The following is a 144,179-nucleotide window of genomic DNA, read 5'->3' as shown; positions in this document are numbered from 1 at the left end:
GTTACCGGTAAATCGGTTAATTTAGTACAAAAAATGTACTCCAAGAAGTGAAGATGTCGGAGGTTTTTTCTTTTTCTTTTGTTGTGATGAGTTTGTGATGGGTGCTCGTCATTTCCCCTGGGTGCTTTAACCCCCGAGGCACCCGCAGTATCGGCACCCTTGGTGACGTGCATCGTTTTGCAATCACATTGCGGCTCGACTTGCAAGACAACCTAGAGGTGTACGTAGTAGATCACCTTTCATTTCATTTCAGGACAGTGTCTCAAGCCCAAGTTCATGTACTGTATGTGCATGTACGTACATACATACACACACACACACGCACGCACGCACGCACACACGCACACACACACACGCAGAGATAGTTCTCTCACTTGTTGAGAGGAGAATGGTCATACTTGGTTGACTTTGAAAGGATACTTCAGACTAGAGAAAGACCACGCACGCATGCACAGTCTCTCTCTCACACACACACACACACACACACACGCACACACACACGCACACGCACACGCAGACACACACAGAGACACAGAGACACAGAGTACACAGGCCCAGACAGCCTCATTACAAAAGTTTCACTCTCTCCCACCAATTCAACTAAAAATAGACATATTGTACAGTAGAGCAACCGAAACTTTCCCTCCACTTTGTCCAACACTATTATATTCTCGTTGGTTAGTTTGTTTTAGCGATACGCTGACATTTTAACATGCCTGGCTCAGGGAGATTGGAAATGTTTAGAAGCGTCGTGTTTGACTGCCCCCCCCCCCCCCCCCCCCCCCCCAAAAAAAAAATGACTGCATATTTATAGACCACGTGAATGGAAGCGTCTCCCATCCTCTTGCAATTATCTCACCGCCGCGATGCTATTGTAAAAAAGGCTAAATGATTTCTACATTGTACTGTCGTAGACAGGGAGCATTCATCAAACTAAAAAAGATTTCACCCCTCTGTGCTCTCTGCTTATAATGAATATTCTGAGCAGGGCCGGTCTTTTTTTTTTTTTTACAGTGACGTCTCCTTCGCTTTCTATCTGCTTTGCACAAAATTTACGATTCGCCTTTGAATGGGCTACTAGATTGCTCGAGAATGAACCCGATTTAATGAATCCCCCCCCCTCTCCCCCCACACACACACACACACACACACACACACACTCCTGCCTACGGTTTTGTGAGACTATCGGGCATATTGGACAGATGTCCTGCTGAATTTTCCATTAATCCTTTAAGACCGGGAACGCATCTCTGTCATTGTAAGATATCTTTGGGCTATTCAAACATAGCAGATCTACAAGCTCATAAGCGCAGCACAGAGTGCCGCGCTATGAGCTTGTAGATCTGCTATTTTTGAAAAATCGTGAAAATGTGTGCACATCTTTGAATATATATATATTTTAAAGTGATTTTTTTTTACTCTCTTGCAACTTCTGGGGGTCCCTGGAACAAAATATTTTGAGATGGAGGTCCGCGGCCATAACATTTTTGAGAACCACTGATAGAATAGCAAATATGTTTTTCTCAAAAAACTGTTAGGATTTACAAGACATTTGTAGAATCCTCAGAAGCAAAGATTTGAGTTAGAAATGTTCGCTTTAAAAAATATATCCAAAGATTTGCACAAATTTTTCAAGATTTTTCAGAAATAGCAGATCTACAAGCTCGTAGCGCGGCACTCGGTGCCGCGCTATGAGCTTGTAGATCTGCTATTTTTGAATAGCCCAAATAAATCTTAAAATGACACAGATGCGTTCCCGGTCTTTAATGGGTTAAGGATCTCAGTATGTCTCTGACACTTTCTTTGTCATCGTCTTTTCCCTCCCTGACCCTGGAGTTTATAAAGGACAGACAGACCCCGCAGATTATTCTTTTTTTCTTTATTGAGGCAGTTACTCACAGAGACTCTGTGATTCAGCAGAAATTCTCGAAAGAAAGGTTCAGTAACTTACAACGCCCTGTACCCCTGGATGCAACACCGCCATAATACTAACCCATTTAGACCGGGAACGCATCTGTGTGTCATTTTCAGATTGCTTTGGCTATTCAAAAATAGCAGATATACAAGCTCATAGCGCGGCACCGAGCTCATAGATCTGCCGTTTTGAAAAAATCTTGAAAATTGTGTGCAAATCTTTGAATATTTATATATTTTTTAAGCAAACGTCTTTAACTAAAATCTGTGCTTCTGGGGGTCCCTGGAATAAAATATTTTGAGATGGGGGGGGTTCACGTCCAAATACATGTAATTTTGGGTGTCCATTGACATGAAAAAGGTTTTAAGCACCACTGATATTATAGCAACATAGTTTTTTTCAAAAAAAACTGCTAGGATTTAGAAAACATTTGTAGAATCCCCCACTTTAAAAAAATATATTATATTCAAAGATTTGCACACATTTTCACTTATCTTTGTCTTCAAAAATAGCAGATCTACAAGCTCATGGCGCGGCACTCGGTGCCGCGCCATGAGCTTGTATATCTGCTATTTTTGAATAGCCAAAGACATCTAAAAAATGACACCCAGATGCCTTCCCGGTCTTAATGGGTTAAAGGTTAACTTTAATCGTGCCTATCGCCCCGTACACCTCCCTGCTTTTATGAAGATGTCAACAGTCATCCACCTAGCCATTCGCTACGGAGCGTCTGCTCATCTCCCCCGTTTGAAGACGGGGGCGGGGGGCGGGGGGGATTCAGGAATGGAGTCATTCGAAAGACAAAGAACTTATCTTTCCAAGGACGACAGCATAGCCTTTTCGTGGGGGGGACACTCTCATCTGTCATTGTTTCACATCCAAAACGCTGTAACCTCAAACAGCTGTCACAAAGTGACACATTGTTTTCCCCCTGCATGCGTCTTCAGAGGGTAAGCTCCAAAGGTTGCATTCGTGAGTTTCGGAGAATCTTGTGTGTGTGTGTGTGTGTGTGTGTGTGTGTGTGTGTGTGTGTGTGTGTGTGTTTGAAATGCTTTGGCTGTGAGTGTTCTGTCTCAAGTAGCTTGCACAGTTTTGCATGACTTTTTTGATCAAAAATAATTCTAACACCCTAACCTTAACCTTACACCCTAACCTGGAAAACAAAAAAAACGATAGGTCTCAATGTAGCTTTTAACCCATGCAGTCCGGGGACGCATCTGTGTAATTTTAAGATGTCTTTGGCGATTCAAAAATAGCAGATATACAAGCTCATAGCGCGTAGATCTGCATTTTTTGAAAAATCTTGAACATTTTTGAAAATCTTTAAATATATATTTTTTAAAGCGAACATTTGTAACTCAAATCTTTGCTTCTGGGGGTCCCTGGAACAAAATATTTTACAAATGTATGCTTAATTTTTTTTTTTTTTACGATTTTTCAAAAAATCCGCTATTTTTGAATAGCCAAATACATCTAAAATGACACAAGATGCGTTCACCGTATTGAACAGGTTAAGATGATGAATCATTTAAATGATTTCTGATTGCAATATCAGCCTTACAGGCGACTATAGGAGGATCATTTTGTGCCCACACCCAACTCAGGATCTTTGCAGTGTGCTGTGTTTTACAGCCGCTCAGGTATAGCTTTCACTTTCAGCTTGCTTGACTTGATATACACAGACATTATCTGCAACGTGAGGTCGTAGGCCATAAAAAGATGAGCCGTTAAAAAGTTAACTACGACAGAAATATGAAGTACCTCTGGATCATAATGCATTTATTGTACCTAAAGAATAAAAAAACGTTGCAACAGCTGCTGCAACGTGTCAGATACTTTATGAATACTGATGTCCATTTTTTTTTATCAAGTATTTATAATGCTTCTCTCACTTGTGAGAATAGGCTCTATGCACAGCAGCCATATTATCACTTCCTTCACAGGTGTTACCAATGATACTAATGAAGGCTCTGTTCCATTTAGTGTAGGACAGTGGTTTCCACGACCCCCATAACTCTGAGAGTGTACAAATAAGGGTCCATTTGGTTCCATTTGTACAATCTCAGAGTTACACACCTGTAAGGGGCCATTTGGAAGCTCATGAGGGTCCCTGGACCCCAACTGTAGACCCACTGGTGTAGCAGAGTGTCTCCAGTGAGCCAACATGCACAATATCAGCACCCTGACTCAGTTTGACCAGAATGGAACAGAGCCTTCATTAGTATCATTGGTAACACCTGTGAATGTCTTCATAATATGGCTGCTGTGAATAGAGCCTATAACGAGAGAAAGTCAAATTGTGCATCTTAGCTCTAGGCCTCTTTAAGACATCTCACCTCTGAGGATAGATACACTGTGTTGTTATTTTCTCCTCTGTTTTGTTTGACTCGCCTTTCTTTTTCTGAATTGAGCCAGTTAACCCTTCACCAGCCATTATAAAGTGATATACTGTAGGTGTTATACGGTTTTGGTTCAGATGTTACGCATGGTTATTACACGGCTTGGTTGAATGCTTGATTCTGATTGGGCAACAATCATCGGTCATTATTTCTGGATAATGACCGATGAGCTCTATAACGGACCGCTGTCTAATCAGAGACTCAGAACACCTGCTCATCACGTCAACCCGCGCTGCTTGGTTTTATGCTGTATCCAACATGGCAGCCATGCAAACAAACAAACAATGTTGTCTACAACTAAACGTTGCTCTCAAGAATGTTTTTGAAAACATTTGAAGTGAGAAATAGACGTTTCGATTTGATCCACTACACTTCCTTGTTTATCGTGGCGCAACAACGGGGGAATACCAAAACGCTCGCCCCCAAAACACAGTCGCCCCGGGGCAAATCTGGCGCCGGTATTACAGGCAAGTCAGCGGTATATAGAATGGGGGCGAGTGTGTTTTGGGGCGAGTCATCCCGTTACCTTATGGACTTACTGTCATTTGTTTTCCGAGGCAAACGTGTCCGCCCAGCCCAATACGTATGGAATACTTTCATTGCCGTAAGCAAGGAAATACTTTGTTTTGTTGTTACTTTTGGGTCAATTTATTTATTTATTAAGTAGCTGTGTAATAAGCGGGATAATGTATGAGGAGGTGGTCATTATTGAAATGTAAAGCCCGACAGGGTGATTATAATCACCCTACATTATCCCTTGCTTAATGTAGTAGTGACCATCAATTCTCTGAATTAGTATGGCACGTTAAAACCACATTGATTGGCTCGTTCTCTACCTTCACGTTTGTTTTATTCTTGCTTAATAGTTGACATAGTTTACACTGATAATGTAAGAATTTCTGCAGTACGCAGTGGAGCTTCAGGCTAATACTATTTTATTTATTTATTTATTCATGTATTTTACAGTTTGCTAGCTCTAATGCAGCAATTAGGAAATCGATGTATTTCTCACGTGAAATACAAAGGGCAAAAAACCTTGGTTAACTTTACTGAATGGAAAAGTGCTCCAGTGTAACGGTTAACATTCTGTCTGACAGCCCCCATCCGCTCCTCCCTTTTAACGTGGGGAAGCTAGTATTTTCACCCTAAAGTGATGCTTGCAAAGATGCAAACAGCATGAATGCTGACTTGTACAGTATGTGTCAGGGGAACGAGAAACCTTTTGCACTTAACCCATTAAGACCGGTAACGAATCGGTGTCTTTTTTAGATTTCTTTGGCTATTCAAAAAATAGCAGATATACAAGCTCGTAGCGCGGCACTGAGTGCAGCGCTATGAGCTTGTAGATATGCTATTTTTGAATAGCCAAATACATAACAAATTACACAGATGCTTTCCCGGTCTCAATGGATTAAGCAAGTTGGAGGTTCAGCGTCGACGAGCCGTGGCTGCTTGTCATTTTCAAAACCTTTCAGATTTTCTTTTTTGCAGAACAAACTTAATCATCTTAGGTTGAAAGTTACTTGATGTCAAGGTTACGGTATGACTGAAGCTTCGCCGCTATTCGGCACAGAGCTATTATGGGCCACGTCGTCAGGGCCGCTTCTCCCTACACGAACACTACGCAGGTTGCGTGGGGCCCCGCCTACCCGCCGATCAAAGGAGCCCCCTCTCCGCCCCCTCTCCGCCCCCTCCCTTCAGCAGAAAATAACGTGCATTACTGCGTTCACATCAGCGCAGGCTGTGCAGCGCTGCTTGTCACCCTAAAACCAAAATAAAGAAACTTTATCCGCGGGAAACCCGAAAAAAAAAGAAATCAGTAGAGTTGTCCGATATTGGCTTTTTTACCGATAACCGATATACCGATATTGTCCAACTCTTAATTACCGATACCGATATCAACCGATACCGATATATGCGGGGATTATTGTGATTAGGGTAAGCTCAAATTTCATATCACACACACCATATACAGTAAGAACTCCTGTAACTTATTTATAAAGCAAAACAAAAAAAAAAAACATTTTTTTTTTTCAAAAACCGATACCGATATTTTCCCGATATCAATTTTTATGCTAATATCGGCCGATAATATCGGGAGGCCGATAATATCGGACATCCCTAGAAATCAGCACTGATATTATTCAGTGCTGAACATTAACCCATTCAATCTAGGAAAGCATCTGTGTCACTTTAGATCTTAGCTATATTTGTCTGTCTGTCTGTCTGGTTGTCCGTCTGTGTGTGTGGAGCAACATACGTTTTTCCGAAAACTGTTTTAGAAGGCATTTTTAGAATCGGCTACAGGTCTAAATAACTATACTGAGCATAAATGGCCTGCCGGCCTGGATGCACAGTTCAAACCAGTTACTACTTGGGTCAGTGAAAATAAAGCCTCGAAAATAGAATATGATTTCACATATTTTGTCCTGTGATACTGGTTGTTTTGTCAATAACCTTTTTTTGTGAAATGGGTATACGGCTATGACTCCAACGTCTCACAGGCCCCTGTGTCTCATTTGAAAGGCAGATGCAGCAGACGGAGCTTCGTTCGGCCTGCAGTTCACTGCTGTCCCTCCCGCGAGCGCGCTCACCACAGTCTGCGGCGGCATCAAACATAGAGGCTAACAATATTTCATTTTTAAACAACCACAGGTTCCTGAACAAACGCTGAGCAACATCAAAGTGAAAAGAAAACCCAGACATCAAAGTGAAAAGAAAAGGGAAACGGTGTGCATTGAAGGCAAGGTCAAGTTTGTGTTGTTTGGGACCTTGGTCAGTTGCAATCAAAACTCCACCACAGCACGGTTGACAGTGATCCATAACATTTCATAACCACTTAAACCCTGTATACAGTACTTTGTTCATCGGGGTCAATGAATTACTTGGTCCGCTCCTTTTTCCCCTCTACACCAAATCTCTTCGCTCAAAATTTACATCAAGATTTGATTTGGCCAATCCTGCTTCTTGACAACTTGGTGCACTTTTAGCCCATTAAAGAACCACTGATCTAGAGTTACTTACTTACTCCTCTTCGTCCCCTATGGGACATAAGGCTTCAGTGGTCGCTCTTCGTTGCGTTCGGTCCATGATTTAGAGTACAGAGTAGCGTAGTATATGATTGTTTTCCTGTTTAAAATACATGCTTCAAAATTGCTTCTGCATCAGATCAGTTCATTTTCTGCGTTACGAGGGGTATTCTTGACTGTTGTTTTCTGAATCAAAAGTAATGTGATTACAATGGTGGGGCTAGTGACTTTAGGCAGATTTACCTTAATACTGTATCTGTATTGATTCTTCCTAAATACATTAAGGATCTACAGGCATCGTGCATAAGTGTTGGCCTTTGCCTCAGCCTAGATTAAAACATCTCTGACTTTTATGTAAGTCTGCACCTGGAATGACTTCTCTTTTGTGTCAGCCAGGGGAAGACACTCACCAATAAAAATAGGGTTTAATCATTTCTAGAGAAGTTACCAAAAATGCATTTGCTGTATGTGTGAAATGGTTATTGTGAAAAATGTACAAGTGAAAAAAATACTTTTGTTTAATTGAAAAGGTTACACAGTAGGTGCACTCAGTGGTGTAAAGTAATTAAGTACATTTACTTAAGTACTGTACTTAAGTACATTTTTAAGGTGTTTTTACTTTACTGGAGTATTAACAATTTTCAATACTTTTACTTCTACTCCACTACATCTCAGAGGCAAACATTGTACTTTTACTCCACTACAATTATTTGAAAACTTTAGTCACTAGTGTGGTATTTGTTGATTACCATCCTGCCGTCTGCGCCATTTATGGTATCCTGCCGTCCACGCCGTACGTGGTATCTTAAAACCACAGACAGGTTTTAATGCACTATACTAATTGCCAACAACGCCATATTGTAAAGTTAGTTTGATGTTCCAGAGATGTGAATGAATGGTGAAGAATGGATGAGACATCACTCCAATAGTGAGGTTCGTTGCTTCGGATTTATTTCATGGAACAGACAGAGTACAAACAGCTTTCCTGGGGAGCCTCAGCTCCCCGCGGCCCTCCGGCCTCTGACACACTAAGTTAGTTACATTTCAGTCCATCTTTTATAGTAGTGGTCACCTTTGAGATCTAAGAGTAGGTACGTGTTGGGTGTGTCAGCCCTGTATGGTGAACCCCCACCTCCCCTGGCTCTTCCACATTTGCAACTGTAAAGAGCCAGGAAAGGGAGAGGTGTCAGCCTTGATGACAAATGCCTAGACGCACTGTCTCCATGCTAAGTGTACCCCACACCCAGGCTGGAGCCAACAAATGGTAATACACTCCTCTGTCTCTACTGGCCAAAGTGACTTGTAAAGTTAAGTAATATTAACAAATGACTTAAAATGTGTACATTAAGTTAGTAAATATACAGCACTAGTTACTTTGCAGATATAAATTATTATATTATAAAACACACATTAACCACTTTAGCCCTATTTTATACATAGGCTATTTGAAAATAGCCGATCTACAAGCTCACAACGCGTCGCATCGCGACGCGTTGTGAGCTTGTACATTACATTACATTACATTACATTACATTACATTACAGTCATTTAGCAGACGCTTTTATCCAAAGCGACTTACAATAAGTGCATTAAACATACAGTAGGTAGGGAACGAAACTACTAATCACAAGTATTATATCCTAATACAAGAAAATATATACTCAGACTATAGGTGAGTAAGGCAGTTACAGAGTTCCTCCAGGAGATTGAATAACACACTGAAGAGACTTTGGCTGAACAGACTCTAAATACACCTTGAGAATCTGGAGGCCCCTCCCCTACTATCAAGAAGGCTATTGGGCTGGTTCAGGTGAACTCCCTCTGATAGGGCAATCAGGGGACACCTCACACTTGACTTTACTTTTTACTTTTAAGCACAATAACTATATGCAGCACTGATACTTTGAAGCAAGCAAAGTACAGCTACTTAGAGCAACCTGGTAATACAAGAAAATATATACTCAGACTATAGGTGAGTCTGGCAGTTACAGAGTTCCTCCAGGAGATTGACTAACACACTCTGTTACAGAGCTTTTAGATCTGCTATTTTCAAACATTTTAGTACTTTTGCTTTAGGGACTGTAAGTACATTTTGATACCAATACTTTTGTAATTTTACTCAAGTACATTTTGAATTCCAGACTTTTACCTGTAACAGAGTACTTCTACATTGCAGTATTGATACTTTTACTTAAAGTAAAACCTTTGAGTACTTTTTCCAGTGTGTAACTTTGGGAAGGCAGTGCCACACAGAGAAGCGAGGGGGAGAATTTCACACTTGACAAAAGGCTGTGGCTCTAAATGTGAGATGTAAAATTTCACAGTTGATTCAATTCCATAAAATGTGTGACCTTGCAATTCCGCTCAATATCCTAGCACCACCACTATAAAAACAAACGTCGGGCTTGGTTAATGAGTCACTCTGCTAAAGAGAAAGAAATTAAAATGCTCCCCGGAGTGGCCATCACTGTTTAACTTAACATCTCAATCGACACATTTTAATAAGGCATCCCATTTGCTTCTAAAGTAAGTAACTGCTAACCCAAATTCCGTCCTGAAGTTTAATTTACATTTATGTATTAGAATCCGCCTGACAGGCTTTCAAATGTATTCCAGCTTCTATGTTGTGCTCTACATATCTGTGTCTTACAGTAGTAGCCTAATACATTATGTTTAGTTTTTTTTTTTGCATTTACTTAACCCATTGAGACCTGAAGCCGATTCTACATGTCTCCTAAATCTCAACAGTATTCTGAAAAACATATGTTTCTATATCAGTGGTGCTCAATCTTTTTCATATGAAGGACCCCCAAAATTATATGTATTTGGCCGCGGACCCCCATCAAAATATTTTGTTCCAGGGACCCCCCAGAAGCAAAGATTTGAGTTAAAAATGTTCGCTTTAAAGATATATTATGTTCAAAGATTTGCACACATTTTCACGATTTTTCAAAAATAGCAGATCTACAAGCTCGTAGCGCGGCACTCGGTGCCGCGCTACGAGCTTGTATATCTGCTATTTTTGAATAGCCCAAAGTGTAAAATAATGCTTTTTAGCTCAAATCTAAAAATGACACAGTTCCAGGTCTTGATGGGTTAATAACAGCTCCCTTTTCCCTTCTGTTCTATTTTCAGCCTCTGATTTTGACTTGTTTTCAGCACTTTTGTTAATATACTGTACGTCTTATTTGGAACATTGACTGTACTGGGCAATTCATGTTGGACCCACAATAGTCCAGGGGCCAGGCCATATTTTGGTACCACCTAAGGTGACCGTAAAGTTTTTGTATTTTTGTCTTCCTACATGTCTCTAGTTTATATTTTGGTATGATAACCCTTCCAATCTTGTAGCTTAATGGCAGTTATCACTACCTACCGGCTAATGTATCCGGTAGGAGACACAAAGTAGAATCTTTGTGTCTCCTACCCCGGGCATCAAATTATTGCGACAAAAAACAAAATATATCCATGTATTCAAGGCTTCATGGGGTGTGCAATTGATAACTTCTCAGATTTTTGGTGTTTGCCAAAAGACTGCTTTCCATAAGCTTGTAAAAGTTGACCCTCCTTCGGTCTAGTGCGGTCATAGCTGAATGGGTAGAGAGTCCCCCTGGGAAACTTAAAGGAGGTGTTCACCCAAAAAAATATTTATTTTCTATCAATTGCACACCCCATGAAGCCTTGAATACATGGATATATTTGTTTTTTGTCGCAATAATTTGATGCCCGGGGTAGGAGACACAAAGATTCTACTTTGTGTCTCCTACCGGATACATTAGCCGGTAGGTAGTGATAACTGCCATTAAGCTACAAGCTTGGAAGGGTTATCATACCAAAATATAAACTAGAGACATGTAGGAAGACAAAAATACAAAAACTTTACGGTCACCTTAGGTGGTACCAATTTGTGTTGAATATCAGTGTTGGCCCCTGGACTACAATACCAAACAACACACAACACATTGTATAATCTGTATTCACATTGGAGTCTGACCCATATATCAGTACGGTATCAGCCATTGTTTTTTTATGACAGCCGATGTGATGTGTCTTTCAACCAGTGGTGAAAGTAACTAAGTACATTTACTTAAGTACTGTACTTAAGTACAAATTTGAGGTATTTCCAATTTCCAATACTTTTACTTCTACTCCACTACATCTCAGAGGCAAATATTGTACTTCACTACAATTATTTGAAAACTTTAGTTACTTTTCAGATGTAAATTATGATATTATGAAACATACATTAACCACTTTAGCCGTATTTTATACCGAGGCTATTTGAAAATAGCAGATAGCAGATGCTCACACCGCGTTGCGCTGCGATGCGTTGTGAGCTTGTAGATCTGCTATTTTCAAATATTTTAGTACTTTTACTTTTGGTGCTTTAAGTACATTTTGATACCAATAGTTTTGTACTTTTACTCAAGTACATTTTTAACTACAGACTTTTACTTGTAACAGAGTACTTCTAAATTGCAGTATTGATACTTTTACTTATAAGTAAAACATTTGAGTACTTTTTCCACCACTGCTTTCAACCTGCTGTTCCTATTTTGGTCATGTCATTGTAGAGACACGTTGTGAGCTTATCGATCTGCTATTTTCTGCAAAAGTCTTCGCCACATTAACGATGCTGGGGTTTAAGCGGTTAATTCATATAGGTATCTCTAAACTGCAAGCAGGTTGCTTCTTTGTAGCATTTTACTGAAAGAGACTATTATTAGGCTCTCCATTGGCTACAGCTGTGGGGTCAATACATTATTTGCAAACAAAGATGCAGTATAGGCGTGCATGTGATTGAAGCATGTGAGGCCACACAGCACAGCAGTCATGGAGTTGGCCTTGAAGAGGAAGAGCTTTAATTCCTTAACCCAATTAAGACCGGGAACGCATAACCGTGTGTCATTTTTAGATTTCTTTGGCTATTCAAAAATAGCAGATCTACAAGCTCATAGCGCGGCACCGAGTGCCGCGCTATGAGCTTGTAGATCTGCTATTTTTGAAAAATCGTGAAAATTCGTGGCAAAATCTTGGATTATGTATTTTTTAAAGCGAACATTTGTCAAATATTTAGTTCCAGGAACACCCAGAACCAAAGATTTGAGTTACAAATGTCAGCAAAAAAAGAAATAAATAAATATTTGCGCAACTTTTCATGATTTTTCAAAAATAGCAGATCTACAAGCTCATATAAAATATTCGCGCAACTTTTCTAAACTAGCCCAACGAAATCTAAAAAAATGACACACAGATGCGTTCCCCGGTCTTAAAGAGTTAAGAAGATTATTCTTTGGTGTAGCACATCCAGGAGGCTCGTTCAGCCCCAAGCGTCATGTGATGCTAGTGATGATAAAAGAGTTGCACTGTTAACAGACTCCCTCAAGCATTTCACTGCAAGTGCAAGCCAATTAGCGTATACAACAAAAAAAGATTTCATCACCAGCCATGTTGGATACATACAGTATAAAGTGTATAGAAGGCATTACATTTGTTCAGTTTATTTGCACATATTACAAGTGCAAATAAGATAGTACATATTACTTCATGTGCAATGGTAGGTAAAAAGCCTTAGGAAGAACGTATCAAAACCTCACCAAGGTTATGCACTATATGTTACAAATATTAAAGGCTCTACACCATGAATTAAAAAAAAAATATATATATATTTAATATCATATTGTTTATGTCTCTCAAACGTTTTTCAAAAGGTTTGAGCCTAAATCAAGCCTCAGATATACTCATTCCAACTAACTTCTCTGTGGCTTATAAAGCACTTTCACCTGAAATACCACATTGTCCTGATTTGGCACGTGGCGCTATTAATAATAATAATAATAAACTTTATTTGTATAGCACCTTTCATGACATGAAATGCAGTGCAAAGTGCTTTACAGAGCAAGAATACAAATACAGTTACAACCAATTTAACAATAAAGCAAACAAAAATAAAAATAAAAAATAAGATAAAGGCAAAAGCATAAAACAACATTAAAATAGGCAATACTGTGAGGACTTAAAAATCAGCCAATGAATCAGCTAAAAGCAAGAGTGAAGAAATAGGTCTTGAGCTGTGCTTTAAAGCTATCGACAGAGGCTGCCTGTCTTAGGTGTAATGGGAGTTTATTCCACACTGTCGGTCCGTAAAAGCAGAATGCTGCTTCACCGTAAAAGCAGAATGCTGCTATTGAGAAGAAAAGAGAAACTTTTTTTTTTTTTTTTAATGTTGGAACTGAAAAACGGGAGGGATTGTATCGCTTGTGACGTCACGTGCGGGGGCAAATCAGTTTGGCCTGTTTTGAGACCAATTTACATTACAACCCCAGATATGCTGTGAAAGCCTGGGTGCTCAAACTGGGGTATTTTTTGGGATAGAAGAGAGGTAGGGGAGACCAAAAACACACAAAAAGAAGGAAAAGTAAAAATTCATGGTGTAGTCAATTTAAGATTATAGTTATAGCTCAGAAAATAGTCAGTGATGCTACCCATGTTTTACATGGACAGTTTGTAATGCTGCCCTCTGGGAGAAGGTATAGCGAACCTAGATGGAATTATGTACGATTAAAAAAATCGTTTGTTCCTGTGGCAACTAAAATGCTAAATGAGGCCCTGCAGTGACCATTAAGAGTAGACCGATCACTATCTGTGCACTTGTGTAATGTTGTCCCCCTCCCCCCCCCTGTTATGTATTTTGTATTTTGTATTGTCATTGTTTTACGTGTGGCTGCAGCTGGGGTTAAAGCCCAAAACAAATTTCCTTCGGGACAATAAAAGTTTACCTTACCTTACCTTACCTTATAGTAATGAAAATAGAGTTAATGAAAAGAAGCTAAAAATAATGCTTAGTGTAATCATATAAATCTTCAGATTTGCCATCAAAGTTCTTGTATAAGTACAGTGATTCCTGATAGAGGAATTAAAGCCAGTTTTGTATTTAAATTTTAAACACATTCCATGAAGGAGCTGAATGTCTTGTGCTGTAAGGCTGACATTGGGAGTTGCTGCAGAACTGCAATTGTAATACTCTGGCAAGTGGCTGGTCCTTTGTTGAATCTTGAACACGTTTGCGAGATGAAGACAGGAAAAATGGTCTCAAACAAATGTGCTGATTGTTCAGCCCATTTTTAAGAAGGTAGCTGTTTTTGTTTTTTTTGAATGAGCAATGATTTAAGAAGGTATGTGGAATAAGTCCTTGCTCACACAACATGGCAATAGGCTCCATTCACAGTTAGTAGTAGTGAGTGATCGTGACATATCCATAACTCACCAATAGGCTCTATTCACAGCAGCCATATTATGAAGACATTCACAGGTGTTACCAATGATACTAATGAAGGCTCTGTTCCATTCTGGTCAGGGTGCTGATATCGTGCATGTTGGCTCACTAGAAACACTCCATTTTGTTTCCCAAATGCCCCCTTATGGTGGGTGTGTAACTCTCAGAGTTATGGGGGTCGTGGAAACCACTGTGCTACACTAAATGGAACAGAGCCTTCATTAGTATCATTGGTAACACCTGTGAATGTCTTCATAATATGGCTGCTGTGAATAGAGCCTATTGGTGAGTTATGGATATGTCACGATCACTCACTACTACTAACACTAGAATGTCTCGGAGGACTTCGTGAAGGCTTGCATAATTCCGAAATTTCAATGAATATTGACGTCACTGGAGATGACGATGCAGTGGAGATCTTTGTTAGCAGTTTACTAATCCATCAAGGAAATTATGTTTTAATCTTGGAGGATGATACACTGCGAGGAGAAATGTAGGAGATGCATATTTAACAACCTCTGTTAAGTATCTTTTGGTATTGTGAAATACAAATAAGAAAAGAGAATAAAGTATTTTAAATAATCAGCATACAGGGTGGCGATGGCCCCCACCTCACCCTTCCTGTTATCCCTAGTGCATTGTACCAAATTAAAATAATCAGGTTATGCTGCAATACGTTTCTTTGTTGCCAATTTGATCCAGCCAAGTATCCGTTTACAGAATGCAGTCTAGTTTCATGTAAAGCACATTGAATTGCCCAGCTGTTGCCACATTTTCTCGATTTTTCAAAAATAGCAGATCTAGAAGCTCATGGCGCGGCACTCGGTGCCGCGCCATGAGCTTGTAGATCTGCTATTTTTGAATAGCCAAAGTGAAAAATAATGCTTTCTAGCTGCAGTCTATTGTTATTATCGTTCTAGGAGCCTTTAGCTGTGGTGATGTGTGCATACAGTAGGAATATCAACACGATTTCTACAATCGTTGTCTCTAATTTTCAGTTGTCGCTGAATGGGTGGAAATCATGGTAGGAATAGAAAAACATGGTAGGAGAGGGAGATGGTCGTTAACGGACTAGGATTAGGACAGTGGACATTAAGTCCCCCTATTCCTGCCCTGCATTGACGATTTTAAAATCAAATCGGGACGAGGCCATGCATAAAGGCACGTTAATCTTAATTTTTTTTTATGAGAGAATAAATAAATAAACAGTTGAATGGTAGAACGTAAGGATTTTTATTGAATTATTGATAAGTTAACCAATTAACTAATCGTTAAATGAATCGACTAATTGGAAAAAAATATACATATTATTGCAAATTCTATTTAACTTCTCAATTGAGCGCCATGAGGAGTATCGGCGGACAATCTGTCGGTCAAATTCACTGACACACCAGTGTGTCCGCACTGACTGGAGAAAAGCCTGACGTAGCGACGTAGCATAGGTCAGTGGTTCTCAAACGTTTTCATGTCAAGGACCCCCAAAATGATGATGTATTTGGCCGCGGACCCCCACCTCAAAATATGTTGTTTCAGGAACCCCCAAAAGTTAAAATTCGAGTTACAAATGTTAACAAATATATATATATATTCAAAGTTTTCACGATTTTTCAAAAATAGCAGATCTACAAGGTCATAGCGCGGCACTCGGTGCCGCGCTATGACCATGTCTTACCTACAATAACTTCAGCATAACCATCCAGCGGATGATCTCCTGGTAAAGAATCAATAATCAAGAGTGGTTTATTTGTCACTCTCTCAAACAGATACAGTACAAGCAGCAATAAATGTTGGCGTGAAATGGTCCGCAAGACTGTGCAATATCATCATTCAATACAATAATATACACATGGTATTCTTAAGGATGATAAGAATAGTACAGTACTGTATAAAATACAATAACAAATCAAGATTACAGCAACTGGGAATGTGCAATAGGGAGTGTGAGGAACTGGGGGCGGGGTGCACAGCCAAGTAATTATATGCATATTGTGCCGTATCGGGTACAGTATACTTACTGTGTCTATGCAGTACGACAAAACTGCTTTAGATTCTCCCTAACTGGGCACTAACTGGATTTCATCCTCTTTTCCTTTTCCTTTTTGTTTTTTTACGAGATGAATATTCAAGCAATACCCCTTCATCCTCTTTCACCCATCCATGACTGTCCCCAACCCACTTCTCCCACGATGTTACCCTCTGTCACGACCAGAGAGAGGTGCCAGTGCCTTCTATGTTTAGAGGTTGACAAGTGAGGTCCAGGTCATTCACGCTCCCCCCATCTCATATAGATACTGAAAGGAAGGAAAGACAGTGACACTGTCTCACGTCCAAGTGTAAATCATGCTTCAAGAGGTGCGCATGGGAAACAGACAGTGCCATGGTACTGTACTACTACTACCGTATGCAGTGGTGGAAAGTAACTAAGTACATTTACTTAAGTACAATTTTGAGGTATTTGTGCTTTACTTGACTATTTCCAATTTCCAATACTTCTACTCCACTACATCTCAGAGATAAATATTGTAATTGTTAAATATTGCTCCACTACAATTATTTGAAAACTGTTGTTAATAGTTACTTTTCAGAGTATAAATTATGAAACATACATTAACCACTTTAGCCCTATTTTATACCTAGGCTATTTTCAAACATTCTAGTACTTTTACTGTTGGTACTTTAAGTACATTTTGATGCAAATTCTTTTGTACTTCTACTCAAGTCCATTTTTAATTCTGGACTTTCACTTGCAACAGAGTATTTCTATATTGCAGTATTGATACTTTTACTGAAGTAAAGAATTTTTCCACCACTGACCGTATGTGGTAATTTGACAAATCTTTACATTTCTAAATCTCGTCATGACGCTCCAGTACCTAATACATCGTAAAAGTTCATTACTTCAACGCCATCGCAACATGCTGACCTACGACGTCAAAATCCATTCCATAGCAAGTGCCACATCACTTCTCGCGTCTCTTGCATGTTTGACATGGCTAAATTACGCACCTTTGGACACAAAACAATGTTTGAATGCCTGCAAGCTTTGTCAGGCCTGGAGAAACACACAAAGCTAAATGCTTTCCCATCTGAATGCACGTTGTAGTTTTTGACACCTCTGTTGTCATAATGAATTGACTCTATTGTGATGGAGAGGAAAAGATCACTGTCTGGTGTGGGAAGTACGTTGGGAACGGTTTGGCCCTCAAGTTATAAATACTGCCTCAAGTGACCCTTCAAAAATTACATTGTAGACCGATGACCTTCTTCTTATACTGCCAAATCACGACGCGGTCTGTCGTTAAATGCAAATGGCGTTGCGCACAATTTCTTTGTCATTCTGTTGGCAATGTCTCATCGGCAGCAGACCCCCATGAGAGTTGCGTATTCAAGGGCGTAGGTTTGATTTTGACATTGGTACAGTAGGCATACAACCGAGGGAGGTCCGGAGGGGATGTAATCCCTCAACTGGGAGCTGAGGTGTTTTGCATTTATGGTCGACTTCCGACCACCATTTAACCTAGATCTACAAGCTCGTAGCGCGGCACCGAGTGCCGCACTACGAGCTTGTAGATCTGCAATTTTTTGAAAAAATCGTGAAAATGTGTGCATATCTTTGAATATATAGTTTTCAAAGCAAACATTTGTAACTCAAATCTTTGTTTCTGGGGGATTCTACAAAATGTATTCTAAATCCCAACAGTATTTTGAAAAAAAAAATGATGTCGCTATAATCAGTGGTTGTAATAGAGTTAAAAATGTTCGCTATGGAAAAATAGATATTTAAAGATTTGCACACATTTTCACGATTAAAAAAAAAATAGCCAAAGAAATCTTAAAATGACACGGATGCGTTCTCGGTCTGAAAGGGTTAATGTAGTCTAGGGCCTTCATTTATAGATAGTTACTGTGTGGTAGCCAACACCCTCGTTAACACACACACATCAATGTTGTCAGTGTGTCCTGATGGACATTGTTGATGAGTGATGTTTTCATTTGACGTTTTCAGTCTCCTCAATGCTCCACAACTTCGTTCAGACCCGGCTGGGACGACTAAAAGCAACCTTACACGGTTTTCAACTTAATCTTTGGCTCTTTGTGCCCAGCCCACAGCCTTTCATACGTCAGTAAGAAATGTCAAAGTATTTTCTTTCTTCGTTTCTTGTAGGCTCGTAGTAGAGAACGAAATCTGTTCACATTTGCTAGACACTGATGGACAAAACAACATGTGTTGTCAATCAAAATAATAGAGATATTTCACCAGACTTGCTGTCTCTCCCCTAGTTCTACACCCTTGTGCATATTGGTGTCAATAGCAATGTCCCATATGGGTATTGCTATGTTGTGCGTTATTCACTTCGATGCGGTTGTTTTATCGTAATCCCCAAGGGCAAATGTTTTGCAGCCAAACGGTGTGCATGCATAGAGCAGCAAGATGGTAACAATGTGCAGAACGGCTATAGCTGAAACGCGAAACTAACTGGTTGAAATGATACTGAAGCCTCATTCAGTCACGCATTTTCAACACACAGTAAAGTAACATGTCAAATCTAACGCCCTGCTGCCCGTCAAATCTAGCTAACAGAAAAAGGTTTCCTTAACCCATTGATACCTGGAACGCATCTGTGTCACTTTAGATGTCTTTGGCTATGAAAAATCGTGAAAATTTTTTTTTAAATATTTTTTTTCACATTTTTTTTTAGGATTTTGAAAATATTTAGAAGCGGCCTCAGGTCTTAATGGGTTAAAGTAGTACTTCCTGATTTCTAAATAGCTTAAAATGTTCTGAATGCTATTATGGATGCAGTTTGAGGCACACACACACACACACACACACACACACACAAAAAATCTATAGCCGGATTCTTCCGCACAACCTGAAACCATTTATCCTCAAAATAAGAAACATTGATTACAGATACACTCTTGCATTCCTATTGCAGTGTTTGCATTTTGCGCCATAGTGCATAGTTACATCAAGGTGAGGGGCTTCAAAGAGAGATTATGAAACTGTATCTTTCTCTCCTGCCATTTCAGAAACGTTACAGTCATTTCTACGCACAAAGTCTTCTGTTCTGGGGTTGTTTGGGTTAAGTTAACCTATTAAGACCTGGAACGCAATCTTCATCACACTTCATCATTTTTTTATTTGAGCTAAAAAGCATATACAATTGGGAATAAGGCGCTAATAACAAAAAGGAATCTCACGCTGTTTTTAAGACATTATAGGATTTGAAGATGGAAAAACAACAGCAAAAGAAAACACAGCTCACGGTAACTAAAGCTCCACTGGCTAAGAGAAACGATCCGCAGATAGTATAAAACAATTAAAAGAACGCTTTTTGAAACGCTTCCGTCTTCCGGTGAAAACAAATGGAATTCTGGGTAATGCAGGACAACGCTATATCATGCAGTGACGGTAGTGACGACGAGCAGAGGCTGCTAAAAATCGTTATTTGTGGACCTGCATTGTATTACTTTAAATAGTCACTTCACTGACTTCTGGGGACCCCCCAAACAATTTTAAAAAAATCATTTGGGGACCCCCTGGGGGAAGCCGACCCACAGGTTGAGAACCACTGTATAGAGCTCTGCATCCACTGTAGGAACTGGTGGTCATTTGTCACAGTCTGGGCTGTGACAAACCTATATATCGCACGCATGCAGAGCTAAAGCATAAAGCCATGCGTCACCTGACCACTGACATTTCCCTTGTGCACCTGCATGAAAAAAAGGCGTAAACGTGCACCAGAAGGAGGGTTCAATGGGCCCCAATGAGCGTCTCTGTCCCTCTCACTTTTTAACCCATGAAGACCGGGGACGCATCCGTGTCATTTTAAGATTTCTTTGGCTATTAGAAAATAGCAGATATACAAGCTCATAGCGCGGCACCGAGTGCCGCGCTATGAGCTTGTAGATCTGCTATTTTTTTTTGCAAATCTTATTATTTTTTTTGCAAATCTTTGAATATACTGTATGTATAGTTTTAAAGCGAATATTTGTAACTCGAATCTTCTCTACGAATGTCTTCTAAATCTCGAACAGTTTCTTGAAAAAAACCTATGTTGCTACATCAGTGGTTCTCAAAATGTTTCATGTCAAGGACCCCCAAAATTGTATTTGGCCGCGGACCCCCATCTCAAAATATGTAGTTTCAGGGACCCCCCAGAAGCAAAGATTTGAGTTCAAAATATTAGCTTTAAATATATATATTCAAAGATTTGCATACATTTTCACGATTTTTCAAAAATAGCACATCTACAAGCTCGGTGCCGTGCTATGAACTTGTATATCGGCTATTTTTGAATAGCCCAAAGAAATCCCCAAAAAATGACACAGATGCGTTCCCGGTCTTAATAGGTTAAAAGGTTGATTCTTGAGGTTGATTGAGGTCCCCAAACGCCTCTTTTTTTTCCCCTTCTGTGTGAGTTGAAAATAACAAGATATCAGCAGGTCTGATCTTTCCTAGCGTTTCTTTCTCCCTTATCAGCACGCCTCCATTGTTCTGAAGGGGGCCTGGTCGCACGGATAAAGTCTTTTCAGCCTCTGTGTTGGACTATGTAATAACGAGGTAAATTCAGTGGCAACCAAATAGCTGGCCGGATGCATTTGCTCTCTCGGTTATTATAGCCCGAAGTGAAAGTGCACGGCGAGGTACTGCACGCCCCTACACCTACACAATAATACATCTCTAAATTAGGCAAATCCAATTTCATTCAGCCAAACGTGAACTTCTTGCAAATCTTCATTCCATGTTTTACCTATTAAGCCCTATTCGCATGGGACTAGTATTACCTGGGGACCTCGTGTAAATTTAGAAATTACCTTCCTATATCAATGTTTGTGGGCAGTGTTGCCAGATTTTGTGAGAGAAACAAGCAACCAGGTCCAGGAAAACCAGCCCAAAAGAAGCGACTATGGGCCCACATGAGCACCTTAACATATACATCAGCTATTTGAAAATAGCAGATCTACAAGCTCACAACGCGTCGCGATGCGACGCGTTGTGAGCTTGTAGATCGGCTATTTTCATATAAAACCACACAACAACATAAGCAAACGGCTGCTAAGAAGAAAAGCAGGAATTGGATGTGCCGAGAGACACTCAATTTAATTGCTGTGCGGGGTTGAACTACGTTACCAAAAAGCAATTTGACGAAATGGTGCATAACCACAGCGTTGGGGAAAATATTCACTCGAATATGGCTCTCCATGCGGTGGTAATGAGATGAGCCTCCTGAATTTGGACCCAAAATGCTGTCAAAATCTTTCATTTATAATTCTTGACTGGAGAAAAAATAAGAAAACCTAACTCAGAGGTTGATTTGCATGGCATTGGATTGTGTTATCAGATGACCTCCATGTTTGACCTCCATGTTTGCCAAAAAGCAGGTAATTTGCCCAGATCTTTTTTTTTCACAAATTCCGACATATCTAATTAAGATAATAAATGATTACAAACTGCCAGGTCCCCAGGTAATACTAGTCCTGTGCGAATAGGCCTGAATAAGTGATATGATGAGTCAGACTTTGCATTCTATTATGAGGCCACTGTATGAAAATTATATTAATGGGCTTTTCAAGCCAATAAATGCATGATTATACAACCAAGATTATGGCAGAGGAGTTGAGATACACTCATTTTAGACTCCATTAAATATTCCCTGAAGATATTCTTTGGTATTTTATATTCTCTCACTGAATTGATAACAGAGGTAGGTTTTTTTTTTTACACACATACTGTATGACTCAATGTATGCCTATGTAATGCCCGGGGTTCGAATCTACCGCTTGGAAAAACAACATCTTATCCACTAGCCTAAAGGGGGCCTAAATGTGTGTTTTGCCAAATCTACAAGCTCACAACGCGTCGTATATGGCTGAAGTGGTTAATGTCTGTTTTATATATTATAATAATAAAAAATAAAACAAAAATAATAATAATAATAATAATAATAATAATAATAATAATAATAATAATAATAATAATAATAATAATAATAATTTATATCTGCAAAGTAACTAGTTACTAAAGTTTTCAAATAATTGTAGTGGAGTAAAAGTACAATATTTGCCTCTGAGATGTACGTAGTGGAGTAGAAGTAAAGTACTGAAAATGTAAAATACTCCAGTAAAGTAAAAAATCACACCCTGTGTGAAGGTAGTGGCGCCTTTGATACATTTTGTCATCGATATGTGTTTATAATGTGTTTATAACCATGTGTCACGTGAAGCTTGACCAATCACTTTGTTGACGGGTCTGACCAATCAGAACGTTGACGGGTCTGACCAATCAGAGCGTTGACGGGTCTGACCAATCAGAACGTTGACGGGTCTGACCAATCAGAACGTTGACGGGTCTGACCAATCAGAACGTTGACGGTGAACACGGACAAAGTCAGGTATAGAGCGGCTAGCGCCGCTAAAAATACCTCAAAAATTGACTTAAGTACAGTACTTGAGTAAATGTACTTAGTTACTTTACACCACTGCTTTCTACAGTGTCTTTCACCAGTGCTCTGATCCTCCTCCTCAGCTTGAAATGTATGCAGGATCATTCATGAGCAAATGCCATCATTCCCCAGACTCCTGGGGCATGGAAACACAGTTTTGCATCAGCTAGTAGTGAAAGATGGCCCCTCAGTTTCAATTTCACTTTCAAAGGTGATGCCCAGCCGCTGATTCCTTTGACCAGTCCCTCTCCAAAACACACATTTTGCTTGGGAAAAGCAGCCAGAAATGTCTCTATTTGATATATTAAACCAGTACAGATGTCCCTTCTCGCGACGAGTGGGGGCCAGTGGTGTAAAAAGTACTCAAATGTTTTACTTAAGTAAAAGTATCAATACTGCAAAGTAGAAGTACTCTGTTACAAGTAAAAGTCCGGAATAAAATTGAGTAAAAGTACAAAAGTATCGGTATCAGAATGTACTTAAAGTACCAAAAGTAAAAGTACTATAATGTTTGAAAATAGCAGATCTACAAGCTCGCGACGCGTTGTGAGCTTGTAGATTGGCTATTTTCAAATAGCCTAGGTATAAAATAGGGCCAAAGTGGTTAATGTATGTTTTATAATGTGATGAATTATATCTGTAAAGTAACTAGTAACTAAAGTTTTCAAATAATTGGAGTGGAGTAAAAGTACAATATTTGCCTCTGAGATGTAGTGGAGTAAAAGTAAAAGCATAGACAATTGGAAATACTCCAGTAAAGTAAAAGTACCTCAAAATTGTACCTAAGTACAGTACTTGAGTAAATGTACTTAGTTACTTCACACCACTGGTGGGGGCCTATATATACTGTAGTAAAAGTTACAGCTGAGAGGAGGTTGTTGCTAAGTAGTGAACATTATATTGCATTTAGTCACGCTCAGGATTTTACATATACAGAACCCTTGAGAAATGTCTCTCCTCCATGAGATGCGTTGCGAGTGTGGCAACAGACACAAGCACTGCAGAGATTACATGTATAATGGGAACAAATCAAGCCTGCCATATTTCCCCCTCAGCTGTGACAACACTATACAGGATAGTAGCGGACACAAATCCTTTTCTCTGCCACGGGCAAGGCATTTGTAATTTGACTGACAATTGGACCATAGACCACTTGAGCGTTGTTTAACCCATTGAGACCTGGAACGCATCTGTGTCATTTTTAGATATGAGCTAAAAAGCATTATTTTACACTTTGGCTATTAAAAAAATAGCAGATCTGCTATTTTTTCTGCTTTTTTTTTTTTTTTTTAATCGTGAAAATTTGAGAAAATCTTTGAATATATATATTTTTTTCTTTCAAAGCAAACATTTGTAACTCAGTGGTTCTCAAACTTTTTCATGTCAAGGACCCCCAAAATTATATGAATTTTTGGCCGCGGACCCCCATCTCAAAACATTTTGTTCCAGGGACCCCCCCCCCCCAGAAGTTGTAATAGAGTTAAAAATGTTTGCTATGGAAAAATATATATTCAAAGATTTGCACACATTTTCACGATAAAAAAAAAAAAAGCAGATCTACAAGCTCGTAGGGCGGCATTCGGTGCCGCGCTATGAGCTTGTAGATCTGCTATTTTTGAATAGCCCAAAGAAATCTTAAAATGACACACAGATGCGTTCCCGGTCTTAATGGGTTAATAGTTTTAGGAAGTGTGCTTGGACAAAAAGATATGCTCTTGCATTTTTGTATTTTTCGAAACAGCGATGTGATGGAGAGCTTACGCAACCCCTCTTTCTCTTTCAGAGAGAGAGAGAGAGAAATTTGTTGCGGCTAGGCTAGGCGACAAAAAATCACTTGGATCACACATTCTCACTGCTTCACTTCACTTAATGAAATTATCTCTTATAGGTTTACCCCTCTCCTGCCTTGAATTATACTCCCATATTAAATTCAAATATCTGTTTGGGCATGTAATGAAATAAAGTTATTACGGCTATCAAGTAAGCTCGGCAATGAGCTGAGAATACAAATGATCTCAACGTGTCTTGCGATTTGCCAAATTGAATGAATGATTTTGACAGGAACGAAAGCTGCCTCGCTCTGCGGTATTTACATACAATAATAGCAACATTGTGCTATTTGCTGTGATAGAGGGGTGCACGGGTGAAATGGGTTTCGTTGTAGGGTTCATTAGAGGTTGCTCACACATTGCACACAATGTATGTGATCTTCAAAATGAAAGCCAAACGTAGTACAAATTCAAGTGTATTTTTAGAGGAAATAGAGATTTTTTTGGTCTGGCCCTTTATTGCACAGATAACGTAAGGGGCTGAAATGTGCGTTTTGTAGTCACTATATTTAGAGTCTCGCCTTCTCACCTTTACAATACGGTACAAAAAAACAACTCAAATACAGTCAAAACAGAAAGTACTGCTATACAGAGTACAGTACAGAGATGATTCTTTTTGCTATAGCTAACTATACATTCCAGAGATCTCTCTGACTGTGTGTGTGTGTGTGTGCATAGCCTGTCCTTCGTATATATTCAGAACCGTCCAACAAATCACCTTTACATTTGCCGTGAGTGCAACGCGTCGCATTGCGACGCGTTGCACTTAAGGAAATATATCATATACTTAAGGAAATATATCATATACTTAAGGAAATATATCATATACTTAAGGAAATATATCATATACTTAAGGAAATATATCATATAACAGCTAACACTGTTTTTTTTTAAATATGAAAATACAATTCCTCAAATTCCAGTTTAGCATTAGGCCAATATTGAAACAGATAAGCCTTAAAAATTATATTGGTTCTCAAATCGCTCACATAACAAGAAATTAATGAGTGCATTTTGTGGCCTGTCAGCATTATCAGCCTCCCAAGGTCGACAATACAGCCTCCTGCATCTCAGAGGGATTTCACTTATAAATGGAATCCACACCATGCCTTGGTGCCGTATTAAATACTGTACATTAATGCTGGGTGGTAAGACCGAATTGGAGTAAGCTAGAAAACTGGTCACAACCTCCATTTCCCTCCACCACCCGCTACTTAAGCTTGCAGAGAAGGACCTCCATTTGGTCCATTTGGTTACACACTCTCATTACAAATGAATAAATTACATTCATTTCACTGTGTAGGAGGATTGGCCAAATCGCCTTAAAAGAGGATTGTTCAAAGAAAGCTATCCTATAATAATAATAATAATAATGGTGCAAGAACCACAACTGAATATATTTAACAAAACTAGGTTGTGCAATCCATGGACTCAACAAATAAGTCTGGTTCAGTTAATGGCGTCACAAAACAAACCGGCAAAAATTGGTTGTAAATCTACAATTTTCGCAGAATATCCGCCTATTATGACATGCCCAGAGTAGGGACAGAATAGGGGTTCATCATGTGGTTAACCCGTTGAAGCCGACCTGAAGCCGATTTCTACAAAATGTCTTCCAAATAAATGGTAAATCCCGACAGTTTTCTGAAAAACCTATGTTTCTATATCAGTGGTGCTCAAACTTTTTCATGTCGAGCACCCCCAAAATGATATTTATTTGACCACGGACCCCCATCTCAAAATATGTTGTTCCAGGGACCCCCCAGACGCAAAGATTTGAGTTATAAATGTTCTCTTTAAAAGAATATAAATATAATAATTTGCACACATTTTCTCGATTCTTTCAAAAATAGCAGATCTACATGCTCATAGCGCGGCACTCGGTGCCGCGCTATGAGCTTGTATATCTGCTATTTTTGAATAGCCAAAGTGTAAAATACTGCTTTTTAGCTCAAATGAAAAAGTGACACAGATGCTTCTTCTGGTCTCAATGGGTTAAAGGCTACAGTATACACACTAGTGAGACGCATTAACACGGAGGCACCGTGGATTTTTCCAATTACTCACTGGCGTGTTTGGGGGCCGGGGTGCAGCGCTCACATTCAATCAGCCTTTTTAATATGGTAACAAACTGGTGAATGGAAGCTAATGAAATGGAATCACAAAAAGGTATAGCGAGTTTGGTGCTCAGCGAACCCCCTGATTCGGCCTGGAGTACGTAAGCGAGTGTGTATAGTCGAGTGTGGGCGTATGCATGTGTGTGAGTGTGCGTCTGTGGGTGTGTGTGTGTGTGTGTGTGTGTGTGTGAATATATTGCACTTGCGTGCTTTTGTGTACATGCGTGACTTTGTGCGTATGTGTCGGAAACATGCGTGGGTTGCCTACCTGCGTGTGTGTGTGTGTGTGTGTGTGTGTGTGTGTGTGTTGGTTTGTGGGCAGCCAGTGGGTACACAATTTGATAGACATGTGAATCCACACACCAGACTTGTTCAAAAAGACCAGTGTGTTTATCTGCTGTTGTTATCCAGGGTTATTTGATTTGCACACCCACTCTAACTGAATCAACCTCTGATGACACGACGCGAAATGTCTATGGTGTTATTGTGTTCTTCCCACTTCCTGATGACAATACAGACGTCTCATTGTAGCCATAGCGAGTCCTGTGTGTGTGTGTGTGTGTGTGTGTGTGTGTGTGTGTGTGTGTGTGTGTGTGTGTGTGTGTGTGTGTGTGTGTGTGGAAAAAATACTCAAATGTAAAAGTATCAATACTGCAATGTAGAAGTACCCTGTTACAAGCAAAAGTCCGGAATTAAACATTTACACACAAACATGTACACAAGTATTGGTATCAAAATGTACTTAAAGTGCCAAAAGTAAAAGTACTAAAATGTTTGAAAATAGCAGATCTACAAGCTCACAACGCGTCGCGGTGCGACGCGTTGTGAGCTTGTAGATCGGCTATTTTCAAATAGCCTAAGTATAAAATAGAGCTAAAGTGGTTAATGTATGTTTTATAATGTAAGAATTTATATCTGCAAAGTAACTAAAGTTGTCAAATAATTGTAGTGGAGTAAAAGTATAATATTTGCCTCTGAGATGTAGTCGAGCAGAAGTAAAAGTAAAGAAAATTGGAAATACTCCCGGTAAAGTAAAAGTACCTCAAAATTGTACTTAAGTACAGTACTGAGTTACTTTACACCACTGCTATATTCAACCCTGCCATCTTGCCTCTATCTCTCACTCCACCTATTCAAAGTCTTGTCTGATTCTCTCACTCGGAGCCGTTATTTTTTCTGTCCGGAACCACAGGGCCGCGGGCCACCCGCCATCCTGCTCCCTGACACCGGGGTTGCCAGATCTGCTTATTATAATTTCCCCGCAAGATTTTATTTGAAAATAGCCGATGTATATGTTTAAAGTGCTCGTGTGGCCCATAGTCGCTTCTTTTGGGCTGGTTTTCCTAGACCTGGTTGCTTGTTTCTCTCTCAGAATCTGGCGACACTGCCTGACACCGGGGGCCCGGCCTAGACCCCGAGCCATCTGGAAAGGGTTTCAGGTGGCCTCCCTGTCACCGGGAATATCAACGGCGCGGCGTGTAGAGCGATAGCAGAACCGACCCCCCCCCCACCCCCCCCCTTTGTTGAACGGTTCAAAACAAGCTATATGAAAGGCCTGGCCGGTATACGCGTGCAAATCAAAAACTAGATGTGAGCAGGAGCCCCTGGCAAGGCTTTTTATTCCATCCATTCATCATCTTTTGTACTGACGCGTGGTGCAGCCAAAGGAGAGGTATACGAGACGTGACTGGGGGAAAAAAACAGGCCCCGGTGTGTTATATTCTCGGTGCGATTTTTGTCTTTATTATTCCACTCTCCTTTTTTTCTTTTTGCATTCTCTATTCAGCAGCGCAACACCCTTTATCTGATGGTTAGTGGTGATTTTCAGACCTCCTTGTGGGGAGGTGCGCGTTTTGTCGAGGTGTGGATGAGGTAGAACGGGTTAACCCATTAAGGCCCCGGGAAGGAAACGCGTCCGTGTGATTTTAAGGTCTTTGGATGTTTTTTTTTGAAAAATCGTGAAAATGTGTGCAAATCAATAATGGCCCAAGTGATTTTTGAGGAAAATGATATTTTTGCCTAAGTCAGCTGCTCATGACACTGGCCACCTCTGGTAAAAATCGCATATCTCCTAATTGAAAAGGATCATGCTGTTCCTTCCCCTTTTACTATAATGGCCTATCTCCATAGTGTGACTTAGGCCAAAATAGGCAATTATTTTGGCCTCAGTCACATGTTTTTTGTGACATAGGCCAAAAGAAATTGCCTAAGTCTGGAGTACATCAGTAAAACATTTGGCCTATAAGTCTGCAGGTTTAATCATATTTAAACCTATTGAAATCTCTTATGTTACATAACTGACAGACAGTTATTTTATGTTAATGCCATTAGTTTAGGAAGGTGACAATATTTTGTTCCAGGGACCCCCAGACGCAAAAAAATTGAGTTTCAAATGTTCACTTAAAAAAAAAAGATTATTCAAAGATTTGCACAAAATTGTTCACGATTTTTCAAAAATAGCAGATCTGCAAGCTCATAGCGCGGCACTCGGTGCCGCGCTATGAGCTTGTAGATCTGCTATTTATCCCACACAGATGCGGTCCCGGTCGTACAGGGTCAAAGCCTTTTAATGGTGGAGTTGAGTGAAAATAATAGCCAACGTGCTTTAAGAGATTACTGTGGCCCAAGGTGGACCACTGTCAATCTCTAAACTGACCTCGTAGCCAAGTGTTAATCATGTCCTGACCTTTGCTTCCAAAGGGAATAATACACGGGCCGGACCTAAATCGAAAGGATTCTTCCACACAAACTTCAGCCGAATGTTATTTCCCACACCTTGGAAGGTACCGGAGATTCTTTGAGACATATGGGTATAAGGAGTCTTTGAGGTGCAAACGAGTTTGGGAGACGAATTGTATGCAAGTAAGTCAGTGATATTTGTACCAGGTGCTCGAAGAGCGCCGGGTCTACAGACAAGCTGGGACATACAGTAGTCCGACACCTAAGTGACACCTAAGTGTCATTGGCTGTCCTGGCTGTCCTTCACTCCTTTAAGCCAATGGCGACACGAATTGGGAGATGGCCCGCCCCCCGCAGTAACCCGCTCCCCTCATTCGCAGACAGTGCAAGTTCTACTGCAGCCTCAGGCAGGAGGGTTGCCTTAATGCTGGGTTGTTGCCAGGTTTGGCGAGAGAAACAAGCAATCCGAAAAACAAGTAATCAGGTCTATGAAAACACACACACACACACACACACACACACACACACACACACACACACACACACACACACACACACACACACACACACACATTTTAACCATTTTCGCGATGCGTTGTGATCTATTTTCGGATGCTATAGGGTCCAAGTGGTTGTGCTTTAAGTAAAGCGCAACCGTTTTTTGTTTTTTTTACAGAACCGAACCTCTGCACTTGGAGCCCATGTGCTCAGCTATGACTCACAGCATGCCCAGAAATGATCCATCTACTGTATAAGCACATACAGAGAGAACCACTCTAAAACCTTATGTCATGTCTTCCATTGTTGCGAGTTGTGCAGTTCTGTGATGTAACGAAGTCACCCGCTATTTGAGCAACATGAGGCCAGAATGTGTCTCTGGTAGCCCGAGTTATCTTAAAAAGGAGCTCATTTTGTTAATCATTGGCATAAAATTATCGTCTTAATCAAGTTTCCTTTGGTATATGTTTTTTTTTTACAAGTGGATGAAGAGGATCCTTGATGAATAGATTCACATTCAGAATCAGAATGCCCTAAGAAAAACTGTTCCAACGTCCAAAATATTTTGGAAAATAGCATAATGGTTTCTTCTGATAGAATTTAGTAAACAAACTGATGCCGAGGCATATAGGCTACATGATGCAAGATGTTAAATACCGTAGCTGTGCTAACTGAACTAAGCAAAAGGCTGGATCGTGAAACAAGATAAAACAAAGGTCTTAAGCAGGAAACCACATAAGCACTGATCCTTTCAGAAAGGACAAACTAATTAGCTTTAAAGGTCTTTGGACTTTGATGCATTCCGACTGTGTTTTGTGCTTTCCCTTCCATGCTGATGGATCAAATTGATGCGGCATCATTTGAATGTCATCGCTTTATGTCATCACTTTCAGATCTCTGTGTGAGCTCATTGATAGCAGTGTGTTTGCTTTGATGCTATTTGACTTTTTTTTTTGCATCCAACCCTCATTAATTCATTGGGATGTTATCTGCAGAGGGCACAGCCTGGCAAAAAAAAACATAAGAGGAAACAAGAATACCGAAAGCCCTTCTAATTGAAATTTGGAACGGAGCGCAGAAAAGCCTGAAGCCCTTATAGGGCACAATGCACGTTTCACATGAAGTTTGGGTTGAAAGCGCGCTGATTTGGACATGTGCACAAATACTCTGCAGTTGACAGAGCTGGGAACTCGCAGATGAGCTGCAGTGTGTGCAATGCTAAATGTGAGTGTTTGCCTATATTTAAGAATACAAATGGCCAGGTCAATTAGTACGTCCTCTTTGCACTGTATTGGTTGTGTATCGGTTGAGGTTGATTGGTTTTGTTCAGACGTATGCACTGAGAATGTTCGGCTGACACTAATGAAATATAGATGTACCCCTTAAGACAGCCTTTTACATTAAATCCTTTCCTCACTTTAATTATTTTATGGTTTATCCAGTTTTAAATGGTATCTTGAAATTATTTGCCATATTAAATACGCACGCACGCACGCACGCACGCACGCACGCACGCACGCACGCACGCACGCACGCACGCACACACACACACACACACACACACACACACACACACACACACACACACACACGTGTCTGACATCTCATGCCCATAATATGCCCATATATTAAATGGAGATTTGTGATGTCAGCGCAAATAGTTTTTTACTAGAAAAAGTGCTTCTCTGAGCCAGGTAGGTTATTGTGGGTCAGCAATGTTCGAAATGTTTGAATCGGACAGACCCGTCTTGATCACATGCCTATATGGAGATAATGTGTATTGATTTGCATGATGTTTGGACAAAATCTGTAGGAGTAATCGGCCTCCTGGTGGGTGAAAAGGGCACGTCGTCCTCTGCCTAGTGTGAATGTGCATGCAAAGTTTCGCGGCAATCGGACTGCGTTTAAGATTTTGTTCAAAACAAGCCAATCCTGCAAACTTTACATGCCAATCTCTTAGCCAATCAGGATGGATTATGAAAAATTGGACAGATCCGTGTTGATCACATGACTATAGAGATAATGTGTGTGTGCACAGTTTCACGTTGATTGGGCAACGGTGCCGGAGATTAGCTGCTCACAGACAGACGGACAGACACACACACACGGACGGACGAACGGACAGGGTGCCAAACATAGTCTCTGCAAAGACAATGAGAAAGAGAGAGAGAGAGAGAGAGGGAGGGAGAGAGAGAGGGAGAGAGAGGGTGTACAGGGAGTTGGGAGAGTGGGAAAGAGAGGGATAGAGAGATCAGCCTATTTCACCCACACAATAACCTGGCCAGAGGTACTGAAACCTGAACACGCTGATCAGCGGAATAACACCAATGCTGGGCAAGCTGATAATATGTTGCGTGCGTGTGTGCGTGCGCGTGTTCCTGCGCGTCCTTGTGTTAGTTGTAGTCTCATGGGAGGAGGTAAAAAATCTTCACCTATTCCATAACCTTGCTTCTGGTGGAGTTCTCAGCTCATTCATGAGTGGGCTTGGCTTGCACCGAGTGCTATCACTAGCAGGACCTTACAGCTGGCCTGAGATCATTAATTCTTTTTCAAGATGCTTTATGAATTTGTTCCCAGAGCTGTTTAACAAAGAAAAAATTAGCCTTTCCATTGACCCGAAATGTGCTCTCCCATTAGTCAGCCTAAAGTCAGCACATTCTTCATTCCACACCGAAGTTAAAAGGGATTCATAAAACTAGACTTTATTAATGGGCCCATTTGCATTAATTATTGATGTGTTTCTGTCTGTTTACCATATATGTCTTGGACTGCTTCTTATATGCACAGAAAACAAGGTAACTGGCCTTATTTTCTGCTTTGGGGATTTGAAATGTGACTGCGCATAGATTTCCACCCACAGTCACACACCGCATCTCCTCTATTTATAATCATCCCTCCAAGTCTGCTAATATAAATCCCGTCCCTATATGGCAGTGGTTTTCAACCTTTTTCATGCCAAGGACCCCTAAATTAATATACATTTGGCCCCAGCAGACCCCCATCTGAAAATGTTTTGTGCCAAGGACCCCCAGAAGCAAAGATTTGAGTTCAAAATGTTCGCTTTTAAAAAATACATATATTCAAAGATTTTCGAAAATAGCAGACCTACAAGCTCATAGCGCGGCACTCGGTGCCGCGCTATGAGCTTGTAGATCTGCTATTTTTGAATAGCCAAAGCTATGAGTGGTTAAAACGATTGTGACGCTATGTTAACTCATTTCACTGGGGACCCCCTGATACAGCCCCTCAAGGACCACTGGTGGTCCCCCCAGACCACTGGTTGTAGAACCACTAGCTATACTGGGACCATCAACTAGGGAGTATAAAGAGCAGACGCTGTCCCAAAAAGCCTGAATCCCCCCCCCCCCTTTCTCGGGCCCAGCTCTATAGCATTAACACCATGATATTTATGTGGGGCCCCTTGCTATACCAGCGACAAAAAGGCATCGTAGAGAGCCAGTCACCCGGATCAAATGACTCAAATCTCCCGAGTGCCGTGCACCTGTCAGGATGAGAGATGTTGGCCTGATTTGCTTTGATTAGGGTGTGTGTTGTACTACATCTTCCAGAAACAAAAAAAGGCACGGGACAGGAATCATGGAGGAGACACCTTGCTGTATACGGATACGCCTGAAGTGTGACATCATGGCTAAACCACCACGATTGTGAACACAACAACCGTGTTTAATATTGTGTATTGAACGGATTGATTGAACCTCTATTGTGCCCCACCACGACACTCACTGCTTCCTAGAGTTTAAGCCATTAAGGCCTGAGGTTCTGATTCTACAACATGTCTTCTGAATCCAGTTTTCTGAAAAAACGTATGTTACTACAGATGTGCCACTTCAAAACTTCACACGTTACTGTTCTTTCCCTGAAAGTGCCCTGAAAATGCATTTTTTCCTCCCTGTTCTGCCATTAAAAATGCACTGTTTTGCCCCTGAAAAGAAGTTGTCACTACACACCCCCATTTTTTCCCTTCAACAGACATCCATATACATGAGAACAAAAGAATGTGTGTTGAAGAAGGTGTCAGACTCATTACAGGACATTTGAAGTTTTGAAATGGCTCCCAAAATTATTATGTAGTTGGCCGTGGACCCCCATCTCAAAATATTTTGTTCCGGGGACCCCCCCACAGAAGCAAAGAGTTGAGTTAAAAATGTTCGCTTTAAAAAAAAAATATTTATATATTCAAAAAGATTCAAAAATAGCAGATCTACACGCTCATAGACGCACTATGAGCTTGTAGATCTGCTATTTTTCAATAGCCAAAGTATAAAATAATGGTTGAAGTGGTTACACTAGATGCGCTCCCGGTCTGAGCGGGTTAAGATCGGTCATAAACCTTGTCCTGTTCTCTTGGGGGGGGGGGGGGGGGGGAGCCCTTAACTATCCTTGAAGCACTCCTCACTTCTATGCATCACAAACCTCCTCGCCCGCCCGCCCTCCCTCCCTCCGATCACGAGGTATATATAAAAGTCACTTTCAGCTCTCGCACCAAAAAAAAACCCATTACCGGACAAATCATGTATGGAAATGAGACGTCGCATGACAATGAGATTCCCTTCTTCAATGTCTTGCCCCCCCCCACACCCCCTACACCCCCACACCCCCCCCCCCCCCAGTTCGAGAGCTTCGCTTCCCAGCAGACCAACCGTTTCTCCTTGAGCGGGTTCTGCCAAGGACTTTAACCCTTTCAACCCGGGAACGCATAATACCGTGTCGCTTTAGATTATTCTTTTTGCTATAACCGTTACTTTTGACTATTAAAAAATAGCAGATCTACAAGCTCATAGCGCGGCACCGCGTGCCGCGCTATGAGCTTGTAGATCTGCTATTTTTGAAACATCGTGAAAATGTGCGCAAATCTTTTGATATATATATATATTTTTAAAGCGAACGTTTGTAACTGTCAAAACTTTTCCTTGCCAAGAACCCCCAGAATGATATGTTTTTGGCCGCCGATCCCCATCAGAATATGTTGTTCCAGGGCAAGCAAAGATTTGAGCTAAAACAAAAATCACCAAAAATATATGTATTCAAAAATTTGCACAAAATGATCAGGATTTTGCAAAAATAGCTGCACTCTGTGCCGCGCAACGAGCTTGTAGATCTGCTATTTTTGAATAGCCAAAGTATAAAATAGTTTAATAGATATTTTTTTGTATTATTTTTTTGTTAAAAAGGTTAAAGTACTATATTCTGATAGTAATCATTGCTACAGAGCGTTTGTTCGGTCACAGGGGTCTCTCCAGCTCTTTAGTAAACAGAATAAAGTACATTTTCCGGTAGGTGACAACATTTGAGCCAATCAGGAGAGAGCACTGAAAATGCATTTTCTGTTTAATAAAGAGCTGGAGAGACATTGGAGACTCCTTATATGGACAGGACACTCTATAGTAACGAGTACTATCAGAACATAGACCCATTTTGCAATTATTTGAATAATCGCAAATCACTTACCCTACCTTTAAGTGGTTACCAGGTTTAAATGGGTTAACCCCATGATGAATGTGGGTCTTGTAGCCACCGAAGCTTTCTCTATGCTAACACAAATGTGCGAACGTGAAATGTTTCCAGTTCACTCTTCTCCTATGAATATTAGTTATAGTTATAGTTAGGTTAGAGGTCAGCAACGGGGATATGTAGGCCGCACAACAGTGAGTAACACGCTAATGAATATGCATGATGGCCCATGGAAATGTAGAGAGCAGACATGCATTACTGAAGTCAAGACAGAGAAACCTTGTAGTGTATTTATTTTTCTATCTCACCATATCCGTTGGAAATATCCAAGTATTACATAAAAGCAGCGGCTTCTCGTCATTGTCTTGGAATTGAAAGAACGTAGAAAGTATACAATTGCACAATTGCCTGTGGTGTATAAGCAACTAAAAGTACATGTACTCAAGTACTGTACTTAATACAATTTTGAGGTATTTGTACTTTGAGTATTTCCAATGTCCAATACTTTTACTTCTTACTCCACTACATCTCAGAGGCAAATATACTTTTACTCCACTACAATTATTTGAAACCTTTAGTTGCTAGTTACTTTGTAGATTTGGATTAATATTACAAAACGTATTAACCACTTCAGCCCTATATACATTTCGGCCATTTGAAAATAGCCCATCTACAAGCTCACAATGCGTCGCAATGCGACGCATTGTGAACTTGTAGATCTGCTATTTTCCAAAGGTTTGTATACATTTGAAAACTTGAAACGGGACATTCTGCCTAATGAGTACTTTAACTTTTGCTACTTTACGTACATTGTGATGCCAATACTTTTGTACTTTTACTCGAGTACATTTTGAATTCCGGACAACCAAACAGCTGAAGAATTAGCCCCTCGTTAGCGGCAGCTGGGATCTCTAAGTTTGGTTTGATGGTTGCTTTGGTTATTCGGTCAGTCCATCGGTCCGTCCCTCCTCCAGCACCATAGAATTCGTCGTACACCTTCATGCTCCCCAGACAATGGCCCCTGCTGATTTTGTTGACCTAATGGTCTTTCCTCTAGTGCCACCATTAGGCCAAACCATCCATGTGATTTATGAGTCGTCCTCATGCGGCTCGAGCACTCACTACGACTCAGCGCCAGTAGAGGATACTCAGCTTACACGCACACAGCCACACAGCTATATGCATTAACAATGGATTTAAGCACAGCCCCAACTGCCCTTTGACCTTGCTCACATACCGTTCAATTGACAATGATCATACACTGATTGAAACGATAGGCAATGCTCACTTCCGATTAATGTCACACTGGTCAAAGCAGTTGGATTTAACATTTAAAGCAAATAAATGTTCTGTCAAAAAGTAAAGAACTTGTTTCCAAACAGACCTACTGGTAAATGTTTGCACCACAAAACATTTGTAAAACAGGAAAATATTAAAACCAACTACTGCTATCAAAGGTGATTTAGAGCGGGATACCCCAAGGTTCCTATTACTACCAATGTATGTATCATTTGTCCCTGACATTTTGAATTGTTAAGGGATTATAAATGAAAGAGGGTTTGTTTGGGTTTGCCAGCAGATACAATTACTATGGATAGAACAACTAGAAGTACGTGCCTCTAGCAAATGTGTAGTATTGACAACGTGGTTGACCTCACACCATTTCATCCTCGGCTAAAGCCAAGGTCAGTTTTACATTTTTATAAACATGTGCCAGAATGTAATGCTTCTCTCTGTTTGACATGTGGAGAGCTGCTAGTGCTTTTAGTGTTTTTTTTCTAACAGAATGCTGCTAGTTGGTCCCGTTTCCAAATGTATATTCAACTTTTGCACCGCTCTCCAATGTCGGTTTTAGGACAGTTGACCACTCACAACAGAGATGGACTTTATACAGAAGTGAATGCACTAGAAGCTGTGCCAATGGTAGGAAATGATACACACTAACTGAGTATCATTTTATCATCGGTCAAGTTTTCAAGCACTTCTTCGGAAAGCTTGGGCATTTTTAACACTGACTATTGCTTGTCCATGCTTGTCCAATACAGCAGGTCAAAAGTCAGATCATATCCTCTTGTTTTACCATCCAAAAACTGTTAAATAACGATCGACAATAAGAGCAGAATAATTAAGCAAATAAACAGTAGGTTTGAACTCTTAGCCCATTAAGACCTGGAACTGTCATTTTTTTATTTGAGCTAAAAAGCATTCTTTTACACTTTGGGCTATTCAAAAATAGCAGATCTACAAGCTCATAGCGCGGCACCGAGTGCCGCGCTACGAGCTTGTAGATCTGCTATTTTTGAAAAATCGTGAAAATGTGTGCAAATCTTTGAATATATATATTTTTAAAGCAAACATTTTTAACTCAAATCTTTGCTTCTGGGGGTCCCTGGAACAAAATATTTTGATGGGGGTCCGCGGCCAAATACATATAATTTTGGGGGTCTTTGACATGAAAAAGATTGAGCACCACTGATATAGAAACATACGTTTTTCAGAATACTGTTGAGATTTAGGAGACATGTAGGATCGGCTTCAGGTCTCAATGGGTTAATTCGTAATTTCACATATATCAAAATATTACATTTCAGTTGATCAGTTATAAAGCATCATAGAGGGTGAAAGCAGCCTGGCAGTTCAGCATCAACAGAGAGAAGAAACATCATTTTGTTTTACCGGATCTCCTAAGAGTGTGCAACACCCAGAGCCAGAGACGGGTCTCGTACAAAGTGAATTTTCTCCTTATTTGTCTGTCTGAAGAATGCCATTTTAGAGTAAGAATGGTTGAAAGGTGTGTGGCTTGTGAAAAATGGGTCCAATATTTACTTCTGTGACTGAAGGTTGTGTGTAAGTAGTGCATGACCTCTTTTTTTGCGATATTACATTTTCCTGCATACTCCCACTACAGTACATGGCTTAAGGGCTACTGTACAAACAGAGACATCCCTTATTTGGTCCATTTTTATTGCCTTCCTGAACCGGCCTGAAGTTGTTAAACACGGCAGCCTCCACCCAGCCAAGCAGGATCACCTCTTTTATCCCCGAACATTGAAATAGTACTACTTTCCTGCAAGACCGTCATCTGACAATCCATTAATGTGGGATGGGATATTCCAGAATCTAGGGTTATAGCAGCAGACAAAGGGCCTGGTCACCTTTGGTTTTGAAGAACTGAAAGGAGATGTTGAGTGGATGCCTTAAGTAACCTATAGGAGCAGAAAGTGGAATTAGCAGATCAGAGATGTATTGTTGGGGCTTGTAAATTTAGGGCTTTAAAAATGGAAAGCAACATTTTAAAAATCTATTCTATGTTTCACTGGTAATGGTGGCCACTGGTGCTGTGTGTGTGTGTGTGTGTGTGTGTGTGTGTGTGTGTGTGTGTGTGTGTGTGTGTGTGTGTGTGTGTGTGTGTGTGTGTGTGTGTGTGTGTGTGTGTGTGTGTGTGTGTGTGTGTGTGTGTGTGTGTGTGTGTGTGTGTGTGTGTGTGTGTGTGTGCGCGAGAGTGCGTGAGGAATGTACAATTATATGCACTTTAAATAATGCTTATACTGTACATAATTGCACTCAACATGCAGATGCAGTTTTAATTGATCTTATTTATTTTTCCTTAACATACCTTAACATAATAATGCGTAATTATGCAGACACGCAATTCAGCAGCATTCACATGAATAATAGACAAGATTAATGATGGGAGAAACTTTTAATTTTATGTTGTCTTACAGTGCAGTATGTTACCTGAAGACATTATGAATAGAACATTCTAATGGTACTCTACTGTATCTGTTTATTTACGGGACAGTGCCCATTAATGAGCATTCAATACACGTACAAGAAATGTATCAATTGAACATGACGTCATCAAAACGTGCCAGATTTAACTAGAAGCTAATCTCCATCCACACAACAATAATGTATCGATGGTGATATTTTTGAGAAATGTTTAACCGTTGTTTTAGTTGTGTTTTAAAGGTTCACGGGGTGCCAGCAAATAGAAAATGAGGCACAGACTTCATTTTCACTATTTGTCATAATATGACAATTATAGGGCTATATAAGTAGTTAAGCACAATGGGACATTGTTGGTGTGTAATTGCCTAATTCTGCCAGTGAAAAGTTATGTTAAAGTTTGTAAATGTAGGGTGGCCCTCATGCAGAGAACAGCTTAGAAAGTAACAAAATAATCACCATAAGCTGCTTTACAAGAGGTCTAATTTGAACACAACTACCGTCTGCTTCTCATAAGGACGGACTTTGGATAGTTGATTTCAGGCGGAAACCAAGGAAATGGAAAACAATATACTATGTTGTAGTTACAGTATTATTTTGTCACAAGCTCTTGTTTAATACGTTTAATTTGTTGAATAAATATTCATAAAACCCACAGACAGGCTTAACCACTTTCAACCTGGCGTCTGAAATTAGTGAAGTGAAGTGAAAACACAAGCGATGTGCATTGATGCCACTCCAGATGCACCAATCATTGTGAACAGTGTTGCCAGATTGTGTGAGAGAAACAAGCAACCAGGTCTAGGAAAACCAGCCCAGAAGAAGCGACTATGGGCCATCCGGCCACTATGGGCCACCCGGCCACATGAGCACTTTAACATATAAATCAGCTATTTGAAAATGGCAGATCTACAAGCCCACAACGCGTCGCGATGCGACGCGTTGTGAGCTTGTAGATCGGCTATTTTCAAATACAATCTTGCGGGGAAATTATAGTGAGCAGATCTGGCAACCCTGATTGTGAATGGGGAAACCCTCGACTTTGTCAAAGATTTCACCTACCTGGGAAGTCTTGTCAGCAAGGACAACGCAACCAAAAATCATCAGAGCAAGGCTATAGGAAGGCTCACTGTGTTTTTGCAAGGCTCCATCCTATCTGGAAGTCGAAGCAGTATAGGCTACAGCCTAAAAACAAAGGTCCGACTGTACAACAGTAACGTAAAATCAGTGCTGATGTATGGCTCGGAATGCTGGCGTGTGACAACACTTGACATGAACAAGATCAATGCCTTCCACAATGGATGCCTTCGTAAAATATGCCGCATCTTCTGGCCTGAGAAGATCTCAAGTAAAGAGCAAACACAGAATGACCAGGTGCTCCAGTGTTGTGTCAGAAATCAAACGTTGCCGTCTACGATGGCTGGGACATGTGCTCCGAATGGCCCAGGATCGAATCCCAAAGGTTGCACTGAGATGGACCCCGGCAGGGAAAAGAAGTCAAGGTCGACCCAAAACCACCTGGCGACGAACCGTGACAGCTGAGCTTCAGGAGATGAACCTTACGTGGGGCGAGGCACAGCATGCGGCACAAGACAGGTCCCGATGGAGGCAAGATCATGCCTTATGTCCCACTTGGGACGAAGAGGATTAAGTAAGTCTGAAATTAGGCATGTCCTTATAGGTGGACATTTTCAGATAGGAAAAAAAGAGAAAAAATAGCAGACCTACAAGCTCAAAACACGTCGCATCGCAATGTGTGAGCTTGTAGATCAGTTATTTTTGCTACTTTTGGGTGACACTGTCATACAGCAAAGTATAAAGTACAGTATTAATACGTGAAAAAAAAGAAATATGTAGATATCAGGTTTCTACCCAACAGCGGCAATATGTAGCTTGGCCAATCTCTGAATATTTGGAGAAGAAGCCTCTAGGACAAAATAAAGTGAATCCTTTTCTCACCATGAAATCCAAGTTACAATCTATCTAGGGATAAGGGTTTGGCTAGAGATTAGTGGACAAAATAACTTTTGTTAAATGTAATTACAATTCCTGTTCTTAAACAATAGGGATTTGCGTTTGTTCAAACTGATGGAATAACGTGATAGAGAACTAAATTGAAAAGGTTCAAATTGAGCCCCGAAATCAGAGGCCCCCTTCCTATACAAACCCTTACAATGGGTTCAAGCTAGGGATGGCCAACCGATAACCGTTAACCGCCGTTAAATCGCCAACCGATTAATACTAACGATTAAAATTAATCGCAAAAAAAAAAAAAATGGCCAAAAATATTTAAAATTGTTTTTTGACCAAGTCTACACCTGCAACCACACGTAGCTTCCACTTTATTGTCTCCGACAGGAGAGTTTGTTTTCACTTTCCGTCAGCCAAGCAAACATTGGTCGAGCCTTACGTGACACTTGACAATACGGTGAAATAGTGTGATCTGATTGGCTAGTGACATATAACGGGCTATAAATACATGTGTCACTTTGAAAGAGTCTTTGCCTCTTTCAAAGTGAGTCAAGACAGGAATAGTCACGAAATGGCTGAGAAATGGCGGATACTGTAACAATTGGATAGGACACTTACACAGACAGGACGGATAGGACACTTACACAGACAGGACGGATAGGACACTTATACAGACAGGACGGATAGGACACTTATACAGACAGGACGGATAGGACACTTATACAGACAGGACGGATAGGACACTTATACAGACAGGACGGATAGGACAGTTATACAGTAACTCCAGGTGGGGATACCAGTTTTATCCAACTAAGGTTTGGATAAAACAGACGGATAGGACACGGATAGGGCACTTGTGTCATGTTACTATGACACAGTAACATGTTCTAATTAGAACATAAGAATTAGAACATTCCCAACACAAGTCTGCTGGCGGAGACTTGTGCTCCGAGGAGCACTTTTTCTAGTTCTTCTTGTTCCTCGTCTTTGTATTGGTATTGTTTGTGTTGGAGCGCCTCAGTGCGGCTGCAGAGTTCATGTGCGACCTCTTCCAGAGAGAGATAGAGACACTAGAAACTCTGCTGGAGACAGAAAACAAACTGTGTAGACTTGGCCCTTTGAAATAAAATGTATTTTGGCCATTACATTATTTTATTTATTTTTTACACATTTTTTTCTTAACGGTTATCGATTAATTAATCGTTAAGGCCTAACGGTAATCTGTTAAGACAATTTCTCCATTTGGCCATCCCTAGTTCTCCATTTTAATTTTAATCTACCCAAAATGGAGTTTGAAGTTACAAACTCACAAAATCTTGAGTAGACGTTAAAATTACCTCAAACATGTTTTTAAGTGAAATGTCCCCTTAAGTTCTGGGTTCTGTGTGCTTCCATTTCTTTCCGTGTTGTATTTTTTATGGAGTGTGAACAGACTCGACTCACCTCCATCTCATTTCTCGTGTTTTTTTACACTTCCACAATATTACATTTATTCGGTATTTACGGAGGTTCCCTGTTGGTTAGCCATGGCAACAAGTTCCCACCTGATGTTGTGTGGAAGTCCCGACCACTTCAGATCGTATCGAATAAACATTACCTTGCATAATGTCTTCAGGCTAGGACTAAAATCTAAGATGCTCGGATATCTTTTGCTTCCTATAAAAGTGATGCGATCTCCAACCATGCAACAGCTCTTAATCCAAGACAGGCCTTCCACCTTGGGCTCAACATTCTTCCATGAGAAGGTATCTGGGTTGAATTTCCACAGATCATTGAAGTGCTGGCCATAATAGTAACCACCAACTATGTACAGCTCTCTATTGTAGGCAAAGGCTGAATGACACTGGCGTGCTTCTGGAAGAAGCTGTTTGGAAGGCTTCTCCAGCCAGAATTTTGTCTCTGTGTCAAACACTCTGATGATGTTGCTGTTGTTGTAGTTGTAGTAGTTGTAGTTGTAGATGAAGTTGTTGTAGCCATTGTAGTCGTTGTGGTGGCTCCTTCTGCCCCCAAATACAAACATCTTTGTACCGATGATGGTGGCAGAGTGACAATATGAAGCAGTGCCTCTGGTGTTAATTAAAGACCAGACCATTGTGGTGGTCTTTAATTTGTAGATGTTATTAGTCGGTCCAGTCAGGTTGTTCCATCCTCCATAGACATACATGACCTTCCCCAAGACACAGGCTGAGTGGCCGGCGCTCGCCGCTGGAACAGTTCCTGAAGTATTGGGCTTGAACCATCTGTGTGTGTCGACATCAAATGCATAAAGCACATTGTAGTACTCTGTGGAATTACATCCCCCCCAGATGTAGACGGTGTCTTCTATCAACACAGCTGTGTGGCGCCTACGCATGGAAGGAACTTTTTTTTTTCCTCTTCTAGTTGTTACTGGTGGTAACTCCTTCCAGCATAAAGACACAGTGTTGAAGACGTGAACCTCAATCTGCTCCGTGTCCTTCTTGTCCTCGTCCCCTCCAAAGGAATACACTTTGTGTTCCACTGCTACAGAAACATGATAGAATGTCTTTCCTCTTCTTTTCGGATGCACCGCCCAGCAAAACATTTCTCACAGAAGGAATACAGATTAAAGCAATTTAGTGAAGTCCTGCTGTTTAAAGTGTAAATGAACGCGCCACCATTTATACTGTTCAGTGGCCCAAACATCAGGTAAAGTTTGACCAATCAACAAAGCCGATGGGATGGGTCGGCCAATCAAGGAGGCCGATGCCTGTTGATCTCCCTAATATGGTAAATGGATCACCATGGCGACGGCAGCCCCAGGCAGCACTGCACAGCAGACAGTCTATTCAGAAGTGTGACAGGAGAACATTATAAGTAGAGAATATTGTGATGAGTAGGAGCAGCAGCACCCGAGTGACATCCTCACTGTTGCGAGATTACAGACAAGCACCCCTACGCATTCATCATGGTCAATGGAAGAAACCCTGCAAAACCCTGACATACTTCTTCATTCGTATGTGACCTGTAAAAGAAGAGAGAATAGGACCCTATAGACTTGCTGTATGCAGTGATGAAAGAAGGACTACTTTTTTTTACTTGAGTAAAAGTATCAATACCACAATATATAAATAAACTATTACAAGTAATATTCTGGTATTCAAAATGTACTTTAAGTAAAATACAAAAGTGTGGGAATCAAACTATACTGTACTTAAGGTACCAAAAAAGTTTTCAAAATATATAAAAAAGCTTTTGAAAATAGCCGATCTACAAGCTCTCAACACGTCGCAGTGAGCTTATAGATCTGCTATTTTTGAATAGTTTAATATAGGGATGTTGTGGTTAATGAATGTTTTGTAATAATAATCAAAATCTACAAAGTAATTACTAACTAACGTTTTCAAATACTTGTAGTGGAGTAAAAGTTCAATATTTGCCTCTGAGATGTAGTGGAGTAAAAGTATTGGAATTTGGAAATATTCCAGTGATGTACAAATACCACAATTGTACTTAAGCACAGTACTTGAGTACATGAGTACATGTACTTGGTTACTTTCCACCGCCGGCTGTAGGAGGCATACAGCTCCACTCGGCTAGTTAGGAAATGTTGGAGGTGCAAACAGAATGTTGAAAGGGCACTGCCCAAGTTCTTATGTCATTGTGTTCTTATTGACCTGCTGAAGCGGAACAACGTCTGTGTTCTGTTGGCGTTTGCTGCAGCCTTTATTTGAGAGGGTCGACTACAGCGGTGGTGGACAAAGTACTCAACCCCAGTACTGGAGTCAAAGTATAAATACTCCAGGTCAAATATTCAACTACAAGTGAAAGTTGCTCGGTCAAACGTTTACTTGAGCTATACATTAGTACTGGAGAACTTCCTTTTAAAATACTTAAGTACAAATGACAAAGTACTGTACATTTTCTTTTTAATATCAATGCATTTAGATAAATCCCCCCCAAAAATACTATTTTCCAGAAATGTATTTTTTTTTTGGAAAAATATCAATAATAGTGAATATAGCAGATCTACAAGCTCACAATGCTTACATTACACTTTAGGGCTTAAGTGTTTAATTCATAATGTAGATTATTATGTATCCTAGAAATGTAGTGCAGTCAAAAGTACAATATTTGTCTTTGAAATGCAGTGGTGTGAAAGTCATACGTATCCAAAAAATACTAATACTCAACTGCAGATACTCAAAATATTTTCTTAAGTACAGCACTCAAGTAAACCGATACTGTCCACCACTGGTCCAACACAGTGAGCACGCCGATGGACTCTCCCGTTGTGTTATTGGTTTACTGGTTTACTGTGAGGAGAGCGCTGCACCCATCATAAGGTTATATGCTGCCTTCCCAATAACAAGCCCTGGATCAATGGGACCTTGAAAGGCCTTTAGAACAGGAAGCGAGGAGGGCTTTCATGGCGAGGGACACCGGGGTTGAGGCATCTCTCAAAAGATCGACATAAACAAGGCCATGGGCCCAGACAACACCAAACAACAGAGTGCTCAAGGCCGGGGCAATTGGCAGCAGCACTCCAGCGTCTCTTCAACCCCTTTCCTGAGGCCGAAGAGTGCAACTCTGGAACACCTCCCGCTGTGTCCGGGTGCCCTAGAGCAGTGGTTCTCAAACTTTTTCATGTCAAGGAACCCCAAATTGACACTTATTAGCCCGCGGACCCCCATTTGAAAAGATGAGCCAGGGACCCCCATAAGAGAAGATTTTTACGGCTCTAGCAGTGATTTTCAACCATTTTAATTTCAAGGACCCACAGTTTGACATGCATTAGGCTACGGACCCCCATTTAATGGCATCTCTATCTCTAAGACCCCAATTCATATTGTAAAAATCAATGTTAATTTAACTCTGAGAGTGTACAAATGGAACCAAATGGACCCGTTAGGGTCCATTTGGTTCCATTTGTACACTCTCAGAGTTACAGACCCATAAGGGTCCATTTGGTTCCTGTCCATCATTTAGCTGGGGACCCCCTGGAACCCCCTCAAGTACCCCTGGGGGTCCCCGGACCCCACTTTGAGAACCAATGCCCTAGAGGGGATGTGGCCCATTGCTCTCAATGGCTACTGGCCAGTTGCGTGCGTGTGCGTGTGTGCGTGTGTGCGTGTGTGTGTGTGCGTGTGTGTGTGTGTGTCAGTGTTGATTTTGACAACATTTTTTTATTTAGTTTTAGTCGTTGTCTTTAGAATAAAATTCCATTTAAGTTTTAGTTATATTTTAATCACCTGAAATGTTTTAGTTCTTGTCTAGTTTTAGTCGACTAAATATCATAAGATTATAGTCGACTCAATTACAGTTGATTTAGTTGACTAAAATGTATTTTGGGCGGCCCTTGATGGCGTCGTAATGCCTGATTTTACACTTGGTTGCATGCTGAAAATAGCCGATCTACAAGCTCACAACGTGTCGCAGCGCGACGCGTTGTGAGCTTGTAGATCTGCTATTTTCAGCATGCAACACCCGAGCGTAATTAAGCATAAATGACTTGTCTTTTAGTTCAACTGGATCTCTTCTCCACTTGTAATTTTAGTCTAGTTATTATTTGTTGACGAAATTGTCAATATATTTAGTCTTTGTTTTAGTCATCTTAACTTTTATTTTGATTTAGTTTTCGTCAGTGAAAAAAGGTAGTCGACGAACATCTTTCGTCATAGTTTTAGTCGTCGAAAACAACACTGGTGTGTGTGAGTGTGCGCGCGTGTGCGTACGTGCTAGTCTTCTAACAAACAAAGACAGGACACACAACATGCACTATACACAGTTTGCACTGAGAGGCGAACCGCAGCCGGAGGTTTGATGGAATGCATTGGAGTCGATGAGAGCCAGGTGGACCAGTTTATGAACACACTATTTCTGAACGATTGCGACCTTTATAAAAAATACTCGGCTCAGGAAAATAGAAGAAGACACATCACACATTGTTCTCTGCTGTGTTGCTTTTTCAATGTGCACGCTGTATAATTTTATTGAGGTATCTAAAGAGCACAAAGTATGTTTCTGACAGTAAGTATGGGTTGTTATGGCCAGACTGTCAATCATTACCAGGCTGACATCAGAAAAACAGTGATCAGAAAACAGCCTGTGATGTGTCTTTTATATTCCTGAACCCATTTATATAACAAAGATCGCAATTGTTCAGTGTTTGTTCGTAGAAACTGGCTGGGTGGAAAAAGTACTCAAATATTTTACTTTAAGTAAAAGTATCAATACTGCAATGTAGAAGTACTCTGTTACAGGTAAAAGTCCGGAATAAAAAATGTACTTGAGTAAAAGTACAAAAGTATTGGTATCAAAATGTACCAAAAGTAAAAGTACTAAAATGTTTGAAAATAGCAGATCTACAAGCTCACAACTGCGACGCGTTGTGAGCTTGTAGATCGTCTATTTTCAAATAGCCTAGGTATAAAATAGGGCTAAAGTGGTTAATGTATGTTTTATAATGTAATCATTTATATTTGCAAGTTACTAGTAGCTAAAGTTTTCAAATAATTGTAGTTGAGTAAAAGTACAATATTTGCCTTGAGATGTAATGGAGTAGAAGTAAAAGTATAGACAATTGGAAAAACTCCAGTAAAGTACTTGAAGTAAATGTAGTTAGGAAACTGGTTCAGCCGGCTGTTGACCGCAATGGGTGTATCCACAGATCCACAGAGATCAGTGTTGGGAAGTAACTAAAGTAATATGTAACTTAAAGTAATATTATTACCTTTTCCCAGTAACTAGTAACGTAACTAATTACTTTCACGTTTTGAGTAATAATATTACCTTTACTTTTTTTCAAAAAGTAACTTATTACTTTTTTTCACGAGCCTCGGTGGTACTCTGGGTTTGAGTGTGTTTATTTGATCCTGTGTTGTTTTTGGTCCATTGATATAATGGTAGACTGGTTGGGATCGAGTTGCTATGCAGGCTGCTTGCTGATCCGGTCTAGAGCGGATACGGAAACGTTGCGCACTTGTCTGTGTGAATTATTATCAGCTGCGGAAGGGCGGGCCGCCCTTAACACATCCACTGCCAGGCCCGTAGTCCTACGGGCCGTTAAATCCAACCGTTAACTGCCGTTCCCGTAGCCCGTAGTCCCGTAGTTTTCCCATGTTAAATCGTGCAGGTGCAGATTCCGGATTTTTTTTGCACTTCCGGTCTCGAAGTGGGCGGACCGGAAACGAAATAATACTGTTTCCGGTTTTTCTCCCGCCTCCGTTTCCTGTCTAGCGGTCAACTTTGGACGCCATTATCTCTGGCTTGTTGTTTTTCTCACCGCATCCACCATTTTAGCGTTTTCCTCTCGTTCTCCAGAATGCAGTGTCGGATCGCCGCACGGTTTTCAGCGTTTTGTTCGGTCGGGTCCCGTGTTTGTGTCGAACCAAATGAACGCGGATTTTAAACGGATTTAGCGGGGCCTATGACGGAATCAAAAAAACAAAAAAGGTAAGAAATTGCTTGGCACTACGATGGACGTTCTGAGATTAGCCGATGGCAGTCAATGTGTTAAACCGGATCAAACAGTGTTGCCATGTCTGCTTATTATAAGCGACTTGTTAACCGATGAAGACGCGCCGTAAGCTTGTAGGTCGGCTATTTTCTATATATATATATAATCCGGATCCAGTTCTTCAAATAGTAAAATCAACAGGAAGTTGACATTTTTATAAATAAAAAAAATCAGTACTGGGGTGGTGATGTTCTATATGCTCTGAATCAGCTTTGTTTGTGTCTGTTTATGTGCTAAAATAGTGACTTTGAGAGCTGTTTCACCGTACAATGTAAGTCAATGAGGAGAATATTTTGAATTATCAATTTCTAATCAATGGAGCAATTATTTTTGATTTGTTGTCCACCTTTGGAGTTACACCATGGCAAGGTAAATACACAACCCAAACCTCTACCAAAGTGGTCTTGCCCTTTAAATACATTTAAAATACTTGTTTCCATTGAGGTCCTTAGTATTCAATTCATAGTCGTCAAATGGTTTTCATTTAGTCTGTAAGTTATGAATTAATACACAGTAAAAGTCTTAGTGTTTATATAATTCAAATGAGTGTACAATGAGGATTTTACAATGTAGGCTGCAGAAAAGAGAAAAAAAACAACTACTAATGTTGAAAATGCAAAGTCAGACTTTTGGGGAGAAAGGATGCAATTACTGGGGGCGAGAAAAAAAAAGTAACTAAAGTAATAAGTAACTAAGTACTTTTGGCAGGGAGTAATAAGTAAAGTAACTACATTACTTTTTAAACAAGTAATATGTAATAAGTAATATATTACTATGTTTTAGTAACTATCCCAACACTGACAGAGATGCAAGTTGACGCTAGTTGTCGCAAGCCCTTGTTCCGGGTCCGGCCATTTCTGGCCGTTACTCAATGAAAAGCGGAACCCGGATATGCGCTTCAGATTTTTCCTATAACATGGGAGTGGATGGGACTTCCGATGACTTGTATCTTGTGTGAATGGAACAGAATGGAACAGAGCCTTCATTAGTATCATTAGCAAAACCTGTGAATGTCTTCACAATATGGCTGCTCTGCATAGGGTGCATGAGGTTGGAGGTCAAAAGGGGGTGGAGCCTGGAGCAAAACCAGCTAACTCCACCCCCCTTTGGTGGAGTTAGCTGGTTTAGCAGAAAGTGTGAGGATCCAATGGAGTTGGCTGGTTTTGTCAGAAGCACTTTTTAATACTTTTCATTCAATATTTTTTTAATCAACGCACAAACGTAAAGGGTGTTCAATAGCACTGATTTATGGAAAAATCGATTTAGCTGGTTTCTGCCGGACAGCAACGATATACAGACACATGTATTATTATCATCATTATATTTTTTATGGATGTGGTCTAAAAGTGTGAACATATTTTGCATTTCAGCTCTTTTTTAAGAAATTGTCCTCCTCTGTTTTTTGTTTTGTGTAGTTTTTTTTTTTTTTTACAAATGGAGCCCTGCTGATGTGTTGTACTTGGTGTGTACACACATCCAGCCACCCTCTCCACATGGACTCTGAGGTGAGCTATGTGCCATGTCTCCACATCCGTCCAGCTGGCAGCATCTGCACACATTAGTCCGACACTCTCCCTGATGTCAAATCCGCGATACGCCAGCACCTAGTCTCCAGGCTTGTTTATGACGGCAGCTGGCAGCTGCTACCCATGCCAAGCAAAGCCGCTTTGTTAACTCACCGACCCGAGTGCCATTGTTGTTGCTTCCAAAAGCTGGGAACATGAAAAATCGCACTCCATTAGCGATCTGTTTCCCACACCGGTCGTGAGAATGGTTATGGTGGTTGATAAGTCCATTCCACTGTGTTTTTATTTTTTTTAAAGAATAAGACTTTTTAAAGAAACACCACCGCAACATCTACCGCACTACTACTACTACTTTTACATATATCTTTTTTATTAATGTTATATTATCATTCAAATCTTAATGCCAATTATTTGGGGTCCCACTTGCAATATCCTCACAGACCACCAGTGGACCCTGGACCACAGGTTGAGAATCGTTGACCTATATATTATTCATATACAGCACATTGTTTAATGTCCTCAACCTATACATTTATATTATTGATAGATGAAACATGTCTAACATTGATTTGGGCTTGTTGATGATTGATACCCCCCACTCCCCAACATGTCCCAGAAGAATAATAGGCTCTATGCACAGCAGCCATATTGGGACTGAATTGGGCCCCTTCCTTAATTCCTTCACAGGTGTTACCAATAATACTAATTAAGGCTCCGTTCCATTTAGTGTGGCACAGTGGTTGTCTTATTTCCAAGGACCCCCATAACTCTGAGAGTGTACAAATGGAACCAAATGGACCCGCTTGTACACTCTCACTGTTACACATCACCCACCATAAGGGGCCATTTGGGAACTAGTGCTTCTAGTGAGCCAACATGCTCAATAATCAGAGCCTTCATTAGCATCATTGGTAACACCTGTGAAGGAAGTAAGAAGAGGCCCAATTGACTGTTTGAACTGGGTTCAAGCATTACATCATCATGATTCAACAGAGGAACTGAGAGCATTCCTACTGTACTGCCATTACATAGCCTAGCGTTATGTAGCCTAATTGTGAAATGAGAAATATTAGGGAGAGGAGGGCGGGAAACAGCCACACAATTACAGAAGAGGACTAACGTCTCAGCAAAGTCTTTTCTATAAAGCCAAGAAGGGTGCTGATGCTGCAGTTGAGACAAGTTATATGGTGAGTGAGTTAATTGCCAAAGCAGGAAAGCCATTCACCGAAGGGCAGTTTCTGAAGTTTCTGATATTCTATGTCCAGAAAAGAGCTTTTTCAACAATATCTTTCTATTGTCTGCCATAGTGGCAGAGCCGGTTAGCAATTTATCAAGTAGCATTGATGATCAGTTTACACAACAAAGCCAGAGTATTCACTGCATATACTCTGGCACTTGACAACAGCACAAACAGAACCGATAATGCTCAGCTTGCCATTTTCATCAGGGGTATTATTTACTAATTCAAAGTGACAGCAGACTTGCTGAGTTTGAGTCCAATGCACGGCAGCACCACAAGCAAGGATATATTTCAGTAGCTGTGCAACGTAATTGAGCAGGCTGGTTTTCCATGGCACATGGGACCAGTGGCGGAAAGTAACTAAGCACATATACTCGAGTACTGTACTTATGTACAATTGTGAGGTATTTTTTACTTAATATCGGAGTATTTCCAATGTTCAATACTTCTACTCCACTACATGTCAGAGGCAAATATTGTACTTTTTACTCCACCACAATTATTTGAACACATACACGTACACAAAAAAAAAAACATACATTAACCACTTCAGTCCTATATGTTGGCTGTTTTCAAACAATTTGTATACATTTTAAAACTTGTGAAATGTGACATTCTGCATAATGACTTTTGGTACTTTAAGTATATTTTGATGCCAATAGGCCTACTTTGATACTTACACTGAAGTAAATTTTGAATACCAGACTTTTACTTGTAACAGAGTATTTCTACATTGCAGTATTGATACTTGTACTTAAGTAACACATGTGAGTACTTCTTCTATCACTGGAAGTGACAGAGGACTTGGTTTGAGTTTGAGTCCAACGCACGGCCGCACCACAATCCGAAGATACATTTCAGTAGCGGCGCAACGTGATTGAGCAAGCTGCTTTTCCATGGAACATGGAACAATAAGGCTCAAAAATAATGAAAATGCAGATCCAGCAGTTGTTCTGCACTGGGTTTTACCCCAACATGCACCGAGTAGCAAATGCTTGAAATATGAACATGTCATGTATACCGTATGTTGTCCTGACATGTATCGATTACATCGGGCCCAGGAGTTTGCGGCACATCCAGTTACGGGCCTTTTTTAGAAGAAAATGAGTCAACATATTGATGTACTTTACTGAGGTGGGCTGAGATGGCTCAACGGGAGACATGACCTGAAGTGCATGTTTTAACCCTGTTTTAAGACCGGGAACACATGTGTGTAGCCACTTTATCCATATTTCATACTTTGGCTATTCAAAAATAGCAGCTTGTAGATCTGCTATTTTTGAGAAATCATGTTTTTTTTGCAAATCTTTGAATATATATATTTTTCAAGCGAACATTTGTTACTCAAATCTTTGCTTCTGGGGGGTCCCTGGAACAAAATATTTTGAGGTGAAGTAGGGGTGTGCCGATATATCGTCCCGCGATATATCGCGATACGTTTTCGCGACGATATGTATCGTTTTGGAAAAAAAATATATCGTTTTTGAAAAAAAAAATTTTTTTTTTTTTTTTTTTTTTTTTTTTTTTACAATCATAATAATCAGGCATGCAAACGGCCCCGAAGTAAAAAGAGTGACAACATGTTTTTTTTCGGGTCAGGTGTCATACTATTTGGATTCAAAACGGCTATTGTAGCTGAAAAGCTACAAGTTTGCATGTCTGAATAATGCAAAAACAGAATTATTTGTTTGCATTTTCTTTTTTTCTCCTCCATATATTTTCATAATAAAAAAAAGTTCCGTGGTCAGCTCATCGCAGCAGCTTTGATTTCTATTATTATTTCAAAAGATACATGAACCAAATAAGCCCTATTTTACACTTAACTCATTCAATGCCATGCTCATTTTTGAATTTTGTGCCACCATTCAAATTCATTGTAAAAAAAAAAGTGCTTAGGAAGCGAGATACAGCCTTTTTAAGTTATAGGTTAAACAAGGAGTGGATGGAGCAGCAAATCTTCAAATCATCATATCTTGGGTTCTGAACATGTTTAAAAAAAAAAAAAAAAAAAAAAACTTTTATTTTTATTTTTATTTTTTGTTTTAGTTTTTTTTTCATGACGTCTTTGACGCCTTTTGGCGCTCAGGGCGTCAGGCCACATGACTTCTTTGACGTCTTTTGGCACTCAATGAGTTAAGCAACGCATCACATCTCTGGACACTGTGAGCTTGTAGATCTGTTTTTTTATGTGACCTTTGTTTTTGTTTTAATTACTTTTACTTGGTACAGTAAGTAGCCTATATTTTGATGCTAATACTTTTGCACCTACTTATTGTGACAGTGTTTTTATAGTGTGGTATTGGTACTTTTACGTATGTAAAACGTCTGAGTACTTCTTCCACCACTGCCAAAAGCTAAATTCAGGGGCACAGGGAGAAGCAGACATGACTGTTCAATTTCAGAGAAAATGACCTCCATTCCTTCCCAGAGCTGTCCAAAGTGTTCAGTCGGGTAACGTGCCTTTTTCGTGAGAAACTTTTCTCGACAATGAACTTTAACCCAATTTGACCGGGAAAGAATCTGTGTCTTTTTTAGATTTTTTTGGGCTATTCAAAAACAGCAGATCTACAAGCTGGTAGCGCGGCACCGAGTGCCGCGCTACCAGCTTGTAGATCTGCTGTTTTTGAAAAATAGTGAAAATTTGAGCAAATCTTTGAATATAATATAATTAAAGCAAACATTCTTAACTCAAATCTTTGCTTCTGCGGGAAATCTACAAATGTCTTCTAAATCCTATTTTTTTTTGGAAAAAAAAAAGTTGCTCAGTGGTTCTTTGTTTTGTTGCTCAGTGGACTTTTTCATGTCAAGGACCCCCAAAATTATATGAATTTTGGCCGCCGACCCCCATCTCAAAATATTTTGTTCCAGGGAGTTAAAAATGTGTGCTACAGAAAAAAAGACATTCAAAGATTTGCACACATTTTCACGATTTTTCAAATAAATTGCAGATATACAAGCTCATAGCGCGGCGAGCTTGTATATCTGCTATTTTTGAATAGCCCAAATAAATCTTAAAATGACACAGATGCCTTCCCGGTCTGAAAGGGTTAATAAATGCAAGTACAGGTCCAGGCTTAGTGCCGCCCGTCTTGAAGCTGCACTCGGGGGTTCCAAATGTGACCTCCATCAGAGCAAAAATGTGACTGAGCTGCAGGCAGAGGCACTGCCGGGTGTCTGGCGAAGAAATAGAATGAAGTACAAATGTATTCAGGGACTGGGAGTGCATTTCGTCGCTGTCTAGGTGGAAACCTTGTATGTCCAAAACTGTAACTTTTCTAGGTAATCTCTCAAGTCTCGAGACAGATTCGGCTAACAGCAGAGTCTGTCCCTCTGTCGGCAACACCGCCTTAAACATGTAATGATGTTGTTAGCGGGAATACACACACACACACACACACACACACACACACACACACACACACACACACACACACACACACACACACACACACATATAAATTAATATGTGTGTGTATATATATATATATATTAGGGTTGTCCGATATTGGCTTTTTTACCGATAACCGATATACCGATATTGTCCAACTCTTAATTACCGATACCGATATCAACCGATACCGATATATGCGGGGATTATTGTGATTAGGGTAAGCTCAAATTTCATATCACACACACCATATACAGTAAGAACTCCTGTAGCTTATTTATAAAGCAAAAAAAAAAAAAAAAAACGATACCGATATTTTCCCGATATCAATTTTTATGCTAATATCGGCCGATAATATCGGGAGGCCGATAATATCGGACATCCCTAATATATATATAATATCTCTGCTGTCCAGCAGAAACCAGCTAACTCCAAAATGTTCATTTTTCAGGAAATGAAAAAAAGTTTGGTTCATCATTGATAAGAACAGCTGAATGGACCTCCAAGCTCACAATGAGGTTGGAGGTCAAAAGGGGTGGATCCTGGAGTCAGCTAAACCAGCTAACTCCACCCCCCTTTGGTGGAGTTAGCTGGTTTAGCAGAAAGTTTGAGGATCCAATGGAGTTAGATGGTTTTGTCAGAAGCACTTTTTAATACTTTTCATTGGTTCAATATTTTTTTTTACCAACACACTGACGTAAAGGGTGTTCAATAGCACTGATTTATGGGGAAAAAATGCAAAAGCGGAAAAATGCAGTTGGCTGGTTTCTGCCGGACAGCAACGATATGAAACTATGCAAACTATATGACGCGTCACGACTTTGTCGATCTGCTATTTTCCTGCGAAAGCTTTCCCCACAATAACAGAAAAAATAAAAGACAGTAGAACCCTGAGGGACTCCGGTCAACCATATATAGTTTTAAGCGGTTAACCAGTTCAACCTGGCATCCCTATTTTGGACATGTCGTTACAGCATAAGCGACCTTTTAGATCGGCTATCTTCGTGCGACGCCAAGTAAAAAACTTTCTTCACCTTCAAATGTCGAGCGCTTCACCCTATAAAATAGAAATGGCCCGTTGCTCGTTTGGGTTTGGGGGTGAATTTTACAGACACAGCGTTCCTTTACACCCTTTTGGACAATAGCCCACTACCTCATTCTGTGAGCTTAACCCATTAAGACCGGGAAAGCATCTGTCATTTTAGATTTGAACCACTTTGACCATCATCTTATACTTTGTCTATTAAAAAATAGCCGATATACAAGCTCATAGCGCGGCGCTCGGTGCCGCGCTATGAGCTTGTAGATCTGCTATTTTTGAATAGCCAAATAAATATAAAAATGACACAGATGCGTTCGCGGTCTTAATGGGTTAATAAACTCTTGACATTGCCCTCCTCTTGAACTATGCATGCAGGACATTTTGAGCATTTGTGAGACACCACAATTATTAATGTCCCCAGCACTACTTGAAGCACTGCTGGAGGTGCCTCAAAATAATCTGAAAACTATCAACATCCGTTATTCCTTCTAGCATAATGCCTTTTCTTCAATCAGGTAAAATGCCTGATTTACTACTTAGTTGCGTGCCGGTATTGTTGCACACACAAAAAAATAGCTGATCTGCAAGCTTAAAATGTGACACGTTGCGATGCGTGGTGTGAGCCTGTAGATTGGCTATTTTTGCCGTGGGACACAATAGGCAACCTCATAGTGTTTTTGAACATTCACATTCCACAATACGACTATACTGTGTTTTAAATGTCTCAGCAGAGAGTAACCCCTCGGGCTTGAATCTTTTGTTCCCTTAACCCATTGAGACCTGGAACTGTGTCATTTTTAGATTTGAGCTAAAAAGCATTATTTTACACTTTGGGCTATTCAAAAATAGCAGATATACAAGCTCATAGCGCGGCACCGAGTGCCGCGCTATGAGCTTGTAGATCTGCTATTTTTGAAAAATCGTGAAAATGTGTGCAAATATTTGAATATATATATATTTTTAAGCGAACATTTTTAACTCAAATGTTTGCTTCTGGGGGTCCCTGGAACAAAATATTTTGATGGGGGTCCGCGGCCAAATATATATCATTTTGGGGGTCCTTGACATGAAAAAGATTGAGAACCACTGATATAGAAACATACGTTTTTCAGAAAACTGTTGAGATTTAGGAGACATGTAGAATCGGCTTCAGGTCTCAATGGGTTAAAAATGCGAATAAAATGGGAGAGACATTTTCAAGCCTTCTAAAAAGCTAAAGGACAGTATGTAGTAAAAATGTGTTTTACTTTTAATATCTGAATACAATACTATATGGACACTTTCCCCCATTTTGTCATTTCGGGGTGCCAGAAATGTTTTCTTCACCAAGAGATAAGACACTCTCTACAAACCTCTTTATTTAACATTCTGCATTATGTGTTGTCTCAAAGTCTCATCTGTTTAGAGAAACAGTCGGCCTTTACAGTGTGTCAGCTACAAGCATTAGCCTATGGAAACCCAAATAAATTGTGTGTGTGTGTGTGTGTGTGTGTGTGTGTGTGTGTGTGTGTGTGTGTGTGTGTGTGTGTGTGTGTGTGTGTGTGTGTGTGTGTGTGTGTGTGTGTGTGTGTGTGTGTGTGTGTGTGTGTGTGTGTGTGTGTGTGTGTGTGTGTGTGTGTGTCACAAATTGTTGAACCAATCAGCGGCAAACCTTTTATGCATGCTACCAGTAGGCGTTTTTTTTCAGGCTGAAACCTTGCCCAGATGGAGTGTTTCATCTTACATTATATCATCTCATCTGATGTCAGACAGGCCAGCCAGATCCATATTGTATTAGGTCAGTCATTTACGTCAGTAATTCAAAATCCATCCTTGTCCTGATAACGTAATGATGGGGCACGGTTAGGATATTCATGTGTTTGGCCCTTAACAGCATATGGCCCCCAATGAAAAATGGTTGCATTAACATAATCAATCATGTAAATTAGCTTTTAGAAAACCGTATGTGCTGTATGTTGTATATTGAAATATAAAGAAACCACAAACATGCATGTTTTCATCATTGGGCAGAAATGAATCGTCATAAAGTAGTTGTATAACACTAGCCTGATTATCAGACTGAAGCTGCGTGGAGCTTCAGTCTGACATTGGCTCCAGTGTAGGCGATTACAAGGGGGAGGTGATTAGAATTTCCCTAAACCAATTACAAGGGATCCCCATCACCACCTCTGACTCTCATTGGACGGTACTTTTTGTACCGAATAAATCCTAGGCTCACATTACAACACCAGACCAAGAGGGGCAGTCCACTCAGAGAGTGGGCGGGGTCTATGGTCTGGAACCAGGCTAGTATAACACATCACATCTTGTATGCCTGCCTGTGCATTTAACAACTTAAACCCTGTACTTCATTGACCGGGGTCTCCCAGGGGTCTGCATTTGGCCGCCTCCTGTTTTTCTACACCAACTCTCTCAGCCGAAAATAGCTGACACGCTCGCAACACTCTGCAACGAGACACGTTGTGTGAGCTTGTACATGAGCTATTTTTTTGCTGAGTGTTGGACAATTTCCGCCGAATGTTCGCTTATGACTTAGCCCAGAATGGGGTTGCTATAGGGTTCACGTGGTTAACCCGTTAATACCTGGAACGCATCCGTGTCACTTTAGATTTCTTTGGCTATTCAAAAAATAGCAGATCTACAAGCTCGTAGCGCGGCACCGAGTGCCGCGCTACGAGCTTGTAGATCTGCAATTTTCGAAAAATCGCGAACAAATATTTTTTTTATTTTTTTCAAAAAAATGTTTTTTTTTAAATAATTGCCTCAGGTCTTAATGGGTTAAGTGAGTATAAGCAGTTCACAGCAGGACGACTCCTGTCATTCACATGGCAAAGCATCCACATTTTGGCCTGCTACTTGACAGTGGGATGAACTGAGTCTTCTGGTGGGCTTATACGAGAGTATTAAAGTCAGGTGTATTGCTGTATAGCAGGGGTTGGCAACCTTAGGCACGGGTGCCAACATTGGCAGGTGATGACTGGCACACTGGCATAAGTGTGAGAGATGATTTTTCTTTTAAAATAAATGTATATATTTAAATGTAGTCAATAAAATTAAGTCCCCTCACATTTGTATACAAATTACCTCCTGCGCATATAATATAATCATTTATATCTGCAAAGTAACTAGTAACTAAAGTTTTCAAGTAATTGTAGTGGAGTAGAAGTAAAAGTATTGACAATTGGCAATACTCACTAAAGTAAAAAATACGTAATAATGTTACTTAAAGGACGACTTCACCACTTTTCAACATATCTTCATATAATAGGTCCTCACTAATGCTCATGATAAAATGGTACCATTTTTTTCTCATCAGTTTTCTCAATCAGTCTGTGTCTCAGAGGAGGGCTGTAGACAGTTCAGAAACCCGTCTACCAGTGACATCATCGATGGGGAATCCAAGCTAATAGAAACTGCAGGCTTTGTATTCATGGAAAGTTGCAATGCAATAATAGATCCCATTGTTCTCGCCTAAATAAAAATCTGAATACATTTTTTAAAATCTTTTTTGAAAAAAAAAATCCTGCCTAACGATGATGTCACTGGTAGACGGGTTTCTGAGACACAGACCAAGTAGAAAAAAATGGTATCATTTTATCATGAGCATTAGTGAGGACCTATTATATGAAGATCTGTTGAAAAGTGGTGAAGTCGTCCTTTAAGTACAGTACTTGAGTAAATGTACTTAGTTACTTTACACCAATGCCCTCCGCCATTCCCCCCCCCCCCCCCCCATTCCTCTACTGAAGCCTTTGTCACCTACTTTGATAAGAAGGAAGGTTGATATCAAAAGCTCCATCTTCCAGCTTCCCACTAATCAACCTATCTCGTCCTCGAGCTTCCATTCCATTGCTGCTGACCTACTCCTCCTATTCATTGCCACCATTATCAACTCATCCATAACAACCAGCGGTGTGTCCCCATCTAACTTCAGGTCAGCCAGATTAATGCTGCTCCTCCTTCAGAAACCAACCCTCGACCATCAATAACTACGTATCACTCCCTTCTTTCCAAAACACTTGAACCAACCAGTCAGGATTTAAAACCGCCCGTTTGACTGAAACGGCACTCCAAGCAATCAAAGAGGCACTCCACGCCACTTAGACTGACTCCCACTCATCCCCCACCATTCTTCTTGACCTATCTGCAGCAATTTAACCTATTAAGAGTTTTCAATTCTACAAAATGTCTTCTAAATCGACAGTTTTTTGAAAAAAACAAACTATGTTGCTGTCAGTGGTTCTCAAATGTTTCATGTCAAGGACCCCAAAATGTATATGTATTTGGCCGCAGACCCCCATCTCAAAATATGTTGTTCCAGGGACCGCCAGAAGCAACGATTTGAGTTACAAATGTTTGCTTTAAAAATATATATATTCAAAGATTTGCACACATTTTCTAGATTTTTCAAAAAATAGCAGATCTACAAGCTTGCAGCGCGGCACTCGGTGCCGCGCTGCGAGCTTGTAGATCTGCTATTTTTGAATAGCCAAAGTGTAAAAATAATGCTTTTAAGTTCAATCTAAAAATGACACACAGATGCGTTCCCGGTCTTGAAGGGTTAATACAAGTCAACCACCCCGTACGTACCCTCTCGGCCTTATCTATCGACATCTTGATGACTCCTGCTCAGAACTGCAAAGAACCTCAAGAGTGATCCAAGACGGTCAAATGTCCTTCAAGCCACACATTACAGTAATCACTCTCACCTGTAGGTTTGCAGTTTGTAACATCCAGAATCAGGCCCTTCAGCACTAAAGGCTCAGTCTGCTTCGGCTTCAGACATCTCCAGACTAGACCGGTGGTTCTCAACCTTTTCAGGCCGTGAGTGAGAGCCCCCAAAATAATCACATTTGAACTGGGGATCCCCCAGCTAAATATTGTGGGAAAATAGCAGATCTACAAGCTCACAGCGAGGTGTTGTGCGCTTGGAGATCGTCTATTTTCCAAATGTGTTGCCTCTTTCTTATATTATTTGACAATTTGGCCAATGTTTGACCAGTTTTTGTAGTATAGTTTGTTGATTACTTTCAATGCTGTATTGTGTTTGTTTTTTGTATTAAAACTTAACCTTAAATTGTCACTTCACTGTCACCTGGGGACCCCCCCACCCCCCCAAAAACATTAAGAAATCATGTGGGGAACCCCCTAGGGGTCCCGACCCACAGGTTGAGAACCACTGGACTAGACTACTGCAACTCTTTGCTGGTCTGCCTACAGTACCTGCTCTCTCAGAAAATGCCACAGCATGCCTGGTCTTCAACCTCCCAATATATGTTTTTTTCATGTCTCCACTTCTGTGTTCACTCCACTGGCTCCAGGTTGCTTCTCACATCCAATTCAAAACGCAGTTGATTATAAGGCTTGCTAGCTTAGTTAGTTGGTACTATAGCAAGTTTTAAGCACTCTTATATTTCAAACGGCTTTGTGTTATAAAGGTTATTATTATAATAACATTAGAACTGGCAGAGGATGATGCATTCTCTGATTTGCACAAGCGTGAACAGTCACTCTGGTTGTAAATGCTGTTCTGTATTATTATGTTTAAAACTGCTGAATTCTGACTGTGGTTGTGCTGTCAAGCAACGCTAAAGCAAAGCTACTCCACTTTGAAGTCTCCCGACTGTCTGACCCAAATCACAGGGAACAAATCCTTCCCAAAAGCCGCTTCAGTCCATTTATTTTTATTCTTGCTGGACGATAAGAGCCTTTCCCCCAGGTGGAAGCCTTGGAAAGAGGCCAGCGAATCTGTCCCGCAGTCCTGTGACAGCCAGCCCGAGAAGCCAGTGACCTATCCCAGATGGGACATTGGCCGTGACAGTGATGACCAAGCACTGCAGCGTGGAAACGAGCCGAAATCAATGACCTCCCCTCTTTAAATTATGATCACTCAGGACTTTATTAATCTGCTCCTTGCCATGGAAATCAATACGACCTCTCAGCGGGGATTCTAGTCAGTGTCCATTAAATCTACGAAGTAGAAAAAGTATGGCATTAATGTTCTTACTACAAGTGAGACGCGGAGTTAGCGATTGTGTTGTCCCAATCTTTGTAATTTGCCAAGCTGAAAGGCCGTGGGCCTCGCTGCAGTAGCAGCGATGGTAATGGAAGAAACTAAATTAATCCATTAAGACCGTGAACGCATCTGTGTCACTTTAAGATTTTTTTGGCTATTCAAAAAATAGCAGATATACAAGCTCAGAGCGCGGCACCGAGTGCCGTGCTCTGAGCTTGTAGATCTGCTTTTTAAAAAAAAAATAGTTTCAAACATTTGTGCAAATCTTTGAATATATATTCTACAAACCTTTTTTGGGGAAAAAACCTACGTTGCAATATCAGTGGTGCTCCACCCTTTTCATGTCAAGGACTCCCAAAATTATATTTATTTGGCCGCGGACCCCCATCTCAAAATATGTTGTTCCAGGGACCCCCAGAAGCACAGATCGGAGTAAAAAAACATAGCACATTTTCACGATTTTTGAATAGCCAAAGAAATAAAAAAATGACACAGATGCGTTCCCGGCCTCAATGGGTTAAATGCAGGAATTAATATCTTCTGTGTTGATAAACCGCGGGCGAAAACGCAGCGGGGCTGAACACACAAAGCCTAGCGGGTATATATTCAAGTGTTTGATCTTTTGTCGTGACGCGTTGTGCAGAGGAGCCCCGGTTCACGACCCCTGATTGAGTCATGATCCATCATCATCCACTCTCCAGACAAACCGGGGACTCGCGCCGAAGCGAGGCAATTACGTCGAACGGCAGACGGCGGCGACGGAAGAGTGGTGGGAGACCGCGCTAGCAAACAATTAGTAACCCGTAACCTTGGGGAGTAGGGTGCGGGGGGGGGGGGGGGGGGCAAGGGTTCTGTGCGATACTGTTCGACAGTGTCTACTTGTCCTGACAAGTGTGAGAGCCGAGGGGGGGCGCCTGGAGAGCAGAAGCTATCCCCCTAATAGATGAGAGTACGTCAGCAGATGATGCGGGTTCTGGAAATGATCTTCTCTATATTATCTATCTATATCATCGCATCTGCTTCATTTTAAGATTTTCTTTGGCTATTCAAAAATAGCAGATCTACAAGCTCGAACTTGTAGATCTTCCTTTTTAGCGGTGCCAGCCGCTCTACAATTGACCGTGTGTGTTTGTCTGTCTGTCCGTCCGTCCGTCTGTCCGAGCACGGCCTCAACCAGTGCAACCAGTTAACACTAATTAAACACAAACAGGACACAGTGCAACACATGCACCACTTAAAGACATGCACACACACACACACACACACACACACACAGGCTTCCCAGTCTCTCTCATCTCTCTTGCTGATCGAGCTCCAGTCTGACGTCACACACAATAGTACAATGCCGATTTACGCTGACGCTCGGCACGTCAGTACTGTGACGTCAGACATGACCATATGTATTAGTTATTATTGTGGGCTCGCTGCACCACTTATATCATAGTACTTGGCAGTCTATGACGTCAGTACTATGAGCAGAAAAGGGACACAGACAGAAAGACACACGGTTTCAACTAAATTGGCAGGAATTCCCATTATCTCTTGCTGTTCACTTGTGGGAGGATTCACGGTCCGAGACAGTGACTGAGAGAGGAACTGTGCTTTGTGAACTGAAGAGGAACTAGAAAATGTGCTCCTCGGAGCACAAGTCTCCGCCAGCAAATATTGATTAATCCTGTCTAAGCTATGTATATTAGATATTGTGATGACACCAGTGTGTCTACGTAATGTATTGCTCCGCCATTCCTCAGCCATTTCGTGATAATTCCTGTCTTACCTCACTTTGAAAGAGACACAGACTCTTTCAAAGTGACACATCCATTTATAGGGCCGCTATACGTCATGCGTCTCACTAGCCAATCAGAGCACACTCTTTCAACGTATTGTCACGTGAGGCTTGACCAATGTTAGCTTGGCTGAGGGGGGGCGGAAAGTGAAAACATAGTCTCCTGGCGGAGACAACAACAACACAAAAGGCATTTTGGCAACCGAGAGACCAGAGCAGTCCTACTCCTAATGGCGAGCAAGTATGTACGTCGGAGCAGAGAGTGTCGGAACGGTTGGTGCAAACACAGCAAGTGAAAAGCCCTTGTTGCCGGTGTCCGCCGGCCCGGGGGAGGAGGAGTTTGCGGCAACGGCCATGTCTTCCCCGTCGTACAGGTCGTGGCGGAAATACGCGTTGCTAGCCGCGCTGGTGGTGCAGACGGTGACCCTGGTGCTCACCGTACGCTACTCGCGCACCCAGCAGGAGGACGGGCCCCGCTACCTGGCCTCCTCTGCCAGTGGCGTGCACAGACATTTTGAGGGGCAGGTGCTCAATTAAATTATACTTTTTTTTTGTTGACTTGGTCTGCTCTTTTTTTCCCTCTACACCTATACCTCTTTGCCAAAAATAGCCGATCTACAAGCCCACAACGCCTCGCAGCGCGAGGCGTTGTGGGCTTGTAGATCTGCTATTTTTGGCTAAAGTTCTCCTCAGAAAAGGGATGCTAGGTTTTGAGTGGTTATGGTAAAAAAGAAAAATCATATCACATAAAGATTTGGCGGACGCCCTGTAGTAACTCTGAGGACCCCCTAGGGGTCCCGGACCCCCTGTTGAAGACCCCTGCTAAACTGAAAAGAAAAACCCTTTTTCCCCCTTTTTTTAAAAAGGGCACTTCTGGTCAAGAGGGCAAAGGGCAGGTGCTCTAGCACCACCTAGAGTCTATCTGTGCACGTCCCTGTCCTCTGCCGTGGTGTCGACCGAGCTGCTCAAGATCCTCGCCTGCGTCCTGTTGTTCGTCTTCGGAGAGCAACGGTTCAGCGTCCAGTCACTGCACCGCGTATTCAAGGACGAGGTCGTGGGTGAACCCACGGAGACCCTGAAGTTGGCCATCCCCTCCCCGCAGGCATCTACACCCTGCAAAGATCCTCACCACCGCGCTGTTCTCGGTCTCCATGCTGAGAAAGAGGCTCCGGAGCCACCAGTGGCTCTCCATGCTCATGCTGATGGCCGGTGTAGTGCTGTAAAGTAACTAAGTACATTTACTTAAGTACTGTACTTAAGTACGATTTTGAGGTATTTGTACTTTACTTGAGTATTTCCAATTTCCAATACTTTTACTTCTACTCCACTACATCTCAGAGGCAAATATTGTACTTTTACTCCACTACAATTATTTGAAAACTTTAGTTACTAGTTACTTTTCAGATATCAATTATGATATTATGAAACATTCATTAACCACTTTAGCCCTATTTCATACATAGGCTATTTGAAAATAGCAGATCTACAAGCTCACAACGCGTCGCAGCGCGACGCGTTGTGAGCTTGTAGATCGGCTATTTTCAGATATTTAGTACTTTTACTTTTGATACTTTAAGTACATTTTGATGCCAATACTTTTGTACTTTTACTCGAGTACATTTTGAATCCTGGACTTCTACTTGTAACAGAGTATTTTTATATTGCAGTATTGGTACTTTTACTTAAGTAAAGACTTTGAGTACTTTTTCCACCACTGGGTCCAGTGGCCCACTGGACCAGTCGCCTCTACAGGCCCACTGAGCCAGCGATCCGCAGGCACCCAGTTCATAGGACTGGCGGCTGTGCTGATCGCCAGCATCACCAGTGGTTTTGCCGGGTGTTTACTTCGAGAAGATGGTGAAGAAGACCAAAAGCAGCCTGTCGGTCCGTAACGTACAGCTCGGTTTGTTCGGCGTCGCGTTTGGCTCCGTTGGGATGATGGTGTACGATGGACGCAGGGTGAGAGAGTCTGGGGTATTTCGAGGCTACAACAGCATCACGTGCACAGTCGTAGTCTTGCAGGCTCTGGGTGGCTTGCTTATATCGGCCGTCATAAAATATGCCGACAACATCCTCAAAGGGTTCGCTGCCTCCCTGTCAATCATCTTGACCGCGTTCATTTCATATTTCTGGTTAGATGACTTTCATCCCACTAGCGCTTTCTTCCCAGGAGCACTGCTGGTCATTGCTGCCACGTTTCTCTACAGCTACGAGCGCAGTCCTGTTGCCAATCGCCCCCAAAATATAGACGGCCAGCAGAAAATACAGGTTTGAGCTTTACTACCACCCGAAGAGCAGTGGTGCACTACATTTACTCAAGAACTTAAGCACAATTTGGAGGTATTTTTAGCGGTGCCAGCCGCTCTACATTTGACCGCGTGTGTTTGTCCGTCTGTCCGTCCCTCCGTCCGTCCGTCCGAGCACGGCCTCAACCAGTGCAACCAGTTACACTAATTAAACACAAACAGGACACAGTGCAACACATGCACCACTTAACTCATTCCCTGCCAGACTTATTTCTGGCTGTGTTTGCCCACTGCCAGCGATTTAGTTTTTTTTTTTTTTTAAATCCAATGCTTACTTCAACCTTGCACTTTGTAAATCGCTATGGATAAGAGCAAAAGATTGAACAAAAGATTTTGAGATGGGGTCGGCGGCCAAATACATATCATTTTGGGGGTCCTTGACATGAAAACGTTTGAGCACCACTGATATAGGAACATACGTTTTTTTCAGAATACCGTTGGGATTTAGAAGACATTTGTAGAATCGGCTTCAGGTCTTAATGGGTTAAGTGGTTAAGCTTGTAGATTTTCACTATTTTTGCCAGACCTGAAAGGTATGGTCTACACGAGCCTTTGTCACCAATTTGTCCATACATGGTATGTCTGGTTGTGGTTAAGTTTCTTATGCATGAATAAATAGGCACAGACTAGTCGTGACATCACTATTATGTCACAAGTATAAATACGGTTGGTATATAACGTAAGGCACAAAGATTTCAGAATTAGACTTCACACGACTTCACACAACACCGGCTTAGGTCTGGCAAAAGACCAGGTCTCCTGGTCTTTTTAACTTGTTTATAAATGTGTGTGATAGAGTCGCGAGAGTTGGAAAATGAGACCTGAAAATATACTGATCCAGCATACAGTGCATGTATATACAGTAATTGCTTGCGTTTTCATTTTCACTGTCAACAGAGCCCTGCAGAATATTAACACATTAAGACCTGGAACGCATCTGTGTCTCATTTCATTTGAGCTAAAAAGCATTCTTTTACACTTTGGCTATTCAAAAATAGCAGATCTACAAGCTCATAGCGCGGCACCGAGTGCCGCACTACAAACTTGTAGATCTGCTATTTTTGAAAAATCATGAAAATGTGTGCAATCTTTGAATATATATATATATATTTTTAAGTGAACATTTGTAACTCAAGTCATTTTGCTTCTGGGGGGTCCCTGGGACAACATATTTTGAGATGGGGGTCCGTGGCCAAATACATATCATTTTGGGGGTCCTTGGCATGAAAAAGTTTGAGAACCACTGATGTAGCAACATAGCTTTTTTCAAAAAACTGTTTTTAGAAGACATGTTGTAGAATCGGCCTCAGGTCTTGACGGGCTAAAAGAACAAAGAGCAGTCCAAAGGTGCTGTTGTTATTCATTATCAATTCAATTCAATTCAATTCAATTTTATTAAAGTGTCAAATCACAACAAGTTGTCTCAAGACACTTTACATGTAGAGAAGAGACCCGACAATCCCACCCTGAACAAGCAATTTTTGCGACAGTGGCAACGAAAAACTCCCTCTTAACTGGAAGAAACGTCAGGCAGACCCTAGGTTCTAGGGCGGGGGCCTTCTGCCTCGACCGCGTCGGGGGAAAGAGGGGAGAGAGAGAGAGAGAGAGAGAGAGAGAGAGAGAGAGAGAGAGAGAGAGAGAGAGAGAGAGAGAGAGAGAGAGAGAGAGAGAGAGAGAGAGAGAGAGAGAGAGAGAGAGAGAGAGAGAGAGAGAGAGAGAGAGAGAGAGAGAGAGAGAGAGAGAGAGAGAGAGAGAGAGAGAGAGTGCAGGTAGTAACAGTAACAATAGTAGCACATATAATAGTGTAATATATGATAGTATAATATAGTACAGCAATAATGTGTATGTAGTATATAATGGTATAATATAAGAATATTAAGATAATATACAGTGTATAGTGGTATAGTGCAGTGTAGTAGAAATCCACGGTCGTGCTCCATGGAGAGGCCCGGTCCGCAGTCACAGTCTTGAGCCGCAGCTGGGGGTCCGTATTGACAGTCCATGGACCTGCGACGTGGGAAATAAAAGAAACTCCGGGGAGCGGGTCCCCGGTTGTGTGTGGATTTGTTACACTGAATTCTGAGAACGTTTCATTAGTAAAACATTCCCTCTAAAACCTGCAGTAGATCTCCTCAATATGCTATGGAATGCGGTACACGTAAATAGAAGATAGGAGATGTGGTGCATTGTTGATTATGAAGAATGGCCACAGTAAGATTAAAATCAAATTAACAAAGACGCACGTACAAAAACATGATTTATTAATACACCCAACATTTAATACACCCCGTCTCTGTCGGGTGGAAATCTCATATGTCCAAAACGGTTACTTTTCGTGATTCAAATTAAACCGTAGCAAAAGTAGCAGATAGACGAGCTCAAAACGCCGCGCTTCGAGCCGTGTTTCGAGCTTGCGAATCCGCTGCTTTTGATACTTTTGTGTGACGCCGTTGTATGATCGAATAGGGTATTCATTTATGAAAAAACACAGCAAGTTAAAACGTGGAGATAAGAGGTTTCTGCCCGACAGCAACAATATTTTTGCCATATTCCTTCTGCCTTAACCCATTAAGACCTGGAACGCATCTGTGTCACTTTTTGATTTGAGCTAAAAAAACATTATTTTTCACTTTGGCTATTCAAAAATAGCAGATATACAAGCTCATAGCACGGCACCGAGTGCCGCGCTATGAGCTTGTAGATCTGCTATTTTTGAAAAATAGTGAAAATATGTGCAAATCTTTTAAAATATATGTTTTAAAGCAAACATTTGTAACTCAAATCTTTGCTTCTGGGGGGTCCCTGGAACAAAATATTTTGAGATGGGGGTCGGCGGCCAAATACATATCATTTTGGGGGTCCTTGACATGAAAGTTTGAGAACCACTGATATAGAAACATACGTTTTTTTTTCAGAATACTGTTGGGTTAAGTTATGAAACCCCGAAGCAGGCATATTGACCGCAATTTTGCTCTTGTGACAGGATGTAGGTTCCCACCACCCCAGAATGAGTTCAAGATTCAATAATGTATTACTATTTTAACGAAACACTGATTGGGATTACAAATGGCCGCTGTGTGCATATAGTAAACTGTCAAACAATGTTGGTGTTTATAAAAAAAAAAAGAACCTTTTGGAATGGAAAAAAAGTGTGAAACCTTCATCCTGCAAATGAAGAACGAACAATCCCCGAGTAACATGAAACAGAAGGCCAAACTACTAAACCTACTGTATAAGGATTGCAGATTAATATGACAGTATAAGTGATCCTGTGGGTAATTTTCCTCAAAAGGCTTGCAGACACAATCACACAGTAATGAATATGTGAGTGAAATTGCTGTACTATGTCATCTCATTGTCAATTACTTCTGTTTACATGCATGATGACACAAAAGGCGTCTCAAATCAACTTCATTAATCAACATTATGCCTAACAATAGCCATTTAGTGAACTGAATCATTTCATATCTAGGCCTATAGTTCAGCTACAGCAATTTAGTTGATGTTTGTAACCTGAATTGACATTGGTACTCTGCAGCCTGGGGTCAACTCCTTTTTCGGTTTTCTGATCCGGTCTAGATATAAACCCACGGCGGTAAACCATGCCCCCCCCCCCCTTTTTTCCCCCCCTAAACCGGATCACATGGCTTAGTTTTACGGCTTGCTTTTCCTCCGGAGGAAAGCTTGGTGACACGAGGTTAGGTATACTACATCATCACAACTTCATGTGCCATTCCTTCCTTAGAAGTTAAAGTTACAAGTTTAAAAAAAAAGTTAAAAAAAAAGTTGGAATTATAATCAGGTAATAACATCCTCTCTCCCTTTTGTATCCCAGGAACTCATCATCAACCATCTGTTTCCCTTTAGATGTGTTCTTGATTTGGTTTGCTTCCGTTAAAAAAAAAAGCCTATTTTGGTAAAGTGGCAAGCAAACAAATCCATTCAAATTCAACTCTTCAACATGACCAAGTTTTGAAATGAAACATTCTGCGAGCAATGTTAGAATATGTCCTAGTTTGTTTATTTTCAAAAATTATCCTTTAAAAAAAAGAAAATATGGGGTGCTTGGGTGGCGCAAGGGTAAAGGTCATGCCCGTCACTGCATAAGACTAGGACAGGACAAATAAATGGGGAGATTAAAAAAAAACAATAAATAACCACAAGACAAACTTTTAAAACACGTGCAAAACCAACAGATAAAACAAAACAAAATACTCTCTAACTCTCACAAGCTGTTCATTTGAATTCAGAACTGACAATCCATTTTTGTTTGAGGAGACTTGTACAAACAAAAAGTGTACCGATGGACCGGTAAGGACCCATTAGGGTCCATTTTTACACTTAAGTAAAAAAAAAGTTTCTGAGATAATGATCAACATTAGCGGCTGTGTTTTGCTAATGATGGACCTAACTGTACAGCCAGCCAGCCTGACACATACAGCAGAGGCGCTGGAATGGAATATGATCTGGGGGGACACATCAGGGACACATGAGCGCATGTGCGAATATTTTCGGGTTTTTTTCGGGTGGGTTTGTTAATTTTTTGGGGGGTTAATTCGGTTATTTCGGTTCATTCGGTTCAAAAAGTGTACTCCATGAAGTGTAGATGTCAGAGGTAATTTTGTCTTTCTATTTAAGGGACACTCAAGGTTGCTCTAATGAAAATTAGAAGAACTGACATACAGTACAATATCAATAAATAAAACATATAGCCACTTTAGCCCACTTTAGCCCTATTTTATACCTAGGCTATTTGAAATTATTTTAGTACTTTTTCTTTTAGTACTTTAAGTATGTTTTGATGCCACTACTTTTGTACTTTCACTCAAGTGACGTTTTGAACACAGGCCTCTTACTTGTAACAGAGTATTTCTGCATTACGGTATTGATACTTTTACTCAAGTAAAAAATGTGAGTACTTTTTCCATCACTGGCGGAGGGGTGTTGAGAAGGGAGGAGAAGGTTGAGACCAGCTCCCTTGGGTTAGAGGCACAGTACTGCATTTAATGCAATAGAAAGTGGACTGAAGCATGATTTATACTTAGTCGCGCACCAGCGTCACAAGCGATGCATCGACACTAGTCTTAATGCGACGCATTGTGACTTCGTAGATGGGCTATTTATCAACCTTAAGAATACACCCCTTAGCTGTGGTTATTGAGAAGGAGAGCGCGGGGAGGAGGGGATTGAAAGTGGGAGTTTTTCTCCACTTCCTTTCAGCTGTCTTTTAACCACTGCACAAACGAAGTTCCGAAAGGAAAATAAAGTTGTTTGAAGTTGAAGCTGCTCTGAGACGCGTTAGTTCAGCTTGCAGGGTTTCAGATAACCACACAGCTGGTTGAAATTGAACCGAATGAATGTATTTGAATGTGTACTTTTACACTGTGGTACTATAATTGGGTGTGTTCGACGTACGTGGGTGGGTTGTGACAACTCCTTTTAAAACAGAGGCGAATGAACGTTTTGTCAATCAATGTTTAGAAAGATTGGCTGTGGAGAAAATGCTTTCAAAATTAGTGTAATGTTTAAGCACTGCAATGCATGAATGTTATATTTTTGCAAAGCTGTCATAATCAGGCAAAACCAGCCCAGCATGTGTCCAATTGAAAGCTATTTGTTGTTGACATGTTCATGTATGACTTTTATCTCCTGTGGAACTGCAGGATGGAGTCCACAACAAATGTCCCTATATGGGGACATGTACGTACTGTATCTTATCTTATCGCCCAAGCCTGTTTTTCCCAGCGCAATCCAACCAAAAGCAGCCATTCGGCCAGAAATGTCCACTTGCACACAAGATATCTCCAAATCTAAAGGGTGGATTGCCATGAAACATTTTGAATGCAGTCATCCTCTCTGGCGAAACAACCCTAACCATTTGAGTGACCACAGGCCTTTCCTCCAGCACTACCCATACGGTGCAACATTTTGCATTTGTGGCGCCTCCCACAAACACTATAGGAAGGCAGTTATAGCCAACTGGAATGGTATATGATAAAAATGTCTATCGCATAGCTTGAGATAATGTGTAGCCATTTGTATGAGTTTGGAGTTTTTGGTTTTGGTGACCTCATGGCCTTTCCTCGAAGCAACACCCTTCAGCCAGACTTTCTAGTTGGTTATAAGGAACAGCACAGCCTCTACGGACTACTAGCAGTTCTTTTAGACTTATTTTTAGAGTATTTATTTTTATCCCCAGATGCAAGATTTTGTTTTGTTTTGTTTTAATAACTACCGCCCCTGTCATTGGCCCAACGAGCAGCAAGCTCACAAGGAATGTTCCTGGTTCTCCTAATTAGCCAATGAAGAATTTGCATACACGTCTAAACTACAGCAGTTTCTAATGCACAGGACGGATAACTTTTAGCTTCTGCTGTCTGGGTGATCATTTCCCAACACAGTGACAAGAGACACATGCAGAATTGTTATAATGAGCCACTGAAAGCGGCTTTATGTTCCATGGGACTGAGTGTGAGCTCGACCAGATGTTTTCATTTCTTCCCTCAGCACGGACCAATGAAGTGTCCTTTATCAATGTATGTTTACTGGCACAACTACAGTATGATGCCTTAACACATTACCTGCCAAGATGTTAAACATCGTTATTTTTTTTTTATCCCCATGCCAGCGTAATTACCTTAAATCAACGATCTTTGAAACGCCGTGGAAGCCACGTTGTGTACAAAAAATGAAAAATAAGAAGTCCCCGTGGGTAGGCGGAGAGATCCGCGTATCCACTGGGACAATAACATTAGAACCGCGAGCAGCCATTTTGGGGCTATGGCCCGTTGAAAACGGGTGGTTTTCAACGCAAAAAAAAAGAAACTGAGTTAGGAGTGTTTTTCTAAAAAATCCCATAGTTGGGCTTAAAAAAAAAAACGCATATATGCGATCTTGGCAATCAAGTGCAAACGTCCCACTTCTGAAATGTAAATGGAAGGTTTGTATACGTTTCCACATTTACTCCCTCGTGTGTATTTTTTATTGCAATAGTTCTTGGATTTCCTTGATGATGACACACGATGCAAAACATGTATCCATATCATTTTAGACTTGCGTCATATTGCCCACTTCTGACCCTATTGCCGGGAAATGTAGGAATTTGCACAACAATCCCTGAACCCCCAGGGATCGACCACTAAAGCCATATTTCACATTCTGACGTATGACAGTGGTCGCTACACTGAAGCTCTCAACACGTTGCATTGCAGCATGTTTTGAGCGTGTAGATCGGCTATCCTCGCTCTGTCATGAGCATTCTCACAGCACTAGTCTCGCTGCATTGTGAGATTGTACATCTGCTTTTTTTCGCCTTTTTTTCTCCTTCATTTTCCCACTTTAGTGCAAATATCTGCCAATAAAGACATATTTAGAAGAACAGGGATGCCAGGCTGAAAGTGGTTTAACCCATCGAGACCTGAAGCCGATTCTACATGTCTCCTAAATCTCAACAGTTTTCTGAAAAACGTATGTTTCTATATCAGTGGTGCTCAAACTTTTTCATGTCAAGGACCCCCAAAGTTATATGTATTTGGCCGCCGACCCCCATCAAAATATTTTGTTCCAGGGACCCCCCCCAGAAGCAAAGATTTGAGTTAAAAATGTTCGCTTTAGAAATATATATATTCAAAGATTTGCACACATTTTCACGATTTTTCAAAAATAGCAGATCTACAAGCTCATAGCGCGGCACTCGGTGCCGCGCTATGAGCTTGTATATCTGCTATTTTTGAATAGCCCAAAGTGTAAAATAATGCTTTTTAGCTCAAATCTAAAAATGACACAGTTCCAGGTCTTAATGGGTTAAAATGTGTATACATGTGTGGGATTGTGCTGTCTGCTCTCACTTGTTCCTACATTATGGTTAGTGCAATTGGCAAGCAATCTGACTGCATCAGCAGCTGATGAATGGAGCAAATTATCACACCCATCAGAACGCGTTCTCCTGTGTTCTATTAGGCACGATAATTATAACAAATGAAGCCCGGGCACAGTCAGCTTCTCTATGCTTTTCACATATGGAGTGCAATTAATTCCTAGTGAAAGACCCAATTTGAAGACAAATGACTTGGCTTTACTCTCCTGTACACAAAATGCTAATCTCTGCCAAGGAATTATTGTGATACCAGGAGCTGCTGACTGAAGGATATTTATCTCCGGAGCACGATGGTAAACATAATTTGATTGTGCTCTTGACTTGGTATGCTATAGACTCCGATAAGCTGTATCTGACAACACATGCATATTATCACGATGGGGTGTAGCCTAGTGTGAACGCAATATCTATACGGCAGCGACCCCTTGTTTTCTCAATGTCATTGATTATCATGCATGTCGAGGCTTATGGGAACATTATGACATCTATCCGTTCTGTCTACAGTGAACGATCACTCTGGTGTAATTAACCCTTTAAGACCGGGAACGCATCTGTGCGTCATTTTTAGATTTCTTTGGATATTCAAAAATAGCAGATCTACAAGCTCAGAGTGCCGTGCTATGAGCTTGTAGATCTGCTATTTTTTTTTTAAATCGTGAAAATGTGTCCAAATCTTTAGTTTGAATATATATACTTTTTTAATGCGAAAGTTTTTAACTCAAATCTTTGCTTCTTCTTTCTTTTTACTTATGTTGCTATATTATCAATGGTTTTCAAACTTTCTTCATGTCAACCCCCAAAATAATATGTATTTGTCCGCGGACCCCCTCACATCAAAAAAATATTTTGTTCCAGGGACCCCCAGAAGCAAAGATTTGAGTTAAAAATGTATATAAAAGATTTGCAAAAATGTTAACGATTTTTCCCCAAAAATGCAGATCTACAAGCTCATAGCGCGGCACCCTGTGCCGCGCTATGAGCTTGTAGATATGCTATTTTTGAATGGCTAAAGAAATCTTAAAATGACACGCATGCATTCCCTTACCGGCCTTAAAGGGTTAATATTGATCTAAAAAAAAAAATCCATCTGAAAGCGCTTCATAGTGGGTTTCACACTCAATTTCACAGGAAGAGCTTTCGCATTTGATTTTATTTATTTATTTGTTTTTCTTTTTTTGACTTCAAAGCAGCACATAGCGAGAACTTGGCAGTACATCACAGTATACAGAATCCATAGGTCTTTTCAAAGCCAAATGTTCCTGTCTTACAGTAAAGCTTATTGCTACTTATTGTTATGTAAGGGAAGTTTTTTTTTGTTGGGCATGCTCAAGTGGTCTAAAAAAACGATACTTGAATGAGTGGGTCAGTTAACTTTGTTGTACACGGCCTCCTGCAGAATAAGTATCACCAGTAGGAGGAGATGTACGACACCCTACAAGCGAATTCATCAATCATCCTATTTCCAGGTCCAATAGGGAGGGCCGTGAGCAGTGTTGCCAGATTCTGTGAGAGAAACAAGCAACCAGGTCTAGGAGAACCAGCCCAAAAGAAGCAGCTTTGGGCCACATGAGCACTTTAACATATACATCAGCTATTTGAAAATAGCAGATCTACAAGCTCTACGAGCTTGTAGATCTACGAGCTTGTAGATCTACGAGCTTGTAGATCAAATAAAATCTTGCGGGGAAATTATAATAAGCAGATCTGGCAACCCTGGCCGTGAGATCGAATACTATCTGAAAACACGGAAGAAAAAAGAAACGCACCGTACAACGGTAAATATTCTGTTGTATTCCTTTCTGACAGAGCTTTGTTGAACCACCCAAATACATAGGTAGCACAGAAGCGTTACAGCTGGATCCGTTTAATACGTATTACGTTGTGAGCTTGTAGATCTGCTATTTTGGATAAAGATTTTCACCTATTGTGACATGCTCAGAATCGGGACGTCAGGGTTCGTGTGGTCAACCGATCAGTTGAATATTCAAAAGGCTATGTAATAAGGTTTGAATGTTGCTTGTGCTAATGACTGCTATTAGACGTCTCTAAAAGATGAGACGAGTGTAACCTCTATTAACCCATTAAGACCTGAGGCTGATTCTACAAATGCCTTATAAATCAATAGTTATCAAATGTTTGAATTGAATGATTTTTTTTTTATTTTTTTGACATTTTTCAAACACTTTCAAGATTTAAAAAAATAGCAAAAAATAGCAAAAAAGCTTGCAGCACGGCATGAAGTGACGCGCTGTGATCTTGTATATCTGCTATTTTTGAGAACCAGTGGTGGCTAAATCCTAAAAATGTTCTGAAAAACGTAAGATGCTATATACATAGCTCAAATCTAAAATGACACTGATGCTTTCCCTGGTTTTAATGGGTTAATAGCTAGGCCTTGTCAAATGTGTAGTCATTTTACGGTTCTCTGGCAACACTGACACTCAAATCACACTTCCTGTAGTGTCATCAACAACCACTCAGTTCAGTTGTTATGACAGATAATTCACTTCGTTACTTATGAAGGGAAGGTGTTATGCAACAGACACACCTAGTGTTTTAATAAGATAATAAGACAGCTGCTGTATATCTACTTGGCGATAGTCTGTGTTCTTCATGCTGCACGGTGTATTTCATGCTGTGCGCAATATGCTTTTTAATTCTTTAGCGAGGAAATCAACTTCCTCTTCGTACCCTCTACTGCACCATCTGAAGCCGATTCTAATGTCTTCTAAATCCCAATAGTATTCTGAAAAATGTATGTTTCTATATCAGGGGTGCTCAAACTTTTTCATGTCAAGGACCCCCAAACTTATATGCATTTGGCCGCTGACCCCCATCTCAAAATGTTCCAGGGACCCCCAGAAGCAAAGATTTGAGTTAAAAATGTTCGAGGCTACATTCAAAGATTTGCAGACATTTTCACGATTTAAAAAAAATAGCAGATCTACAAGCTCGTAGTGCGGCACTCGGTGCCGCTCTATGAGCTTGTAGATCTGCTATCCATAGCACTCGGTGCTATGGATACTAGGGGCTGCTAGCAGGGCTTTTAGACTCGTACGACCCTGCCGTTTGAAAGCAAAGCGCTGCAGTTTTCTGTCAATTGCTTGGACCAGGTGTGTAGCTCTTCCATTGCTATTTTTGGCACACTTTAGTTGCTGGAAGTGCACCCAGATAGACATCTCCAAAATCACACACTTTTGAATAGTTTAACACATTGAGTGCCAATCGCGTAGAGCTACGCGAACCTATTTAAAGCCGCCACGTGCCAGTCGCGTAGACCTATGCGAAGTGGTGTTTTTTTCTTTTTTTCGAAAAAAAAGTTCACATTGCACTTTTTTCAATTTTCTATACGGCACATTTCATTGTAGCACCACCGGAAACGGAATTATCCGGGATCCGGTTTTGCCGATCCCGTCGGCCTCCGTTCTAATGACGAAACTGAAACGCCATTTTCTCTTTGTAGTTTTTCTCCTCGCTGATCACTGTTTAACATAAACCGTTCTAACTACAAGATGGCGATTCCGTTTCGCATGGGATTTTCACTGGCCGAAGCAGTCAGATCTCCGCGATGTTTACAAACAGTTTAGAGCTCAATCTTAAGGATTTTAACGAGGTCTATGGCGACATGAAAAAAACAAAAAAAAACAACAATAAAACGCTGGCACTGGTAAGTACATGAGATTATGAGATTAACCTCTGGCATGGAATGTGTTAAGTTAATACTTCTACTCCACCACATCTCAAAGGCAAATATTGTACTCTTTACTCCACTACAATTATTTGAAAACTTTTGTTACAAGTTACTTTGTAGATTTAGTTTACTAGATTTTCAGGTCGCTATGCAGCCTTCAAATCCAGTCCTATTTCATGCTTATCAGACAAATGGTCAATGAGTTATGGCCATTTGAATTGTTAAACACTGCTGTAGTGTTTAATTTGAAAACTTGAACAGTGTTTGTGCCAAGTTTGGTGCGGATTTGAACAACAGTGTGCCTGTGGACCTCGAGGGCCCCTGACGTGGCCCCTGGTGTCACTCTTGTCACGGCAGACCCCTGAACAGTGTTTGTGCACAATTTGGTGCGTCGCGTTGTGAGCTTGTAGATCGGCTATTTTCAAATAAAATCTTGCGGGGAAATTATAATAAGCAGATCTGGCAACCTTGGCCGTGAGATTGAATACTATCTGAAAACACGGAAGAAAAAATAAACGCACCGTACAACGGTAAATATTCTGTTGTATTCCTTTCTGACAGAGCTTTGTTGAACCACCCAAATAGGTAGCACAGAACCGTTAGAGCTGGGTCCGTGTGATGCGTTGTGAGCTTGTAGATCTGCTATTTTGGATAAAGATTCTCACCTATTGTGACATGCTCAGAATCGGGACGTCAGGGTTCGTGTGGTCAACTGATCAGTTGAATATTCAAAAGGCTATGTACTGTAATAAGGTTTGAATGTTGCTTGTGCTAATGACTGCTATTAGACGTCTCTAAAAGATGAGACGAGTGTAACCTCTATCAATAGCTAAGCTTAGTCAAATGTGTAGTCATTTTACGGTTCTCTGGCAACGCTGACACTCAAATCACACTTCCTGTAGTGTCATCAACAACCACTCAGTTCAGTTGTTATGACACATAATTCACTTCGTTACTTATGAAGGGAAGGTGTTATGCAACAGACACACCTAGTGTTTTAATTAGATAATAATAAGACAGCTGCTGTATATCTACTTGGCGATAGTCTGTGTTCTTCATGCTGCACGGTGTATTTCATGCTGTGCGCAATATGCTTTTTAATTCTTTAGCGAGGAAATCAACTTCCTCTTCGTACCCTCTACTGCACCATCTGAAGCCGATTCTAAATGTCTTCTAAATCCCAACAGGAACGGAGGCCGATCCCGTCGGCCTCCGTTCTAATGACGAAACTAAAACGCCATTTTCTTTTTGTAGTTTTTCTCCTCGCTGATCACTGTTTAACATAAACCGTTCTAACTACAAGATGGCGATTCCGTTTCGCATGGGATTTTCACTGGCCGAAGCAGTCAGATCTCCGCGATGTTTACAAACAGTTTAGAGCTCAATCTTAAGGATTTTAACCAAGTCTATGGCGACATGAAAAAAACTAAATAAACAACAATAAAACGCTGGCACTGGTACAGTGGTTGTACCTTCAGAATGTCAGGGGTGGCACCCCTCTGGCGCCTCTCTGGTACCACCTACTTTTGCGGTACCGCTTTTTTCTCTGTGGTGCCACTAGATGGCGGTAGAGAGCAACTAATGCCCAGACACAGGCATGTTGTGTCTATTTGAGACAGGGCTGCTTCCAGTCAACAGAGGCTGCAATTGAAGCTGAACTTGTTGAGAAGTGAAACAAATAATTGTATGGGTTATATTATCAAGAAGTATTTTGGTAAATTGCACTCAGTGGGCTTTGAAAGTAGCAATTATTTCTTTAAACACAACTGTGTTTCATGGTGGAAGAAGTGCACAGACATTTTACTTAAGTAAAAGTAGCAATACCACAATATAAAAATACTCTATTTTATATTTACTTATTTTTAAATATACTTACCAAAAGCTAATGTTCTACAATGTTTGAAAGTAGCCGATCTAGCTTGTAGATCGGCTATTTTCAAATGGCTGTGGTATAAAATAGGGCTAAAGTGGTTAATATGTATGTTTTATAATATAACAATTTATATCTGCAAAGTAACTAAAGCTTTCAAATAATTGTAGTGGAGTGAAAGTACAATATTTGCCTCTGCAGTTGTAGTGGAGTAGAAGTAAAAGTACAGTAATACTTCAGTAAAGTAAAAAAAACACCTCAACATTATGCACATGTAAGTTCTAGGCGCCTTAACCTGGAATCAAACCCTGCTCTGTAACTTGTAAGACCACTCTCTACTCCACTACACTACTGGTACAGTGATAAGTCTGTGGGGTCAGGACGTGTCTCGTTCTCTATGTTCTGTGCACTACTCCTTGGAAAGTCAGATAAAAAGCTGGCAGCTCCCAAAGCTGCTACTGTCTGAGAGTAATAATAATAATAATAATGGATTTTATTTATAACGCACTTTACATTTTGTTACCAAACCAGAGTAACTTCACTAGTGGATACATACATTTTTAGGCTACCCTCTCAGAGATAAATCAACAGAGATTTTATCCTCACACACGCACACATTTGTATTTTTGTTTGACTACATGTTTTCAATTGCACTTTGTTTTCATTACATTTTTAGAGTTTTTCTCTCTGTCTTCAGTACTATCTGAATCAGTTTTAATTTCTGTCTCCACACAGCCGATGACAACAGCAGTTGTAGCAATGCAACGTGTTGTGAGCTTGTAGATCTGCCATTTTCACTATTCTGAGCTTGTTGAATATTGCCCCTGACTACCCTTACAATAATACAACTAAAATTAACACTGAAACTAATTTAAAAACTCAACTAAAACTAAGCCTTTTCACAAGCTAAAAACGAAACTAGCAAATCCACTTAAAATCAAATGAAAACAAACTGCAATTGAAAAAGTGTGCTTGTGTGTGTGTGTGTGTGGGGGGAGGGCAAACTCCTGGGCTCTAAGTCTATTGTGATGACAATGAAGTGTGGCTAGAGACCAAGGTGCTAAACCAGTTAATTTGCATGTCGCTGACAGACAGACTGATAGCAAAGATTTTCTGTGGATCCCAGCAATTCTTCAGATGAAAACTCTCATTCTCTCTCTGTTTTTCCAACCATGAAAAGTTTTTTGATTGATTGAATACTTTATTTAGAAGTTTGCAGACAAAGAGCACATGAAAGTACAGTTCAAATCCAAGGTCGACTAAATAGGAAGCTGGCTGCTAAATAGGAATAAGAAAGCCATATGGCTTGTTTAAATTGGGGTCCTTAGTTAGTTAGTACAATATACTCTCCTGTGTTCATTTAACTCTGTTTCACATTCTAAAACAATATAATTGTGCCGGACAGTAGTTTATATTATGCTTTTAGTTGACTACTATAGTTACTAGTTACTGCTCTCAGACAGTAGCAGCTTTGGGAGCTGCATGCTTTTTATCTCTGACTTTCCAAGGAGTAGTGCACAGAACATAGAGAACGACACACGTCCTGACCCCACAGACTTATCACTGTACCAGTAGTGTAGTGGAGTAGAGGATGGCCTTACAATTTGCAGAGCAGGGTTTGATTCCAGGTTGGGGCGCCTACAAATTATTGAATAATGTTGAGGTGTTTTTTACTTCACTGGAGTATTACTGTACTTTTACTTCTACTCCACTACATCTGCAGAGGCAAATATTGTACTTTTACTCCACTGCAATTATTTGAAAACTTTAGTTACTAGTTAGGCTACTTAGGCTAAGTAACATTTTGAACACAGGCCTTTTAGTTGTAATAGAGTATTTTATTTGGGTTCCATAGAACCTTGGGGAAAATGATGAAGTGTTTTCTTTTTACTGTACTGGAGTATTAGTGTACTTTCACTTCTACTCCACAACGCCTGCAAAGGCAAATAGTGTACTTTTACTCCACTACTACAATTATTTGAAAACTTTAGTTACTCTGCAGATATAAATTGTTATATAATAAAACATACATATTAACCACTTTAGCCCTATGTTATACCACAGCCATTTGAAAATAGCCGATCTACAAGCTAGATCGGCTACTTTCAAACATTGTAGAACATTAGCTTTTGGTAAGTATATTTAAAAATAAGTAAATATAAAATAGAGTATTTTTATATTGTGGTATTGCTACTTTTACTTAAGTAAAATGTCTGAAACACAGTTGTGTTTAAAGAAATAATTGCTACTTTCAATTCATCCTAAGGACTCATTCCCTTATTTTCTATGTTTACAAAAAATAAAAATAACATTAACTTTAAATGCATTCACCCTTCCCCTGTTGCTAATACTGTACTGTAGAGTTAATGGACTCACATGTGCCACATGGTGGCCGTTCAGCCACACTACACCTTAAAAAAAGGTGTCAAATGCGGCACCACCAAGTAGTGGTGGTACCACAGTGGCACCACAGAGGCACTCAGATGGTATTACTGCCATTCTCAAGTGCTAACCACTGTAAGTACATGAGATTATGAGATTAACCTCTGGCATGGAATGTGTTAAATTAATACTTCTACTCCACCACATCTCAAAGGCAAATATTGTACTCTTTACTCCACTACAATTATTTGAAAACTTTTGTTACAAGTTACTTTGTAGATTTAGTTTACTAGATTTCCAGGTCGCTATGCGGCCTTCAAATCCAGTCCTATTTCATGCTTATCAGACAAATGGTCAATGAGTTATGGCCATTTGAATTGTTAAACACTGCTGTAGTGTTTAATTTGAAAACTTGAACAGTGTTTGTGCCAAGTTTGGTGCGGATTTGAACAACAGTGTGCCTGTGGCCCTCGAGGGCCCCTGACGTGGCCCTTGGTGTCACTATTGTCACGGCAGACCCCTGAACAGTGTTTGTGCACAATTTGGTGCGGATTGGAGCAGCGGTGTGCCTGTGGCCCCTGGGGGACCCTGACGTAGCCCCTGGTGTGGCTATTCTGATGGCAGTCCCTTGAACAATGTTTGTGCCAAGTTTGGTGCGGATCAGGAGCAGCCTGTGGCCCCTAGTGTGACCATTGTCATGGCACAGTGGTCCAGTGGTCTACACATGGTCCCTGGTGTGGCTATAGGCTCTATGCACAGCAGCCATATTGGAAAGAAATTGGGCCTCTTCTTACTTCCTTCACAGGTGTTACCAATGATACTAATGAAGGCTCTGTTCCATTCTGGTCAGGGTGCTGATATCGTGCATGTTGGCTCACTAGAAACACTCCATTTTGGTTCCCAAATGGCCCCTTATGGTGGGTGTGTAACTCTGAGAGTTTACAAATGGAACCAAATGGACCCGTAAGGGTCCATTTGGTTCCATTTGTAAACTCTCAGACTTATGGGGGTCCTTGAAAATAAGACAACCACTGTGCTACACTAAATGGAACGGAGCCTTAATTAGTATTATATTGGTAACACCTGTGAAAGAAGTAAGGAAGGGGCCCAATTCATTCCCAATATGGCTGCTGTGCATAGAGCCTATTCAGAGAGAGAGAGAGAGAGAGAGAGAGAGAGAGAGAGAGAGAGAGAGAGAGAGAGCTGTCCTGAAGTAACTGTAGCTGCTGTCCATGGTTCTGAAAGAGACTGCTGTCCTGAAGTAACGGTAGCTGCTGTCCATGGTTCTGAAAGAGACTGCTGTCCTGAAGTAACGGTAGCTGCTGTCCATGGTTCTGAAATAACGTTCCCTGTACCTGCTGTCCATGGTCCTGAAGTACCTGTCTCTGCAGATGCTGTCCAAGAGGCCTTGTTGTGTGATTGTGCCGTTTATTGTTTTATTAAAAAAAAATACACATGGTGTGATCAGACATCTGCTGGTCATTTGCCTTGACCAGCAGAGAGTAAAATGGAAAAAAGCAGGATGTGGAGAAAGATCAGCAGAACTATCCAAAAATGTTCATTGAAGCTTGAAGTTATGCACCTCTGCCTGATTCACGCAGCGCAATGCCTGAGTAGGACTTGACATGTTTATTCCGCGTCATCCAGGGCTTGAGCTCGCGTCCGCCAAGGGCAAGGCTGTGCGTATCTCCTGAGATATACTGCCACATTAATGTGAATGTGAGTGAGAGAAGTCCACGTACTGCAGCCAAATAAATATGAATGAGCTACGTGGAGTTGGGCAGACTGCTGAGGAATTGTGGGCATTGTAGTTTAACACTTGTTTACATGGCGTACAATGAAAGATTTCAAACTAGTGTCAAATATACAGTTTTTTTTTTTTTTAACCCATTAAGACCTGGAAGGCATCTGTGTCACTTTTTTTATTTGAGCTAAAAAGCATTATTTTACACTTTGGCTATTCCAAAATAGTAGATATACAAGCTCATAGCGCGGCACCGAGTGCCGCGCTATGAGCTTGTAGATCTGCTATTTTTGAAAAATCGTGAAAATGTGTGCAAATCTTTGAATATATATATTTTTACAGCGAACATTTTTACTCAAATCTTTGCTTCTGGGGGGTCCCTGGAACAACATATTTAGAGATGGGGGGTCCGCGGCCAAATACATATCATTTTGGGGGTCCTTGACATGAAAAAGTTTGAGTACCACTGATATAGAAACATAGTTTTTTTTAGAAAAATGTTGGGATTTAGAAGACATTTTGCAGAATCGGCTTCACGTCTTAATGGGTAAAACAATTCTATAAATGTTTGTACTTCATCTAGAGATTTTTTTTTTAAATTATTTGTACATGAGGGTTCCGTTTGTACACTCAGAGTTTTAACAAACACTCAGGATTTGACTGTGTATCTTCATGTCAGACACATAATAGAACATCCATCACGACTTCCTCTGACCATTCAATCTCTGCCTTCTTGTTTCACTTTCTTCAACTTCTCTTTCCCTCAGAACTCTCGGTCCTAGACCGGCATGCGTTACGGGGCTGTTTCAGAAAAACAAGCTGGGGGCCTTTGAAGAATTTGAGACTTCTTATCTTTCCGGCCCTTTCATCCTTGCCAGTGATCTCCGGCGTAGCTCAAAGGATCCCGGGATTATTGGAATAACCCATTAAGACCTGAGGAAGCGTCTGTGTCATTTTTAGATTTGAGCTAAAAAAAGCATTATTTTACACTTTGGCCATTCAAAAATAGCAGATATACAAGCTCATAGCGCGGCACCGAGTGCCGCGCTATGAGCTTGTAGATCTGCTATTTTTGAGAAATCGTGAAAATTAGTGAAAATCTTTGAATATATATATATTTTTTAAAGCAAACATTTGTAACTCAAATCTTTGCTTCTGGGGGGTCCCTGGAACAACATATTTTGAGATGGGGGTCCGTGGCCAAATACATATACATTTTGGGGTCCTTGACGTGAAAAAGTTTGAGAACCACTGACATAGTAACATACGTTTTTTTCAAAGGATTTAGAAGACATTTTGCAGAATCGGAACCTCAGACCTCAATGGCATAACAGATTCGGCTCTGATTACTTGTGCACCCGGAAATAAAAGGCACTGTGCCCGCACTGTTCTCCACAGAAAATGACACGAGGGCATCGCAGCAGCAGCATGTATCGCAGAGTACGGGACAACAACACGGCACTGTTTATTTTGGAACGTGGAAGATTGCATCTGTCGTGTTTAGTGTACAGAATGTCTATATCTTAAGATGTTTCTAGTTTGTGTTATTTTTTTTTACATAAACCCCATAGTCTGACAAGGATGTTCATGTCCGATCTAACAATGAATCTTAAAAAGGATTGTGAGATTCTAAATAATTGCATAGCTTCAGTTATTCCCTGTGCTCGCTGTAAGATAAAATGAGCACTCGGCGCCCACAACCGATACTTTGCAAACGACCGTGATTCGTTTAACCCGTTAAGACCGGGAACGCATCTGTGTCACTTCAGACACACTTCTTTGGCTTTTCAAAAATAGCAGATCTACAAGGTCATAGCGCGGCACCGAGTGCCGCGCTATGAGCTTGTAGATCTGCTATTTTTGAAAAATCCTGAAAATGTGCGCAAATCTTTGAATATATATTTTTTAAAGCGAACATTTGTAACTCAAATATTTTTCTTCCGGGGGATTCTACAAATGACTTCTAAATCCTAACAGTTTTTAATTTTTAAACGTATGTTGCTGTAATCAGTGGTTCTCAAACTGTTTCGTACCCCCGAAATGATATGTATTTGGCCGCGGACCCCCATCTCAAAATATCTTGTTCCAGGGACCCCCCAAAGGCAAAGATTTGAGTAAAAAATGTTTGCCTTAAAACGCATATATATTCAAAGATTTGCACACATTTTCAAGATAAAAAAAATAAATAGCAGATCTACAAGCTCGCACTCGGTGCCGCGCTATGAGCTTGTAGATTTGCTATTTTTGAATAGCCAAAGTATACAATAATGGTTAAAGTGGTTATGCGATCCCGGTATTAATGGGTTAAAGTATTTGGTAATGGCTCATTTTTGAAATAAATGAATATGATCAACAGTCTACGAAACTAATGACGAGGATGGACTTGCTGCACACAACAGGGTCAGTCGCGCCGGCGGAGTTTATGCACCCAGAGCTCCTGCAATTCTGTTGAATTTCATCAGGTGTTGCCGTGACAACGCCTTGACAACTTGACAGTAATAATCAGTGCTGGGGTTGCGCGTCGAAGCTTCAAAAACTCGAGGCTAGAATGGTCTTCCCACCGCCACGCTAATGTGCGGAGCTCATCTGACATGGGAAAGCCGCTGCAATGACTCGGGGGTTGAGTCGAAGCTTCAGACGTCAAGTTCAAGGGCCCCCGGGTTTTGGCAGGTACATCTTGTGAAGCAGCGTTTTCCGGTTGCTTCTTCCGTGCAGCTGAAGGAGCAGTAACTATTCTAGAGGCACTCTGTATGCAAAGGTGCAAGACAGAAGGGTGTTGGCCTGAACATGAGACATAAACATGGGTGTCATACAGGGCTGAACTTAATGCTTCACATGAACGGCATACAGCGCTGAACTTGACGTTTCACATGGGTGGCGTACAGGGCTGAACTTAAAGGAGTAGTTCACCCCAAAAAAGTACTTATTTCCTATCAATTACACACCCCTTAATTGAGACTCTAAATAATTGCATAGCTTCAGTTATTCCCTGTGCTCGCTGTGAAATAAAATAAGCACTCAGCGCCCACAACCAATACTTTGCAAACAAACCAATACTTTTGCTCACAATGCGATACGTTGTGAGCTTGTAGATCAGCTATTTTCAAATAGCCCAGGTATAAAATAGGGCTAAAGTGGGTAATGTATGTTTCATAATATAATAATTTAAATCTGAAAAAAAAAGTTTTAAAATAATTGTAGTGGAGTAAAAGTACAACATTTTCCTCTGAGATGTCGTGGAGTAGAAGTAAAAGTATTGGAAATTGGAAATACATTACTCAAGTAAAGTACAAATACCTCAAAATTGCACTTAAGTACAGTACTTAAAGGTAGGGTAAGTGATCTTTTTTGGTTAAAACAAAAAGTATTGTGTTAAAATGTTAAAGCACTATATTCTGATAGTAATCATTGCTATAGAGTGTTTGTTCAGTAACAGGAGTCTCCCCGTCTCTCCAGTTCTTTAATAAACAGAAAATACATTTTCCGGTAGGTGTCAACAAATCTCAGCCAATCAGGAGAAAGTACCAATTTTTAAGCTTCATTTTTAAGCTTCATTTTTAAGCTTCATTTTTATAGCGTTCCAGTTCCAATTTTGCCTGCTCATTTCTTAGTGTCATCACTTCAAAATTTCACTTGTTTAATATATATCCTGATTGAGTTCTCTATCCTGATTGGATAAAATTGGAAATGAAACTAAAACGAAAATGCATTTTCTGTTTTATAAAGAGCTGGAGAGACAAGAAGACTCCTTTTACTGAACAAACACTCTATAGCAATGAGTACTATCAGAATATAGAGCTATTTAACACTTATTTTAACCAAAGAAAATCACTTACCCTACCTTTAAGTAAAAGTTACTTTCCACCACTGGCTGAGCACAAAGTTTCACATGCGTGGCATACAGGCATGGCATTCAGCTTTTGTTGGCGCTTGCACGTGGCACAAACTAGATCGGAACATTTCAAACTAGATACTTTGTACTTGTGGACTGTGTACTTGGTCCGCTCCTTTTTTCACTACAACAAATCTCTTTGCCTAAAATGGACGATCTACAAGATGACAATGGGTTGTGTTGTAATCTGTTGAGCTCGCCACAGAACGCTAGGGTTCATGTTGTTAAAATGTAATATTTTATTTTATTATAAACATTTTCCTTTGATACAGTACTGCAGCACATAACAATTGCCCTGCCAAGCTAAAGTGCAGTAACTACGAAAAAAAGAAAACCACTGAAAAATGTACATTTGTTCTTGAGGTAATTGTTTATCCCCCAAAATCACGAAGGCTAATTTGACCTTTGGGATACACAAATAAGTCGGTGTGTCCAAAAACGTAGTTACTGCACTTTGGCTTGGCAAGGCAGAATAGTACACAGACAAACGCGCAATGACAAAGACACAGCCATCCTTCAGTCACTTGCTACTTGCTAGAACTATTATCTGACGATGTGTCGATTCATTAGAGGGACAGGAGAATAAATGAATGCTTGTATCTGTTACTGTGTCTTCTCCTATAGGGACTGAATAACATCTGTGAGGATTTTAATGATGTTCTGTCCAAACACTGTCTGAAGGGAAAGATGTTCCTCGCCGCAAACATAATTATTTCAGTCAACTGTTAACCCTTTGAGACCGGGAACGCATCTGTGTGTCATTTTTGAGATTCCTTTGGCTATTCAAAAAATAGCAGATCTACAAGCTCATAGCGCGGCACCGAGTGCCGCGCTATGAGCTTGTAGATCTGCTATTTTTTGAGAAAAAAGAATTGAGAAAATGTGTGCAAATCTTTGAATATATATATATATACATTTTTAACTCAAATATTTGCTTCCTGGGGGGGTCCCTGGAACTGAATATTTTGAGATGGGGGGTCAGCAGACAAACGTCAGGATTTGGAAGACATGTGTAGAACCCCCCTGAAGCAAAGATTTGAGTTACAAATATTTGTTTGAAAAATACATATCAATTCAAAGATTTGCACGAATTCTCGGGATTTTTCAAAAATAGCAGATCTACAAGCTCATAGCGCGGCACCGAGTGCCAAATAATAAAAGAGTGGTTTAAGTGGTAACACAGATGCGTTCCCGGTCTGACTGGGTTAAATTGCAAAACCACAGATATATCACACATATGCTCTCTAGTTCCTGGTGTAACATCAGCATCATTATTTTTGAATACCCAAATACCTTGACTCTCTCTCTCTACCCACAGAAGACGTGGTTCACACATAAGCCTAAAGGAACGATATTGGTTATTCAGACAATATAGAACATCACCAAACCCTATTTGTACCTGCCTGCTGGCCCCAGGCCAGCCTGGGGCCAGCAGGCAGGTACAAATAGTATCCCTGGTTTCAATATTTTCAGGACAAAGAGTATAAACAGAGAATAAGACATAATAATACTAGAGTTTAGTGAACCATGCTGAAATTCCATGGGTTAGTATGTCTATCTTCATTGATTGACCCATTAAGACTGGGACGCATCTGTGTCATTTTTTGATTTGAGCTAAAAAGCTTTATTTTACACTTTGGCTATTCAAAAATAGCAGATATACAAGCTTATAGCGCGGCACCGAGTGCCGCGATATGAGCTTGTAGATCTGCTATTTTTGAATAGCCAAAGCTAAGTGGTTTAATCAAAAAAATGTGTGCAAATGAATAATATTTATATTCTTTTAAAGCGAACATTTTTTACTCAAATCTTTGCTTCTGGGGGTCCCTGGAACAAAATATTTTTAGATGGGGGTCCGCGGCCAAATACATATCATTTTGGGTCCTTGACGTGAAAAGGTTTGAGCACCACTGATATAGTAACATACGTTTTTCAGAAAACTGTTGGGATTTAGAAGACATTTGTAGAATCGGTTTCAGGTCTTAATGGGTTAACCACTTTGCATCTGGCGCCCCTATTTTGGGTATGTTATTATAGGCAAAAATGTAGTTATTATGTATTTTTTTCAAAAGCATTCAAATATTTTCCAAAGACAGGCATATCTAAAAGGTTTGCTTGTAGACCGGCTAAATGAAACGAATAGTGCTGAAGTGGTTAACAGTACAGTAGCACTATACAACGCAGGGGCGTAGCCACGGGTGGGCATAGGTAGGCCTGGGCCCACCCACCTGGCTGTTGTGCCCACCCCAAAAAAAAAGAAGAAAACATTTTTTCTGCTTGTGAACTGTGCCTGTGCTCTGTGAGTGGAGGCGGACAGCCGCGGACTGCGGACGCGCGGAGGAGGCGGACAACGGGGCATTATTTGCGACCTGTCAATGTTTTCACGAAAATTAAGGCAAAAATAAGAATTAAATAACATAATAAACCCGCAAAAGACCTGCAAATTGCGCAAAAAAGTAAGATTTTAACCGATAATAACCGAAAAAAATCGCGCGCGCACATGTCACTCATGCACGCGCGCCGCGCGCGCGTGCATGAGTGCCCACCCACAAATCCCCATGCCCAGCTGCTGCCAGCTTTCTGGCTACGCCACTGATACAACGGCCAGTTCCATTGCTGCAAACCTAAAGACTGATAGTACCTGTAGATGATATTTTATCAACTTGTCACCTTTTGGCTTCTGTTCCAAACACAAAAAAATAAAAATAATAATAAAAAAAATTGCACCCTCCTCTTGGCCAGAATTTGCTCTGAACTGTCAGACATAGTGAACATTGAAATGTGAGCGTGTGCGCTGAATTCAAAACTATCTGCTTCAGTGCCAAAATACTATCTGTCACAGGAAGAGTTGGCACTCCCTGACATTTTATATAATGTCAAACATTGTCTTGAAAACAAGTCTCAGCATGTTTCACTCTGGGAAATGTAATGAACAGTTTTACAGACAATGCCGAACAAGATTGAAATCCTAGATAGACTGAAATCCTTTGAGTGTCCATTAAACAGTGGTGGAAAGTAACTAAGTACATTTACTCTAGTAATATATAGAGTATTTCCATTTTTGATAGGCTACTTTATACTTCTACTCCACTCCATGACAGAGAAAAATATTATACTTTTTACTACATTAACTGATACATGATTATGTATCAGTGTACCATTAAACATGATAGTACACTTATTGTAAACTGCCACTCCAGCCAGAACCCCAACATAGAAATAAGTATTCGATATAGATAATAGATATGTATATATTTTTTAATGGAATGGAGCTGGAGCCGTTATTTAAAGCATTTTTAAACAGTAGATTCAGAATAATGACTTCTGCATAATGTGGAAACGTCAGCAGGCTAATAACTAAAATGATTGTTGACATTTCACATAATGAGGTATTTTTGTTGCTTGGTAAAACCACTGGTCCTTGAGTAATTTGCTGAAGGTATACTGCACTTGCACATCCCAAAATATCCATTCCTTTAACCAGTTAACTAACATGAAAAATTCCATATGCAAATCTTCAACTGGTGAGAGAAAGTGCTAGAGGATACTGCAGCAGGAAATATTTAAAAACTGTAGACAAATAACGTTTTCAAATGTATAGAATGAGAATTGCAATGGCAAGTAATCATACCTTGATACCAAAATACCTTCATAGCTTGGATGAGAATTACATTAAAGGACCATTACATTGGTCACGTTTCCTAACAGCTAATCTCCGGTACTGTTGGCCCGGTCGCTGCGAAACTGTGCACACACACTCCATGGATGCCAAAGCCGAACCTCTGCAAAACACATTTTTTTATATCACTCCTACAGATTTTGTCCAAACATCACGCAAATCGGTACAAAAGTATCTCTATAGTCATGTGATCAACACGGATCTGTCCGATTCTCCATATTCCATCTTGATTGGCTAAGATTGGCTTTCAAAGTTTGCAGGATTGGTTCGTTTTGAACAAAATGCCTCAAATCATCAACACAGCATAAGATTTCCGTGAAATTTTGCACACACATTCCCACTAGGCCGAGGAGGAAATGCCACTGGAAAATGTTCACATCAGCCTGGTGCTATAACAGGCCGATTTGCGTCTTTACTTATAACTGCACCGATCTGCGTGAAAATGTGCACTCACAATCCCTAGAGGTAAAGGAAAAACCTTCGCCTTACATTTTTCACATCTGCCTTTTAGAGCGCCACCAGGAGGCTGACTTTTGTAAAACTTTTTTTTTTCTATTACTTCTTCAGATTCTGTCCAAAACTCACGCAAATCAGTACACAGTATCTCTATAGTTATGTGATCAAGACGGATGTGTCCGATATTTCATATGCCATCCTAATGCTTTTTTTTCTCATGGAATGCATGTCGTGGGGTCTACAGTGTAAACAGCGCTGCGCAGCTCAACGGTGAGATTTCGGCACCGAACGTAATCTGTTATTATAAAATGCTGGCACCCGATGTGTTAATTCATGAAAATGTTTTGGGAATGTTTTTTGAAAATGTTTTGAAATAATAATAATAATAATTAAAACCAAAATGTATAGGAAACAAAAAACATAAAGGGACCCATAAAAATGTGTCCGTGACCCACAAATGGGTCCTGACCCAGTGTTTGGGAACCAGTGCTTTAGACAGGTACGGTCCTTTAACACCTCTAACCATCCAGAACAACACAAAGGTTCACAAAGGTATAGGAAATAAAGATGGTAAAGAAGCACTCTGGGTTGTGGTGGGATAACATGTTCGGTTAGAGTTGTCATGGAAATTGCAAGTGAAACAGTGGTGGAAAAGGTACTCAAATGCTTTACTTAAGTAAAATTGTCAATACTGCAATGTAGAAGTACTTTGGGTATCAAAATGTACTCAAAGTACCAAAAGTAAAAGTACTCACAATTTTGAAAATAGCAGATCTACAAGCTCACAAAGCGTCGCATCGCGACGCGTTGTGAGGTTGTAAATCGGCTATTTTCAAATAGCCTAGGTATAAAATAGGGCAAACGTGCTTAATATATGTTTTATAACGGAATAATTCATATCTGCAAAGTAACTAGTAACTAAAGTTTTCAAATAATTGCAGTGGAGTAAAAGTACAATATTTGAGATGTAGTGGAGTAGAAGTAAAAGTATGGACAATTGGAAATACTCCAATAAAGTAAAAGTACCTGAAAACTGTACTTAAGTACAGTACTTGAGTAAATGCACTTCGTTACTTTACACCATGAAGTGAAAGCAATACCTACTGTGTGCAGGGGAAAAAAACATTAAAAAAATAATATATATATATAAATATATATTGCACACAGTACATCAGGATTTCATGAACGATGAACTTTATGCGATGACTGTTAACCCTGATGATAGCTCTCTCGACTAATAGCTGCTTTGTAGTACTGTGTGGTGATGAAGACGACGTGTGTGTATAACATATGAGACCTGTTGCGTAACGTCTTTTAACAGCGTACCAATTTACCCAACAACACAATTAATTATGACGGGAGTCAACTGCTTTGAAATAGGATCTAATTATTGTCTGTTTATAGGCTTTGGTGCACAACAAGCCCAAAGGGTGTACCAGCACTTAAGGCAATTAGTCAAAATTATTAAACCTGAACTCGAGTGGCAAAGCACTTGGCAATGAAGCCGGTGTAACTTTGGAATAATTAAGTTTTGTTCCATTTTCAGAATATTCCAAACATTTCTCAGTGTTGTGAGACCTTTCATCTCAACACTGCCTTCTATTTTGGTCTGACGGCGGTGCCATTTTGATTTGAACTGATGCGCGCAATTGCACTGCATGCCATTCACATGCGCAAATGTGCACATTAATGAACTTGCCCCACCCCGCCTGCAAAACGAACGGCAATAGGCGGCGCATTTTTAGCATCTTCGCAAGTCTCGGGGGACAGAATGACTTTTGATTATTACAAAATACAGCTGCTGCACTCCGCTGTTTCCCTGTCTTATAACTTGAGTTGGCCTCAATGAGACATTTCTTCCGTGTTGACTAACAACACAAAAAACTTTCTTGAGGCGATACACGACGGCTCTTATGCCAGTCTCTCTCTCCCTCTCTCTCCCTCTCTCTTCTTGGTCCTTTGTTTGTTATTCCTTTCAACCTCCCTATCTTTCTGTTTCCCGCATTTGAGAATAGGCCTCCTATATGTGGCTTCCAGGTTTAGCTCTGCCAGGCTCATTTGAAAGTCAAATGTTCCCCCTTCACTTTTTCACACCGTACTTCATGTGTTGTGTGCGGTGGCTGGAACACTTAATCAAGCCTCTGCCATAGTGCGGCAATCAAGAGATAACAGGGCAGGAATGTGGGTCATTCCATCCTTGGCACAGACCTTAAAGTGCCACCAGATACACACTAATGAGAGAGACCCCACTGAGACTAGTCTTGTCAAGACAATGTGCCTTTGAGGTCCCTGGGCTGGAGTTATCAGAAACCCACCCCACCAGAACAGTGTGGACAAATCAATGGCATGTGTTGAAGCTTGTTCTTTACTACCAGACGAAGGGACATACTCTCCTTGTGAGACCTGAAGCCGATTCTAAATCTCAACAGTTTTCTGAAAAACTTATGTTTCTATATCAGTGGTTCTCAATCTTTTTCATGTCAAGGACCCCCAAAATTGTATGCATTTGGCCGCGGACCCCCATCAAAATATTTTGTTCCAGGGACCCCCCAGAAGCAAAGATTTGAGCTAAAAATGTTCGCTTTATTATATATATATTCACAAGATTTGCACACATTTTCATGATTTATCAAAAATAGCAGATCTACAAGCTCGTAGCGCGGCACTCGGTGCCGCGCTACGAGCTTGTAGATCTGCTATTTTTGAATAGCCCAAAGTGTAAAATAATGCTTTTTAGCTCAAATCTAAAAATGACACAGTTCCAGGTCTTAATGGGTTAACCACTTTAAATGGCTGTGTGCACAGAAATCATTGTTTCCTACTCTCATCTATGGTCATGAAGTGTGGGCCATGACTGAAAGAATGAGATTGCGGATACAAGTGGCTAACGTTGCCCGGGAATGGGAAGTCTCGAGCTCTCTGGTGGAACTCTTGCCCCTGCGACCGAACTCCGGAAAGTGACATTGACGAGCAGTGCTCCTTTTCAAAAAAGTTGAACTATTTTCTACTCGAGGCACGCAGGGCTCTCCGTCAAAAAAATACGCTGGACGGTTGAGAGTGCTGAAACGCGACGCGCGCCTCTGGGAAGAGTTGTGCTCCTATAGCGTGTCTTATAGAAATGCGTGGCAGAAGAGTGCTGGCAGCTCAAGAAAACACTTTCTGTAGACACGGTCCCTAAACCTTGCATCGCAATTTTGGGAATGTTATTGTAGGCACAAAAAAAAAACTAATTTCAAGAAAATAAATAAATTACAAAAACAGCCATAGTGAATTAGTGATGGGATGAAGTTAGGAAAAGGACAATCTGACAGGATCTGGAATTTCAGAATGAATTTGCATAGATAATGGCACATTTTCTGGTTTGGAATAACGCAAAAAAAAACGAAACAAAAAAAGTTAATGACAAATTCGTTATCTCTACATTAGGCTGACGTGAATGAATGATTCATGACAATTGTATGACTGACAATACAATAGATTCTTGGCATTGAAACGCCAACTAAACAGGAATGCTGAGGCTTGGGGCCTGTTCACACACGTTTTTAGCTTTCATGGTAAAATGCTAAAAAACAGCTAACCCTCCTCCTGGTGATTTGACTTGTTGTTTGAAGTTGACAGAATGACAGAGAGGATCCACAAGATACCTGCTTGAAGTGTGCACATAAAAAAAAATGCTAGGCGCATGTTGGAGGTAGAGGAGCCTCGAGATGTGTTGTCTCATTGAAATGAAGGAATAGAAGTGTGCATATGCATGGTAAAAAAAACAAAAACAAAAAAAATAACAACTACAAAAGTGATCCCTGCCAGGGCGCGTTGCCTATAGCAGGGCTGTGTCAGTTGCGGGGGGAAATAGCGTTTGTATGACAGACGGTACAGCCGTTCATATTTGTGCTGGCTCCTATGGGCAGAAGTGAAAGTGGTTTGGACGGAGTTTTCTATAGAGGCTCACCAACATGCGATTACAATTTGGGTATGATTGGATGGTGTGTTCATGATATATATGGTTATTTGTGTAAGAAACAGGCTCCGGCCACCATTTGTGAAGGCAATTGCAGGCAAAGGCAGCCTCAGTGGTTGTGCAAATATTTGATTTTTTTCCTTTTTGGCGGACATTTGTAACTCAAGTCTTTGCTTCTGGGGGTTCCTGGAACTAAATATTTTTCAATTTAGAAAATATATAATCCAAGATTTTGTCACAAACTTTCACGATTTTTCAAAAATAGCTCATAGCGCGGCACTCGGTGCTGCGCTATGAGCTTGTACATCTGCTATTTTTGAACAACCAAACAAATCTAAAAATGACACACAGATGCGTTCCCGGTCTTAATGGGTTAAGAAAATATAAAAGGTATCAAAATACCTTTTCAGCTCAGAAGTGTTACCTGAAACAACTGTACAATACATCCAAGTCAATTATAAAATGAAGATGTGTGAGTACATGGCACAAGCTTGGACTGGAAACCAAGTAGGCTTTGAAATCCATTAGTGGTGCAGCGTATGGCCCGTCTCCTCAACAAGGGCAATAGTCCACTGCTGAACAGACAGTGTTTAATTGGACCTACAGCACAGCGTCATTACAGTCATTACAGATTATTTATCACTTCCATTACCACCGCGGATACACAGCAGCTAATTGTACAGTGCCTCTCCGCAGTACAAGACTTACTGAAGTAAATTAGTTTAACCCATTAAGACCTGAGGCCGATTCTAAAAATGGCCTCAAAATCAGTTGTTCTCACGCTTTCAAGATTTTTCCAAAATGTTCAAAAGTAGCTTGTACATCTGCTACTTTTGAATAAAGAATTACACAGGTGCTTTCCCGGTTCTAATGGGTTAAGGTGTAATGAAGTTGATAATCCTGACGTTAGCATACTGTAGCTCTGACTGTACTTAATATATTCATACCTATGTATAGGACCATGCCTCAGCATATTCCCAATAGAAAGACATCTCATTGTATGCAATTTAGAAATATATGGGGGGAAAATAGCATGCCATACACATGCTAATTCATGGTGGTATGTAAAACTTTTTTTTTTAGTGTGACTCATTATTTCCAGAAGATGAATTTCAATATCAAGTTGTACTTGTATGTAACCTCGAAAGCTATAGCTCCATGGTATGTACCTTTTTGTGACATATAATGTGATGGGCTGAAACACACATACAGTAACTGTAATTTCCTTGTAAATATCTCTGCATATGCAATTGAATCTGCTGAATTCTGCTTCTAACTCCTATTTGGAGAGGATTGGTTCTTTCTAGTCATGGCAATGCTGTACAGTGGCTCTCTTTGAGTCCTATCTACCCAGCATACCTAACCTCTATGGTTCCAACTAGGCCTGTTAAACACTGTGGGATATCCATTAGGATGGGAAGGCCCGGAGAGCTTCTTTGGTTCTTAATACAAAGCCCAAATAAGCAAAAAATGTCTGCTGCCAGGATAAGCTGTGGGTGCCCTCCCCTGCCTTGTCTTTGAGGGCATTTCCCGGGGCTTGGAACAATTCTCTGAAAGCCATGGAAGAGCACAGAAAGCATGCCAGGCCCGTTTCTTTTTTACCTTGGCGATGTTTCACCTTAAGGCATTTCCCCCCCCACCTGTATTTTCCTGTTTCCACCATCAAATCGAGTCCAGTGGACTGTAAGATCTTCTCTCGTAACGTCCGAATGTGGCCCACAACCGATGCTAAAAGTTAAGGCCCAGTTTGGTTGCATAAAACATGCACGATTTTAACCGAACCGTTTAATGTTTCCTTGAATTACAAGGCTGTCTACCATGCCTGTTTTAATGAGATCCAAGCTAATCGCATGGGCATTTAATTGCATAGCTTGGACTTGCAGCAGTGTACCTAAGGAACAGTGGGAATATGTGTCTAAATTCCTTTTTGTTATCTTATTTCAGTCTTCTACTTACTTATGCATTCCCTCTGGTTAACTGAGACTTTCGGTTCATATTCTGAAAACATCAAACATTTCATTCAGCCTTTAATTCAGTGGCACAATTTCACCAGAAATACACTTCATTTTCAATATTGAAAGGCTGGCTCATAATAGCCAGCTTACCACTAATGCAATTTCACATTTTATGACAAATGGTGGCTCTAGCAGCCCCAATAAAGGGCCATCAATTTCAGAGATTAATAGATTCTGCTTGTTAAAGGGGCAATCCGTGCTAAAACTGAATCCAACAACCTCTCCTAAGAGGCAAGACGGACAAAACATCCCTTCTCTCTGAGAGCTATCGTTGGAGCTGCTCCATCGAGTTCTGTTTGAACTTTTGTGATCATAATGAGCCAGGGCTGGGCAATTAACTGAAAATATATTGAAACCAATAACCAACTTAATGTTGTTTGTGTAATCGAATGATTTGTCTTAATCGAATAATCAAGATTGGCTTCCCTAGAGGCCAGTGGTTCTGAAAGTGGGGTCCGGTGGACCTTGGGCGGGTTCCAGGGGGTCCCCAGCATAATTAGTTGATGGTATCACAACCATTTTAAACACTTTAACCATTATGTTATACTTTGGCTATTCAAAAATAGCAGATATACAAACTCGCAGCGTGTCACAAAGTAAGCTGCTTTTTTTGCTTTTTTTTTTTTTAAATCTCAAAAAAAATGTGGAAGATTTTTAATCATTTTGAATTTTTTTTACACAGATCTTCTCTTCCGGACGTCCCTGGCACAAAACATTTTCAGATGGGGGTCCGCGGCCAACTATAAAATCAATATGGAGTTCCTTGACATGAAAAGGTTTGAGAACCACAGCCTTATGCTTATATACTCCTACGGGCTGGGGCAGGAATATTGAACGGGAGGGGGCTCCTAGCCTTTTAGGGTACAACAGTAGTGGTGGCAACACATACATGTGTGGGGAGGAATAAGTTGGCAGGTTAGTAATAATAATAATGAAAAAAAAAATGGTAAAAATAATTGGCTACTCTAAATAAAATAAAATAAAACAATTGCTTATACCATCGTCAAATCAAGCTAGGCTTACTTCACACTCTATAAACCAGAGGTCTTCAACGTTTTCAGGCCAAGGACCCCCTAGCTGAGAGAGAGATGAAGCAGGGACCCCCTACTCTATATTGTATAAAATTGTGTTTAAGATTAAAGTTTTTTTTTTACTTAGTCAGCTATTTTTTCCCTCTACACCTATAGCCTCTTTGCCAAAAATAGCCGTACCAGTGTAAAAGCAAAATTGCCTGCAAATACAGATACAGCAGATGTCAGTTGTTGCATTCAGAGGGGAAATAGTCTTTCGTTCAAATAAATCATTATGTAAATGAAGCCAGCCTTTCAATGTTGTGATGGTGTTTCAATGTACGATCCAGCCAACAGTACACTGTACAAATTCTACATTCCAATTAACCAAATGCAGTGTTCATCTGGCCTCTTTGTACCTTTACTGACTCTGGCTTGTTTCTGCCCTTCATTGAGAAATATATGAAAATGACCCGGACTCTGCCGTGCCGAGCACTAAAGCTAAACCCTATGGGAAAAGGAAATGTTTGGTATTTTCATCCTTTAAACATGGCCTCTCTGAATTCACATGAATATTGCTAAATATGTATCTTTTTAGAGTTGTGAAGAAGCCTCAACAAGGGCTGGAAATCAGAAAGGTGGACATCGTTGAGAAGGCCTAATAAATGCACACAGAAATTCCACCCAAGCGGCAAGCAAATTATGCCGTGTACATCATTACACATAATAAACAAAATACTGGGGAGACAACACTGTGCCTTTTGTCAGTGTCTGTGAAAGGTTATGATTTGCATATAAATTGACTGTTTTTCTTTCTCTGAGTGCAGCGACTTGCGTTCTATTTAATTTGTGGTCATGTTTAATGAGTTATTTTGCTAGCATGGCGAACGTGTCATTCTCATACTGTACATCCAACGTTGATTGGCTTGGTGTGATGTAACCTGTAATGGCTGAATCTGCTTTGAATGTATATTGTGGCTGTCGGGCGGATGTATGTTAAAAACTGTTAATTTCAGGAAAAGGAAAAAAAAAGACGTGTTGCAATGGATCCGATGTATTTATTTCGTATCACACACACTCTTCTTTTCATTGGTTAAAGATGGGGTAAGGGATTTACTTTGGTTAAAATAAGTGTTAAATAGCTCTATATTCTGATAGTACTCATTGCTATAGAGTGTTTGTTCAGTAAAAGGAGTCTCCCATGTCTCTCCAGCTCTTTGTTAAACAGAAAACGCATTTTCAGTGCTCTCTCCTGATTGGCTTAAATGTTGTCACCTACCTGAAAATGTGCAAATATTCTGTTTACTAAAGAGCTGGAGAGACCCCTGTGACCCCAGACCGCAGAATATAGTACCTTTTAACCCAAAAATAATAATACAAAAGAATATCACTTACCCTACCTTTAAATATTTAGTAAAAAAAAACGACTTAACTACTTTCAACCTGGTGTCCCTATTTTGTCATTATTATGCAAACTTCTAAATGTTTCAAAAATAGAAAAAATAGCAGATCTACAAGCTCAAAACGCGCCGGAAGATACTGTAATCAGACTTTTTTTTTGTCTTTAGCCAGTGATTACTGTCATAGAATGAATAATCCCATCATAACAGACAGTGATTGCTATCATAGAATGAATAATCCTATCATAACAGACCATCTACTATTGTGTGCAAGTGATGAAGGGAGTGTGCAGCTACAGAATCTGTTATGGATAAAGGTACCGATGGTCTGGCAGAATCTAGGTCACACAATGTAACGTTATTAACCCTTTGAGACCGGGAGCGCATCTGTGTGTCATTTTACGATTACTTTGGGCTATTCAAAAATAGCAGATATACAAGCTCATAGCGCGGCACCGAGTGCCGCGCTATGAGCTTGTAGATCTGCTATTTTTTTTAAAAACCGTGAACATTTGTGTAAATCTTTGAATATGTATTTGTTTTCAAGCAAACATTTTTAACTCTGTTACAACTTCTGGGGGTCCCTGGAACAAAATATTTTGAAATGGGGGTCCAAATACGTATCATTTTGGGTGGTCCTTCACATTTTATTTTCCAAAAAACTGTTAGGAGTTAGAAGAGATTTGTAGAATCTCCCAGAAGCAAAGATTTGAGTAAAAAAAAATCGCTTTAAAAAATATAGATATATTCAAAGAAATTTGCACAAATTGTCACATTTTTTCAAAAAATAGCAGATCTACGAGCTCATGAGCTTGTAGATCTGCAATTTTTTTGAATAGCCCAAAGAAATCTGAAAATGACACACAGATGCGTTCCCGGTCTCAATGGGTTAAAAAGCTATTTTCCGAAGCTATTACCCGGTTCCTTTTATTCCAAGTGCTGGTCATTCCAGAAGCAGGGAATGTGATGAGGTCAAAGGGCTATCCCTGAACCAATTATAGTAGTTCAAAAGAAACTCATGTGCTCATTTCCATGGTGGGATTGACACTGCTGTGGTGTGACATGCATATGCTTCTCTCACCTCAACAAAATGCCTGTGGTATTCACTGGGACATGGAAAAAGCTTAACAGGACACATTATTTGTTTTAAGTGAGTATAGGCGACAATGAATACTAACTATGGTGGAAAGGATATAAATAAACCTATTAATCTATGATTTAAAAAATAAATGGCAGCTCAACGAAGGACAATTTAAGTTGTGTGTGTGTGTGTGTGTGTGTGTGTGTGTGTGTGTGTGTGTGTGTGTGTGTGTGTGTGTGTGTGTGTGTGTGTGTGTGTGTGTGTGTGTGTGTGTGTGTGTGTGTGTGTGTGTGTGTGTGTGCACAAAATTAAACTTAAATTGTCCATCCATACGGTACATGGATGCTATATACATGGGTGCTATGGGTGACACCCATGACCAACAGTGTAGACAAGAATAAATATGTATTATCACAAATAACATTATGATAATATGTTGAATAGATATGTTGTTTATTTTCTTAATGTTTTCTTTAAAATATATGCAAACATGCAGGCAGTGCAGAGGCATGCAGGCTGAATGCTTCAAAGGAGATTCTGCACTCTCTTGATCGCTGCCTCTCACTGCACTGCTATCACATTCATCGTAATGTTCTGGTCTCTGCAGAGATTATGGGCTAAGCTCGCAATGAACACCGCACACACCTCACATTTGGTTAACTATGGTGTGAGACCTGTGCTCTTTGGCAGAACTATGCTGTGGAAGCCATTTTGTGCAAGTCACCAACTCTGCAAAAAGAGCCCGGGACCATCACGCTTCCTCCTCCATGTGACAGTCTGTGTCACATACTGAGGAATCATCCTTTTGTCTGCTTGACAGCGTACAAAAACCCTGCGTGTTGTTGAACCAAAGGTGTCAAATGTTGATCCATCGATCCATAACACCTTCTTCCAGTCTTCAGTACTTCACTGGCGGTGCTTCGTGGCCCCGGCAAGCCTCTTTTTCTAATTTTGTCATCTTGGCAAAGGCTTTCTTACTGCCACTCAACTGTCACACATGCAGCTCGAAGTCTTCACTTTACAGTAAAAGCTGTGCCTTGCTTACTTTTACCCAGGGTTAAGCTGTATTTGAAGCTTAGAAACTCGTCTTCTGATTCTGTTGTGGCTTTGGGCCTGTCAGACCTCTTGTCAGAATTTCAGCGTCTTTTGATGGTGTAGGACACTGACAACTTGATTTTTTCTTTGCAAATACTAAAGAAAGACCTAATGTACCGGTATGCGTTAGGGGTTATAATGGTCTGTCTGCCTTTGTTAATTGCTTTGTTCCCACCATTATTATATCAATAATAATAGTGCTACTTCAATGCAGTGCAATGTTGTCCAAACAATGCTTCAGAGATGTAATCTCTGCTTTTATACAGGAATTGTTTGCACAAACTTCCAAGGCTTAATTTACTTACATTTCTGCAAAACAGCAAGTTATTTATGCATTACTTTATACTGTGTTGGCGGAGTGGCGTAGACTGAACTACACACACACACACACACACACACACACACACACACACACACACACACACACACACACACACACACACACACACACACACACACACACACACACACACACACACACACACACACACACAGTCAATTGAACTTGCAAGGTCTGACAAGGAGGATAATCATAATTCAATCATAATGCCTATTGCCTTCATATCAAACAGTGTGATATATCATCATGATCGTATAAGACGGGCACAATTGTGTGGCCAAAAAAAAAAAGATCACCAGCACTTTAAGGAGGATTGCACACAAGCCTTAAATCCCAAACCAATTAATCTTTGTTTATAATAATAATAATAGTGTTCTCACACTTGGCACCTCCAGCTAGTTTACTGACCACACTTCTCCAGTTTTGAGTCAGTCTGAATTCATTACAAAAAATAAAAGTGTTTGTGCATGCATGGCATCATCGTTGGCCTGCCTGTTTGCCTCTGACCACAGCACCAAGATAACCCTTTGCTCTCAGAACACCTCTCAGAACAATTACGCAAGATACCCCATCTGCATAATGGCTTATTCATAATTCATTTTCAATTTGGACCTTCACAGCCTTGAATGAAAATGAAGGGCTCTGAGACATCAAAACAACAACAACAACAAACTGTAGAGTTGTGTTAACAATGGCTGGCAGGGTACTGCTATTGGGTATCTCTAGTTATTTACTGTCATGGCCTCACATAAATGTAACTGCCGCTCTGTTAGACTACAGTACTGTACGTGCAATTACGTTTGTGTTTCTGAAAGAAATACACATTTTCCACCGTAACATTTCTCACTGCTGCATTGTTTGGATGAATAATAAAATCATCACTTACTAATTAACACATGTTCAAGGTTCCTTATGAAGGCAAACACCATTCATAATGTCAAATGCGCTTCTAAATGAATGTACTTAAATGCGCCATGGATTGATAGTTCAGAGAAGCATGAGAAAATAAAGTATGTGTTACTTTGCAGATGAGCCATTGCGTTTATTGTTGGCGCAACAGACTGTTTCCATCTCAAAATGTGATGGAGGCTTTCCTGCACACTGTTATTCTCCTTGTACAACCCTAAAGGATTCAAACAGGTGACAGACAAATTAAAGTTGGGATGAAAAAGAGACATTCTTTGGTAGTGTCATTTTCTATGCAGTGGTATCAGGATTCTCTGGGCGAAAGCCTCTCTCTTCTTCTTCTCTTTCTTTCTCTTGTGTACCTCTGCCAAACTTTCTGTGTGAAGTCAGCTCCCACTCTTGATTATCAATAAGCCTGGCACGGTACTTCAAGGAGCCAAAGCAATGCATCATTTATACTCCGACGTCTGGCGGTGTCGCTCAAAAATAGCAAATCGACGAGCATCGCGACACGTTGACACCATTGTACAATGAAGTATAAACCAGGCTTAAAGGTTTCATGACGTTCAGTTTTACCACACATTAAAAGTCTTTGTCATGGTCCTTCAAATGTGTACAGAAAGTTTGAACAAAAAATTCCGCTCCATTGATCCATGGCAGGTGTTTTTCTCTCACATTTCTAAAGCCTTTTCAACTGCAATGAAAAAAAGAAATCTTTGCCTGCGGGTGTCGCTGGTGAGGGATTTTGCCTGTCAATCATCGCCTCTGCTCGCCCCCCCCCCAAAGGAAAGGATAGGGGAGGGGAGGGGTGAGGAGGAAAGTGGGCGGGATTAATCGGCTGTGACCTCACTGTCGAAGGGCCAAGCTCAGATTACTTTTCAGCCTAATTATTCAGAAAACCCCAGACCACAGAAAATCCACTGAATGTTCAAAGTTCAGATTTTTTGGGTGTAATTGAGGTCATAAAACCCCCCAAAAAGCGAAAATGAATGTCATATAACCTTTAACATCAACGCCCAGTGTACATTTAAGACCCATTATCAAGGCTTACCTGGACCAAAACAGAGTGCACTTGCCAAAACATCAGAATACGTGCCTCCATGTTTTCACAGTGTGCCCAGGCATTCCCCTTGTTTTGTTTGCAGCAACTGGGATAGAGTTCTTTGTTCCTCCTAATGTCTTGTCAGTGTCGCCATACACACAGAGAGTGAGATTTATCCCCCATTCTGTTAAACGAGTTTTGGGGTTGATGAGCAACATTGTTCATTTTGTTTAGGACTTGATTACACACGGACTATCACAGTAATGACCATTATTCTGCAAACTCACTGCCAGCGAATTGTGCTTCACTTCTGCGATTTGCACAATTGTATTTGTTGTTGAAAGTAGGGCTGCAGTAGCAGTAAAGTGACGTGTCTGACGTGTCTCACAGTGTTTGCAGTAAGTATTAAGTACCACAGAATTTGGGGAATGTAGCCGTTCAGAGACATAGCCTATTATGGAGACTATGAAGTGAGTCAAATCTATATACTACCATCTCAATATGAATTTTTAAATATGTTTTATATAAACTATTACCCGATAACTGGGCACCATACATAGGAGTGCATGTACAATCAAAATATTTAAAATGACATAGAGTACGATACATGCTTTAGGCGTTTTTGCTTCCATCTTAGGCAATAGCTTTTGTTATGTCGTGTTGAAACCACATCTGCCTGTTCAAAAAGGAATTTATTACAAAACCAAACTACAATTCTTTCTTATGTTTTATTCTAATGTATTACTTAAAATATGTATGCAAGAAATATTTTCACTGAACTTATTTTAGACTTAATGTAGTGACATATTTGGCCGATGGGTTGGCAATGCCTCCCCTGCACTCCCGTAAACTCTACCTATTGCCCACATGTCAAGAAGTTTGATGCTACATTTAACAATGCCCAGCAGATCATAACTGGCTGCCTGAAGGCCACGCTTATGTCCAGTGGTGGAAAGTAACTAAGTACATTTACTTAAGTATTATACTTAAGTCAAATTTTGAGGTCTTTGTACTTTACTTGAGTATTTCCAATTTCCAATACTTTTACTTCTACTCCACTACATCTCAGAGGCAAATATTGCACTTTTACTCCACTACAATAATTTATAAACTTTAGTTACTGGTTACTTTTCAGATATAAACGATGATATAATGAAACATACATGAACCACTTTAGCCATATTTTATACATAGGCTATTTGAAAATAGCAGATCTACAAGCTCACAACGCGTCGCGATGCGACGCGTTGTGAGCTTGTAGATCGGCTATTTTCAAATATTTAGTACTTTTACTTTTGGTACTTTAAGTACATTTTGATGCCAATACTTTTGTACTTTTACTCAAGTAAATTTTTTATTCAGGACTTTTTCTTGTAACAGAGTATTTTTTATATTGCAGTATTGGTACTTTTACCTAAGTAAAGAATTTGAGTACTTTTTCCACCACTGCTTATGTCTGACGAGAGGCTGCTACACTCGCCCCGGCAGGTAAAGCCCAGAAACACGACACGGCATATATCCTGCATACAGTAACACTGCAACTAAAGTGCCGCCTCCAAGAAGACTCAAGTCCCGCCACCCCTAAAATAAGGCAGCACAAGACATTCTTAGTTCTCTCCCTGAGGACCAGCGTTGCCAGATTTTGCGAGAGAAATAAGCAACCAGGTTTATGAAAACAAGCCCAAAAGAAGCGACTAGGTTACGGCTATTTGAAAATAGCCGATGTACCAGCTCACAACTGTGCCACGTTGTGAGCTTGTAGATCTGCTAATTTTAAAAAAAAGGCACAAAATGTCTTCAGATGGGGGGTCTGTGGACATATTCATTTGGAATTTTTTTGAGAACCACTTGTTAAAACAACACATAGGAAGCAATCGCTACCTGTTCCCTGTATAGAGCTTGTAGATCTGCTATTTTCAAACATTTTAGTACTTTTACTTTTGGTACTTTAAGTACATTTTGATGCCAATACTTTTGTACTTTTACTCAAGTAGATTTTGAATTCTGGACTTTTCTATATTGCAGTATTGGTACTTTTACTTAAGTAAAGAAGTTGAGTACTTTTTCCACCACTGTCTATCAATAGTGTACACTAGCACAAGAAAGACTATACGTTGTGTGAGGGATCTTTGCACAGTGATTATGGGATTCAGCTACGGTGCCATCATGTGGTCTTGCGTTCTCATTACAGTAGTAGCCAGCTGAGAACCTCACGATTTTCAAAGCAGTACCCATAGGTACTGATTTGTCCCTTGGGTACCTCTGTTGGCCACTCCCCCAGATTCTCAGACACGCCCCCTAAATGTATTATATCTTATTTCAGTGTGTAGTGTGGCCATTCTGCCACAGGGTGGCGCATTCACAGTGAGCAACATAGCTATAGACTGTTTCTGCTGCTTTTGCAAAGTAGAAATACTCTGTTACAAGTAAAAGTCAGGAAATAAAACTATACTTGAGTTAAAGTACAAAAGTATTGGTATTAAAATGTACTTAAAGTACCAAAAGTAGAAAATAATACTAATTATGTGGAATGTCCCATTTCACAACTTTTCAAATGTATAAAATGTATACAAATCTTTTGAAAATAGCAGATCTACAAGCTCACTATGTGTCACATTGCGACGCATTGTGAGCTTGTAGATCGGCTATTTTCAAATGGCCAAAATGTGTATAGGGCTGAAGTGGTTACTGTATGTTTGTGATAATATTCAAAATCTACAAACTAACTAGTAACCAAACATTTATCAGATCCAAAACATGGAAAATAGAAGGGAAAAAAAGAGTCCTTAGGATGAATTCAAAAGCAATTGTTTCTTTAAACATAACTGTGTTTCATGTAACATGGTGGAAGAAGATAGATAAGTCAGTCAGAGATAAAAGAATTGCAGCTCCCAAAGCTGCTACTTTCTGAGAGCAGTAACTAGTAACTATACTAGTCAACTGAAAGTAACATTTCAATAAAATGCATTATAAACTACTTTTGGGCACAATTATGTTATTTTAGAATGTGAAACGGAGTTAAATCAACACAGGAGATTATAATGTACTAACTAACTTAGGACCCCAATTTAAACAAGCCATATGGCTTGGATTTTTTAAATCATATTTAGTCAACCTTGTATTTGAACTGTACTTTCATGTGCTTTTTGTCTGCAAACTACTAAATAAAGTATTCAATCAAAAAACTTTTCGAGGTTGGAAAACAAAGTCATACACACATGCACTGCATCAGCAGTGGTTTCAGACAATGACATGCAAATTAACTAGTTTAACACCTTGGCCATGGTCTTTTGTTTGTGTCTAGCCAAAAATAGGCCGTCACAATGGCTCTTGACTGTGAGCTTGTCACCAGACTATAGTCACTTTACTAGTGGATCCAAACATTTTTAGGCTACACTCTCAGAGATAAATCAACAGAGGATTTTATTGTGTAGCACACATTTTTATTTTGACTACATGTTTTGAATTGCAGTTAGTTTTCATTAGATTTTTACGTGGATTTGCCAATTTAATTTAGTTTTTAGTTTGTGAAAAGAAGTAGGGTTTTTTGTTTCAGTGTTAATCTTAGTTTTATTATTGTAAGGGTAGTCAGGGGCTGTATTCAACAAGCTCAGAATAGTGGAAATGGAAGATCTACAAGTTCTCTACAAGAACACTCATTCTCTCTGGTGGGATGTTTATATGTCTGATGTATCTTTCTGATGCTTTTCTGTCAATGTCACCAGTTGAACCTTGTAAGAGTCCTGTTCCTTCATTAGAACTTTCATAACTTTTGATGAATGATTAAGCAAAGCTGATTCAGAATGATTAAGCAAAACATATTCAGTATCAGTTTTCGTTTCTGTCTCCACGCAGCCGATGACAGCAGTAGCAATGTTACAACTGCTGCGTGTTGTGAGCTTGTAGATCTGCCATCTTCACTATTCTAGTTGAATATTGCCCCTACCCTTACAATAATAAAACTAAAATGAAGATTGAAACTAATAAAATATCAACTAAAACTAAGCCTTTTCACAAAGTAAAAACTAAACTAGCAAATCCACTTAAAAATCAAATGGAAACGAACTGCAATTGAATGTAGTCAAAACAAAAATACAAGTGTGTGTGTGTGTGTGTGTGTGTGTGTGTGTGTGTGTGTGTGTGTGTGTGTGTGTGTGTGTGTGTGTGTGTGTGTGTGTGTGTGTGTGTGTGTGTGTGTGTGTGTGTGTGTGTGTGTGTGTGTGTGTGTGTGTGTGTGTGTGTGTGTGGGGTGGGGGGATCACAAGACCTGGCTCCTGAGTCCATTGTGAGGGCCTAAGTTGGCCAAGTGATGGCCAAGGTGCTATACCAGTTAATTTGCATGTCATTGTCTGAAACATTTATTTAGAAGTTGCAGGCGAGAGAGAGAGAGAGAGAGAGAGAGAGAGAGAGAGAGAGAGAGAGAGAGAGAGAGAGAGAGAGAGAGAGAGAGAGAGAGAGAGAGAGAGAGAGAGAGAGAGAGAGAGAGAGAGAGAGAGAGAGAGAGAGAGAGAGAGAGAGAGAGAGAGAGAGAGAGATCCTAGATTATTATTTCTATGCATTAGATGTATTACCTCGTGTTTACCTTGCTTACTGTAAATCTCTCTTTATTAAGAGCGTCTGCTAAATGCCCAACTTGTAGACTACATTGTAGAGAGATGGTGCTAGTGCTACTATAATTAACATAACCTGTTTGGCTACGACACCCCCCTCACAGCCAAACAGACTGTGAGTTCAGTTGGGACTGTTGTACTTTTACTCCACTACAATGACATTTGGTTACTAGTTATATGAGAGAGAGAGAGAGAGAGAGAGAGAGAGAGAGAGAGTCTCAGAGTTTACTGTGTGTGTGTGTGTGTGTGTGTGTGTGTGTGTGTGTGTGTGTGTGTGTGTGTGTGTGTGTGTGTGTGTGTGTGTGTGTGTGTGTGTGTGTGTGTGTGTGTGTGTGTGTGTGTGTGTGTGTGTGTGTGTGTGTGTGTTGATTCCCCATAAGAGAAGATTTTTCACTGCCAGCTACCAGTGATTCTCAACAATTTTAATTTCAAGAGGACCCCCAGTTTACTTGCATTAGGCGACACCCATTTAATGGCATTTCTATCCCTGGGACAATTTATATTGTAAAATCAATGTTAATTTAACTCTGAGAGTGTACAAATGGAACCAAATTGACCCGTTGGGGTCCATTTGGTTCCATTTGTACACTCTCAGAGTTACAGACCCACAAGGGTCCATTTGGTTCCTAACTATCCTCCATTTAGCTGGGGACCCCTGGAACCCCCTCAGGTACCCCTGGGGGTCCCCGGACCCCACTTTGAGAACCAATGTTCTATTGTTCCATTACATTGGATTCAGTTCTAAAAGGCTAGAAACTGTACACGTCTTTTCTTTTGCGGGGGGCGTGGGGAAAGTAATATAAAGTAATATATAATATATTACCCTTGATTCCAAGTAATATAATATTATTACTTTTCAAAGGAGTAATAAGTAACATATTACTCTCCTAAGTAATATAGCCCAACACTGATTACAGAACACACTAACCATTATTATTATTATTATTATTATTAAAAGAAAAGAAAAATATTGTGATACAAAATGCCTAAATAAAGCAATAGATATGAGTAATGAAATTGAAATGAAAAAGGTTGAGAATCACTGGGTTAAACTGTAGAATATAGTTAAAGGGATATTTGAATTCCCCACCAAGTAGACTAGTAGGTAAACAACCAATAGTTGCTCGGCCCTGCCACCTACTGTCCAGCTACTGTATTGCACAGTGGGGAAAAAATAATGCTAAACTCCACCCTCCAAGGCAAAACCACACCCACAGAGGGGTGTGGTTTCATATCAGCGCCTCCCGGGTACTGATTTCTTAGGTACCTAAGGTGAGGTTCTCAGCTGGCTACGACAGCTGTAACTCACCCTCCAGATCCATGCTGCAAATCAACTGGGGATGCATTGATGAGAAACAAATTACCCAAAGGTTGTGACAAATTGATTCCAGGGGGGCTTACAGTACGCAACAACACATTGCTCTGAAGTGTGCGCAGTTGACGAAGAGTGGAAATAAATAATTCAGTTTTGTATGCGTTTGATACTCTTGTAACAAGGATGTCAATCTGGGAACCCATTCTGTAAACTAGAAAAAGTGCTCCTCGGAGCACAGGTCTCCGCCAGGTCAGGTAGGTCAGTGTGGGCCAGCAATATTCGGAATTCGCCAATCAGGCTGGAATGTGAGAAATCGGACGATCACTTGACTAAAGAGATAATGTGTACCGATTTGCGTGATGTTTGTTTTGGGGCAGAGGTTCTGAACTGGCATCCAGGGAGTGTGTGTGCGCACAGTTTTGCTGCCATTCATGCCAACAGTGCCGGAGATTAGCTGTCCACGGACGGAAAGACATGGTGCAAAACATACTCTCTCGGCATGCCTTTCGGCCTGGTGGAGACAAAAAAGCAAGACAAATAATTATATGGAAGATCTGTCTTGAGAGATTTCAAGGATGCCAATGGTATGGTAAATTGGAAATATGATTTGAGGTTAGATCTTAGAAGTGTGTGGTATGGCGTTGCCTGGTAGTTGGCTCTTCTGAGTTAAAGTTTAATGCACACATAAGCAATGTTACTAAGGTTGCCTTCTTTCATCTAAGAAACATCGCTAGAGTTAGAGCCTTGATGTCAGTGGAGGATGCAAAAACGTAATCCACTCTTTCGTCTTCTCATGGCTCGACTACTGTAGTGCACTTTTTTTCTAGCCTTCTTAAGAAAAACACTGACAGACTAAAACTTGTTCAGAATGTGGCAGCCAGAGTTTTAACGAAAACCAAGATGAGAGAACATATTACTCAGTTTTAGTATCTTTACACTGGCTCCCGGTAACCTTTAGGATTGATTTTAAAACCCCTTTAATTGTTTTTAAGACATTTAATTGTTTAGCACCTCTACCTTTCGGATTGCCTGCCCAATATGTTCCAACCCGTCTCCTTAGGTGCTGGCCTCCTCGAGGTGCCAAAAATGAATTATAAAAAACATGGTGAAGCAGCTTTCTGCTATTATGGGCCAACGGCCTGGAACAAGCTCTCATTACATGTAAGACAGGCAACGTCCATAGATAGCTTTAAAAGCAAGCTCACTTTTTTACTCTTACTTTTGGTATTTCCCTGTAAATGTAGATTTTGTATATCTTTCAATAGGTAGAGTCTGTGTGCTTCCTTATCTAGTTTGATATTGTGTTATTTTTCTTTTGTTGATCTCTTTTTTTATGTACAGCACTTTGGGCTGCATTTGATGTCATGCTATACAAATAAAGATTATTATTATTATTATGTAATTTTTCTAGAATGTTATTGTAAGATACGGTACCAGTGTGCAAGATCTTTAGACTTCTTATGTCTCCTCCTCCCCATATATTCATCACCTTTTTTACGTAGAGGGTAAAAGAGGGTCTGTCTGTCTGTCTGTCTGTCTGTCTATCTCACAAACCTCATCAAATCTCTTGTGCACACTGCCCAAATTTTATAATGGATGGAAGTCAATGGATCGGGCTGAATCCTTGCCCACATTTATGTAGTCATACGTCATAGATACATCATAGAAGACTGACGTCACAGGCTGAGTCCGAAGTTCGAGATCTACACTGGAGACACGCCGTTCCATTATGGATCCCGAGATCCACATGATCCGTTCTCTTCCTCTCCTTCCGAATGGCCACCCCTGAATTATACTTGGTTGCGTAAAGCAAAACCATGTTTGACGGTCATTGTCACATGACTCACAAGATCATTTGTACCTAACTCAGCCAAAAGAAAATGGTGGCGCCCCTATGTGTAAGTGAAATGGCTTTTTCCTCTATGTTTTTAGAGGTCCCTCAATGTGGGACCCAAATTTGGGGTACATCGGATGATGGTTTCATGATTTTTGGCCTTTTCTTCTTTTCTTTGGTCAAATATATCCCTCCCGTAAACGTGTACTGATTTGTGTGAGTTTTGGACAAACTAGTTAAATAGGTGCAGGCCTAGCAGAAATAGGTGTGGCCTACATGACGGGTTGCGTCATGATTCGAAGGCGATTGGCCCATCGGTTTGCGAGATTAGCCGCGCACACAGGCAGACGGACTGATACACACACACAAAGACAGACAGGGGCAAAAACAGTGTTTGCGGCATTACGGTATGGTAGACATCTACATTTACATGTATAAGTGTAGGCTAGAGTATTGTTGTTAAACTACGATTTCTGGGACAATTATTTTTTTTACAAATGGCCCTCAAATGTTATAAAATGCCAGCAACAGACCCTGCCTTGTTTCTGTTGCTGTTGGTAGTCATGGCTGCTAGCTCCCACCTAATGTTGTGTGGGAGTCCCGACTGCTCCAGGCCGTACTGGATGACTGCTAGCTTGCTCAATGTCTTCAGACTAGGTTGTAAGTCTAAGATGTACAGGTCACCAGTTGTGTACATACACAAGCTGTATTCATATCCTCCAAAAAGGATGATACGATCTCCCACCAGGCAACAGCACTTCAGAGACATTGGTGAACGTGGGAGTTTCCCCTTGGGCTCAACCGTCTTCCACGAGACGGTCTCTGGATTGAGTTTCCACAGACTTCCACAGGTCTTGTTGAAGTTGTGGTAACGTGCCCACACCGAATTGTCTTCTGAACCTGAACCCAATATGTACAGCTCTCCTTTGTAGGTAAAGGCTGAATGACTGCTTATTGGAAGCTGGGGTCTATAAGACCTGCAGTCTAGCCAGCAATTGGTCTCTGTGTCAAAAACTCGGATGTCCATGCGGTTGCTTGATGTGGTCATGCAGTTGGCATGGCCCTCAACTACAAACACCTTTGTCCCGATGATGGTTACAGATCGATGTCCTCCCACAGGTCCTGGATAACCTCTGGTGTTAATTGAAGACCAGACCATTGTTGCGGTGTCCAACTTGTAGATGTCATTAGTCAGTCCAGTCCGGGTGGATCCTCCAAAGATATACATGAACTTCCCCAAGACACAGGCTGAGTGGCCCACTCTTGCCTCTGGAACCGTCCCAGAAGTGTTTGGCTTGAGCCATCTGTGGATGTCGACATCAAATGCAATGAGCACGTTGCTGTACTCCCAACGTAAGCACCCCCAGATGTAGATGATGCCTTCTATCAGCACAGCTGTGTTGCTGCCCCAGTCCACAAGGAGAACCTCAAGGGGAGTCGAGGGCAATTTCATCCATGTCAGAGACACTGTGTTGAATATGTGCACCTCAATCTGACCTGTACCTTCATTACATAAGACGAAGGTGTACACCTTGTCCCCTACCGCCACAGCAGTAGGACACACCTCTGGCTCTCCTTTCAAATACACGGTCCAGCGGAACATTATACGCACACAGAATGCTTAGTGAATAAAACCGAATCAATAGTCATTGTGCTCGCTACCATTTATATTGGTGCAGTGGCAGAAACGTCATGTGAAGCTTAGCCAATCCGCGAAGCTGATGGGTTGGGTTTGCCAATAAGGGAAACCAATGCCCTAATGTGGAATGTAAAAATCTTAGTGGTGAACATTCTGAAGCTCTCATTTCCTTTGAGACTTTCCATTGTGCGTGATTGACAAAACAAGTGTTCTCTATTCTGTTCTGTACAGGAGTTATGTTATGTATGTATTAGCACATTGACTGCCATTGACGTCTATAGAAGTCATTTCAAATCCAATGCTTGACTGCCATTGACTTCCATAGACATCATGTGGTGTTTTCAGTGATTAAGGCGCTCTTCCACAACCTGTGGACAACTTCTTCCACGACTGATCCTGGGACTTCGGAAGAAAAATACACCCGGACAACGGACATCACGTGATCTGAACAAATTCCAGCCCATCCGGTCTAACGTTATCAGATTTATTTTCCCAGATTGTGTTTTTGGTGAAAACAAGCTATATTGAAATACTGATAACTAAAGAACGGAAGATCGCAGTTACACTTTTTATTTTCCATATGATAGAAGAGACCCTCCCCTTCCCCCCCAGACATATGTTGTTTACATCTTCTTTGAAACAAATGGACACACGGACGGACGGACAGACGCACTCCCGTACAGAGGTGAAAACATTATCTCCGCCTCTCAACCTGTCGGCCTGGCGAAGATAATTAGGATCTGACACCAGGCTATAATCATGCAGCGTTGGTTGTATGAAAACAATTTCTTCATCTACCCACTGAGCCATAGTCGTCTATTAGACCTCCGTCTAAAACGGGGTTATAATTGGTCTACTGACGTCGACTGACGTCTACGTCATTTCAACGTCTATAATATAGACGGTCTATAAATAGACGCTTAAAAAACAGCTAATCAACGTCTAGGCTAAGCCTAGACCGCTAAAAAACTTTCACCAGTAGACCAATTATAACCCCGTTTTAGCCTACCCCTTAGACGTATTTTAGACGTCTAATAGCCCGAAAAATGCTCAGTGGGTAGGCTCAGATGACAGTCCTTCTGGCATTACGTTCTTGTTCGTCTATCATCAAATACCCTGCACGCTCGCTCGCGCATTCTCTCTCTCTCTCTCTCTCTCTCTCTCTCACTCACTCACTCACTCACTCACTCACTCACTCACTCACTCACACAGACTCTCTCAGGTGCCCCGCAGAAGCGCACAGTACCTAATGGAACAATATATAACCTAATATATGGCTGGACCATGTAAACGCTGTAGGCCGTTTAATTTAGAGAGATTTGACCCATGGGACATATTATATAATACAATGTTTTGTTGAATACAATCGGTTGCTTTGTACATTCTGCACCATATACTGAACGTCTTGGCTTAAACTGAGCGGTTGCTGGGATGATTGCTATTTTTATGAGATCAGATCAGATTCAACTTTATTGTCATGGAATCCTGTCATCAGTGCACCATCACAGACCAATTCCTACTGTAGGCCCCGCTAAGAAGGGAAATCCAATGATTCCAATGAAATAAAGTAACTGGTCCTCATGTTCAAAGCAAGTGGTGTCATTTGAAATTAATTATTTTATATATTAATTAAAATGGGGAAATGTTATTTTACCCATTTCATTTTCTAATTTGATGTGGAAATGATTGAACATTATGATTGAAACATTTATAATGTGGCATGTGGGGCTGTAGAGTCCAGTGGCTGCATAAACTGAGTATGTCTGGGCTGTTGCAAGTACAGCATACCAGCTGCAACTGATCAATGAAAAATCAAGGCCAATTTTCCAGTTTAACAGCATATTTAGACTATACTGTACTGTACTATACAGGCGAGTAGAGTGCTTTAACATCTGTTTCAGTGTGTGTTAATTGTTTGTTGATAAGAGTCCAATTAACCCCTAACCTAATGTAAGACAACATTATTCAACTGTGAGTGGGGCAAACAATACAATTGTAGTGGGGCACTTTTAATAAGACTAATTAACATGATTAAATAAATGTGATGGTGGTTTGCACCATACTGTGTTTTATCATTATAAAAGTTGATGTAGGCCTATACATTATATACATATATGCATTCAAATCAGTATGTGGACAGGGGCACACAATATTCTATATCCTCAACTATTTATGTCAATCTGTTTACTTTTCAACAAAGCTACAGCTGTTGCCTGTTGTACAATGGTGACAAACCTGCCAACACTATTGACAATGTCTTTAATAAATAAAAACAAAAAATGGTGATGATAATCAGCAAGCTACCTACATAAATGAGCAAACAGCTATACCACCCGAAGGTTTTTCAGAAGGCACTGTGACAACTAAAGACTTACTACAAATGGACAGAGAGTGTTGAACTTGAGCATTCTACAAATGGAGAGGGCACACAAAATCATCGTTTACCAAATCATTGATCAATATGCAGTAAGAAAAGTCAGGTCCAGGAAGTGTCAACGGCATTTATTTTTGTATTGATTGTTGGACACACGTTTTAACCCATTAAAACCTGAGGCCGATTCTACAAATGCCTTCTAAATCCAGTTTTCTGAAAAACGTATGTCGCTATACCAGTGGTGCTCAAACTTTTTCATCTAAAGGACCCCCAAAATGATTATGTATTAGGCCGCCGACCCCATCTAAAAATAATTGTTGTTCCAGGGACCCCCAGAAGCAGATTTGAGTTAAAAATGTTCGCTTTAAAATATTCATATTCAAAGATTTGCACAAGCTTTCGTGCTGCGCTATGAGCTTGTATATCTGCAATTTTTTTATATCCAAAGTATAAAATGACACAGATGCTTTCCTGGTTTTAATGGCTTAATTTAGTTACACTGCTGTGTTATCAACATGCTGTGTTATCAACATGCTGCAGGTGTAGTTTGATATTGTTACCATATGTTTTTTGCTAACAGGCTATGGTCTGGTGCTCCATCTGTCTTAAAACATTTATACTACAACACAAATACTAGAAGCGGCGTCCACCTCACATCCACCTCGCATACACCTCACAGCTACGTTGCACCAGTGCTCCCCACTAATAAAGCCATATATGGAGATATCTGTCATTCCTTGTCCCTTGTATGGGCATATATGGAGATCTCTGTCGTCCCATTTATGGCATAATGCTGACTGATTTGTTAGGGCCTGATGCCATGATGACACATTCAGGTTAGACAACACAGTCCGTATTTGGCCGTAGCAGAATTGGAAAGTCCTTATATGGCTGATCATGGTGACATGAGCTTGACGATGTGGTTCGTCCGCCTGCCAGTGCTTGATTTGTAAATTATTAGGAGGACTTCACCCATTTTTTAGCCCAATGTGTTAGCAAGTAAAGGAAATAAGGCGACGGAATTAAATTATCACCTGTTGCTGGTGCTCGAGCCACGCGTTGGAAAAAAATGCGTGGTCCCATGGCTGATGTGTTTAGAGCGCAGTGAAACCTGAAGTTAATTGTGTCTGTGATGTTATTGTTCCATGTCCACCATATGTTTGCACATTAGACCATAAACTGCCATCGATTTGATCCGGCGGTGTTGTTGTTTCTCTGCTCGCGGCGTGCTGTTAGCTTGTAGATCTGTTTTGCAAAATCGTGACGTATATTACGTCTGTGGCAACAATGGAACAATTTCTGCTGGATGAGTGAGTATTAATGCTCTTGGTCTGTGTGTGTTATCCTGCGCGTGTGCTGTGCGAGACAGGCGCATGCCAGGTCTGCTTATTATAAGCGACTTCTTTTCAGCTTGTTTTCATAGACCTGGTCGCTTGTTTCACTCACAGAATCTGGCAACGCTTACATTCCCCGCAGCGAGGGGAGGGGCTAAAATTGTGACGTAAATGACGTCGGACCACTTTCGGTGCTGATTGGCAGATAATAGAGTGTAATATAAACTGTACATCGTGCAACGTATGACGAAGGTGGAAAAGTAGATGGTAACCTAGGCAGAGCCATGAGCGATTTGTGTAGCAAGTTGGGAGATAATTGGACAACTGCTTGGCTCTGATGTAGTAGTCCGCACGCAGACGGACCGGGCTTGAATTAGTGTAAAAAGAAATACGTTGTTTGATATAATGCATACTGTATGTCATCTTAATGGCATGCAGTTCACAAATAGCACGACTGTAAATAATTGAGTAATATAATATTATTATATATATAATAATTGAACCCCCCCAGCTGGCAGAGGCTAAAATCGCCTAAGGCACAAATACTGTACAGCAGGGGTCTTCAGCGTTTTTCAGGGCAAGGACCCCTTAGCTGAGAGAGAGAGATCACAGAGAGTTCACAGACTCCATACTGTGTAGATAGCTTCATAGACTTGTTTGACAGCACTGTCATTAGTGTTGTGGAAATTAATGTTTTTTTTAGCGGTGCCAACCGCTCTAAGCTTGACTTTGTCCGTATGTCCGTGTGTCCGGATGAGCACGACAAAGAAGCAAACAGCTATAACTTCAGTTTGCTGCATGCCACCAAGTCCAAATTTGGTATGTGGACTTAGACCACCAATAGGGACGAGCATGAATTGATGACGTTATCAAAGAGGGGTCCAGGGACCCCCAGCGCCCGTATGAGCACGGGATGAGCACGGGATTTTAAACAGCTATAACTCCAGTTTGCAGAATGCCACCAAGTCCACATTTGGTATGTGGACTTAGACCATCAATAGGGACCAGCATGAATTGCTGAAGCCCCGCCCCCTCTGTCTTCCCATTGGCTGGCCTTCAAACAGCCATAACTGAAGTTCGCAGCATGCTATGGAGTTCAAATTTTGTACATGGACTAAAGGCAGCAATAGGGACTAACTGTCATTACTTAAGCCCCGCCCCCTCTTGTCTGCCCATTGGCTGGGCTTTAAACAGCCATCATTCCAGTTTGCAGCATGCTACCAAGTACAAATTCGGTACGTGGACTCAGACCACCAATAGGGACGAACTGAAATGAGTTAAGGCCCGCCCAAAGGCACCGCTTCCTTCACACAGGGTGTGATTTTTGTTTGCTGACAGCACTATCATCTGTGGATTCATGTTAAAGTGTATTTTTCAGACATTTAACCTACTTAACACCTTGATACTAACTAACTTGACCATTGGCTCTGTATTTGGTCTACTCTTGTTTCCCTCTACACCAAAGCTCTGTGACGAAAATAGCCGATCTACAAGCTCGCAACATTTCACAGAGCAGGCGGTGTGACCTTGTAGATCTGCTATGTTCGGCTAATGTTCCCCTCAGAATAGGGATGGTTGAAGTGGTTGATGGTGGTTAAAAAAAAGTTCCTATCACACGAAGATTTGGATTATTTATGTCAAATAAAAATGTGTTTTAATCCCAGCAACCAATAGCATTTCCTAATTATTCATAATCCCATGAAACAGCACCCACACACAACCCTCATGACATTGATTTTACTTGACAATAAACATGGAATGGAGAGACAGGACTAATGCTTATACGCATATCATTATTTGAAAACTTTAGTTACAAGTTACTTTGTAGATTTTGAGTATTATTACAAAACATACATTAACCACTCAAGCCCTATATACATTTCGGCCATTTGAAAATAGCCGATCTACAAGCTCACAATGCGTCGCGATGCGACGCATTGTGAGCTTGCAGATCTGCTATTTTCAAAATATTTTTATACACTTGAAAACTTGAAATGGGACATTCTGCATAATGAGTACTTTTACGTTTGGTAATTTAAGTACATTTTTATACCAATACTTTTCGACTTTTACTTGTAACAGAGTATTTCCATATCGCAGTATCGACACTTTTACTTAAGGAAAACATGTGGGTACTTCTTCCACCACTGGAACTTGACGCGTCTGACACTACAGTATGTGCCCTAAATCAGTAAACAAATTGCACATGTTGCAATGCCGCCCGGAACCCGGTGCGCCTGCAAGCCTGCAGAGACACAAGGACATCCCTCCTGCATGACTAATGCAGTCATAATTGGCTTTGAATTTTCCTCTCCCAGCAGCAATACATAAAGCATGCATGCTCATTGATTGATCTATAAAAGGAAGCTTATCCAGACTATGAATGGGTAATTAAATTGCTTGTAATTATATATTGATCTGGAGCTTAAGTGTTGTCAAAGGTTGGCTGTTTAATGGGTTGGGATTGTCACTCATACATAGAGAGAGTGTGTGTGTGTGTGTGTGTGTGTGTGTGTGTGTGTGTGTGTGTGTGTGTGTGTGTGTGTGTGTGTGTGTGTGTGTGTGTGTGTGTGTGTGTGTGTGTGTGTGTGTGTGTGTGTGTGTGTGTGTGTGTGTGTGTGTGTGTGTGTGTGTGAAAGTAAACGTTGTTTGATGGTAAAGTCAGACATTTTTTCAAGGCAGATGGACTTTCTTTAACAAGTCAGGAGTCAAATGTTTTATCTAATCTATTTTACTTCCAGATCTGTTCTGTCTGCGAAGGACAAGAGACAACAGGAATCAAAACAAGAAGAAAACGACAACAGACACCTTGAAAAGAGAGACACCTTTGCCGCCGCCTGAAGAGAGTTTCCACCCGATCACCAGCGACGGCCTGTGATGACTCGCCTTCTTCACCTCTCACACTATCCAGGTCACCATCTTCTCCAATCACCTTTTCGACCTCCTTCTCTCTCCCAAACTCGTCCCTAAATGCCCCTCTGCATCCACCTCCACCATGGTTTTGAAGTGATCAGTGCGTTTTTGACACAGTCATCCCCTCCTCCATAATGGCATCACAACGATACTCGGTCTCCCAAGCCTGTTAAAAGCACTGCATGCCCAGCTGTTTTCTGTAAAAGAAATACAGCAATATCTAACTGCATATCTGCTAGGTCCAGGTTGCAAGGCTCTCTCTTCCCACTGATTTTGACCGCAATTTTTTATTCAGTTTTAGTCATAGTCTTTTGAATCAAGTTCCATTTAGTTTTAGTTATATTTTAGTCATCTGAAATGTTTTACTGTTAGTCTAGTTTTAGTTGACTAAATATCATAAGATTATAGTCGACTAAATCTACAGTCGATTTAGTCGACTAAAATGTGTTTTGGCGGTGCCTTGATGGTGTCGTAATGGCTGATTTTACACTTGGTTGCTGAAAATAGCCGATCTACAAGCTCACAACGCGTTGCGCTGTGACGCGTTGTGAGCTTGTAGATCTGCTATTTTCAGAGCGCAACACCTGAGTGCAACCAAACATAAAATGACTTCTCTTTTGGTTCTACTGGATCTCTTCTCCACTAGTCCCTCCCACACATTTTAGTCCATTTTTTATTTGTTGTCGAAATTGTCAATATATTTAGTCTTAGTTTTAGATATCACAGCTTAGTTTTTATTTAGTTTTTGTCAGTGAAAAAAGGTAGTCGACGAACATTTTTCGTCATAGTTTTAGTCTACAAAATCAACACTTCTTCCCAGGACAAGGCAGGCAGGGGCGTCAATTGGGTATGGCAGGCTATTGCAGCTGCCATACCCTGGCTCCAGGGAAGAAAAAAAAAAGAAGTACTTTTTTGATAATAAATCGGGAAAATCAGGCAAAAATAAGAATTAAATAACATAACCCTAACCTAACCCGAATCCTAACCCTAAAACCGAAATAAAGTAACCAGAAACTGGAAAAAAACAAACCCAACCCGCCCAGAACCGCACAAAAATTTTGCGCGCGCGCGCGCGGGGTGACCTCATGCACGCGCGCGCAGCGCGCGTGCATGAGGTCGCGTGCATGCTGCCATACCTTAGCTTTTGCTGAACTGACGCCACTGAAGGCAGGGCCCTGTGCGATCGTAGCTTCCTTAATTCCTGTCTTGATAGGTAATGGAAAATGAACGGTGAATCTGCTAAGAAAAAGGAAGGACTCAACCGATTCTGCAAAATGTCAGGTCTTTGGCAGGAAAAACACATTTAATCAATGATTTTCTTATCAACCACAATATTGATTTTATGCTTCTAACTGAAACTTGGTTATACCAAGATGGCAGTCTGTTCTTAAAAAGTCAACCACTCCCAATGTCAGTGTTATGAGTGAAGCTAGAGTACATACAAAATGAGGTGGTGTTGCCATTTTGTTTAATGATTCGCTCCAACTCAAGCAGATTCCTTACTACGGAATTGTGTATATGTCTTTTCAGTTGAATTACAACACACAACAACAACTCACAAAGTACATCTGAGATTTGCTAGTGAGAGTGTGGGGCTCTAAGGATGCGATATTGTCGGTTTTAACCACTTTGGTCAGGTTGGGTGTAAGGAACAGCACTGCCTCTAGGTTGCTAGACTCTTAAGTCATGCAGTCTTTAACCCATTTAGACCTGGAACGCATCTGTGTCACTTTAGGTTTCTTTGGCTATTCAAAAATAGCAGATAGAAAACATTTTAAGAATCGGACTCAGACCTTAAAACCAATGACAAAAGTGATTTGGCATGGAAGAAGGTCAGCGATAAAGTGGAAGCAGCTGTTCTGCAGAGGGCCAGGAACTGATTTTGCTGCTCATGAACGATATAGTAATATGTCAGGACTTATGTTCAATGGTATTGAGTCACTGGCTCTTAAAATAGCTGTTTTGGTGTTTTTGTAACACTGAGAGCGTACAAATGGAACTAAATGGACCCATACAGGTCCATTTAGTTCAATTTGTACGCTCTCAGAGTTAAATTAACCCTGGTAAATGAATGCTGGATGGGTCCCTGTACGTTTTATATCTGGTATCTGTCTGCAAAGAAAACAAGCCCCCAAATTGGTATTTAAGTCAACAGTCGGGAAGAAGAAGAACACACACTTGTGTTTTTGACAGATTTTAGTAGTTACTCAATCTTTTTTTATTTTCACGCATACAACTGCTAGATTAAAACTTTGTTATTAGAATTAGGTACTGCAGGGGGTGCCCACTGGCCTGGCGGTCCAAGGCACATACCACATGATATAGGCTTTAATGCTAGCCTGGTTCCAGACCATAGACCCCGCCCACTCTCTGAGTGGACTGCCTCTTGGTCTGGTGTTGTAATGTCGTTCAAAACGATGACCTTTGCTGCGTGTCGCTCCCCGCCTCTCTCTCCCCGTTTCCTGTCCACCCCCTACTATCAATAAAGGCAGTAAAGACCCCAAAAATATATTTTAAAAAATAGATTAGGTACTGTTTATGTAACAAAAAGGAAAAGATATTTCCGTCACTAGTGTGAACACAGCTTTGGTCTTGTTATTTTCACCTGCAAATGAATTCCAGTCTACACCCAAATGTTCTTTCACAGTTACCATTAACCATCTTTTCCCATTTATTCTCTGTGGAATAACTCAGTTTCTGGCTTTGAGGACAAGTTATTCATGTCAGGTATACAGTATATTATTACACTTTTCTACGACATAAAAACAAAGTTGGCAAGGTAATGTCCAATATTAATAGACTCTATTAATCAAATCATTCATTGATGTAGTCATTTTTCATGGTCAGATTACCCAAAGAGGGACAATAACTTGAATAATGAGACGGGACAACCTTTTTTCCTTATCTGAGGAGTCCATATGTGTAGGTAAAATGGTCTTGGCATGAATTAACCCTTTAAGGCCGGGGAAGCATCCGTGTAATGTTTTGATTTATTTGGGCTATTCAAAAATAGCAGATATACAAGCTTTTGCAAATCTTTGAATATATATACATTTTTTAAGCAAACATTTTGAACTCAAATCTTTGCTTCTGGGGGAATCTACAAATCCTAACAAAAAAAATCTAAGAACATAGCATAAAATGCTATAATATCAGTGGTTTTCATGTCAAGGACCACAAAGTGATATGTATTTGGCCGCGGACCCCAATCTCAAAATATATTGTTCCAGGGACCTCCCCAGAAGCAAAGATTTGAGTTACAAAAAAAAAAGATTGGCAATCATTTTCACGATTTAAAAAAAAAAAGCAGATCTACAAGCTCATAGCGCGGCACTTGGTGCCGCGCTATGAGCTTGTAGATCTGCTATTTTTGAATAGCCCAAAGAAATCTTAAAAGGACACACGTTCACTGCGTTTCCGGTCTAAACGGATTAACCATTTCTGACTTGCTAGGTCTGTGCTTCAATAATGGGATTTATCTCTCCTCCGGGCACAAGTGCTCATCAGTCAATACATTCTATACCCCTCAATAACATATTCCGTATGTACGCATACAACAATATGTGCCACTTACTCTACAACCGTTGCAACAATGCTTTGTCAGCATTCAGACCTCAGACGGTAATTGCCAACCGCAAGAAGGAAATGAAATTCATCCAAGAGATGCCGAAAACATTATCCTGTATTTTCCCCGCAAATCAGGCGACCAATTGAAAAATATGCTTGGGCGGACGAACGCCTAAGTGATAAAGAGGTTGAAAAACAAGTTTCATTCAGAATGGACAGCATAATAAGAAAGTTTGCTTTTTAGACTGCAATTCCTTTCACATGCTCTTGCCAAAGGATAAAGGTTAGGGTGAGTACACAAAGAAATAATAAGCTTCTTGTACAGCATGGTGAACTTTCAGCGCTGCAGGAATTTGTGAATGGCATTCCATCATAGCCGGCTTCTCCGTGAGTCATTACAGTACATCACACAGTACTGTCCCAGCTCACATTCTAAAGCATGTGACCAGCACGGCTAATGACATTCCATTGCCTTAGTGACTGTATTATATCACCGTCATTTGCAAGAGAGATGTTGCAAAAATGGTTGTGCGGAAAACCCAAGTTCAAGGCATGGAGCATAACGCTGTAATGTTTTGCACAGCCCTGCCATGGAAGGACATTGATGGAATATGACTAGGCCCATGGCTTTAAGGGACAGCTGGATTGAAAGATCTTCAAGTAACGTCAGTCTTCCTGCAGAGGCACAGACTCTTGCTAAAGAAAGTAGAGCAGCCTGTGAGCAAGCACAGTACAGCAGGAGGATGCTGACCACGGTTGGTCAGCATCTTCGTTCTTACACATTTTACTTGAGTAAAATTACAAAGGTATAGAGGCATCAAAATATCGTCGTTGTCAGTAAGAATCCTCTTACTGTATCTCCATATTTCAACTTTTTATTTTTTTACGTAAATGAATGTCCTACTTCATCATACAAGAGTGTCACAAAAGTAGTGAAAATAGCCGATCTACAGCCACGTGCATTTTTAGAGTGCGTTTATTTTAATGATCAGTCAATCGATTGTGTTCCAGCCTTGGATCAATGTAACTAACGTCGTACACCTTAAGTTCCTATTCATATTTATCACCATTGAGAGTCATTTGTCAAGATTTTTTTTAAGATGTCAACTCCATATCTGACAGAGTTGACGTCTGACGGAGTTGACAAAATGTTATGGGTTTTTTTTCATTCCACATAGCACAGAAGTAGTGAGTTGACAATTAATTTTTCAAAGTGGCTAAGATTCTATTTTTTATTTGATTTAGTTTTGATTTAGAAGGACTGACGGAGTTGACATGACACCAGATAGTAATATTAGCTTCATTTAGGATGATGTGAGAGGTTTCAAGGTTGTATTTTCCATTAATTTCCTTACTAGTAGACCGGTAAGTAATGTTTTGAAACCAATAAATACATGAATCTCTTTTCCCACTCCTGAGAGAAAACTAATTCATGTTTTGGAATACAGTTAAAGTGATGATTGCATTTTTTCTTTTTTTTTTTGGTAGCCTTCAGGTTTTGCAATGTGCTGCTTTTTGAAAATCTCCCACCTGGTACCAACTGAGCTGTGCTAAAAAATATAAGCATCCGTTTGGTATTTTTCTCAGAATGTGTGTGTTCCGTTCCATAAATGCATATGAAACGAGAAAGGTTGCACTGGGAAGAGTGCATAGTTATCAAGATATCTTGATCAGCCATTTCCATTGGTAGAAGAAGTACTCCGGTTTTTAAGTATTAGAAACAACACCAAAAATGTACTGTTAGTAAAAGTAAAAGTCCTATATTCAGAATGTTACTCGAGTAAAAGTATAAAATGATTGGCATCAATATATACTATAGTACTCATTATGCATATTGTCCATTTCAGAATCATATACGATGTTATTGGACTATAATTATCGATCATTAACAACGTAAGCCCTATTTTACGCTTCTAATCGTAAATAGCCGATCTACAAGCTCACAACGCATCGCGCCGCGACTGTAGTTGGCATTGTGAGCTCGTAGATCGGCTACCAGCTTAAATTTCAGGCAGTGTAGTCGGCAACCCTACAGTATGTGCATGCTGCTACCGTATGCACGGTCTCTCTCCAAAGCTAAATGAACACATATACCCAAGGGTCAAGCGTTCAGTTGGTCGGTAAATAAATCAACTGTCATGAGAAGACGGACGTCTCTGTTTTTCCCCCAAGGGTGGCGCACTGATTGACTGATCTGGGCACTGAGTCTGAGTGTCAGACGGCTGGCTAATTCATCATCCTGTGTGTCAATGACACCGACTTGAATGAATCACTCTTATGCACTGCTTCTCAAACTTTTTCATGTCAAGGACCCCCAAAATTGAAACATATCAGCCCGCGGACCCCCATCCGAGATTTTTTTTTTTACGGCTATAGCAGTGATTCTGAACCAGTTTTATTCAACCTAATTTCAAGGACCCCCAGTTTCATATGCATTATAGGCCACAGACCCCCATTTGATCTCATTTTGATCTCTGTGACCCCAGTCTATACCCTTCAGTGTTAGTTTAACATTTGTACACTCTCAGAGTTACAGACCCATAAGGGTCCATTTGGTTCCTACTATCAATCATTTGGCTGGGGACCCCCTAGAACCCCCTGAAGGACCCCTGGGGGTCCCCGGACCCCACTTTGGGAACCACTGCCCTTATGGATAAAATAATCGGGGGTGAAAAGAAAACACATTTTAATGTGTAGGCCTTAGGAAAGTTAGAGATTGTGTATTTTTTTTTTTTTTTTTTGAAGGGACAAACAAATTAACGATGCATCTCCTTCCCTCAATCTCTCCCTAAAACCCATAAGGTAGAACCAATTGTGCAGTGCTTCTTGCCAATGACATGCAAATCCATTTCATTAGTACATACAGTTTTTTTTTAAATTTAGGATTCAATCATATCTAATTATGTACACACACCATTATAACTAGGAGATTGAAACATCGTCACTATGAGAAATGCAAGCCAACAAACACGTTAGAAATTGCTGTCTTCTACAGCCATGGTCCTAGATCATTCGGAGGAGATTATACCCAACTATCACTTTCCATCTTCATTTTGAGACGTGTGGCCATGCATTCTAATGCTGTAATGGTCACGTCATGGTTAATGACCACGCAATTGGATTGTTGACATGAACAAATCAATCATTTGAAGCCAGCGCATCGCAAAGGCAGCGTGAGGTCACACGAAGTTGATTGATTGCTGGGAGTAATTTTACGGGACCTGTGATATGATGGTATAACTGTAAATATAGCAGTTGATAAAAATTATAGTTTTGAACCACTTTCAACCTGGCGTCAATGTTTTGGGCATCGCCGTCTTGTGAGCCGCGGGTGAGCCGTTATGTGCTATAATGTGCTACGTTCGCCATATGATACAGTATACAAATAGGACTTAACCCATTAAGACCTGAAGCCGATTCTACAAATGTCTTCTAAATCCCAACAGTATTCTGAAAAAAAAAACGTATGTTTCTATATCAGTGGTGCTCAAACGTTTTCATGTCGAGGACCCCCAAAATGATATGTATTTGCCCGCCGACCCCCAGCTCAAAATGTTTTGTTCCAGGGACCCCCAGAAGCAAAGAATACAGTTAAAATGTACACATTTTCACGATTTCTCAAAAATAGCAGATCTACAAGCTCGTAGCGCGGCACTCGGTGCCGCGCTATGAGCTTGTAGATCTGCTATTTTTGAATAGCCAAGGTGTAAAATAATGCTTTTTAGCTCAACATATGCGTTCCGGGTCTCAATGGGTTAAATGCTTAAACTGTCTTGCGGGAGATTCTCCAGAGTATAGGGTTGCATTGTCCCCGGAGAAGCCAGCCACAAGACACTGATAGGATTTGATGTGAGGGCCACTGGACATATGTAGAGGTCAAATCGATAGAAGCGGAGTGACAAACCGAACTCTATCAAGCGTGCTTGTGACGGATTGCGTAGAGAATAACATACGATCAGTGCCATGTGTCTTCACCATAAGGCTGTCGGGTGCAGTTGCGACGGTTGGCAGGCGAAAATGTGGGTAATTGGTGCAACTGGGAATCCCCCTCACCCCCACCCCACCCATTGTCTATTGACAAGCTGTGGGGATAGTCAGTGGTGGAAAAAGTACTCACGTTTTTTTTCTTAACCCTGCAAGGCCCAGATTATTTTCAAGTTGTGATGATTCCTGGCTCTGTGGGGGGTATTTATATGCAAATATCCTGGCCAATGGCATTGTAAGACTAAACAATAGGACCCAATGAGGATTTAGAGGTGAAAAAAATAAAAAATAACAGAAAATAAAAATGATTTAAACTCATTTCTTTATAAAACATACATGTGATCGTGCGATCACACTGGGCCTTGCAGGGTTAAAGGGATTGTAGGCAAGTTCAGAGATAAAAAAAAAAGAAAAAAACTATTGTCAAACACCGCACCTCCACACAAAAACACCCCAGCATCATTATATAGTGGCTGATAGAGGGGGAAAAATGCAAAATATATATATATAAATATTCTTAAAATGTAGGCTTAATGTTGCCTACAATCCCTTTAAGTAAAAGTATCAATACTGCAATGTAGAAATACTCTTGTTACTTGTTAAGTAAAAGTCTGGAATTCAAAATGTACTTGAGTAGAAGTACAAAGGTATTGGTATCAAAATGTACTTAAAGCACCAAAAGTAGAAAGTACTCATTATGCAGAATGTCCCATTTCACATGTTTTCAAATGTATAAAATAGAGGGTCGGGGCGCTGCGCGCCCCTCCCCCCTATCCGCTGCGCGGTGCTTTGTGTTTGTTGGTCTCTATAATATATAAAGCCATAATAGGAGATGTTCCCAATGGAGCTATGCCCAAATATGGAGTGTGTTGTCTGACCTCACTTGGGTCTCGTTGGGCGGTGGTCGGCGATGACGCTAAGGAACAACATGGCCGACTGTAATGTTGTGAGTTTGTGTTGGCCGCAATTAATTATGCTGCGAGGGGGCAGATGTGTGCTGAGCAGTATGAAGTGGCCTACAGACTGCGCGTAGTAATTCTGCACGTTGTGGCGTGTCTTGTTAGTGACATTGATATGTTGTTTTTGTGTTTAGTCCCACACAGTGGCAGGTTTTTTTTTGGGGTTTTGGGTTTAGAAATGTATTATAGGATGTATAAAAATCATTTTAAAATAGCAGATCTACAAGCTCACAATGCGACGCATTGTGTGCTTGTAGATCTGCTATTTTCAAATGGCCTAAATATATATAGGGTCGAAGTGGTTAATGTATGTTTTGTAATACTAATCAAAATCAAGATTGGACAACTCAAGTAAATTAAAAAATACCTCAAAATTTTACTTAAGTACAGTACTTAAATGTAAATGTACTTACTACTAGTTTCTTTACACCACTGGTGATAGTGAGGAAGGTGTTTTTACTGAAAGCTGGGGCCAGGAAATGCTGGTACTAGTAAACTATGTATACTAAGAGTTGATATCATGCGCAAGAGATGGTAACTGAATAACCACCGCTTTGTATTGCTGAGTCTTTCTTTAACCATGCACCGCTTTTACCATGCACCTGGAACCGTGATTTTTGTACCGGCTGCCATTGTATGTGATCACCTGATGCTCTGTTCTCATTTCTTTAAACATGTCACTTTAACCATGCACATGAAACAGTGATCTGACTGTATATATCTGCTGCTATTTATATGATTATTGAATATGTTTTCAACCTGCACACAAGAAGCTTCATGTTTACCCTCTGTTATCCACTGCTGTTTTTAATCGTGCACATATTGTGTTTGTCTTGTCGGTGCCTTCCTGTTATTTTTGTTCTGTGTTGTCTTTCTTCTCCAGTATCTCTTTCTCTATTCTAACTCTTCCTGTAACTGCAAATGTTGAGAGCTCGCACACACGCAAAAACATATTTCTTTTACACCTGTAATCGTGTGATGTGACAATGAAATTCTGTTTCTGTTTCACCACCTTTTCATCAGCAGTTCAGTCACCATTGAACATGAGAATTGCATTCTGTTAGCATCAACAACAGTCAAAAGCAGTATATGGTATACAAATTATTACAAACTTGATTGAGCAGGTGGAGAAATACAATAATAAGATTCTGTGCTATTTGTATGTAATGTTTAGACTACATATCATAACCCATTGGGACCGGGAGCGCATCTGTGTCATTTTTAGATTTGAGCTAAAAAGCATTATTTTACACTTTGGGCTATTCAAAAATAGCAGATATACAAGCTCATAGTGCCGCACAGAGTGCCACGCTATGAGCTTGTAGATCTGCTATTTTTGAAAAATCGTGAAAATGTGTGCAAATCCTTGAATATATATTGTTTTAAAAAGAACATTTTTAACACAAAGCTTTGCTTCTGGGGGATCCCTGGAACAAAATATTTTGAGATGGGGGTCGGCGGCCAAATACATATCATTTTGGGGGTCCTTGACATGAAAAGTTTTGAGAACCACTGATATAGAAACATACGTTTTTCAGAATACTGTTGGGATTTAGGAGACATTTGTAGAATCGGCCTCAAGAGATGACGTTGTTGGTCCATTGCAAGAAGAAAATAATTGCATTTCAACAAGCCTTCCAATTAGGAGCTGATTTTCGGTATCCTCCACAAAGTACAGTCAGTGGAACCACGCAGGAAGTTGTTGTCTCTGAAATCCGACAAGCAATGAAGACCAGATGGAAAATAAATCAATACAACGTTACACCAAAAAGAACAGATGTGGTATTGGGAATGTAAGGTACACCACCGATAAAGGAGTAAACAGGAAGACAGCGAGTAGTGGACACAATATAACAGTGCTTTGACCAGTGGTGTAAAGTAACCAAGTACATTTACTCAAGTACTGTACTTAAGTACAATTTTGAGTTACTTTTACTTTACTGTAAAAAAAACTCCGAGCCAGAAACTATCTTGGCATGCTACCTGGCTATTGCATGTAATGTGAGTGGTGATGTGGTTATGTGGTGTCTGGCAGGTAGGGAAAACTGCCACAGTATGGTATATTGTTCTGTACTAACCGTTTCTCATTATACTGTACAGGCGGAGCAGGCACATCAGAAAAAATAATAACGCTTTTTAAGGTTTCCTGATACTCAGATCTACTGTAATCTGGTGTCTGCTCAATTCAATAACCCTTTCACAAAGGTTATGACAAGTAAAGTGTGGATAAATTGATTGGTGATAGTTTTTCGTTTTTGTTTTTGTTGTTTGTTTGTTGCAGTCAGGTCACATAGTCTGAGGCCACTTGTTGCTCCTGAGTCCTGACAGAGAATTGGAGTTCCAGAATGTTAAAGGTTACCAGTGGCGAGGACTGCAAAGATCTTCACCGTTTCCTCCAATGACAGTGAGTAAGACATTTTGTCCTGTGAGCTGACCTACAGCTTTTGCCCTTTTAATAAAATGTGATCTCGGAAAGGAAACCCACAGACGAAGATAACTTAATTTTTCAGTATTGCCATAAGATATCGAATACAGATACCTGTCTGTTATATCTAATATACAGCTTGCATCACTGTCACCAATAACACCAGTGACATACTGTAAAATTCAGGGGTGTCGAACTGATTTTGGGGTCCTGGCCACATTGGTCAAATGGTGACTTGATGTGGGCCGCAACCAGTTGCGGACGCGCATGCGCGCTCACACGCATTCAGTTATACAGCATTGTTTTTCAATCTGTTGTCTCAGACTGCTACTAACTACGTATATCACTTTTTAAAAGATGTATTAAGAAGAATAGCTACTTTAATTATTGACATTCAAAACAAACAATGCAATGTGTAGCCTAAGGAGCCCCAATAAACCATTTTGAGTAGAATAATTACATTTGAAGTGAAACAATACCTGGTAATGTGTAAGGTAAGGTAATGATTACCATGTTTTAAGCCACGTTTTCACTACAGTGCCAGAATATTTTTTTAAATGATTGTTGTGTTGAACATAGTCAGGCATTCCTGAATCCTGGAACAAATTTATGAAGTGACAGTAGTACAGGGTATTAGCGTACAGTACAGAGGGCTGACCCAGATTTGTGTAACAATGCCACACATACAGTATAAATATATGCACTGCTATTTTGTCTGTGTGTAATGTGGTCCCTGTCGGGCATGAGCACATCATCTTTATTTAGCCCATGTTATACAGCATTTAGCATTCATTAAGGACTTCGAAGTGGCTTCCCTGACATTGTGCCTACATTACTACACAATGTATTGTTCTATGGCAGACTTGTGTGGAGGACAGGACCGGTATAGATTGCAATTCATACATGTTTTAACAGAGGAGGGTCTTTTAAACACTTAAAGATAGGTTTGGGGGGAGAGGTGGCCTAAAGGTTAGAGGAGCACGCTTGTTACCGGAAGGTTCCTGGTTCGATTCCCCAGACCTGCAGGGAAGATCTGTGCGGGGAAGTGCTTGGCCACCACTCACCTCTCCCTCAACACCACCAAAGTGCCCTTGAGCAAGGCACCGAACCCCCGACTGCTCCAGTGGAGCTGCTCAGAGGTCCTCAGTATAAGACTTTGGTTGTATTGGTCAGCTCCCAGGTTTTAATGTGCGGCTGTGTGCAGGATGTGGCTGAAAATAAGCCACCTAGTTTAGCTATAGTGTTAAATATAGCAATGATTACTAGCAGAATATAGAGATTTAACCTTTTGTTTTAACCTTTTGTTTTAACCAAATAATGTACCCTATTAAACCCTACAGTACAGTATATTTCGCTGACCGGGATCCAGTGGCGCTTTAGACTCCACAGGGGCTCTATGCATGATACGGGCGCACGTGCATGTGTCCAAAAGTAATGCTAGGTAACTTTTTCAATAAAACTATAGTTAAATTGTATATCTTTTGTGAGTGGCAAATGTTTCACAACACCCACTCCATGAATTTCACCCCCGAAAGCCTTTTATTTATATATTTTCTATTGAACGTTGTCGAGCATGACTTTCCCACGATAATGACGTCATCTGGCCGGAAAATGGAAGCGGAAATGCACCGGTTTCCTGTTTGGCCAGGAACTACCGCGCTAATAACAAAAAGGAAACTCACGCTGATTTTAAGAGATTGTATGATTTGAAGAACGAGAAAAAAAACAGAAAAAGAAAACACAGCTCACGGTAACTAAAGCTCCACTGGCTAAGAGAAACGATCCACAGATCGTATAAAACAATTAAAAGAACGCTTTTTGAAACGCTTCCGTCTTCCGGTGAAAACGAATGGAATTCTGGGGGTAACGCATTAGTAAATGAACGGCCTGCAGTGACGGTAATGACCAGCAGAGGCTGCTAAAAATCGTTTTTTTGAAATCTGCACTGTATAACTTTAAGTAAGAAATGTGAGTACTTTTTCCACCACTGACCTTTTCGGAATCAGGGCCCTCTTGAAAATCTCAAAACCATCTGACCACTTAACAATCTTAGTGTTTTGCCAATTATTTTGGGGCCCTCTTGCAATATTCTCACGGCCCACAGGCTGAGAATCACTGCCTTACCTTGTCTTGTTGTTCCTGCTTTTTTGTTTGTTGGCGATCGCCATTGTTGAGTTTCATCTCTTGTCTGTTTTGTCATCTCTTGTTTCTGTCCTCTCTGAATGTTTCTCAACAGCCACTTTTCCCTTTGTTTTATCTACGATTTATCAGCACAGATTATATTGTGACAGTTGTGTTGACAATTGTATTGTGACATGCCCATTATATGAACCAGACCATACGAAATGGCTCATGCCACTGTGGCTGTATTGCCGTTACTGTAATTACGCGGTGGCTAAAAGCCTTATTTGTAATCGTTATCATAATGTCTCCTATAGCTCCAGGGAGCAGGGGCTTGGCAAGAGTATAAGCACCCATAGTTTGTGTCAAAGGGAAATTAAAACCTGCCTGGTTTATTAGCATCCGCGCCAGCATGTTGTGCAATATGCAGACTCGTGATTGTTGTCACATATTGCCTGTAAAACAAGCATTAACAGTATGGTTTGCAGGAGCTGATAATTTGCAGTGATCGAGTATTGCTTCCGATGTAGTTTTCCTCTGTACTGAAGGTAAACAAAAAGCAACCGCCTTTCTTTTTTATGGAAATAACAAAAACGATGGAGTTTGCACAAAAACGATGGAGTTTGCACAAAAACGAATTCCACCCATTTGCACCTGTAAACCTGTGATGTGACAGTAAAGTTGTGATTCTGATTTGTCAATTGATTTGTCAATTGCTGGGTGATATCTGACTCAAATCACTTGCATGCTTCTCAAAATGCAATGCAGTAAGCCTAGTTATTGTGTGGCACTTCACACATGGTCGTATAAAGTTCAATATTCCCCTTAGGGATTTTTCAACATCAGGAGTAATAGAAACGCAGAGAATTTCTCCTTTTGTTTTAGCTTTTACTCCTTTGGATGTTACTTTAGCTGGTTTTGAAAAGAGTGTAAGCGCAGATCAATGGCACTGTGGGTATATAAGAGAGACACCAGTCCTCCATCCCCTGCTGAGTGCATGAATAATACCTCAGAGGGAAAGGACTGGAAGAAGATGACTCTCCTAATGAGCATGGACAACAGAAGCCATGGGTTAGCTGCAGAGACGTCCCCTTTGGTTAAACACCATTGGAACTCTGCAACCGGTCAATCAGCATGATGTGAGTGTTAGTGATGTCTTACCAGTGATGGAAGCAGTACTCACATTTTGTTTTACTAAGTGTCAATACCGCAATGAAGAAATACTCTGTTACGCGTAAAAGTTCGGAATTCAACGTTTACTTGACTAAAAGTACAAAAGTATTGGCATCAAAATATATACTTAAAGCACCAAAAGTAAAAGTACTCATTATGCAGAATGTCCCATTTCAAGTTTTCAAAATGTATACAAATCTTTTGAAAACAACGCGCCAATGGGGGTTTAAACGGGGAATGTAACCTTCCCTATATTGTTCCTGAACTGTAATGAAGTTTGGTGGCTTATCAACACATGCATATTAGCTGTTACAGTTTTAATTAAATGTAATAGTCCATTGCAACAATTACATGTAGACTACTCTTAGTCCTAGCTTTTGTAAAGATGAATCATTTGAATCAAATTAGTCACCGTTTAGTTGTGATTAATTACACTATGATTAATCACCATTTGTGAATATGCCCAAAATATGCTGTGTGTGTGTGTGTGTGTGTGTGTGTGTGTGTGTGTGTGTGTGTGTGTGTGTGTGTGTGTGTGTGTGTGTGTGTGTGTGTGTGTGTGTGTGTGTGTGTGTGTGTGTGTGTGTGTGTGTGTGTGTGTGTGTGTGTGTGGGTGTCAGAGGTGGACAGTAACTGAGTAAATGTACTTGAGTACTGTACTTAAGAACATATTCTGAGGATCTGTACTTTACTTGAGTATTAGATTTCTTTGATACTTATTACTCTTACTCGAGTACATTTCCAAGACAAATATTTTACTTTTACTCGAGTAAATTTCTAGGAAGGCTGAAAAGTACTGAGTACTTTTAGGTTGGCTGGTTGTTGTTTTTCCCCCCTAAAATGCAATTGGCCACACGCTGTATTCGTCAAAGAAGGAACTCTCTCCAATGTTCCCTGTAGCGTGCGCGAGTGTGTGTGTGTGTTGAGGGGTTCTGTCCGGTGCCATCACCATCGTCTTGACATTCCATCTCAAAGTATTTTCCACTTTGGGAAGACAAGAGAATCTTTTCTCTCTCGTGGTGGGGCAGCCGAGAATTTGAGGATGCAGTCTGGGGCAACGGGGGAGGGGGGAGGGGGGGGGGGGGCACGGGGGGGTAAATTGGGAGAGACGAGCGGATCGACCCGAGATGCAGAAAAACAGGAAGCGTGGTGGGGTTCAGAACGAATGGGAGAGCTGTGTGTGTTGTGAGGAGAATAAGGAAGACAAAGGATGACATTCCTGACGGGGCATTTATGATGAGAGCATGGATTGAAGCAGATAGTAGCTGTGTTTGTTCTATCGTTGTGTCTGTTATAGACCGAAGGCATCCAGCTCCACCATGACCACATGAACCCTATCGTCCACATTCTGTTGGAAAGCATTCTTCAGTGGTGAAATGAGCAGATCCACCAGCTCTAGCTATAGCTTGTATAGATCGTCTATTTTCGCTGAAGAGATTTGGGTTAGAGGAATTAGTTAGCGGACCCAATATAGAGCCCTGGGGGACCCCGGTAAACAAAGTATATACAGGGATTAAGTGGTTATTAGTGGAGGTCAGGGTTTACTGTGTGTCAGCACGGACATTGAAAACATACTGTACCAGTCAGTGTTGAGATTTTGACAACAAATTTTGATTTAGTTTTAGTCATAGTCTTTTGAATAAAATTCTGTTTCGTATTAGTCATATTTTAGTCATCTGAAATGTTTTACATTTAGTCTATTTTTAGTCGACTAAATATCATAAGATTTTAGTCGACTAAAATCTACAGTTGATTTATTCGACTAAAATGTACTTTTGGCGGACCGTGATGTCATCGAAATGAGTTTCACTTAGCTGCAGGCCGAAAATAGCCGATCTTATAATCTATAATAATCTATAATAGCTCACAACAGTCAGTCCTGTGTGTGTGTGTGTGTGTGTGTGTGTGTGTGTGTGTGTGTGTGTGTGTGTGTGTGTGTGTGTGTGTGTGTGTGTGTGTGTGTGTGTGTGTGAGAGTGTGAGTGTGCGTGCGTGCGTGCGTGCGCGTGTCAGTGCGTGACAAATTATCCGGCAAACAGCCCAAACAAAGTAGTCCATTGAAGTAGATAGAGACAACACTTGTTATCGAGGTAAGCACAACATTTTGGATCACTTTAGAGAGTTTAAAACTATCAATTTCACCTGAGTTTTGGCTAGCACTAGTATTTAGCACATAGCAGTGACTTATTATACTTTCTTTTGCCTTGAATATTCTTGAAAGGCAAAGAGTGACATGTTTTTTAGTTTTTCGCCTTGAAAACAATGCATGCGCCTTGAATGGGGAAACGTTTTTATTTTATTGGGACTCATAAAATCACAAATTGTGCCTGCGCTTGGACCCATTCAAATGACCACTCCTGGGTCCTGGCAGCCACTAACTACATTGAAAACCTATGCTACTGCTTAGATCAGTGGTTCTCAACCTGTGGGTCGGTCCCGGGTCACCAGATGACAGTGAAGTGACAATTTAAGGACTTTTAAGACCTTTTTAATACCTAAAGAAAGAAAAGAAATTAAATGAAAAAAGACCATTCTGCATCAACAGTAATCAACAAACTATACTATAAAAAAAAATCAAACATTGGCCAAATTGTCAAAAAATATAAGACAGAGGCAAACATTTTGAAAATAGCTGATCTACAAGCTCAGGCGTTGTGAGCTTGTAGATCGGGTATTTTCACAGTATTTATCTGTGGTACTGAGTCAAACTAAATGGAATGCCTCAACTCCTACACTCCTACAAGTGCTTATCAGGGTGGGGGTCCCCAGTTCAAATATGATTATTTTGGGGGGTCACGGCCTGAAAAGGTTGAGAACCACTGGCTTAGATGAGGAGTTATTTTGTTGCATTGGAATTGTTGAGGTTTTAGACATATTTTAGTTTGTTCAAGACAGTATATTTAAATTTAATATTTTGTTATTTGGTTATTTTGTGCTGCACCACTAGGCTATAAAGATATGAATTTAGTTTACTTGTTTTGAACCAATGCTGCACTCATTTGACATGTGATTTAAAAAAAAAAGAAGCCATATAACACATTACAGCAATTCATTGTGAAAAATAAGAAATGTACTTTTACTTGTACTTAAGTATTTTTAAAAGCATGTACTCTTGAATACTTAAGTATATCTAAAAGCAAGTACTTTTTTACTCTTACTTGAGTAACATTTTGACTGAGCTACTTTTACTTGTAGCGGATTAAATTTAACCAGGTGTAGGCCTACTCTGTACTCTTACTCAAGTACTGGGGTCGAGTACTCCGTCCACCTCTTGTGTGTGTGTGTGTGTGTGTGTGTGTGTGTGTGTGTGTGTGTGTGTGTGTGTGTGTGTGTGTGTGTGTGTGTGTGTGTGTGTATAGATAGCTAGTAATTAAGTAAGTTACCACTACTACCAGTTCAAATTCCCTTTGACAGTGTACAGTGAATATTGATGATGGATAGCTTACATAACAGCAATAACATGTCTGTTAAGTGTATGCAGTGGTGCAAAGTAACTAAGTACATGTATTCAAGTACTGTACTTAAGTACAAATTTGAGGATTTTTATACTTTACTGGAGTATTTCCATTTTTCTATACTTTTTACTTCTACTCCACTACAATTATTTGAAAACTGTAGCTAGTACTTGGTAGATTTTTATTATTATTACAAAACATACATTAATCACTTCAGCCCTATATACATTTCGGCCATTTGAAAATAGCCGATCTACAAGCTATTTTCAAAAAAGATTTTTATACATTTGAACACTTGTGAATTGGGACATTCTGCATAATGAGTACTTTATAATGTTGGAACTTAATTAGGCCTACATTTCGATACCAATACTTATGTACTTTTATTCAAGAAAATATTGAATTCTGGACTTGTACTTGTAACAGAGTATGTCTACATTGCAGGATTGATACTTTTACTCAAGTAAAAAATGTGAGCAGGCTACTTTTTCCAAGACTGATTGTATGTTGGCTTTTCCTTTGTTTACAAGCAAGGCTTTGACGCCCACCTAGTATCGTCACATTCTGATAGGCCACTCTCTGCTCTCAAGGCTAAATAACCTTAAGTACTGTATAATCCATGGTCGCTGCTTTAATCCGCAGAAATCAGTGGCTTGAACAACATAGGCTACTAGTGCCTCCCATGCCAAGTGGGTCCACAGTACGCATAGGCCTATAGTAGTCAAATAGCCAGGCTATCTCACTCTTTGCTTAGATGTAGGCTACCAACCTGTGTCTTTTTGCTCTTCTCGAATGGACTGTGATACTTAATGCCGTTTGTGTCATCTAGGGTTGTGCATATAGCTCTGATACAGAGCGTTAGTGAGTTCGCCCTGCCAGGCGCACTGCTCTGCTCATGGACCGAAAATCTCCGTCTTTAGTCAAAAATAAACAAAACTATTTCACTACTCACCGAAACAAAGGTTGTTTTGTGTTGTTGAAAGTTTATTCTCTAGGGTGGGACGCCTCTCAGCACCTCACCTTCTCTGTATAATACACGTTTTGGGCAGAACATAGAATATATCCGCCAGATGGAAATTATTGTATTTACTCACTTGCGCCCTCTACAGGTCTCATCAATATAAATTACCATTGACCAGATCTGTAGAGGGCGCAGTGGAATAAATACAACAATTTCCGCCTGGCGGACATATTTTATTTTCTGCCCAAAATGTGTATTATATAGAGAAGGTGGGGTCCTGGAAGGCTCCCCACCCCGGAGAGTAGACTTTCAACAACACAAAACAGCCTTTGTTTTGGTGAGTAACGAAATAGTTGTGATTATTCTTTACTAAAGACGGAGACCTCGCACGGCAGTGTAATGTTCGGTCTATGAGCAGAGCAGCGCGCCTGGCAGAGCGTTAGAGAGAACTCACTAACCAACGCTCTGTACCAGAGCTACGTTGTTCACAGCTCCATTGCAGTCTCGGTCGCGCATAGATTTGAGCACAGACACCTCTCCGAGCGCGCACGGACACCTGTCCGTTCCAAACACACAAAGTCAATAACATAGCAATTTTCGTTTACTTTAAAACGTTATTTTTGGATTGTTTAAAAAAATATATTCTTATTTTTTGGGGATTATTGCATTCTTTTCCTTCCTCTTTTGGACTCGGAGGAGTATCTGGAGCGATCGAGTCGCTGCTTCAACAGAAATATTGCAAGGACAGCTTCGTTTTCCGAGAACTGGTTCTAAATACTGCTGGGATAAAACGCCGTGCCATGGCATGTAGCACTTCTTTGAAAAGCGGTCTGGAATACGTGCTGCCGGAGCTACTCGACAGATCGAGGTAGTTATTTTCAGAAAACTTGAAGGGGAAACTATAGGAATATGCGGTGAAGCTCGATCGTCGCAGCTTGGCTCCTATAGCGCAGGGTTTGGAGCACTAGAAGAGGGGTTAAAAGACGCGATGCGGCTGTTGGGTCTTCCGTTTTATTGCAGTTTGTCTCCTGGAATTAGATGCCGTGGAAAGAGGGAGCAGCTGTAGCCCAAAACGGGATGAGAATATAGAGATCTGGCATCAGCAACACAATGGATACTTGTTCGTTTCTGAAGGTAAGTCGATCATTTCCAAGTGAACCCTTACACTTAGGCTATTCATGCAATGATATGGCTCGTTATGGCCAAAGACCAAAATCTGAATGTTCAATATCGATGTGAGTTGTGAGATCAGATGTGAGTTTCCTTTCTTTAGTTGAGCGACAACTCCCCTTTTAGAGCTGGATTAAGGGTGAAATTGCATCGAGGCCAATGTAAACCGAATGAAAATAGAAGATCTACAAGCGCATAACGCACTGCATCGTTGCAGATTGGCTCTTTTCAAATAGCCAAAGTATACAGTATTATTTCGGGTTGAAGTGGTTAATGTCAAATGTCATTATGCGAACATTAAGCCCGTATACCTCGTTCGTGTCATTGACTTATATACAGTAGCCTACGGTACGTTTTGAGCACAATATGACATTTCAATTACATTGTTTAGGCTATAGTGTTGATGCTTATTATGGGCTTAAAGTGTTTGTTTGCCCACGCAGAAAACGATGTTAGATACAGGCTATCCACCCAAAGTAGCCTGGAGACCGACCATGCGGTGGCAAGTTCAATATCAATTAGGCTACTGAACACACTGGCCAAGCTATTAAATGCAGATTGTATGATACAATGGGAGAGGGTGTTAAAAAAAATCAAGTTGGCTCTATGGCTTCGCAATCGCTTCATTTCTCCGACTTTTCTTTTGCTGTGATTATGCATGTTTTGTAATGACCGGCGGGCGTGGACGTGTGTGAGGGCATGGAGAAGCGAGGAGGGGTGTCTGTGTGTGTGTGTGTGTGTGTGTGTGTGTGTGTGTGTGTGTGTGCACGCGCGCGTGCGTGCGTGCGTGTGCGAAAAGGAAAAAAAAGGGGAAATAATCATCTGTCAAATATCTGTATATAGTAGGCTAGTATGTCATCAATGTGTAATCTTTTTTTCCTCTTTGTGTTAATAATCATGTGCAGCAGTTATATCTGGTTTGACCGTAATGTAACCTTCCTCTGATCAGTGTTTGATCTATCATGTATTGCACAAATAAAATAATGAGAGAGAGAGAGAGAGAGAGAGAGAGAGAGAGAGAGAGAGAGAGAAGGGGGGGGGGTGACAGAGATTTCAAGTTTCCAGAATTGTTCTCATACGATTATAGTCAGACGTCCTTTAAGCTTGTAGCCTATTTTACGTGGACGCACTTCTTGAGAAGTTTCTTTAGCTGCATGGCGTGTGCGTGTGTGTGTGTTTCTGGGATGGGTCGGGGTGCTGATCAGGCACCATGGGCGTGATAACTGCGCCACACAACACTCTTTAATAGCATCCTGTTGCGGTTAATAACTGCGAGCACATGGTGCTCGCATGATTGTCAGTCTTGCAGTGTGTTGTAAACGCATGAGTCCCCCGGCTGTCTGCCCTCGCGAGCACCGCTCTCCGAGGTGCTGAAATGTCGACGCTCTGTTACAGCGGCAGAGCGTCGACATTTCAGCACCTCGGAGTGGAGAGCGCTCTGTGTGTCTTTGACAGTCAAGGGGCTGGGCGAACGTTAGCGGCCCGCATCTAAATTTCAGTGGTGGAAAAAGTACTTGAGTAAAGTACAAAAGTATTGGTATCAAAATGTACATAAAGTACAAAGGTAGAAAGTACTCGTTATGGAGAATGTCCCTTTTCAAATGTATAAAATGTATACAAATCTTTCGAAAATAGCAGATCTAGGAGCTCACAATGCGTTGCATCGCCACGCATTGTGAGCTTGTAGATCCAGATCGAAATGTATATAGGGCTAAAGCGCTTGTAGAGTAGACCGCAATGTATATAGTTAATGTTTTGTAATAATTATCAAAATCTACAAAGTAACTAGTAACTAAAGTAATTGTAGTGGAGTAAAAGTATAATATTAGAAGTAGTAGAAGTAAAAAGTAGAAGTAAAAGTACTCCAGTAAAGTAAAAATACCTAAACATTGTACAGTACTGGAGTAAATATACTTGGTTACTTTACACCACTGCTACCACTACATTTCACACATTTTGAACAGATCAAAGCTCACACAGCAGTCGGAGTGAAATAGTGTGACCTTTTAAAAGTGTGTCATGTGTAGCTTACAGTAATGATAGATGTATTAAGTTGAATGGCGTTATAGTCACCATGCATGGCTTGTCTTTAGACAGGAGAGGAAATAAGAGGAAAATACGTATACTATGAAGGCTTTTCAGCAAACTTACGCGTTTGTTCATGTTTTAGATGCTTGGACTGGATGTTATTCACTTTTGTCGTACTGGTGATGCTCATACATTTGTATGCGTGATAGCCTTCATTTACACTTAGTGAGTCACTGACTAGTGCACTTACTATTCCACCCATTCTATGTAGTTACTGCTCCATCACATAGCCTACTCAGACAGTCCGATTGCCTTTGCATCTATACCCAAAAAATAGCAAATCTAAAACAATAACAAATGCCTCTACTGTGTAGTTGCAAGCCTAATTTGATAATCCATATATTGCTACTTATTGATTGAATCGTTTCTATTTCAGTTTATGGCCTCGCTAAATATGTCTGGGGACAATAGGTTTCATTGTCCACTAACTAGATTATCATGCTATAACCGTCCAAAGCACAACAGGGTTGGTGCGGGGGGCTGGCTGGGCCAGGACTGTTTCTCACATTAACCTTATGTCTTCAGCACCTCATTACTGACGATCACAACTGATATGTTGACACCACGAATCTGATAGGCTGGCATTTACTGGCAGGAATCGTCAATCACGGGAGGGTGACGTCAGAACGCTGGCAAGTGGGGCGGGGTGGAGTGGGGGGGAGTTGAGGTGGGGATCGGTTGAGGCCAGGGTTAATGTCTCATGTCGACGCTGCTGCCCAAAATGGACTGGCCTTGAGAAACCAGATAACCTGTGATTACGGGCAAAACAACGGTGCCTGCGTTCTCGTATGCCAGATGGATGCTGAGGATGCACACGGATGTAGGCCACTTTTACCTCAGGGAAGAGCTTCGATATGAAGCAAAGCTGCAATGAGATATTAGAGAGAGCTGTTGTTTTGTGAGATAAATGGGGGCGAGGGGGAGAAAGGGAGGAAGCAGAGGAGCAAGGGGTTGGGTTCCGCCGTATCCAATCTCGCTTCACTAAAATAAAACCTTGAATGAGAAGGGATCCATTCCAGTTCGGTTCAGCCAATTTTTATTTCATGCAGAATTGCCCGATTGGAATGTAATTGAAGTCCCAAATTGAGTGGAAAATAGCTTTGGGGCTTAGCCCCCAAACCTCTCTCTGCATTTTAATCATCTGGGGAAGGGGATAGGGGGTAACAAAATGATGCTCTAGTACAGTGGTTGTCAAACTTTTCCAAGCTAACAACCCCAAATGCTGTAGCCTCTGGCTGTGGCCCCCCTATTGTGACATGGCTTAACCCATTAAGACCGGGGAAGCATCTGTGTCATTTTAAGATGTCTTTGGGTTATTCAAAAATAGCAGATCTACAAGCTCATACTGCAAAAAAAAAAAATGTAATCGTGAAACATGTGTGCAAATCTTTGAAAATCTGTTTTTCCGTAGCGAACATTTTTAACTCTGTTACAACTTCTTGGGGGGTCCCTGGAACAAAATATTTTGAGATTCTTATAATTTTGGGGGTTTGAAAAAGTTTGAGAACCACTGATTATAGCAACATATTTTCTTTTATTTTTTTTCAGAAAACTAGGATTTAGAAGACATTTGTAGAATCCCCCAAGAAGCAAAGATTTGAGTTACAAATGTTTGGTTTGAAAATATATATATTTTCAAAGATGTGCTGAAATGTTCACGATCGTTCAAAAATAGC

General features: G+C 40.6%; 1 protein-coding gene and 1 pseudogene across 2 annotated transcripts; one reads left to right on the top strand and one right to left on the bottom strand.

Moving 5' to 3' along the window:
* Positions 1 to 64,082: 64,082 nt before the first annotated feature.
* On the top strand, positions 64,083 to 66,113 carry LOC311035991 (UDP-N-acetylglucosamine transporter-like; annotated as a pseudogene). Its single transcript has 3 exons — positions 64,083 to 64,340; positions 64,801 to 65,058; positions 65,564 to 66,113. The product of its transcript is annotated as a UDP-N-acetylglucosamine transporter-like (transcript).
* A 4,410-nt stretch (positions 66,114 to 70,523) lies between these two features.
* Positions 70,524 to 113,944, bottom strand: LOC311035990 (kelch domain-containing protein 3-like; the record flags this gene model as incomplete). The annotated part of the gene is made up of 3 exons (XM_084044518.1): positions 70,524 to 70,611; positions 112,875 to 113,474; positions 113,568 to 113,944. The coding sequence occupies 3 exons, from the start codon at positions 113,942 to 113,944 to the stop codon at positions 70,524 to 70,526; spliced, it is 1,065 nt and encodes a 354-aa protein (XP_083900644.1).
* Between the last annotated feature and the right edge of the window lie 30,235 nt (positions 113,945 to 144,179).

The sequence above is a fragment of the Gymnoscopelus microlampas genome (genome assembly GCF_963454915.1).
Source record: "Gymnoscopelus microlampas genome assembly, chromosome: 20".
Classification (NCBI taxonomy): Eukaryota; Metazoa; Chordata; class Actinopteri; order Myctophiformes; family Myctophidae; genus Gymnoscopelus; species Gymnoscopelus microlampas.
This window is presented reverse-complemented; position numbering and strand designations above follow the sequence as displayed.